This window comes from Aulonocara stuartgranti (assembly GCF_965226115.1).
Source record: "Aulonocara stuartgranti genome assembly, chromosome: 14".
Classification (NCBI taxonomy): Eukaryota; Metazoa; Chordata; class Actinopteri; order Cichliformes; family Cichlidae; genus Aulonocara; species Aulonocara stuartgranti.
The window spans coordinates 36,751,958-36,873,853 of record NC_138950.1 but is presented as its reverse complement, the minus strand read 5'-3'; the positions used below and the strand labels follow the sequence as shown (position 1 = coordinate 36,873,853).

The 121,896-nt window shown below is 38.5% G+C and overlaps 3 protein-coding genes and 1 long non-coding RNA gene across 14 annotated transcripts; 2 read left to right on the top strand and 2 right to left on the bottom strand.

The window, feature by feature from the left end:
• Nucleotides 1-7,195: 7,195 nt before the first annotated feature.
• Nucleotides 7,196-65,207, bottom strand: LOC309687269 (kinase suppressor of Ras 1-like). Of its 3 annotated transcripts, none has more exons than XM_082502121.1 (21): nucleotides 65,095-65,207; nucleotides 64,232-64,464; nucleotides 51,167-51,307; nucleotides 24,601-24,748; nucleotides 22,971-23,367; nucleotides 22,591-22,754; nucleotides 22,405-22,471; nucleotides 19,371-19,454; nucleotides 19,210-19,271; nucleotides 17,827-17,939; nucleotides 17,496-17,670; nucleotides 16,661-16,715; nucleotides 14,562-14,607; nucleotides 13,193-13,444; nucleotides 12,900-13,096; nucleotides 12,603-12,699; nucleotides 12,132-12,265; nucleotides 11,909-12,040; nucleotides 11,371-11,506; nucleotides 9,840-9,970; nucleotides 7,196-9,204 (listed from the first exon to the last, which is right to left on the bottom strand). In XM_082502121.1, exons 2-21 carry the CDS (start codon nucleotides 64,424-64,426, stop codon nucleotides 9,123-9,125), a joined length of 2,808 nt encoding a protein of 935 aa, XP_082358247.1. In that variant the 5' UTR covers nucleotides 64,427-64,464; nucleotides 65,095-65,207; the 3' UTR covers nucleotides 7,196-9,122. The 3 variants fall into 3 exon arrangements, with proteins under 3 accessions (XP_082358247.1, XP_082358248.1, XP_082358249.1); XM_082502122.1 differs by having other exon boundaries at nucleotides 7,196-9,707; nucleotides 65,095-65,206; XM_082502123.1 differs by lacking the exons at nucleotides 51,167-51,307; nucleotides 64,232-64,464; nucleotides 65,095-65,207 and adding an exon at nucleotides 41,116-41,370.
• A 7,090-nt stretch (nucleotides 65,208-72,297) lies between these two features.
• On the top strand, nucleotides 72,298-80,439 carry LOC309687290. Of its 8 annotated transcripts, none has more exons than XR_014270692.1 (8): nucleotides 72,298-74,220; nucleotides 74,518-74,598; nucleotides 77,975-78,156; nucleotides 78,328-78,477; nucleotides 79,010-79,166; nucleotides 79,418-79,513; nucleotides 79,619-79,740; nucleotides 79,900-80,439. It is a non-coding gene; the product is annotated as an uncharacterized lncRNA (long non-coding RNA). The 8 variants fall into 8 exon arrangements; XR_014270693.1 differs by having other exon boundaries at nucleotides 72,298-74,224; XR_014270694.1 differs by having other exon boundaries at nucleotides 72,298-74,598; nucleotides 79,015-79,166.
• Nucleotides 80,440-103,032: 22,593 nt separating this feature from the next.
• Nucleotides 103,033-104,897, top strand: LOC309687095 (uncharacterized protein; the record flags this gene model as incomplete). Of its 2 annotated transcripts, none has more annotated exons than XM_082501817.1 (5): nucleotides 103,033-103,101; nucleotides 103,297-103,487; nucleotides 103,621-103,714; nucleotides 103,896-104,089; nucleotides 104,710-104,897. In XM_082501817.1, the coding sequence occupies exons 1-5, from the start codon at nucleotides 103,079-103,081 to the stop codon at nucleotides 104,895-104,897; spliced, it is 690 nt and encodes a 229-aa protein (XP_082357943.1). In that variant the 5' UTR covers nucleotides 103,033-103,078. The 2 variants fall into 2 exon arrangements, with proteins under 2 accessions (XP_082357943.1, XP_082357944.1); XM_082501818.1 differs by having other exon boundaries at nucleotides 103,896-104,079; nucleotides 104,710-104,853.
• Nucleotides 104,898-104,974: 77 nt separating this feature from the next.
• LOC309687094 (uncharacterized protein) lies at nucleotides 104,975-107,571 on the bottom strand. Its single transcript, XM_082501816.1, has 6 exons — nucleotides 107,095-107,571; nucleotides 106,706-106,834; nucleotides 106,306-106,499; nucleotides 105,662-105,809; nucleotides 105,362-105,566; nucleotides 104,975-105,281 (listed from the first exon to the last, which is right to left on the bottom strand). The coding sequence occupies exons 1-6, from the start codon at nucleotides 107,302-107,304 to the stop codon at nucleotides 104,977-104,979; spliced, it is 1,191 nt and encodes a 396-aa protein (XP_082357942.1). The 5' UTR covers nucleotides 107,305-107,571; the 3' UTR covers nucleotides 104,975-104,976.
• Between the last annotated feature and the right edge of the window lie 14,325 nt (nucleotides 107,572-121,896).

The following is a 121,896-nucleotide window of genomic DNA, read 5'->3' as shown; positions in this document are numbered from 1 at the left end:
CAAGGTAATATATGCGCCGAATGCACAGGATGACGAGTTTTACACAATATTATTTAGTCAATTAGTGGACATGGACTGTGCTAATATAATATTAGTGGGTGACTTTAACTGTGTTTTATGCCCAAAAATGGATAAACTTCCCCCACAATTTACTTTGACAAAAAATTCCAAAGCCCTTTGGCAAATTGTAAATGAGCTTGACCTTGTGGACGTCTGGCGACACTATAATCCACTATGTAAAGAGTACACTTTCCACTCTAACCCTCACTTGTCAGCATCTTGTATAGATTATATTTTTATGTCCAAGTGTATCAGTCAGTTAGTTCAGCAGGTAAATATTGGTCATATAGGCCTCTCTGACCACACTCCTGTGGTCCTAACCATTCAACCCATGAGACATATTGAGCGCTCCATGTCTTGGAAGATGAGCACACTGTCCATTTTAGATGAGAAATTTATACATTTCATAACAATTATGTATTTTGTTTTGGACTCTTGGTGCTCCTTGTGTTTTGTTTGGTTTCGTTCCCTCCGTCCTGGTCCCCCGCCTCCCGCCCTGGGTGGGTTGTTTTCGTTTTTTCTTGTTTTTTGGTTCTCGGGTTTGGGCTGTCAGGAGCCAGCCCTTGAGGGGGGGTGATGTTATTTCACAACTTATCTTATCAAATGGCTCATCAACTGAGGATCATCAAGCTATTAACAACTATTTTAGAGAGTTTTATGCTAAATTATATTCCTCAGATTCAGCACCATCTCAAAATAAGTTTGACGCTTTTTTCCCCAATCTGAATATTCCTATAATTGACTCTGACTCGAAAGAACAATTGGAACAAAGTCTGACACTGGAAGAAATTAAAAATGCAATAATGTCCCTTCAGAGTGGAAAAGCCCCTGGTCCGGACGGGTTGCCAACAGATTTTTATAAGAAATTTATGGACAAACTTGCCCCTCTTCTTCTCTTGGTTTACACAGAAGCAGTAGAGAATAACATTCTTCCGCCTACGTTTCGGCAGGCATCTATTACACTCTTATTAAAGAAGAATAAGGACCCCCGAGATTGCTCATCCTGTAGACCAATCAGCTTAACAAACTGTGATGGCAAAGTGTTCTCAAAAGCCATTGCACTCCGACTTGAGAAAATTCTTCCTCATATTATTTCAGGGGACCAGACTGGGTTTGTCCAGGGTAGACAATCCTATTTTAACCTGAGACGATTGTTTAAACTTTATTTTATAGGTTATTCAAAGGTCACCATCCCCCCAGACTGCTCCAAAACAGACCAAAATGGTCTACGTTTTTAGTCTTTCGTTTGTGCTGATTTGTGCAGGTAAAATTATCGTTTGTGCTGCTACGGTTTCTGACATATATTGATTTTAATTCTTACGGCCTACGCTATATAACAACAATCTCTGTGACAGTGAGTTTCAGCAGCTGTGGCGTTATGCACTTTTATAGAAGACTGTCCAGTTTTTTTTAGGCTTGCTGTGTATTTATGAATGTTTTGTGTGTTTCAGTACATTTTAATAAACCCATTTCGTCAGTGGAAAGGTTGATATTTCTGTTACCAGTGCAGAAACGTACACAAGGTAGGCTAAAGTTTTTATTTTTTTCTGCAGAAAACACTGAGTTACATGTGAAGTGATTTAGTTTGTCTGTATGATTTTGTTTTTAATTATCTATGTTCATTATCAGGGGTGGTTCTATATGGCGTTATTTTTGTGCCACTATTCTGAGCGCACATACAAAAAATTTGAGCGCACATAAAAAAGAATTTCAGGTGCAAGTGTTGCTTTTTTTTTTTAACACTTTATTTGTAGTTTTCCAATTATCATACATGGCATTCTTATTATTTTACAGATAACCTCAAAACAACAATCCCCACAGATCATAAAGACAGATAATACCAAGACAGGAAAAGGGAAACAAACAAACAAAAACACACACACTCACACACACACACACACAAAGGGCGGTGCACCTCTCAATTGTTTTTACAGGACTGTTCTAGGGCAAACAAAAACATTCAAGGTTCCAGTTCCAGACCACGTAGATTGTTGACGTATGTTAACAGAGGGTTCCATTTTGTGTGGAATTTGCTGATGGATCCATTTTTCCAGTTTGACATTTTGCATAACATCCCTTATCTAGTGGTGGTGTGATGGAGCAGTAGTAGACTTCCATTTAAATAAAATCAGGCGTTTCGCTAATAATGACAAAAAGGCAATGACCCTCTCTGTAAATGGGCAGAGGGAACAGAAGTCGCTATACCAGAGAAAAAACCAAAAAATTGCCACCAAGGGGAAGGCGAGATGTTATAGGCGTAGGCTTTAGAGATGACTTCAAAAAATGATGACCAGAAAGGAGCAATTTTCGGACAGGACCAAAACATATGAAGGGAAGTAGCTGGAGTCTGAGCATCTATCACACGATGGGTCTATGTTCGGAAATATTTTTGCTAGTTTAGCTTTTGAAAAATGAAACCTGTGCAACACTTTGAATTGTATCAGGGAGTGTCTTGGACATATAGAAGACGAATGGATCCTGGTAAGAGCCATATCCCATTCTTCGTCAGACAGCTGGGCACCCAAATCATTCTCCCACTGTTCTTGAATGTATGAAATAGACAGGTTACAACTATCCATAATATGTGAGTAAATAAATGATATTCTGCCTTTTTTCATCTCATTGACCCTTAGTATAGAATCCAAACAGGAAGGAGGGGGGAAAGTAGGAAAATTAGCAACCTTTTTACGTATAAAATCTCTGATTTGCAAGTATTGCAAAAAAATGGTTATTAGTCAGACCAAATATCCTAGATAGTTGTTCAAAGCTAGCAAACGTATCATTAATATACATATCCTCAATACTGTGAATGCCCCTGTCGTACCAAATTTTGAAGCCATTGTCCATTAAGAATGGTTGAAAAAGATGGTTACGTATTATTGGAGAGTGAATAGAAATACTCTGAATACCCAGATGTTTTTTAAACTGATTTACAATGCGTAGCGATTGAGTAACAATTATGTTATCTTTAACATTATTAACTAGAGGTGGTAGGGGTGCACAGAGTAAAGCTGGGAGTGAATGTGGCCTGCTTGTGACCCTTTCAATCTGTAGCCATGCAGGGATCTGATCATTCCAGTCCTTTAGCCATAAAGAGATGGTATTGAGATTCGCCGCCCAATAATATGTGTGCAGGTTTGGCAGTGAGAGCCGACCTATATTTTTTGGTCTTTCCATAAATTATTTTCTTATACGAGACATTTTATTATTCCATATAAATGAAGACACCATTCGATTAAATGAGTGGGGGGGGGGGGGGGGGGGGGGGGAGTAGAGTCCAATCTGTCTTCCTATACTTCTGCCAATCTGGTGATTCTGCTGGCTGGGAGCCGGGAGGGAAGAGAGTTCAGCAGTCTCACAGCCTGGTGGATGAAGCTGTTGGTGAGCCTGGTAGTGCGGGAGTGGAGACTTCTGTATCTCTTTCCAGAGGGCAGGAGGCTGAACAGACAGTGCGCGGGGTGGGTTGCATCGTTGACAATTGTGATGGCTTTGCGGGTGAGGCGAGTGGTGTAAACGTCTTGCAGGGAGGGGAGTGGTACACCAACTATCCTCTCAGCTGTTCTCACAATGCGTTGTAGAGCTTTCCTGTTATAGTCAGTGCAGCTACCACCCCACACAGTGATGCAGCTGGAGAGGATACTTTCAATAGTTCCTCTGTAGAATGTAGTCAGGATGGGTGGTGGAGCACTTGCCTGCTTGAGTTTGCGCAGGAAGTAGAGGCGCTGTTGTGCTTTCTTGGCCAGTGATGCTGTGTTGGTGGTCCAGGAGAGGTCCTCACTGATGTGCACCCCCAGGAATTTGGTGCTGCTCACCCTCTCCACCGCAGCGCCGTCGATGGTCAATGGGGGGTGACAGGTGTGGCCTCTCTAGAAGTTGACAATAATCTCCTTGGTCTTACTAACATTTAGCAGGAGGTTGTTGTCTCTGCACCACGTGGTCAGGAGCTCAACCTCTTTCCTGTAGTGGGTTTCATCGCCCTTGGTGATGAGCCCCACCAGCGTTGTGTCCTCCTCAAACTTCACAAGGTGGTTGGAGCTGTAGGTTGGTGTGCAGTCATGTGTCAACAGGGTGAAGAGCAGAGGACTGAGCACACAGCCTTGTGGAGCCCCCGTGCTCAGGGTGATGCTGTTTGAGACCTTGTTGCCCACTCGCACCGCTTGAGGCCTCTGGCTGAGGAAATCCAGCAGCCAGTTGCAGAGGGAGGTGCTGAGGCCCAGTCTGTCCAGTTTACAGATGAGTTGTTGTGGTATTATGGTGTTGAATGCTGAGCTAAAGTCTATGAACAGCATTCTCACATATGAGTCTTTCTTGTCCAGATGAGTTAGGGCTGGGTGGAGGGCAGAGCAGATTGCATCCTCTGTGGATCGTTTCGCTCTGTATGCGAACTGGTGTGGGTCCAGGGTGGGAGGTAGGGTGGATTTGAAGTGTGACATGACTAGTCGTTCAAAGCACTTCATAATAATGGGTGTCAGTGCCACGGGGCGGTAGTCATTGAAACAGGCTGGGGATGGTTTCTTTGGCACAGGTATGATGGTGGCAGTCTTGAAGCATGATGGAACAGTGGCTTGCCTCAGGGAGGTGTTAAAGATGTCTGTGAAGACATTCTTCAGCTCCTCTGCGCAGTCTTTCAGCACACTACCAGGGATGTTATCTGGACCCGCTGCTTTCCGGGCGTTGATGGTGATGAGTGTCCTCTTCACGCTGGCAGCAGACAGGCACAGAGGCTGGTCGTGTGGAGGTGGTGGTGTTTTCTGTGGGCGTGTGTTGTTCTGTGCTTCAAATCGTGCAAAGAAGCTGTTCAGGTTGTTGAGCAGAGTGGTGTCGCTCTCACAGCTACGCGCTACAGGCTTGTAGTCTGTAATAGCCTGGATGCCTTGCCATAGGCTTCTTGCGTCCTTGCTATCATTGAAGTGGGAGGTTATCTTGTGTGTGTAGTCCTGTTTCGCTTTCCTGATGCCACGGGACAGGTTGGCTCTCGCTGTTCTCAGGCCTATTTCATCCCCAGCTCTGAAGGCCTTGTCTCTGGCCTTCAGCAGCCTGTGGACATCTCCTGTTAGCCATGGCTTCTGGTTGGCTCGAGTTGTGATACCTTTCACTTGTGTTACATCATCAATGCATTTGGTGATGTATGAGCTCACCGTGTCTGTGTACTCCTCGATGTCTATGATGTTATTGTAGGTGGCTGCTTCCTTGAATATGTCCCAATCAGTTGACCCAAAGCAGTCTTGAAGAGCAGAGGTGGCCTCCTGTGGCCACACTCTTACCTCTTTCATAACAGGTTTGATGACCTTCACTCTCTGTCTGTATGCTGGCATTAGCATAACAGTGAGGTGATCAGAGGTGCCGATGTGGGGGAGGGGGATGGCTTTGTATGCACCATTTTCCTGTGTGTAGACCAAGTCCAATATGTTGTCTCCCCTTGTTGGAAAATGTACATGCTGATGAAACTTTGGGAGAACAGTTTTAAGATCAGCATGATTAAAGTCTCCTGCGAGGATGATGAAACCGTCTGGGTGTGCTGTTTGTTGCTCACTGATGGCCTGATACAGTTCGTTCAGCGCCGCATTTCTATCGCTGTTGTTGCTAGATGGAGGTATATAAGTAGCGACCAACAAGATCGAACTTACCTCCCTGGGCAAATAGAAAGGGCGACACTTCACGATCATGAACTCCGCCAGTGATGAGCAGTGTTTGCGTACTACAGTGGCATCACGACACCACTCGTCACGGATGTAAACACAGACCCCGCCACCTCGGGTCTTGCCTCCGTCTACGGGAGCCCTCTGTGAAGAACAAAGGGTTCTGATGAGGTACCGTTGGTATAGACTGAAGCAGTCCAATTAGTGTAAATGAGCTTGATACAATGAATAAAGTTAGGACCAAAACCAAACCTCCAAAGTGTGTGAAAACGATAATCCCACTCAATCCGATCGAACGCCTTTTTGGCGTTAAGTAAGTAAGTAAGTAAGTAAGTAAGTAAGTAAACTTTATTTATTAAGCGCTTTTCGCAGACAGGCAATCACAAAGCGCTGTACACAAATATTAAAATATTAAAATAAACAATAAAATCAATAGACATTATATACAATGTAAAAAATCAAATGTAAATAATGTAAAAAAAATAAAATAAAATATGTAGATCAACAAAAGGCTTGTTTGAACAGAAGAGTTTTTAACTGTTTTTTAAAAGAATCCACAGAGTCAAGCAAACGTAATTGTAGTGGTAAACTGTTCCACAGCCTTGGTGCAACAGACTGAAAGGCTCTGTCCCCTTTTGTCTTCAATCGTGTACGGGGAACAACTAAGAGACTCTGAGTCTGTGAGCGGAGATGACGAGCAGCAGTGTATTTTAAAAGAAGCTTGGATAAGTAATCTGGAGCCTGGCCATTTAGTGCTCTGTATGTTAAAACAAGAATTTTAAAGCGAATTCTAAACTCTATTGGGAGCCAATGTAAAGAATATAAGATGGGAGTGATGTGAACACTCTTGGTAGAGCGAGTTAGTAATCTGGCTGCTGCGTTAAGCGATATTACTGCTTCTGGGGATGGAGTATCAGCCTCAGTATAGATGATATTAATATCTCAAAAACCAAAGCAGCACAAATGATAATTGTACCTGCACAAATCTGCAAAAACGAAGCACTAACCGCTCTAATGCCTCTCTTAACGCCTATTTGCCTTTACTTTTCATGTTGGTGGGGCGTCAGCTTCACTCTGGCTAAAAAATCCCCTCTTGCCCCCTCCAGGCGGTCTTTATCCTTCAAGTTCAGGTCCTCTACCAGAGGCCTGGGAGCTTGAAGGTCCTGCGCAATATCTTTTTATTTTCCTAGGACTGCGCTCTTCTGGACAGAGATCTGCAATGCTGTTCCTGGGATCTGCTGGAGCCACTAGCTTGCGGGTCACTGCACTGAGTACTCCGATTACCACTGGGACCACCGTTACCTTCACCCTCCAGATCTTCTCTTCTCTGAACCCTTAGTACTTCTCCAGCTTCTCGTGCTCCTTCTTCCTGATGTTGCTACGGCCCTCTTCTTCTGCATCTCTACCACCACTATGTCCAGTTGGTAGTGTAGATTCATTTAAAATAAATGTATGGCTATTTTTACAAACACTGTTATAAAATAGTGAACACCAAGTCACTTATCAAAATATCAAGTTTAATGTCTTAAATTGTTCAGACAAAAAGCCTTGAAAGTATCAACAAAAAACAGAAAAATGGAAACAAGAAAAGGAAAACAATCCACCAACAACAGTCTCATACATAAATATAGTACCAACAAAAACATTTTAAAACTCAACCCTTGCACAAACATGTATAAAATACAACGTGCAGTAAAATACTGTATTTACATATATGCATTAGTTCAATTTTCTCATCATAAATTGGGCTTTGCCCTACTGGTGAAACCATTACATACAAACACTTTTGGTGAATGTACAGCCTGAGGAAAGAAAACCCACAAACACAACAGCCATGTCTTGCTCACTAATGCAAATTGCGCAAGGGTGCACTGCTTCTTGTCACAATCTTCCTTATTCTATAATGAAAACATTCTTTCTATTACTGTGCTTCCGCTTACTGTTGTCCTATAAGAAGTTAAAGTAGACCGATAACTTGTATCTCTTCTTATATCCCACTGTGGGTGGTATCACTCAGTGGTTTGCCCTCTGATAAATTAATGATGACTAATCAGGTGGCAGTGTGTGACAGCTGCATTCTGTCAAGTGTTGTTGGAGCACTGCAGTGTCTTTCTATCGTGGTTTCGATACCACAACATTCGTCATCTATTCATAACTACTTAGCTATTTCATAGCTTCAGGGAATCTTATAAAATTGCAACAGAAATAAAAAAAGCAAAGTTGTTATTTTGAGGGAATCGCTTTTCCAAGGGTCAGTTCAATCATCTTTATCTTTCATTGTGCCAAAGTGGAACATAAATAGTAACTCATATCTGTCTGTGATATTTATTACTTCGGTAGAGAGGTAAATGATTTCCATGGTGCCTTTTGCACTACAGTGAACTCAGTCTGGGCAAACACTTTCAGTTTTGGAGATATATTATGAATCAAAGAGGCAGAAATTCCACATTAGAACAGTGGCAGACTGAGAGACTGTTTGAGTCAGACTGTTAATGCTAAAATTATTTCTATATTCATATTCTTCAGTGTGTAGAAAATTTGTAAAAAACAAAACAACAACAACAACAAAAAACAAACAAACCAAAAAGCAATTTCTGCAAAGAGCTGTCGGTTTCTCTCCACTAGATGTCACTAGATTGCAGCCAACTGAATTTTGTTTTCTTCTCTTCCAATTCAAGTACCTAATGGTAGCTATGGTGGCTGCTGTAGGACAATAAACTCTGGAAAAAACTAAATCAACAACTCAAGATTAGAAGAAGATTAGAAGAAATCTGCACTGATGTATTTTATTGGACTAATTCTAAGTTTATGAGACTGCATCATAATTACATAATAATCAATGTATATTTATAAGCACAACACTTTTTCTATTAAGTAACTTAAAAAATTACTGTGTGTATATTGGGAACTGACCCTTTGAAAGTAAACTCTGGTGGAACCCTTGAAGTAAATTGTATTTTAAATTAACTAAGAGCTGAAACCAGCAGCTCTTAGTTAACTATGCAGATAACTCAAACAGCCATGAGACTATGCCTACACTCACATTTAAACATATATAAGAAGAATTACATTCACTGAAGGTTGGGAGTTAGAAATGTGGGGGGAAGTAGGCACACAGGTTAATCAAGGGAAAAGAGATAAAGATGAAAGCAAAGCATTTTTAAACCCAGGTATTATGATGTCACTGTTTTCAGTGGTGTCCGAAATTACTTCCTCATTTACTTATAATCTATAATCTTCACTCATTTCAATTACATTTTGAAAGGGGTTCCAAACTCGTGAGCAGAAGTGACATCCCTGACAGAACTTAAAAGGTTTCATCTGCTGGTTTTCATCTAGAATACAAATTTTGGCTGGTGCATGCATAATATCCGATCTTATAGGAAATCTGTCAGAGCTGCATCTTTCATATCATATTTTCAGTCAATTTAACAAGCTCTCACTGCCTGACTTAGTGATATGCTGATGGCAGTGATGTCTCAGGCATTCATGATTTTCCAGTGTCCTTAACCAAAATAGGAGTGGACCCAGGAGACAAACAGGAATGTTGGAAAACAAGTAAGCAAATAGAAAGAAAGGAAACAAGATCATAGATAAAGATGGAAATGCAGGACCCAAAGGAAGCCGTCAGGAGATGAGGCACAACAGGAACAGGCCAAGGTGAATCAGGCAACATCCAGAGAAGAGGAAGTTGAAGACAGAAGAAAAAGAGAAATGCAGTACATTACAGACTGTGATCAACACTATCACGTATCAGAAGAAAAAGTAAAGATAGTGCCTAATTTGCCAAAGTAGAAAAAATGCATTTACTTGATACATTATTCATTCGTTCCTCAAAACAAAACAGTAGTCACATTAAAAACAGTCTAAGTATGTACATATATATCATTTGATCATCAGCAGGCCAGCTTTACATTTTTCACATTTCTTTAAAAAACACTATTTACAGCATTTTTGTTGACTGATGGTGTAATGGTTCCTCTTAGCTTCATAAAATTTCAAATTTTTCTGAAATGAAAATGTAGATTTTGATGAGCAATGACTAAAATAAATAGGTAAACATTTTGAATGTTGATGTTATATAGTGTAGTGGGTTGGTTCACCCAGATTATGAATTTACTGTCACTCCATGACACTTACTCTGTTGTTTTCCAGTGTCCAGGGTGAGAAAGCCTGCGGTTGAGTTTAGGGAGTCTGTCCAGCATGCCTGCTAGCTGGGTGAAAGGTGGCCTGTCATCTGCCGTAAGGGACCAGCAGGCAGACAGGATCTCCTGTTGGGATGGTAGGTAACAGATAGAACATGGTGATTGGTTGGTAATCAAATTTTAATCAATATGAAAATAATAATAATATAATCAATATTAATACTTTTAATACTTTACACGTGTTGCTATCCAGAAGATGCCTTTTAAGAAAAGATTTTTCTTATTTCAAGACAATGCTAAACAAAATTTGTTGAGAACTGAAAACATTTGATGCATGGTGATGAAACTGAAATTTTACAAATTTATGCCTTTGCTTTCTTTCTTTTCTTTTCTTTACTTTTCTTTTTGATGTCCTCCGAAACCTGAGTTGCTGCTTCAGCTACCGCCTGAACCACATTTAGTTTGGCCTTTTGGTACCCATCAGCTTCCTCTGAAGTCCTACAGGCTAATCCAACCTGATAGGACTCCTTTTTCAGCTTGATGGCCACATCACCACCACGAAAGCCATCAACCACTTAGGAGCAACAGCTTGAAACAAGTCCTTAGCGGACGAATTTCGCCCTGAGTTCCAAAAGCCTATGGAAGCTGTAGGGCTGTCTTGGTTGACACGGGTGGTGCCTCTATACTGGCAGACTGGGGTGGCGGTTCCTATCTTTAGGATTGGGAACCAGAAGGTGTACTCCAGTTACAGTTACAGCAGTTACACTCCTCAGCCTCCCTGGAAAGGTCAATGCTATGGCACTGGAAAGAAGAGCTTGTCTGTTAGTTAAACCTAGGATACAGGAGGAACAGTGAAGATTTCATCCTGGTTGCAGAACACTGTACAAGCTCTTCAAACTCTTAAATATATTTGGAGGCAGGTGAGAGTTTGCCCAATGAGTCTACGTGTTTTTTGCAGACTTGGAGAAAGCTTTTTCCTGCATCCCTTGGAGTGCTCTCTGAGGGCCGTCTGGTCCGTAACTATGAGCCATTTGGTCTCTGTACAACTGTTGGTCTGCCTTACTGGCAATAAGCCAGAGTTGTTCCCCGTGGGTGTTGAACTCAGCTAGGCCTGAATTAGACCAGACCAGTGGTGAAAGTAACAGCTACATAGCCCATGTGTATCCTAGAACCGGATGTTGATGTAGTGGAGAAGTACAAGTAACATCAACAACAGTCTAAACTGGGAGACCAGCACAGAAGCTGTATAAATCACACTGAACAACTCTACAATACAACTGTGTGGCAAGGAAAGATGTGTTCGGTGTTTTATTTCTACCATTCGCTCTTACAACACTAGTAATGTCATTATGCTGTGCTGTGTTGATGTTGAAATGCAATACTTATGATTATTATGATGATTATTATTAATACTGCTGTTACATCAACAGCATTTCCCACATTAGGAACAAAGAAAATATATATTGTAAATTGTTGACAGTTACCAACAGGGTCAGTTTTTTCGTAGACATGATCTTCAGACTCACCGTGACCTCCTTGCCCAGATTGGACTCTAACAGCACATTCTTAATGCCTTCATTACGACCCACTAGCCAGATTATAGTTTCCACAGGCTGGTTGGTAATTGGCCAGTCTCGCATCTGCAGCTCATACCAGATTGTGCTGGAAATGACACAAGATCCTTTCATGTACTACATTATTTTACATTTTCTTACATCATGTGCTCAAATATGCAACATGGAGCATGAATAAAATAGAAACAAAGGTTTTAAAAAACTGTGTGCAGTTCTAGCTAAAAGTCGCACATCATGTCTGGATAGCTGAATTTATGGTTCTACAAAAACAACTTTACTATGTTAGCTGGCAACAGTAAAAATCCTGATTTAACTTCGAGAAAACCAAACAATTAAACAATTGTTATGTACCACAGAAAACACAAAAACAAGCTAATATAAAATTATAACAAAGTAAAGGTTAAGAACCTAAAAGGCAGAACTGCATAATATAAACTATAGCTTCAATATCACATTAATAGTTTCTAGTATAAATGGCACTAGTCAATACCCAAAAGCATAAATATCAGCAGCTTTGGAGAAAGGCAGCTGGTCCTCATCAACCTCTGGGCTCAATTTTCGAACAATTTCTGGAGCCAGGTAGCAGATCCAGCCCTGTGGTATCCGCAGCACATTCTTTCTTCTAAACACAGAAACACAGAGAAGAATAATTAGGAGAAAAAACACGGCTCACCATAAATTTATTGCCTAGATGCAGTTTCTTTCACTCTTACCTGCCTTCTTGTACCACACCAGACATTCCAAACAGGCCAAAGTCTGTAATCACCACCTTGTTTGTGTCATAGAACACATTCTTGGACTTCAGATCCTTGTGAACGATGCCTTTAGCATGAAGATAACCCATTCCCTGCAACAAACAAAGATTTTCTGAACAAAAGATATTCCTACATTCACAAAAAGAAAATGAAGACGACCCAACAGTAGATATTTTTAGTTTATATGTTTAAAGCCTCGTTGTGTAGATTTTTATTTTACGTGTGACACTAAACTTTTTCAAATCGTGGCACTGGGGATGAGGGGAAGCACCAAAACATGCTGAAGTGCAGCATATTTCAATCTTGACATTGTATCCAAAACAGTACATTTTCCTACTTGTTATATAATGTACATAGTGTATGTTTGGCATTTCTTGGCTACAATTCCATCTTATTTATCAACCAATAGAATATGCAGGTATTACTTACCTTAACGATTTCCTGTGCAATCTGTCTGGTTTTATTTATGTCCAGCAGGTGACCTCTTTCTCTTACAACAGAATACAGAGTCAGACCCTTACAGAAACTGCAGAGGAAACACATGCAGTATGGTTACAAAATAAACATCACATCACAAAAAGTCAAAAAAGCAGCAAACAACTTTTTGTATAGAACTTTATATACAACAGTGCACATATGCACTTGTGGTTGGAACTGCACTTGAAATGGGGAGAAGCCAGCACGAGTGACAATGCAGTGTTTAGGTGAGCAGTCATGCGGCAGTACCTGGTGATAATAGCAAGATGAGGAGGAGCCATGCATGCACCCATGAACAGGATGACGTTCTCGTGCCTGGTCTGCCTGTAGTTCATAACCTCTTTTTTGAAGACTTTCAGATGATCCTGATTGTTGCCATCAATCTCTAGAAGGCGAATGGCCACCTCACCATGCCAGCGACCTTTATGCACCTTACCCCAGCGACCCTGGACATAAAGCCAAAATTTAAATTAATAATAATGTTTTTTCTTTTCATTTTTTGAACAGGATTTTATATTTCTACAATACAAATCTGCTTTCACCTTTCCAATAAGCTCTCCCAGCTGTAGTTGCTCATACGGGATGTCCCACTCCTGGAGGTAGACACTGGTCTGGCTGACCTTACGAGAGATGGGGACCCCAGAACGGCCAACAGCCTGACGGCGGCATATAGAAGAGGGTAGATCATCCAGACCATCTTCATCATACTCTTCCTTGGAATAACTCTTTTTTGTGTCAGTCTGGTCAGCTTCTTCTTTATCCATAGCTGTGTAATCTTCCTCTCCTTCCTCTTCCTGTAACACATGGCAGAAGAATGAAAGTGAACACTGATGTTAAACACTTTGATATCTATTACTGGAAATAGCAGCACTTGGTATACAAATGTGAAATAGGTATTGCAGTCTTGTAATTCTCCATTCAGACCAAAAGTGTTTTGGATAGTTATACAATTCTTGTGGTTGCTGGAAGAAATATTTGATGGAATAAATAACATCCATCAGTATGAAGAGTATGAAAAGATTGCTCCACTGGGATGCTGCTGCCTTTTAGCCTGGAAAGTTCATCGTCATTAGGAGGAAATGTTTACCAATATCTTCAAAGATAATGGCAGGCAGGAAATGAGCTTAAGTTAAATAAAGAAATATAATAAACCCAACTAAACATCCCAGCAAATCCATTACAGGCTAGACCTCAATCCAATAGAGATACTGTGAAATAACCTCATATAGACAGTCACACTGGGTGTTGAATGAATCAGCTGGATCTGAAGCAGTTCTGCGAGGAATAAAAACGTCCCGAACACTGGGTAGGTCTGATGTTAATATAGCCAACACATCATTTAATGTTTCCACCAAAAAAGTACTGCCTAATGGGAATGTTCAATACAGGACCTCTGGTTATGGCTGTAGGATCATTAATGAGAAGACACGAGGATGGGTCTCTAACAAAGTACTAAATACAAGGTCTGAATATTTGGAATAGGATAATAGAAATGGAACAGTTTTTAATACATTAACAAAGCAGCCAAAAACTTGCTTTTGCTGAAGTATTGTGTGTAGATTTGTGAGACAAGAATGAATTGAATCGTTTGAACAAAAGGCTGAAAAATAACAAAATTTGGAACATTTGAAAGAAGCTGAAAAGTTACCAAATGGATGCAAGTGCCAGAAAAAAAGGAACATGCTTTAGCACAGTGCATTGGCAAGTACTGTAAACCAAAGGAAAATGACATGAGTAAAATATACATGTAATGGAGACAAACCAGCAAATCACATCCTTTTCCCTTCATCTTTTTAATTTAATATACTGCAATCCAATCCAATCAGATTTTATTTATAAAGCACTTTAAAATACCCAACACAGGACCAAAGTGCTGTACAGAAAATAAGTTATGTGGCTTCTATTACTCACCAATCCCTGTTCTGTGGCTGTTATTTGTGTCTCAGTAATCACCATCCTGAAACCAAAGAAATTAACAAGAATTCACCAAAATTTGTAACTAATTAATTTATCTTTAGAATAACTACATTTGGAAACTTGCTGAGAGCTACTGGCTGCCAAAACAGCTCCTCTTTCTCCTCTTTCCATGTCCCGGCATTGTGCTGGGCAGCAAAACTATTTTGTTCCAAACCCTGCTGGAGCCTTATTTTATAGAGTTTGCATGTGAGGCTTTTATCAAGGTGCTCCAATCCAAAAACACCGGCCCGCATAAAGAACTATATTGTCAGTGGCTGGGTCTCTGACCCAGCATTTTGAGTGTTTTTTGGTAAATTTGTATTTTCTTAGAATAATATGTGTAGTTCTGGTGTTGCATTATTAGTTAGGTTTTAGTTGAGCCTATTCTAGTTTAGGTCCATCTATGTCCTCTTCTGTAAGTCTGTTCTGGTTTCCTTTATGTAGTCTGCCATGTATTTCGTGTCAGCATATTTCATGTTGTCTAGTTGGTGCTGTCGTTTCTACGTCTGTGTTTCCTGTTGTATTTTGAAGGTCTGGCGTTTCCTCGTTCAATGTGCTTAGTTTTACACTTCCCCTCTGGTGTCACTATGTTCATTTGTGTCATGTGATTCCACTTCCCCTGATCACCCCTTTAGTCTGCGTGTTCCATTCTCTTTGTCAGAACGTCTGTGTTTCCACGTCTAGTCATAATCATAGAACTCATAGTAATCTTAGTTGTCACCGTTATCATGTTTGATCAGAATTTTCAGTTAGTTTTCCCAGAATGGGTTCCAGTTTAGTTGTCGTTCTTGTTTTGGGCTCTTTTCATGTCTACCAGTCTGAATAAAACAGCTCGCTTTTTGTTCAAGGCTCTGCTCCGTCTCCCCCTATGTCCGCACCTCATTTTCACACTCTCGCAGTCAGCTCCTGCTGACCGTGACATATATGAACAAATGGCTTACAGTGTAAGTGCCCTAAAGCTAGAAAAATGTGATGTAAGATTCGACTTTATTCTCCTGCAAGGAGGCAGACCCAGGAATGGAGTTTCCTAAAACCACAAATAAAGGTGGTCAGTATTTTGATAGGATGTAATATCAGCAGAAACTCAGATGCCATTTGTTTCCAACTCATGTTATCTTATGAGTTTTACAAATTCAAGAAAATTTTGTAAATAAACTATTTTTTAGGTTTTAGTTTATGTTTTACAAAAACATTAACAATAATAATTTTGAATATCACCATAAATACTATTTATGTACAGTGTGTGCTCTCTACATAGCAATACTGGATTTTTTTAAAAAAGAGTTTAAAAGAAAAACCGCAGTGATATACAGGTCAATCTAACAATACTTTTTAAAAAAATCTTAAAATTTGCATTGCTCTGGTGGATAAAGAGAGTGACTCACTGTGTCAATATAAAAAGAGGAGGAAGGCTGTAAAACCTTGCAAAAGAGTCCAATGCAAGTCAATGTCATTGAAGCTCACCTCTCTTTAATGACAGATGGTGAGTTGTCGAAGATATCCTCAAATTTTCTGCCAGTTAGTGCTGCCATTTTTGCTGTTGTTAGGTGCTGCTAACTTGTGTTAGTGAAACTTTCTTTTTAGTGGAACAAACACTTCAATCAGCTGCTGTTCACACAGCTCATAGTAAACTGGAAAGGGGAGGGTCGCATGTCTAATCTCGTGACAATAAGCAATTGTGACAATATTGGGGATAAATAAGTATGTTTATGTACACGTAAGCTTTCATGTGTTAGAGACTTCGATTGAGGTAAGGAGGAAGAGGATGAGGGGGAAATAAGGAAGGAGAGAGAGCAGCGGTGGAGGAGGAGAAAGAAAGAGAAAGGAGAAATATCAAACTATACCTACAAATGTTAAATGCTAACATACAGTTTGAAAGAGCCATTTGTGAACTTTAAAGTAATTTAGAAAGTGTACTATGTAAGTGGACTGTTTGGTAAAGCACTGCTACTGTTTGAATTCCTACCAAATCTGACTTGAACTCATGATAGTAAGTATATGAATGAAATAAAAGTGCATCATTGGATCGCTACATGAATGTTGTATTCTCTTACCCAGACTCATTGTGACTGCCAGAATGCTGAACGCTGCATGTGGAGGCAGGAACATCTGTTGGAAAACTCAGCTTGAGAGCATTGCACTACTACAAAACTACTTATCATCATTCCAAATTGATGCTTGGATACTTGCAGTACATGACATGAGGACAAAGGATGTTAAATCCAACATAGTTTGAAGCTGTCAAACTATCACGTTTGAGCATTTAAAAATGTTTTTAACCAGTTTGACAATAAAACACTTTACAACAATTCTTTGAATGGTTCAAAGACAGATCACGATGCTCACATGCTCAATCATTCACTTGACACTTTTAAACATGAAAAACTGGTTTTGCCATGCAGCCCAGTTTTAAAATAAAAGTTGGTTATTCTCAAAAATCTACATAAAAACAGAGTACACTGATTTTCATATCATTTTAAACTTATTTGGAATAACTCACCAAATATTTTTTTAATCATATATTTTTTTAATCAATGTTTTTTTTAAACACAAAAGGTGCAGTTTAAGGTATACCTCGAATTCTCCAGCGTTTTTTTTTTACAACTGAAGAAGCCTCTTTGATGAGAATTGAAACATCTTCATAAATTAAAGATGTCCAGCTGTCATCTTTTTTTCAAGCTCTTAAGACTCACAGGGCTGTAAACATTCCCCTAGTCCCACATCTCAACAAAGTCTTCCTGACAACAAATGAGGCCTTATTTTCCACAAAAACACACTTTTCACTTTTGTTAGAGATGTAATTTCTACAACTTTAATGTTTAATTGAATTTATAGTTAAATATATCGTTTCTAAGAGTGAAACAATGCTGTCTTTATTATGTTGCATACCTGGGAAGTTGAAGCGGTTGTCCCAGGAGCTCTGTGGTGATGGGTTAGGTGGGGGGGTGGCACTTACGCTTGAAGGGTTACTCTGCTGGAAATGTGCTGGAGAGGAAGGTGTGGAAGAGGTGGCTGATGACGGGTTACTGCTGGATTCCAGCTGGTTAATACTGGGGACAGGGTCCTCCAAACACACAAGGAGTCCATTATTTCAATTATTTCACATTATTTATTTCTTGCACACTGATCTCAACAATCTTCTCCATTTCAGTATTGAAGAATAGAAAGAGCTAGAGCAGACCTGAATGAGATATAACACATATTAGAAAACTGCACTTACCCTTTTGGTTAGTGCCTTTGGTAAGGTGCCAAACTGCACTGAGACTTCGGCTGTGTGATCAATCCGATTGTTGATGTCTGATGGTACCGATTCTGCCCTACGCATCCTTGGCACTACCGGTCAGATAAAAATACAAGCTTTGAGCTTAAAATATTTTCAAAACTTTACAATTCCTAAAATAAAATAAACAGGCCCTAACATGTTAGATTCTTGCTGATACTATCCTGCCCATTATAATACCCTTCCTAATATGCTACTAGTGTAACTGTCAAAGCTAAAGGGAGTCCATTACAAAATTAATAGCATTGTTGCCAGTAATCGCTAGACTTGAATCACCTGGATGATTTGTCTACAGACATTACTAAGTACTGTCATGTGCCCTCATCTTCCCTTCCTTCCCCAGGCTGGGTTTGCATCTCCTCTCGAGGTCCATGTTGTAGTGTAGAGCGGCACCAGTTGTGACCTGGCAAACCCTTTGTTACTGATTTCTAAGAACTACAACTGACCACAAAGAAAAATATAATTTCCATAACAATTTTCCTAAAACTACAAGTTGTAGGATATTTTCCCACTTATAGAACTGAAAAAAAACCCTGTATACCCACTTTTATCTAACATATTTTCCCTTACCAAAACCCCCACATTTCAATAGAGTTATAAAACAAATCAGTGGTAATCCCAGTATGTTTACGAATTCACTAGATAACAGACTAACACTTTTTTTTTTTTTACTCTCCTTTACTCATAGAATTGAGCAAATGATCAAGGACTGCTGGCTTGTAGGTAGCTAAATTTAAGTGGACTGGCTTTTTTTTAGCACTATTCTACTCTATCCAAGTACTTAAAGCATTTATACAGCATGCCTCATTCACCCATTCATACATGTACTTTTTTTCTACGCAAGTGCTTTCTATCTAACTTTCACACACATTTACACTCGGCTGACTGTATCAGAGAGCAACTTGGGATTAGTATCTTGCCCAGTGATATTTGGCATGTAGACTGGAGTATACAGGGACAGAACCACCAACCTTCTGATTAAGGATGACCTGCTCTACCTCCTGAGCTACAGCCCCACCCATTTCTGAGCTCTGGATAACAGTTTCATCACAGTCAGGACTTTTCATACTGATATATGTGCGGCTGTGAGTAAGCACATAACTATTTGCCAGCACTGCTATGCATGTGTTGCACATGCATGAAATGGACCAGGTAGTAAGTGAACATAGGTGAGGATGACCAACCGGTCACTGGTCAGGGCCACGAATGCTGGAAATTGGCCCGTTCCAATCTCTAACCAGTCTAACCAGATTTCTAATGTAGTCTTTAACACCACTAGACCAGTAAAGTCACACATCAGTAAATTATTTTAATGTTGCTTACATGTAGCAAATGATATCCGACATGAAGGTGCATCTTTGGTACACTTGTTATGGCACTTTAACCTGTGAGGAGAAGAATACTCTAAATAGTACACTAAAGAAGTCATGACAAGTTGTACTGCAGTCTGACAGAGTGCACCAACTTATCTTTACAGTTCTTACTTGCAGTGTTTACACTTGACACCAAACATCATGCTCTTAGAACAAACTTGACATGTTTGGGAGAGCCAGGACTTAGTCGAAAACCTGCAAAAGAGAAGGAGAACAAATATGACAAATATATTGAGAAATATGTTTAAGAATTTAGTCAGGTGATAATAGATGACTAAAACCCTAGCCTTAAATTTTGTGACTGTATATCTAAATGTAGAATTTTAACTTAATAATAATTTCATTTAGAATGACTGACAGTGTAAAGTCATATAGTAACTTCTGCATGCTGTGAATACAAAGGAATTCAGGAAAGAACAAAAAACATCTTGTTCATCAAGCTGTTCTTAGAGCTTTTTTTTTCTTAAGCTAAAAAACTTAAATTTCTCCTGATGAAGCCAAAGGCCTGATCACAGGTTCAAATATCATTTCAGTCTGCTAATAAGAATAACATTTCATATGTAAAAAGGAGTATAGTATTACATGTAGTACAGAGGATAGTATATCCAGTATAGTACAGTATGAAATAAACATACTATATGTTTACATAAAATTTCACTCAAATTGGACTCAAAGGCTATTTCATGGGCATTCATGGGCTATTCCTTCATTCCTTCAGATAAAATCAAGATCAACCTCGACCAGACTGACAGCAAGAAAAAAAGTATGGAGAAGGTGTGAAAGGGCTCATGAACCAAAGCATACCACATCATCTGTAACACGGCAGAGGCCGTGTGATGGCATGTGCGTGCATGGCTGCCAGTGGCACTTGGAAACCCGTGTTTATTGATGATGTGACACAGGACAGAAGCAGCCGAATGAATTCTGAGGTGCTCAGAGACATACTGTCTGTTCAAATCCAGCTAGATGGACAATGACCCAAAACATATAGCCAAAGCAAGCCAGGGGTTTATTAAAGGAAAGGAGATGAATATTCTTGAATGGCCACCTGATCTTAACCCAATTGAGCATGATTTCACTTGCTGAAGACAGAAAGGCAACAGCAACTGAAAGCTGCTGCAGTAAAGGCCTGGCAGAGCATTAAAAAGGAGGAAATACAGCATCTGGCGATGTACGTGATTGCCAGCAAAGGGTTTTCAACCAAGTATTAGCCATTGTAAGTAATTTATTCAATTACTTTTAAACCCCTGAAATTAAGGGATTGTTTTAAAAAATGTTCTAGTTCCTCACATTGTTATGCAATCTTTTTGTTTAACCCACTGAATTAAATCTGAAAGCCTGCACTTCAACTGCATTTGAGTTGTTTCATTTAAAATCCACGGTGGCGATGTACAGAACTAAAACTAGAGAATGGGTTTCCTGAAATAATGCAGAGTGAATACTGACAGCTGAAAGGTTTGAGTTAGATTTTTATAATTGCTCAATCTTGTACAGCAGTGTGTACACTGAATATGCTGACTCATTCACATGAAAGCCAAACTGCAGAACTGTTGAAAGCTGAAGTTCACACAGAAGAAGTTTCAAAGTAGCCAAACGTCTTTACAATGTACACTAGAAAAAGCTAATGACAAAAGAAAATTTAGAATCATCAAATAAATCGGAATGAATATTGAAAGCTGATATTCTTTAAATCACGTGAAGAGTTGTCTTATGTGTTTTAAACATCTAAACCCAAGAATCTTAAAATCTTGAAAGAAAAAGCAGAATATCTGCATGTCTACTCTAATCTGCTGTGTGTGCAGATCAATGACTTCTTCTCAAACAGGAAGTCAGTAAAATAAAGTCGAATGGACGGCAGCATCTTGTCAGAGGACAGTGTGACAAACACTTTAATCGAGGGTTCGTCAGCATCTTCTTAGCAGAGGTGGTGACATGCCACATTCTGCTTTTGTTGCTTCCTTTCAAACAGGAAGTCAGTGACCCACCTGAAAGTGGAGCTAAAGTTCACAAAAAGTAGCCTGTCATAAGATCCTGCAGAGTCCAGATTCTCTTTCACAAAAGGGCTTATTCAAATCTTTGGAAAGTCATCAACTGACACTAACCTGCTGAGTGTGTGTGTGTGTGTGTGTGTGTGTGTGTGTGTGTGTGTGTGTGTGTGTGTGTGTGTGTGTGTGTGTGTGTGTCTCTGCAGGTAAAATAGTTGTTAATCTTAAACTGTTTTGTGAGTTTTATTTTCAGACCAGGTCCATGTTAGCAGGGAGATACAGACAGACATTATATTAGGTTAGATGAGTTGAAATGTGGGAGAATCCACTACAGACAGGCAAATGGTTTCAGCTCTAAAATCCAGCCAGAAAAGATGATTCAAAAAGTCATCTACTGACCCCAACTTCCCAGATTTGAACCACCTATCTGCTGAAGACAAATCCACCAATAAAAAATAAGCCTGGAGTTAACTGGCCAATCAGAACGCTTTATCCAGTTACTACTGCCATACTGTTACTCTGTGGCAAATTCCTGTCAGATTTCTCTCGGTGCACTGGTTGAAAAACTGCTTCTAAATCCAAAACCGTAATGCCTAAAAAAATAATAATAATTTTTTAAAACTAAAAATACAGAAGATGGAATGATAATAATCATAATAAAGATTAGGCTAACAACAATACTGTGAATGGTTATCTACATTCACACTTGCACAAAGATTATGCAGATGATATCACTGATATCAAGATGATATCAATTTATTGATAAATGAATGTCAAAAGTTTTATGTTTTTAGTTCACTTTAGCTTCAGTTTCCAGATTTTATGTTTTGAAAATGTGTAATTTTAGTTTAGTTTACATTTTTGTGTTAGCCGTTTGTTTTTATATTCTAAGTGGTATCTCAAAAAAAGCCTAATATGTTTTAAGAACTACTGTACAGACAGACCACTTCATGTCATGTAAACATCCCAGACTCGACATGCACCAATTCCTCCTGATAGCTGTTGTGTTAACATTTCCTGTTTATTTTATTTGGCTTAAGTTAGATGCTCAAAATATTGTTTCAGTTAGTTTTCGAAACGCAATATGTAAAATGCATCACCTGCAGTGGCCATAACATAACATGTGATAACTAGAAGTTTTTTTCAAACTGGTTACTGACCTGTGGGTTACAGCCAGGCCAATGTCTCTTCTTATTGTATGGGGGGAACTTCTCTGCATGGCTAGATCTGTGAAGAATATTAGAAACCAGCATATCAAAAGAAGAGATTCTGTCAAATTGATACAGAGAAGGGCCAAAAGTCTATGTGAACAGAAATCCACTCCGGTAGCTTTTATAGAAACTCACTGTCCAGTAAGATGGGGGCGACGGGCATCATGTATGGAGCTGAGGCTGGGACAGGGCCAGGTGTTTGGGCAGACAGCAGAGGTGATCTTAGACCTGAATCTTCAGAACTGATCCCAGAGCCGTTGATCTGAATAGCAGCCAACACTTTCTTCTTCTTACAGGCCCTGCAAAGACACCGACAAATTTGTAAATTCTACGGTGAAACCTCCTTACACTATAAATGTGATTCATGAATTACACTATAAGGATAGACAAAATGATTTTTTAAATTAGTTTTCACAATTGTGGAGATAAGAAATTGATTCAGGAAAGTACATAGAAATCTTCCTGTCAAAGTAGAGCTGAAAATGTATGACTGCAGAATTCCTTCTAAAACCTACTTGCGTGTCCCAGGATCCTCGTTGCGGTTGGTCGGCTGTGAGTCATGACTCTTGTTTTTCGTCAGTGCAATATTGGGAAGCAGTTGCAACAGTTTGCGAGAGGGTGGTGGTGGTGTGTGGGAGGACTTGAACGTGTGGGTCTTTGAGACCTGTGTTAGCGAAGGGGTGCTTGATTCCAAAGAGAACGGATCACTCATGTTCTCAGCTGGTACAGTTGGTCCCTGGTCATCTGAACAGGGTACCACTGATATAGAGATGGAGCGGCCATGATTGCTGTTGGGTTTTAATGAGGTAAAAGGGCTACCAGAGCTTAAAGAGGGTCTAATAGGAGAAAAGGGACTGCTGTCCTGTTGTGACTCAGAACTGCAGGAGCCTGAGTTATGCCTCAGATCACCTCCTAGAATTAAAGACAGTTTGGATCATTACTTGTGAAATACAATCAGTCTGATCAAACTTTTAACACCTCTGTAGGAGCTGAAAATTATACTGTATTATTTAGTGCCAATCCTCATTTCTTTATAACAATTTTTTCTGTATTTTTTTAAAGTGGTCATCAGCAATAGTCCTTTCAGATTTCTGTCTAAAGTTTTTCTTTTGACAGTGGCTGTTTCTTCACTCATTGTCAGTTCACTCCCTGTACCTGACCATTTTCCAAGAAGCATTTGTTTTGTTTGTTCAGCAACCTGAGACTGGCCTGTGAATTACTGAATGGATAAAACAGTTTTTTGTCCAAACATAACAGGCAACCTAGCAAAAAACTTTTTTAAAATTTGAATCTTTTTAATTTTAATGTAATATAATGTAATCTTTCATTCACACATCTTTAGCATGTCACAAAAACACATAATTTGTTCCATTTTCTTTGAGCTTAATCTATGAAAAAATCCAGTTACAAAAAATTTGACACATATAAAATAGTATTTTTGCACCAGCAAGTCCCTAAGAGTCTTATATACTGTACTTCCATGTATGCACACATTTCAATAAATTGTTTCCCAATTTCCTTGCAAAAATATGAAGATTAGAGGAGAGACTCCTTACTTTTGAACAGTGCTGCATTTTAGTAATAAAACAATTTGTAGAACACAAATGACAAAAAGAAATCCAAACAAAACTAGAGACAATGGGTACATTCAAATACTTAATTTTGCTAAAGAAGGCTCTAAGCAGAGTGAAGTGATCCTGAAGTCTCTATGCAGCAACCATAACATAAGCTGTTCAAAGTCTCCAAATGCTTAGGAAAAGAACTTCAATGCTTCATTACCTCCTTAAAAGAGGACACGTCAGCTGTCCTTTATGTGACGGCATCCTTCACAATATTACCCCACAATTCATAGCTGCGCACAATCTAACCATTCATGAAAAAAGTCAACATATGCTAGATTACATCTACCAGGCCACTGACAAAATTCATGGAAATATATTAATTTTCTTCAGTGGAATTTAATAAGTGGGGTTGTTTTTTCAGCATCTAAAACAATGTAGTAGCCACCTCAGATGATTAAAGTATGAATTGTAGCACTGCTATTAAAAAATTCTTGTATATACCCCTCCCGAAATATCCTCTGATGAATTATTCTACAAATGACTCATGAAAAACAAAACATAGAAGGGGAGGTTCTTTGGTCACCTGTTTCATTAACACTCTTTAGACAGGAGAGAGCAGTAGTGAGGCGAGAGCGATCCTCTGAGTTGGAGCTTAGGCGTCTCATCATGTCCTGCAGCTCAGAGCTGGACATCTGCAGCAAGCTGTCCACCGAGAGCTTCCCTGCTGCAGCCTGCATGACACAAGGATGACATATATCACCGACAGCTTAAGTTATCTACTGTTCACTCGCTTTTATTTATATGCCAGATTTTACCCAAAGTGTATTCCCGTTGACTTAAAATCCAAGTATACCAAAATATAAGCAATACTGCAACCAGAAAAAATGTGTAAACTAGAAAACGAGAGAAACAAAGAAAAAATGATAACCAAAAAACAAGAAAACCAAAAGCAGCTAAACAAGAAATATATATTTTTAAAATTCAATTAACTTGTATTTTGAGGACTTAGAGACATTCATCCCTCTGATCATCCTGTGGGCAGCGGTTCAGGAGTACCAGGTGACTAACGTGTTATTATGGGCCATTTAGTCACTGCAGTAAGTCGGACTCATTCCAGTGAGACCTGGACTCTGTCAAAACTGCCCTTTCTAAATGCTAAATGCTATCCATAACTTTTATGAAAAGAATTTGTGGGCCAAGGTCTATGAGAAAGCCCAGTAGCCTAGGGTTTCTGATTTGGTAGCCTCAGGATCATGTTCCTGGTCTTCACAGATGTTGTTGGCCTCACCAATGAGTGACCCCCAGCTTGCACTAGGGTGGTTTGCAGCTGAAGTGGCTGGGATGAGAATCTACACCTCCAAATCTAAGGTGTAGATTCTCAGCAAGGAAATGGTGGAATGCTCTCTCTGGGCCAGAGATGAATTGTTGGCCTGAGGGAAGGAGTTCGAGTATCTCAGGGTCTAGTTCACAAGTGAGGGGAGAGTGGCGCAGAAGACTGACAGACAGACTGGCACAGCATCTGCAGTACTGCAGATGTTGCACTGGCCTGCTGTGGTAAAGAGGGAGCTGAGCATGAAAGCAAAGCTGTCAACTAACTGGGTGATCCATGTTCCTACAATCACAATGAACAATGAATAAATGAATGTGCTTCTCCCAAAGCGTGGCTACATCGGCTGAGGGGCTTGATCATTCAGGAGGGGCTTAGCGTACGCATGGAAATTGAGAACCAGTTCTTGTAGAGAACCAGTTCTTGTAGAGAACCAGTTCTTGTAGAGAACCAGTTCCCAGTAGTTCAATTCCTTGGAATTGTTAGTCTGCTTGCCTATCGATTCTGCTTATTGGTTTCACTTGTACGTATGCTACAATCAGCTAATTTCAGTTTGTATGCGGAAAGAGGCCAATAGTGGTGCAATCTAAAGTGTGGATATGAACATTACTTTTATTTTTATTGCAAAAAAGGACACGAGAACAATGATAAACTGCAAACTGCAACCAAGACAGGAACAATGCCATTTTGCTGCTAACACAACTTCAGCTCTTTGCAAGCATCTGTCTGCATGACTGCAAACATTTTCTTCCTCACCACAGTGATTCTACTTTAGAGTCACTGTGGCGATCACAGTACCTTCAGCTACTGCTCATTTCTGGCCTTTTCTGTATTCAGTTTTATATTTAATGATGAAAAAGCATGTTCCATTTAGTTGAGATCAGGCAACTGACTTGGTATTTGAACAATAATTCACTTCTAAGGAAGAAAGCAACTGGAGGCTTCTAAGAGGCTTCTTCAGTTCCGAAATGAAGAAGCCTCTTGGATGACAGGTGAAATATAAAGAACTTCATTCAGCTTCTTTCCAAGCATCTTAGACTACTACAGTCCCGATCAAAAGTTTATCACTGCTATCACTGCTGAATAATTAAGAATAAAGATCCAACCATGCAAAATATGATTTTTTTTTCTTCCTATTTTTCAAGTGGTCTTAAACTTTTGACCAGACTGTATAACCTGATGACTTACACAGATAAAGACCTCATTTCATTACGTTGTTAAACTCTTAGGTTAGCTTTGCGGTATGCTTTCAGCCATTATCCTTTTACACTAAACAGTGCTATCTGTCCACTTTTGCAGAATTTGGCTAAATCTGGATGGATAGACAGACGGACGACAGATGCAGCCTGAACTAAACTGAAAAAGCTAATTGGATGACATGTGAAGAGGCTTCTTCAGTTCTGACGTCAAGCATCTGGCTAAATCTGGGCGGACAAACGGAAAAACCAAAAAATTTATTTTTGAGCGCAGGAATTTATAATTATATACAACAGTGATAAAAAAAAAAAAAGATTTCTTCTGGATCACTCCACAGTTCCCTGTACTCCAACTCCTGTCAGCCTTAAGACACCCAACCGCTGCAGCGCCATCAGAGAACTTCTGCAGATGGCATGTTTCACTGTTGTACTGGAAATCTGAGGAGTACAAGGTAAACCAGGAATGGAGTCCCCTATTGTGCCACAGTATTACTGACCACCACATCAGACAGCGTGCCCCCCACCCCTTCTCATTCGGCAGAATGAAGCGAGGGTATTATAAATCAAAAAACATGACTCTCACAATGCCACCAGTACCATCTAGGTGACAGTGAGCACACTGCAACAGGTAGGTAACAGCATCATCCACTGGAAAGAAAACTGAACAGGTTCACCTGCAAGCTAAGACGGGCAAGAACCAGTCTCTTTAGCACCTTCATGACATGACATCAAGGCAACTGGTTTGAAGTTATCAAGATCAGAAGGACTGGCTTAATTTAATACTGGTACTAAACATGATGTCTTTCATAGCACTGGTACTTTTTCGTGCAACAGACTCAGGTTGAAGAGATCCTGCGGGATGTCAGACAGATGGAACGGACGATTTACATTTTCTTTACCTCACTTTCACTCTCGCTCCAGCCCAGCACCCGTGACGTCTCTAAACACACAGAGCCACTCTCCTCAGCGTGACCCCCCCCCACCATGAAAAACGTAAGAAAGACTGTGAGACCATAGAAAAAAGGGTGGGGCAAGAGCATGTGACATTATACAAGTGACTGTCGGTGATCACATTGCGACAAGCATGCAAACAAAGAACTATTAGTTTGTAATGGATCCGAGTCTAGTCGTGTCAATCCTTGGCGAGTCAACTGGACAAGGGGTTTTTGATTGCTGAGGAAGTGTTGAGATTGGTGCTGTGTGAGGACGGGCAAGAGGGACTCCAGTACTGAACTTGTTGAAAAACAGATTCAGCTCATTGGCTCTAACCAGGCTACTCCCCTGCTGTTGTATGTCTTTGATTGAGTCTAGTGATAAGATGCATCAATCTCCACACCGCTTTGATGTTATTCAGCTGGAGTTTGGTCTCCAGCTTCTCTCGGTATATATCTTTAAACCTGATCAGTCCCACCATGGTATGTCCTTCTGAACTTGCAGCGGCTTTTTATCCATCCTGCATGTTTGCATACAGAAGGTCCAGAGTTTTATTGTCTCTGCCAACAGGTAGAGTGCAGTCCAGACTGATACGGGTAAAATCACCACTAATGGTGATGAAAGCCTCTGGATGTTTGCACCGTAGGTCAGCGACAGTCACTTGTATAATGTCACATGCTGCTGCCCCTGCTGATGTAGTCAAAGACAGTTACAGTGGTAAAGAATATGGGCAAATACTCTCAGTTAAAAGTTCAATGTCTAGCGAGCAGAGACATTCCTTCACAGTAACATGTCCTGGATCTTTCATCAACTAACCCTGCAATCCCTCCACCTTTCTTCTTACTATTCAGCTTGGCGTCTCTGTCGCGTGAAAAGTGAAAAAGCACTATGGTCCAGGTGCAGCCATGTCTCTATGAAGCATAATATACTGCACTCCCAATACTCCCTTTGATGTCTTAACAGCCTACCATCTTATTAGCCAGAGACCTCACTTTTCCCATAGTGACCGATGGAACGGACGATTTATATTTTCTTCACCTCACTTTCAGCCTCTCTCCAGCCCGGCACCTGCGACGTCTCCTCTGATGTTCTTGCGGTATGACCAAGCTGGCTTTAGTCAACAGCGGTGTTTTGGAGATCACTAAAATGTGTATGTAAACACACAGAGCCACTCCGCTCAGCGTGACCCCCCCCCCCCATGAAAAATGTAAGAAAGACTGCGAGACCATAAAAACAAGGAAGAAAAGACTAAGGTCCATGGTTTATAAAAACTGAAAACTTGGAGGAAAAAAAGACTAGATTAGATACAACTATAAATAAAATATATAGAAAAACTAAACTAAACTGAAAAAACTATGGGAGGCACTGCAACAGATTGCCACTCTCACAGTGAATGAAAAAATGAGGCCATTTATCGGACTGAACCTCTGAAAATAGGGCTATATATAAAAAAATGTCTGTAATTTTATAACAGTTCATGCAAAATTTTAGTAAAATCCCTCAAACTAAGCCTGCAGTTTAATCATATTGATTGTTTTCAATTTACAGTCTACTGTGGTGAAGTACGAAGGCAAAAATTATGTCTTTGTCCCACACATTACAAAGGGCACTGTAGCTACAATATTATCAGACATTCCCCGGAATACAGAGTGAAAAACAAATTTAGGGAGAGGCAGAGGCATTTCCTTTGAGATAACAATGAGCCTGCACATTAGAGGATGAAATTAAGATATGAGGAGGCAATGTGATATCACAGGGATGTTCATTACAGTCAAACAGAATGGTTTTTTTTAAATCACACATATCACAAAGGCCACCAAAAGTAAACTTCAAAATGAAAAGTGGTAGGAAGGGATCTTTCAGCCAGTTGTGATGTAGTCTACTTTGTTCTCATCATGGTCCAAAAGGAGACAAAACTTATTTCACATCTAGAAATCTAGAAATAGTTGACCTTCTAGAGCAGGGGTGTCAAACGTGTGGTGTGAAGATATATATATTTATGTGAAACGGTGAATTCAGCCTTTCACCACCACTTACATTTTTTTATTGCAGACTGAAATTTGAGGCAATATTTGCACATTACCATCCATCAAAATTAATCAAAAGTTGTCCTGTAAAATCCCATATTTGAGCAAACTCTAATAAAAACCTTCACATTTCAAAAGACAACTATTAATGCATAGTTATAGGTCACAAAAATCCAGAAGAAAACACGTAGAACATATTTTAATATAAAATCCTTAGTCACAAAAATTAAGAAAATTATATCATATTGTCATTCTACTTTCATGTTGAATTTAACAAATATAACAAGCTATATATTTTTTGTTTTACTGATAAAACAAAATATCAGTAAATAACTGTTCTGGATTTACCAGATGGTGCTCTCGTTTTAACTAGGAAAATATTAAATATGTACATATTTTTCATTTTAGAGAGGTGTTGTCCTGGGGGAGTGAGGTACAGTTTTAAGCATACTATGGGGGATTAAAAATTCAAGCAGCAACGTAAAAAAACCCATACATAATAATTAATATAGCAAAATAATTAAACAATTAAAAGTGATGAAAAAGGGATAATTTTACATCAGTACACTTGCCAAGCAAAGCTGCTGTGTCTACGTGACACATTTGGAGTCTCATACAAGATGCTAACCCTTAACGCTTAATCCTAACACCTAACCCAACCCTAATGCCTAAAACCACGACCGCAATCAGTAAGCTGACTGTCTAAATGAATGCAAGAAAAATTGCAATAATTTTATATATATATATATATATATATGTGTATGTATGTATGTATGTATGTATGTGTGTGTGTGTGTGTGTGTGTGTGTGTGTGTGTGTGTGTGTGTGTGTGTGTGTGAGAATAACAATTTTCTTGCATTCATTTAGACAGTCAGCTTACTGATTGCTGGCTGTATATAACTGTATATGTATATTAAAAAAAATTCCTGAAAGTGTTGCACAATTTGCACATTGTTTTGCAGACTACTGAATCTCTGCTCATCTCCACTTCTGAGAAACTGTGATTCTCTTTTTATAAACCACCTGTTTCTTTTAGTAATACTTACTTTTCCACTCTTTTGTTGCTCCTAGCTTTGAATAAAATACATACACACTTGTGCACACTGTATGGTTTAAACACAATAACTCTAACAATCTTTGTGAAGCACAAATAGACACATACAGTGGGGCAAAAAAGTATTTAGTCAGCCACCGATTGTGCAAGTTCCCCCACTTAAAATGATGACAGAGGTCAGTAATTTGCACCAGAGGTACACTTCAACTGTGAGAGACAGAATGTGAAAAAAAAATCCATGAATTCACATGGTAGGATTTGTAAAGAATTTATTCGTAAATTAGGGTGGAAAATAAGTATTTGGTCACCTCAAACAAGGAAAATCTCTGGCTCTCACAGACCTGTAACGTCTTCTGTAAGAAGCTTTTCTGTCCCCCACTCGTTACCTGTATGAATGGCACCTGTTTGAACTCATCATCTGTATAAAAGACACCTGTCCACAGCCTCAAACAGTCAGACTCTAAACTCCGCCATGGCCAAGACCAAAGAGCTCTCGAAGGACACCAGGAAAAGTATTGTAGACCTGCACCAGACTGGGAAGAGTGAATCTACAATAGGCAAACAGCTTGGTGTGAACAAATCAACTGTGGGAGCAATCATCAGAAAATAAAAGACATACAAGACCACTGATAATCTCCCTCGATCTGGGGCTCCACGCAAGATCTCATCCCGTGGGGTCAAAATGATCATGAGAACGGTGAGCAAAGATCCCAGAACCACACGGGGGGACCTGGTGAATGACCTGCAGAGAGCTGGGACCAAAGTAACAAAGGTCACCATCAGTAACACACTACAACGGCAGGGAATCAAATCCCGCATTGCCAGACGTGTTCCGCTGCTGAAGCCAGTGCATGTCCAGGCCCGTCTGAAGTTTGCCAGAGAGCACATGGATGATACAGCAGAGGATTGGGAGAATGTCATGTGGTCAGATGAAACCAAAGTAGAACTTTTTGGTATAAACTCAACTCGTCGTGTTTGGAGGAAGAAGAATACTGAGTTGCATCCCAAGAACACCATACCTACTGTGAAGCATGGGGGTGGAAACATCATGCTATGGGGCTGTTTTTCTGCCAAGGGGACAAGACGACTGATCCGTGTTAAGGACAGAATGAATGGGGCCATGTATCGTGAGATTTTGAGCCAAAACCTCCTTCCATCAGTGAGAACTTTGAAGATGAAACGAGGCTGGGTCTTCCAACATGACAATGATCCAAAACACACCGCCCGGGCAACAAAGGAGTGGCTCAGTAAGAAGCATTTGAAAGTCCTGGAGTGGCCTAGCCAGTCTCCAGACCTCAACCCCATAGAAAATTTGTGGCGGGAGTTGAAAGTCCGTGTTGCTCGGCGACAGCCCCAAAACATCACTGCTCTCGAGAAGATCTGCATGGAGGAATGGGCCAAAATACCAGCTACTGTGTGTGCAAACCTGGTAAAGACCTATAGTAAACGTTTGACCTCTGTTATTGCCAACAAAGGTTATGTTACAAAGTATTGAGTTGTATTTTTGTTATTGACCAAATACTTATTTTCCACCCTGATTTACAAATAAATTCTTTACAAATCCTACCATGTGAATTCATGGATTTTTTTTTCACATTCTGTCTCTCACAGTTGAAGTGTACCTCTGGTGCAAATTACTGACCTCTGTCATCATTTTAAGTGGGGGAACTTGCACAATCGGTGGCTGACTAAATACTTTTTTGCCCCACTGTACACACAATATCTATGTGTACGGCAACTAATTCAGTTGCACAGGTTGAGTCAGGTTTCCAAATTCATGGCATGTGTCTGAAACAGGCATATCCGAAAACGTTAGAGCACTTATGCAAATATGTGATGTCTTGATGAATCGAGCAGGTATTAGAAGTTTACACAGCACCATTCTCGCATGAAAATATCTTAAAAGTTTATTTTGTGACCCAGACAGAGTAATGTTTCAAACTCCGCCACTCTGTGTTCCTCCGCCACTGCCTCGTTTGAGTTTTGGACGAAATGGATTCTGGGATATTGCATTTCTTCATTTCGAGCTAATTGGAGACCAGAACAGCCAATCAGATTTTTTTGCATCCAAGTCTGTGATTGGCTGGTTTTGTGGCACAACTATAACAGTGCAGAGAAAGAGTTGAGCGTGCACGGGCAGAAATGTTGAGAGCGCGAGCAACACATTGTGAGCGAGCGCAAATACAAAAACTGAGCGAGAGGGGCTGCTATTGTGTGTGTGTGTGTGTGTGGATAATAGCAAACACTGAAATACATTTTTTGCACGCAGCAATGAATTTTGTTCACTCAAATTCAGCTTTTCTTTGCTCAAAATAAATTTCTCCTTAAAATGCAACACTTACACCTGCAAACTTTCTTTTACGTGCACTCAGAATAGTGGCACAAAAATAACGCCATAGCAGCACAAGAGTCCACATCTGGGTACTCTACAAGATTATTCCAAACAGCTGGAATACCTGGGGAGTAGATACACTGGAGAGGAGGAGAGGTGTGACGCCATGTTCCAGATAACTTGGATATTGAAACTTAGGAGTGATGTCACTCCTGAGTTAGCGTGTTCCCGAAAAAGCACGGAAAAACAGGTTGGTTCTTAGGAAGGTAGAGTCATTCAAATATCACTAACAATATAGTATAATGCTTTTTTGTTTCATTTAACTCTGGGTTGGCTGGGGTTGTTCTGACATTCTGAGTAGAAAAATTGAGTCGAAAACTTGGAAATTCCAACTTTCAACTTATTCAGGAACACACCGTGAGTCCATAGCAAGTATGGAAGAAAGAAGCACCCAACTTAAAATATAACCATTAATCATTCTGTTTCTTTTTAAATCCACATTGCAGGGTCAGCAGTCTAAACACCTGGACAGCTCTTACAGCTCTTTTGATTCAATTCAATTCAATTCAATTCTACTTCATTTATATAGCACCAAATCACAACAACCGTCGCCTCAATGCGCTTGGAGGCACACTAAGCCAGCCAAGAGATATAATCTCTCCAGCTCATCTTGAGTCTACTCCCAAGCCTCCTTCCAGTTGGACAAAATGACTCACTGCCAGAAATCATTCTGGCCAGATGCCCAAACCACCTCAACTGTCTGCGTTTAGTGTGGAGAAGTGCTCTATTCTGACTCCCTCCTGAATGACCAAGCTTCAGCCAGTTTCTAAACAAGAGTCTAAACATAGATTGATGCTGTCAATTGACTGGTCAATTTCACAAAATATAAAATGCACCACACAGGTCCATCACTGGTGATGTTACAGCATTCTGTTTGTCAATCTTAAACTCCACTCTCCCCTTACTCATGAAAACTCCTCCACTTAAGGTAGCACCCCTTCACAAACCAGAATGTGCACTCCACCCTTTTGCAGCTGGGAACTATGGCCTTAGACTTGGTGGTGCTTATTCTCATCCAAGCTGCTTCACATGATTGCAAACAAGTCCAGTTTGACTTGGAGTTCATTGGCTTGATGAAGCAGACAGTCTTAGGACAAGATACTAAGACTACCAAACCTCACACTTTCTAAAAACGGGGCTGTACCTAGATATTCTATTATGAAGAGAATTGGTGAAAGGGCAACCCCAGTCCAACACCCAACAGGAATGTCTGACTTAGCCCATACTTCCAATCTGAACTCTGACAAAACTTTTTAAAGCTCAGTATTCAATGTTATCACCAAAACTTAGGTTCAGAATAGATGTGTCATTTAGAAAGGATGAAGCGCCATACTCACATCTGTTGTTTATGTAAAGCATGTTGCTTAAGCCATTGTACTGCATTTCTGCAATATTACCATCTTTTCCAAACCTTAACCAGAACTCCCAGAGGCTAATCAGAAAACATTTAAACAATGATGCTGCTGCTAAAAACGAACAGAGTTTTACTTTGATGTTTTGGTGTAAAAAACCTGATGTTAGTGCAGTTAGTTGGTGCAGTATTACACTGTTCCAGAGCCTTGGCACCACAGACTGAGAGGCTCTAACATCCCTAGACTTCAGCCTTGTACAGGGGGAACTAATAGATATTAAGCTTGTCAGCGAAGACAGCGAGCAGTAGTCTATTTCACAAGAAGTTGGAATAAATAATCCTGATGTGATGATGTCATTTTGCATCACGAGCCACTTACAGTCCAATTTGATCTTAAGAGGCCTGGACCAGTGAATTTCCCTTCACTGAGATTGATTTTACATGTGATTCAAAGTCCAGAGAGAAATCAAATGTTACACCAGATTATGAACACTGGTCTTCACAAATAAGCAAAAGGAAGCAATCATTTCTAATTCTTGAATACATATCACGAGGAGTTATAATAATAGCGTCAGTCTTGTTAGAGTTTCAAACAAGGCAAACATTCAGCTACTCTGGTCTATCCAGCTGGTGAGACTTCAAAGATTGAATGATGCTGACTAAAGGAAGGGTGTAAAAGGAAAATTACAAAGGACCCAGAATTGAACCTTGTGGAACCCCTTTGGTTAGAGAAGCAGTGCAAGCTGAACTTGGAGAACTTGCTCGCCCTAACAGAGAATATCCTTCCAAATAAGTAGTAGGAAAACCAGTCTAGTCATGATATAGAGATACTAGCCAAAACCTTGAGGCTGTTTGTGGTCAACAAGATGCATGTCCCATCACCAGCAAAGACTTTATTGTATAAAACTGTTGCAAGTTCCTCTTTTAATAAACAACACATTACACCTCCCTGAAATTATCCCAACACAGCCACTGGCCTTCAAAGTATTACTGTAATGGTCAAAATAAGTATGCAGTGAAAGAACAACCTATATATTAAACGTTATTTGTGTTCTACACGTCTCATCCAAAAATATGGAAAAAGTTAAAAAGACTGGCGAGACAAGACAACATTTCACACTTCGCAAAACTGATGCATACCGATACCTGGGTACTGCCTGGGCATGCCTAAGCTGACTATGTTTAGGTGATGAAACCCACCCTCCAAAACAGAAAAAAGAAAAAAAAAAGAAAGAGGTAGAAACACTAACAGAGAGACACTGCAGTTAAAACTTTTCCTTTAACCTTTGATATCCAAATGACACTAATTACTGCTTACTGCCTTTTCGGACATACTTAGTCACACAGAAGTACATTTCTGAAGAAAAGCCAGAACACCAAGACTGAATGACAGAGTCGGTACTGACAGGCATGTGGGTATTCATAGTATGTCAAAGGCAAACACAAATCTGTATTGATACCCACCACTGCCAATAACGACACACACACACACACACACACAACTGTCCAGAGTACACACGCACATTAAAACTGAGAACACGCAATGTGACTATCTGAAACAGCAACAATAAGGAAATGAAGGAAACACTTTTCCTAAGATCTGTATCACAATACATACGCTGAAAACCAGCAGACAGAAACAGCAGAGCTTTGATTAAGTACATTACCATGAGGTTGACAGTATCTTTTAAACATTTGAGCCCCTGCTCTCATAATCCAGGCACTGTACCAGAATAATCCGTAAGCGCAACAGGCTGCTGGGAAACACACAGAGAGCCAACAAATCTTCCCACAGCTGTTATCACACTCCCTCTTTTTCTCCTCCCTCCTTCTAGCACTACCCTCCCCCTCTTTCTTTCTCACTCTCGCTCAACAAGGTTTTTCACACGTCTCCTGACTTGCAAACACAGTACATAAATGATCATTCACTCCCCATGCATACGGTTTCATTTTCATTTTTACTTTTATGCGCTACCCTTAGATTAACATTTGTAATACTGTAATAACTGACAGCAAGTGCTTTATCATTATTATCATTCTTATAGTTATTTTTGTTATATTATTTAATCTACACTGAAATGCACGCTAGACTTACATTCAAAGCAGAGCCCTGATTTTAAGAACCTTTTTTCTGGTAACACTCCATTCAAATGGTTATCTATTTGATAAGCTTTAAAGCATTTGTTATAGTTACATTTCCGAAAGCTACTCTTTTTGAGTGTATGTGTCTAATCAGTGCTAAACCCCACCCTGCCTCAGAAGAAATCCTCCAAATGAATAAGATGTGCATTAGCGCTGTATGGTAATGCTAACTCTGGCTAACTAACTCCTGCTAAATGCAGTTACATGCAAAACACCTGCACTGAAAATGTTACTTAAACTTAATTTACACACATTTGAAGGAAGGTAATAGGAGTTACGAGTGTGCCACATCATATCATCAGCTATAATACAATTTTTATGGTATAAAAATGTGATATCATGATATAGGCTGGCATAGAAACGCCATGCATTTACATTCCCTGCTCTGTGCAACAATGAGACAAGCTTGGACATGTATAAGAGAGTTGCAAGTGTGACGCTGATTACTACTTCAACAACCTCCTACAAAGTACAGTACTTTGCAAGACAACTGCTCCCGCTGAAGGTGGAAACAACAAACTTGTTTTGCCAGTAGAAGATAAAATATTATCGCATACATATGGGCTAGATAGGAGAAGATGCTTGCAGCTGCTATTGTAACCCAAGCATGAACAAATGGCTCCACCATTGGCCCACTCACTGACTGCACTCGATATAACAGGAAGAACAAATAGTGGTTACATGATGGAAATACAGGACTTTAAGCAGCTAGTCAAAAAGTTTGACACAAGACACACTACGAAAGTTAGAAAACATTTTTCAGTTTTATTGTGTGACAATATTACGTCACATAGTATTAGTTATTGATTTATTCTGTGTCACTGGATATAATGGTGTCTCACTATTATTGCACTATAATGCTGCTGGGACCTTGTTTCTATATATTCATACTCCAAATTAGGAAAAGTGTTATCAATGGCAATCACTGGAAAAGAAAGGTGGAATATGCCCTTCAATTACTTATAAATGCTGTTGCTTTCAAGCAGTAAGCATCAATATAATTCAGCATTTATTTTTCTATATATATATATTCACAAATATATAATATTATCGCAAATGTTCTTGAAATATTCTGATATACATTTAAGTTACATTGCCAACACCTGATGACAAGCAAATCCTGTTTGTCATTAGTGTGGGCGATAAGTCAACATACAATACAATACAATACAATACAAATGGAAAACAAGTAATATATAATTACTATAGATAATCCAGATAATCCATACATATAATGGACACCTGGGTGAAAATCAAATCTCAGGATGTACCACATTTCACGGATCACATTAACTTGGTGGACCGAGACATCAAATTCACCAGGGAGGATATGAAAAACGGCAGGTTAGCCTTCTTAGACTGTGAGAGTTCCATTAGTAATGGGGACATCTAAAACCTCATGTGTACCAGAAACTTACACATCAGTATTTAAGGTTTGACTCTCATCATCCACTGGAGCATAAACTGGGTGTCATCAGGACGCTACAACACAGAGTGAACACCATCCCCACAGACACAGCGGCCAGGGAAGCAGAAGAACATCACATCAAGAAGGGCAAAGGGAAAGACCATCTCTGAATCGAGGAGGGGGCCTAAGGGTACGACTTTCGCCATCGTACAATGCTGTGATTGCAGCCATTCCCCAACTTTCTGTGAATGGTACTCATGGCCATTGATCAGTGGGCTTTGATCAGTGGTTGTTGATCAACGGTCATGAGAAACGGCATAATTATGACACTTTTATTGTGTCAGCAGACTATTTGGGGTCATTGTCATGCCAGAAAAATGAGGCCTTTGCCAATCCAACACTTTCCAGATGGTATGGTATGGTGGATCAAAATCTGACAGAAGTTTACTGTTTTCATAATTCCATCAATTACGAATACAGTTTCAAACCATGACAGTTTTTACTTATGGCTGTAGACACTCCTCTCTATACACATTGATAATAACTTGATTCATCACTTCATAAGACCTGTTTTCTTGTACGCTCAAGTAATTTGAAGTGATAATAATTTACTTTTGCTTTGATGTAGAAGGTTCCTGAAAACAGATAAAATCTTTAATTTAATTTACAAGAATAAAAAGTACAATAATTAAATATAAATTAGAGCACAACAGGTAGTTAAATGCTTACAGCACTGAAAGCCTTTCCAGTTATTCAATTAATAAAACAGATCTGTTTTAGTTTAAAGTGAGAATGTAAGTACACCATAAAATAAAAAAATGCTATGTGCTGAATTATTAAAGCTGAGGTTCACTTCCATAGTTCATCAGGTAAAGGAGCCTTATTTTTTCCAATTACTGAATACAACAGAAAAGCTTTAAGTTGTCAGCTTACTAAGTTCTGCCTCCTCATGCATTTTACTAAATTGGCATAGTCCTGTAAGTGTTGTAGGAACATGCCTGATTCCAGCTATACCCCTTGGGGCAGTGCTTATCTCTTACACAGTAATAAATGACAGGAATGCACATGCAAAATGCAAACCCAGAGACAAACACGCACAAATATGGGTGGGTGTGTTATAAATCTTTTCATTAACAGTTTGTTCACATATAGATCAAAGAGCACGCTGCAAATGACAAGTCTATTGTCCTTGGACCTCTCCCTTTCTAAAAGGTAATAAAAAATATAGAAATAAATAAAATAATATAATATAATAATTAAAAACCTGTAGCAGCTGGATAGCGTAGTGGTTAGACTACACTCCTTTGGAGCAGAGGATCAGAGGACAGCTGGATACTGGAATGCCTAGAATTTTACAAGATCAACAGGACCATAAGAGCCTTCATCAGGAACTCAATGGGGATGTGGCGTACAACACTAGAGGCCAACTCCAAGCCCATAGCACAAGTCACAAGTCAAGTGCGGGATCTGCATAGGCCTGAACCCCCTCAGTGAGATCATTAACAAGACTGGCTACGGATACCGACTACGGAACGGAGCAGTTGTCAGCCACCTCCTGTACATGGATGACATCAAGCTGTATGCCAAGAGTGAACGAGACATCGATTCACTGATCCACACTACCAGGATATACAGGATATATTCGGGCTGGAGAAGTGTAGTCGGATGGTAACAAAGAGCGGGAAGGTAGTCAGAACTGAGGGGATCGAGCTACCAGAAGGCAACATTGCAGACATAGAAGACAGTTACAAGTACCTGGGGATCCCGCAGGCGAATGGGAACCATGAAGAGGTAGCTAGGAAAGCTGCAACCACCAAGTACCTGCAGAGGTTCAGGCAAGTCCTGAGGAGTCAGCTGAACGGTAAGAACAAGATCCGGGCTATCAACACCTACGCCCTGCCCGTGATCAGGTAAAATAAGTACCCGATCACCATATATATATATATGCACAGAAAACAAATGGCAGGAGCAAAACAGCACCAACTGGTAGAGCAGTCGCCCAAGACTACAAGACCAGACTGACCAACCTGTGCACTGCCTGGATCGACTAGAAGAAAGCCCACATATGGATCCTGGAATGCCTAGAACTATGCAAGATCAACAGGACCATAAGAGCCGTCATCAGGAACCCAATGGGGATGTGGCGAACAACACTAGAGCCAAACTTCAAGCCAAGTGGCAGAAGTCACTGTCAAGGCAGGATCTACCAAGGAGATGCTCTCTCCCCACTGCTCTTCTGAATAGGCCTGAAGCCCCTCAGTGAGATTATCAACAAGACTGGCTACAGATGCCGACTACGGAATGAAGCAGTCGTCAACCAACTCTTCCACAAGAATGTCATCAAACTGTCTGCCAGGAGTGAACGAGACATCAATTCACCAGTGATAGATGGCCATGGTGATAGATGTAGATATACTGAGTGATACCAACACAGGGCATACATGTAGCCAAGTGGCTGGCATAATATACAAGAACATCTGTGACCAGTATGGCCTGTAAGTACCAAGGAATCCTTAGCCTCCTGTGAAGACATTTCATTTCTGGAAGAAATGGAAGAAAACGTATGTATGTATATATACATATGGGATGGGCAACTCTCCCCCTTATTTAGAAATGTGTAAGAAAATATGGATTAATTTTTTATCCATTTATTTCTCACCTTCACTATCTCTACTCCATGCAAGTTCACTTTTCCACCCTCCTTCTCATTCACACACATATATTCTGTCTTGCTTCTATCAACTTTCATTCATTTTTGCTCAGTCTTTCCATTTCTACATTCATCAGTTCCTCAAAGTATTACTGCTATCTTTTCGATAGAGGTACTCCCACTCTTTCATTTGTAGCACATTTCCATTTTCATTTCCTTAATAGCTCAATCTTTCTGCCTAGCCAATTGATACAAGTCCCCTTCTCATTCCTTAGTATCCAGTCTCACATTCACTACAAGCCTTTCTCTTCGCCATCTCTCTTTGCTGTATGCCTGGCAATCCAGCACTCCTGTCTACTTTCTTTAACTCCCTGACTATTCTTTGCTAACCCCTTCGTTTGAATACTTTCCTTCACTTCCTTATTCCGCAACTTCCACAAAAAGTCTCCTTCTCCTTTTTCTCTGTGTGGAGGATGCACCAAATACCAAAAATCAAATCACCTTTTCCAGTGAAACAATATGGTACTCTCTCTGAGCTTTTAATCTGAAAGATCTTAATCCAAAAGTATGCATTAAAGAAATGTTAAACCGCCTGTATACGCTGGCGTCTTGTCCTACCTCAGTGTGCTACATATGATTCCAGTTTGCTATGCAGCGCCTTCCATGCGGGCTGACTGTCAGCCTGATCGCCTCCTGCTATTAGCTCCTTAGCGCTTCCTTGTCCACCTGTCACTTCCTCCTCAAGCCAATGTCAGGGGGAAAAAACAAAACTGAGTCACCCTGAGGTTTGAACACTACCTTCACTGTTTGTGTGCACTTTTGTTTACAAAGTGCTTTCAACATGTGTATATCCTTGAATCACTGTGTGTGTGTTGGTATGTGGCTGTGGCTGTGGCTGGTTTGGGTGTGTATAAATAGCTCACTGGGGAGGGACAGAGGCTTACAAAGCAGCTGACTCAACACATTCTAGTTTGAGTGTGTGCTCATCACACAGAGCAGTATGGCTGGTGCTCTTGAAAACACTGCAAAACTCTGTCCAGCCAATGTACTACATACTTACTAACTATAAAACCTTACCATTCTGTTTAGACACCTGGAACAGTACATTAGAAAAATAAAACATATTCAGTATAATGACGTCAAGCTAAACTGTGAATGACAGTTATACATCTGACTAAACTAAAATAGCAAAAAAATGTGAAATGTTAGGAAATACTTTTGTGTTTGTAGCATATCCAATAGCAAAGAAAAACCCACACATATCTCTGACATAGAATAACATCATGTTAGGAAATCTTGCTACCTTTAGGAGTCACCGCAATGTATCATTAGCCTCCATCTCACCCTATCCCAAGCATCTTTCTCTGTCACATCAACCCTTTGCATAGCCTCCTTCACTAAATCCATGAACCTTCTCTGTGGTCTTCCTATTTTCCTCTTGGTTGGTAGCTCCATATTCAACATCGTTGAGGGCATGAGTTGTTTTTTTATAGCATGTTTAATGACATATCAGAATCTCAGAGATTGACAGAATATACAAAGGGAGATGCAGCAAGATGACAGTTTGTTGAAAGACCTTTGGACAAAACTCTGCGAGTTCTTTGCTTCCATTTTGACTTTTTCTCATCCTATACCAGTGCTGATCTGGAGGTTTTTTATGAGTGGTGACACTTATTGTTCAATGGAAATACTCTGTGCACCCTAAGCGAAGGTGCATGCAGAGCAGTGACGATGTCATTGTTGGCGTATGAAGAGATCAGTGCACTGGGGCCCTTACACCTATCTCCATCTCAGTTACACATATGTGTTGCCAGAAAACCACATCATCTGTAAAACACTGACATTCATTTCACTTATTGAAGACTAAACTTTGGACAGAAAGGCCCACAAAGAAACAGCAACTGAAGCCGCTGCAGTAAAAGCCTGGCAGCACATTAAAAACAGGAAACCCAACATCTGGTGATGTCCATGAAATCAAGACTTCAGGCGCCATTGCCAGCAAAGGGTTTTCAAACAAGTATTAGAAATGAACATTTTGTTTTCAGTTATTTAATTTGTCCAATTACTTTAGAGCCCCTGAAAGAAAGGGATTGTGTTAAAAATGCTTTAGTTCCTCACATTTTTATGCAAGCTTTTTGTTAAACCCACTGGATTAAAGCTGAAAGTCTGCACTTCAACTGCATCTGAGTTGTTTCATTTAAAATTGACAGTGGTGATGTACAGAACCAAAATTAGAAAAAAAAAGTTGTCTCTGTACAAATATTTATGGACCTGACTGTGTCTTTGGACTATGAGAGGAAGTACATAGAAGGGTAGAAATAAGTGCTTGTATGAATTGATGTAAATGAATGGGGCATGTTGTACAGAGCACTTTGCTATATATGAATATGTCCATTTACCACCTATGGTATCAATTTCAAAATCCTACGTTGCCTTGAACTAAGCCTGGAATGGCGCAGCTACATCTGCAGCCTGTCCACAGCATGGACACAAGCATTTCACTACATGTTGTACTGTGTATGTGACAAATAAAATTAGAATTTGATCTTTTAGTTAACCCTAGAACAAGATCATGGACAGAAATGAGCTTTCTCTGAAGGGTGAATGGGCTTTTCCTTAGCAATAAGGTGAGGAGTTCAGCCATTTGGGAGGCACTCAGAGTAGAGTCACTACTCCATATTCAAAGGAACCAGTTGAGGTGGTCACCTCCAAAGTAAGGTGTACCAGCCAGGGTACATCCTACCGGGAGACGTGCAGGCTACACTCTGGACACGCTTGAGAGATTACATGCTTCGGCTGCTGACTTGTGACTCAATTTCAGATAAGCAGAAAAATATACAGTGGGGCAAAAAAGTATTTAGTCAGCCACCGATTGTGCAAGTTCCCCCACTTAAAATGATGACAGAGGTCAGTAATTTGCACCAGAGGTACACTTCAACTGTGAGAGACAGAATGTGAAAAAAAATCCATGAATTCACATGGTAGGATTTGTAAAGAATTTATCCGTAAATCAAGGTGGCAAATAAGTATTTGGTCACCTCAAACATGGAAAATCTCCGGCTCTCACAGACCTGTAACGTCTTCTGTAAGAAGCTTTTCTGTCCCCCACTCATTACCTGCTCAAAGAGCTCTCGAAGGACACCAGAAACAGGATTGTAGACCTGCACCAGACTGGGAAGAGTGAATCTACAATAGGCAAGCAGCTTGGTGTGAAAAAATCAACTGTGGGAGCAATCATCAGAAAATGGAAGACATACAAGACCACTGATAATCTCCCACGATCTGGGGCTCCACGCAAGATCTCATCCCGTGGGGTCAAAATGATCATGAGAACGGTGAGCAAAGATCCCAGAACCACACGGGGGGACCTGGTGAATGACCTGCAGAGAGCTGGGACCAAAGTAACAAAGGTCACCATCGGTAACACACTAAAACGGCAGGGAATCAAATCCCGCAGTGCCAGACGTGTTCTGCTGCTGAAGCCAGTGCATGTCCAGGCCCGTCTGAAGTTTGCCAGAGAGCACATGGATGATACAGCAGAGGATTGGGAGAATGTCATGTGGTCAGATGAAACCAAAGTAGAACTTTTTGGTATAAACTCAACTCGTCGTGTCTGGAGGACGAAGAATACCGAGTTGCATCCCAAGAACACCATACCTACTGTGAAGCATGGGGGTGGAAACATCATGTTATGGGGCTGTTTTTCTGCCAAGGGGACAGGACGACTGATCCGTGTTAAGGACAGAATGAATGGGGCCATGTATCGTGAGATTTTGAGCCAAAACCTCCTTCCATCAGTGAGAACTTTGAAGATGAAACGCAGCTGGGTCTTCCAACATGACAATGATCCAAAACACACCGCCAGGGCAACAAAGGAGTGGCTCCGTAAGAAGCATTTGAAAGTCCTGGAGTGGCCTAGCCAGTCTCCAGACCTCAACCCCATAGAAAATCTGTGGCGGGAGTTGAAAGTCCGTGTTGCTCGGCGACAGCCCCAAAACATCACTGCTCTCGAGAAGATCTGCATGGAGGAATGGGCCAAAATACCAGCTACTGTGTGTGCAAACCTGGTAAAGACCTATAGTAAACGTTTGACCTCTGTTATTGCCAACAAAGGTTATGTTACAAAGTATTGAGTTGTATTTTTGTTATTGACCAAATACTTATTTGCCACCCTGATTTACGAATAAATTCTTTACAAATCCTACCATGTGAATTCATGGATTTTTTTTTTCACATTCTGTCTCTCACAGTTGACGTGTACCTCTGGTGCAAATTACTGACCTCTGTCATCATTTTGGGGGGGGAACTTGCACAATCGGTGGCTGACTAAATACTTTTTTGCCCCACTGTATATAGCTGGATAATGTATTGTTATTTTAGATTTTAACTTTTATTAACGTGGCTGTCATGAATTTTCGAATAACATACACAACGTGCATGATTTCTAATGCACTGTACAATGCGCCACACTTTTTAGTCAGAATATATTAGTTATTAGTTATTGAAGTAACATGCTTTCATATCATAATTAACATCGGTTTAAGTGGCAAGTTTTTTGTTGTCTGTTTGGAGTATAACCTGTTGCGTTCATAATGCACGACCCGAGGTGCCCCACATAACCGGCATGATTCATTATTGAAGAAAATGCCTTTTTTTGGTTTTTGACATTATCTATGAAATAGTTTAAATTTAACTTAATATCTGACTGTTTCTTAGTTTGAGACTACTCAGCTTAATTTTTTTTCTCTAGTTTAGTCGACTTGGAAATTAGTCACCAGCCATTCCTAGTTTAAATCGACCTCTGCTTCGTTTTTCCCCTTGACGCACTCGGGTGTGGACCAAAACAACCACACCGAGACCCTTTGTAGGAGGTGGCCTAAGCTGTTCATTTATGGAATGAATGTGATCAGAACTGATCCAAACCAACTATCAGATACCCAAATTTGAGATAAAAAAAACATCCTGTTGCCACTTATGCTTTATATTCAATGTTTTTAGAGCACTCTGTAACTATATAATTAATTGCCCATCCTATTTAGAGCATCTTTTCAGTGGAATAAGTTGCCTTATGCAATTAGAGAATTGGCTTCTATTCATAATTTTAAAAATCACCTAAAAGCCTATTTAGGCAGTTTTTAATTTATTTGTAAAAATTGTAGAGGGTAATGTCACTTGTAATGGAAATTGTGTATTTTGTTTGAGTGTTTTTTTTAATAATTTTTAATATTTACATGTTTACATTTTCAGAATTGTAAAACCTTATTGTGGATGTAAGAGCCAAATTATGTGGACATTTTTGCATCCAACTCATTGTGTAACATTTTATTTGGTGGTATTTGATGGTTTGGGCCCCAGGAAGACTAGCAACCACTGTTGTGGAAGCTAATGGGGTTCCTTATAAATAAACAAATAAACAAATGTGGCAAGGTACTATAAATGCGCAAAGGTCATATGCAATGTTCCCTCTAAGCTGCGCACATGCGCAATTGCGTACTGCTGGCACAGTCTCTGCGCACAGAAAATCTGCATTGCGCACAAAATAAAAATCTAACCTGAATTGCAATTAAAATTATTACTGTTTTGCAGTGTTAGTCAGTACGTGACTGGCGGCTCCCATATGGGATTAGAACGATGCCACCTTATCCCATAGTCCAGCCAATGATGTGATTCACATTCGTATATACGCAGCTAATCAATGTGGTTGACAGGCTATGACAGCGTCCTTATGTGCGACACCGGTGTTTTAGCTAGCAAAGCGGCGTGGCTGATGTGGAGTGAAGCCACGTTAATGACAACGTGTACAACCATTGGAGATGTGAGCAGGACAGACGGAACAATTGACGGAAAAAGTGTGGACTTTATACCAGTTTTTAAATTGTGTTGATAGGTCACGTAAAACCAGAGTTATGATAAAAATATTTGCAATGTTTGGTTTTTTCCTGAATACTATCGTTGTTTATATTTACTGCGGGAAGAAACCGTAAAAACAGCGTTTTATAAGGAAAACGCTTGAAAGCAAAAACAAAACCAAAAAAACTCCACCCTTTCCTATTGGTGGAAAAATGTACCATGTCGACCAATCAAAAAATGATATGGCAACATGGCATTTAGATGTTTAGGAAGGGGGGAAGTTTTGGAGTGACGGCGGTGGTTTGAGATTTGCAACGTTTAGCGCAAATCTTGTGTAGTTAGTGTGTAGTGTAGTCCAAGGGTGTAGATTTGGTTTTGGCATTGGTGGGGACGGATGATTCAACCACCAAACCCTGCCCTGTTTCTTTTTGTTTTTCCCTTTTTGACTTTGCTTCTTGATAAAAAAAAAAAAAAGGAGAAATATACTTGCCAACATATGCTATTCTATATGCTTTTAAACCATTTAAAATTACAATTCATCTTTTTATATGTGAATTATATAATGTTAAATTACAAAATACATGCAGTCACACATGTGCACCACCAAGTCATCATTAGGGATGGGTACCGGTATCCGGTGCCATGATGGCACCGGTTTTGACATAAACGGTAGTAACCAGACCGAAAAGCAGCGCACATTTCGGTGCTTTATTTCGGTGCTTTTTTTTCCTGAGATGTCATACACTTTAGATTCTAGCCAATCATTTTACCTTTGCAAGCGTAGTAGGCGGGCCCAGGTACGTACGTTCTTTTAGAGCAGAGCTACAGATTAAAAATGCCCAAGGCGAAGCGGTCAAAAGTCTGGCTGTACTTCACAGCAAAAGATGCAAACTCAGCAGCCTGCAATAAGTGCTTTAAGGTGATACTGTGATACTGTCAAAGGAGGTAACACCTCAAATCCGATGAAACACCTGGCGACGCATAGCGGGGTTTTTTAAAAGCCGAGAAATGCACCGTATTTGATAGCTTGCTGCGAGACCTCACACAGAGCACATCTACTGCGGGTGTGGTGCCTGTTATCGGTCCCGGAGTTAGCAACATCCCCCAAAAACCCGAAGAGGAGAGTCCTGGCCCCTAGCCCTGCCAGTGTAGCAGAAATGATGACGGATGATGATGGCAGCAGCAGCCGTTCTTCTCTGCGTGAGTAGCTTAATGTTGTTCGTGTGTAATTTACGTTGAGTAGGCTAACCACGTTATTACATTAATGCACGTATGGTGAACTAGCAAACACCGTCGTAGTTACATGCGGATGTCTTCTTGTTTGATGGCAGATACTCCCTTCACCCTGGCAAAAAAAACTTAAATGACCAAAGAAAAAGTGGTAAACAGCTAAACATGAGAGGTTTTTGGACAAAGTTTGTGTTCTTCATTCTTTAAGCACCGGTACCGTTTCAAAAGTACCAGTTTGGTACTGGTATCGGATAAAACCTAAACGATACCCATCCCTAGTCATCATCCAATTTCACCTGTGATCTTGTATCACCATTCCTCTCTGAGCTTTGTGTTGGTTCTTCTGTCACCTGACAAATAGGACATACATGACAATAAGAATAAAATGTGTAGCTGCTTCAGTATTTCTGTCAATTTGTGCAGATCTTGACTCATCAGTAATGTTTGTAGGGTGAGTGCATTTTTAACTACCTCATGATATTTTGTCTCAAAAATTAACCCTATGAATATATCAGTACCATTAGGATGAAATCATTGTGTGACCAAAATTTTAACGTTAGACGTATAATTTCAACAGCCTCTGTAAACTAATATCCTGGCTTACTCGATGCTGCCGTTTTCTCTGACAGTTTCAATCAAAATTAGAAATGCTACTCTGAGACTGAGATAACTAATACTGCTGCCTGTTGTGCAGTTAGTTTCCAAAATACATTATTCATGGTTACATACAATTTTAGACTGATGTGGGCCAAAGCCTAGCATAGCCTGTAACGTTATTGTGACGGACACATTTTATGAGTGAACTTGACTTTAAGCGACTTACAGGTTTCTTTGAAAAATACTTTCTTATATCCAGGTTCTTCCTTTTTGCTGTCATCCTCCTCTCCTCCTTGCAGGTCCTTGCAGCGCAGGCTTGCTGCTGCTAAAACTAAACAGAGCTCCCTGAAAGGCACAGCCAATCACATTGGCCATATTAGTCACACGAGGTAGGACTCCAGTAGAGAATGTAATTTAACTCTTTCTGCACCGCTGGGTGAATGAGACGTTGACAGATCTTTTTTTTTCCTTTCTATCGGTTTTGCTTTTCTTTACTCAAAGAGACCAAATTATTGGTGGGGACAATTCAATAATAGCTGAATATTGGTGGGGACATGTCCCTTCCGTCCATGCCAAATCTACACCCTTGGTGTAGTCAATAGTTTTGTTGTGTGTGTCAGAACAATGAGGCGACTGCTGAATGTTACAGCAGTTACAGGAGTGATACATCTCCTGTTGTCAGGCCTGCAGGTATCAGGCTGTTGTTCTCCTTTATCTCATAGTGGACAGAAATTATTTTTTGGAGTGGCACAAATAATTTGTGTGGCATCAAATTTGATGCAGAACAGCTGATTGTTCTGTAAATAGTTTGAAATGTTTATTTAAAAAAACGTCTTGGCTGCATTTTTAGATAAACAGCTGCAAAAAACTTTTTTGCAAAACTCAGTTACTTTTTTGAAGAAGTAACTATATAATTAATTGCCCAACATTGGTCATTATATACTGTACTTTGCAGACAGAGAGTTACAGGACTCTCTCCCAGACCACAGACTCATACTCATAATACAAGTCAGAGCTTTATAAAAAAAAAAAAGAAAGAAAGAAAGTTTTGTTTTCAAAATTGGAGTTCAAGTTATTTTTACTTCCAATAGTGTTAACATACTACACAGGTCATGAACAAGATTTTTTAAATTTTCATTGTAAGTGGGCTAAAGCACTTAATTAAAAGTAGTATAACATAAATGTAAATGCTGTAATTTGATTATTTTAATAAACCATGTAACTTGGATGGATTCGATGCTGGTGTGACCACAGTGCACACGTCTGCTGTCGCTCACAGTGGTCCAAGGGACCGCTCAGGGAGTTTGTGTGTTTGCTCAGACACATGAAAAATTAGAGGGAACATTGGTCATATGGCCTAGCAGCTAGCTGTGAAATGAACATAAATTCTCTATGTTTTTCAATAGTGTTATTGGGTAATACCCCAATAACACATCAATCCTTTGTGGCGGAGGGGTAAAAATATCAGTAGGCAGAACAAGATTCTGGAGTTTCCAGATGGTACTCTAATTAGTCTACAGCTGAGAAAAAGATTTTGTGAAATGTATGGATATTTTTCATTTGTGACACCCACGTTGTAGGTATGGAAGTAGGGGTGGGTGATATATCAAATATACTCAATGTATCACAACCTTTTTGACATACGCTGGTTAAAATGGTTTTATTGTAACCATCCACTATAAATTTCAATGACACTATTAAGCTGTCTGCAGGTAATTCACTATCAGTTTTTTTTCCCACATGCTGTGAATGCATCATTAATCCTCTCCCAACTGGAAATATTTCTACCTGGCATGCATGTTTATATACTACCAGATAGGGAAAAATATGTAGACAGCGGGAGTTTCAGGGAATGAGACTCGCTGTAATTTGGATTTCACAAAGAGGACGACAAACAAAATGTGGTCATTTGCAAAACATGCTGTAATACTACTGCCACTAAAGGTATAGGTACCACAAATTTATCCCAACAGCTGAAAAGTCATCCACTGTAAAATGAAGAATGTTTTAAAGTCCGCATATCAACCTCTCCCCACACACCAAAGAAAACATTAAATAATTCTAGTAATAGTTCTTTTGTTTCTGTAATTTGAGACATACTGTGACAGTACTGTCATTGTGAAAAACCTCTGTGTGCAACTGATGGTTAAAAAATGGTTAAAATGAAACATTTCAATTCATTCAGATTTTTCGTATTCAAAGTAGGAAAAAAATATTGAATTTTTGATTGAGTATACCAATCCATTTTAAGCACTATATGATTGAAAATAAATAATTATTTTAACATATCATAATATGTATCGTGTATCATGATATAGCCAAAAAATATTGTGATATTAGATTTTCCTCATATAGCCCAGCCCTATATGGAAGTTTAAAATAAAACAGCATATAAAAATATTTTATATATTTTATTTTCCATTACTGTGAAATACAGCTAGTATACCATTCAGAAATTGTCTTTGGATATCTATTGCAATGCATTTTTTTTTATTAGTGTTTAAATATGGAACTTTAGATTACGGCTTTTTTAACATATATTTTACTTAGTCAATACACAAGCATTTAGTGTATCTGTCCCAAATTCCAGATCCAGGTTCAATTTTGAAAAATTTCAAACTTATGTCTTTCAGTTTTGTTGAGTTCAACAGATGAAAAAAAAGCCTGAAAGTAGATGAAAGGCCCATTGTTCAAAGTATTTCATATAGGAAGCTAAAATTTCACAGCAATCGTTATATATGTCCAAATTTTAAACCATAAAATTTACAGGCAAATCAGTGACGGGACCAAGAAAATGTAATGATTTGAGATGGATTGACCCTAGAAATGTAATGCAAGGTGAAAAAGAACTGGCCTTGAATTGTGTATAATAAGATGTGCACTAGTAGATAAATAATGTGTAATAATAATGTGTGTTTTTCCATATACAAGACAAATTGTGTTCCACAAATATAGTCAGGTCAAAAAAATAAATAAAAGTACACATACAGACCTGTATGAACTGTGGCGTGAGGTCAGCTGTGAGGAGCCAGTCCTCCAGTCTTGGGTACTGAGCGAGAGCTTCAGGTCTTTCTCCTTCTGGTATCCTCTGCCTCAGCTGTAGCTGTGTCCACATGTACTTGGTCAGCTTCACCTATAGTGGAAGGCAACAAATACAATGTTTCACTCACTAAGGCACATAAAGAAGAAGATAAAGTCTGATAAGTATTATGCTCCAGTGACATAAGCAGTATAATGGAACAACTTTAACCTCCTAGGACCTGGTGTCCACATATGTGGACATCACATTTTGGGTTGTCTAGACCAAAATACTAAATTTTGCTCTACACTTATCCTGCCACTGTTCTATCGAAATTTAAAACGAATGTCCTCATATGTGGATCTCATTTTTCTCAGAAAAAAAAATCAGGTAAAAAAATAAAACTCAGGTAATCCTTGTTTTTACATTCATCAGGTCCCAATCAGCCCAAATAGCAAAGAGAAATTAAAATGCATGCCATGAAAGAGTTCGGGTCTAAGGAGGTTAATGTACAGTCGTGTCAGTGTCCAAATATATATGACCTAAGTGTTGTTGTTTTTTTTTTCTCAGCTTTCATTTAATTGTATCCACATTTAAATTGGATGAAGGGTTTTTAGGAGTTTCAGCTCCTTAACATGTGTCACCCTCTTTTTAAAGGCACCAAATGTAATTGGATAGTTGACTCAAAGGCAATTTCATGGGCACGTGTGGGCAATTCCTTCATTATGTCATTATCAGTTAAGCAGATAAAAGGCCTGGAGTTGATTTGAGGTGTTGTGTATGCACTTGGAAGATTTTGCTGTGAACAGACAACATGCATTTAAAGGAGCTCTCCATGCAGGTGAAACGAGTCACCCTTAAGCTGCAAAAACAGAAAACACATCTGAGAAATTGTTACACTATTAGAAATGGCAAAATCTACAGTTTAGTACATCCTGAGAAAGAATAAGAAGAAAGAAAGTGTTAGGTTTTGTATTGTTGATTGTCATTTATGCTTAGAAATATTTAACCATATATGCTTAGAGGTGTATAATCAATTGTGTAGTGATAGGATGTGTGATCTTTAGCAGGCTGCAAAGGCTTGGTGTGCATTCCAGGAATGCACACCTACATCCTGGGAGCATGGGAAGAGGTCGTACCTTGTTTTATTGTTTTGCGGTAGGATTAACGTAGCTATGTCAGTTTTAGTCTAAGTGCTTTTTTACATATAGATGAACTGTTGGATTTTCCAGACCAGCAGGTTAAGGGAAGTCGTTTATGGGGCCACACTCTGACCCCACACACACACACACACACACACACACACACACACACACACACACACACACACACACACACACACACGCACAGGCAAGGTACTCTTTGTTTGTATGTAGACGTCATATGTTAATGAACCTATATATATTCATGTAACCTCAATAAAAGAGCAGTGTTACGGGGGAGCGGACGAGAGCAACTGGGGTCAAGCGAAGGAATGGCGTTTGTCCGGTTCTCTCCCGTGCACGAGAAACATGAAGAACTTTGCCTACTTCGTGTCTTGCTTGCTGTGTAATTATATTGTCTTCAACGTTCCAGCGAATAGGTTCAAGCTACAAACCTATCATTAATAAAGAAAGAAAGAAAGAAAGAAAGAAAGAAAGGAAGAAAGGAAAGAAGAAAGCACTGGTAAACTCAGCAACACAAAAAGACAATACCAGTGGATGATCACAGAATCATTTATGGTAATGAGAAACCCCTTCACATCAGCCAGCCAAGTGAACAACACTCTCCAGGGGGTAGGCTTATCAATATCCAAAAAGGAAAGACTGCATAAAAGTAAATACAAAGGGTTCACCTCAAGAATAGAAAGGTTAGACTGACTTTGCTTACAAAACAAACAAACAAACAAAAAAAGCAACATCTAAAAAAGCCAGCACAGATCTGGAAAAACATTCTTTGGGCAGATTAAACCAAAATCAACCTCAACCAGAATGATGGCAAGAAAAAAGCATGTTGAAGGTGTGGAACAGCTCATGATCCAAAGCATACCACATCATCTGTAAAACACAGATGGCTTGAGCTTGGTGCTGGCTTGAGCGTAGCACTTGGTGCTCCTCCCAGCCCCCATAAATAAACTTGTGTTTATTGATGATGTAACACAGGACAGAAACATCCAAATGAATTCAGGTTGGTGTTCAGACACATACTGTCTGCTCAAATCCAGCTAAATGCAGACAAATTAATTGGGCGGCCTTTCATAATACAGATGGACAATGACCCAGAACATACAGCCAAAGCAAACCAGGATTTTATTAAAGCAAAGAAGTGGAATATTCCTTCCTTACAAAGAAATATGGATTTTTCATATTCCTTTGTAACTACACCTAATAGCTTGGGTACTCATTTTAATGAAATTAAAATAAGCAGTAGCTAAAGGGCAGGTAGGACATATTTTAAATTTAGACCTGTGTATCATATCAACCATAAATGTCAAGTAACGCACATATGTAAAGCAGTAGTAAGAAATGACACAGACCAGCCTGAGGAAATCCCCCTGACTAGTGGTCCACACCAGACATCTGCTCTTTAACGGTCATATCAACTGTTAAACCGAGTGTGAAGTAACTGATGTCTCTGACATCACTGGCACACAGCTGATGATGCCCACCAGTACTGTTCCATTGGAAGAGACACCTCTTTGGACGCTTACCCTAACCCTTAAATGTTGCTTGTAGTGAAGCAACAGACACAAAATATAGTAGCAATCAGTGAAGCGAGCAAAAAGCTAGTTTTATTATACTAAGCAAGAAAAACGCAGAGTGACAAATAGTAGAAATACAAAATGCAAGAAAAACAGGGAAAAAGTACTGTCTGCTTCAGGCCCAAATAAAAGGGAGAGTTTGATGCACCATTTGATGCACTGATCAAGTATTACTTACAGGAGAAGCAGGTGATTATGTGACAGAAGGTCTACAAAAAACACGCAGAGGTGGTACAAATGCAAAAAATCCAAAACGTTTGAAGTCCAGTGCGATGTTTCTACAGTCTGTCATCTAACTTGTAGAAGATTTTAGAGCACTTTACGCCTACTGACATCAAAATGCTGACATTCTTTTCCAGCAGGACTTATAAGATCCCACCTTCGCGGTTCCAAAACTATTAGCAAACAGTGACCCCTTTATTACTGTGCTTAATTGACAAGAATCCCATGAAAAACACCCAATTCAGATTATAAACAAGCTAAAACCACTATAAGAGAAAATTGGGCTTAAATAGTACATTTCCAGTGGCACAAGCTGATTACCTGCATCCTGGAATATTAGGGGCCACATTAAAAAAAACATATATCGCTCATCTTAGAGATGAAGTCGAAATTCTGAGATTAACGTCTAAATTTTACTTGAGAAAAAAAAAGTCAAAATATTATTTCGCGAAAAAAGTCAAAATGTACTGCTGAAAAAATGTTGCAGAATCTGCATCTGAGCAGAAGAAGAAAAAAAAACAAAGAAGAATTGCAGGGGACACAGAACGATGAAGACAACGATGAATTAACTTTCTTATGAGACCTAGCCTTAATCTAAAAGTCTAATCATTTTACGTCAACAGATCTAATACACCTACATTGTTCTAGGATAAATCATCTATGTGGTTTTGTTCACACATCCATCTGTGCACTCTGACATCTGACAATAGTCATCTGAAAAGATGCACAAAAAAAGAGGGGGGTGTGCAAACGAATCTGTTCAGACAAGATAAAAGAAAAGGTACAAAAAGGTCAGAAGGAGGAGGAAAACTTCTAAGAGGAAACAGAGTGGAGAGAAAAATGACAAAAGAGAAAGCAAGAGACTGCAGTTGGGAAACCACATGGGGCTTTCCAAACTCTAATCAACACTTTACAGACTACCCTATTCAGCCACAGAGAAGAGCCTTGCTGTGGCTAAATTGTTCCACTATATTAACTGTGTTCAAAGTCCCCTCAAAATCTACCTTTGCAGAATTATTTTAACTGAAATTCCAGCAACAACTGTCAACTGTGATCTGTATATTGGCTTGAACAAACAATAACTTGACTTCAGATGAATAAAAACCTACCAACAATCTTATACATGTTGTATATCTACAATGTAAAGTGCCTTGAGGTAAACGTGTGAATTTATGCTACATAAATAAAATTGAATTGAAATTGAATTCAGTATTCGCCAAAGGAAAGGGAGAAAGAGAACGACCAAAGTGATGAACAGACAGCGTTACACCAACTGTAAACACCTTTGCCCTATAACATGCAAGGCCAGCCAGACGAGGAACACGTCCTTCTTCTCCTCCCACTGTCTTCCAAGTCAGTTGACTTTCTTGCCAAACAGGCCTTGCTCATAATGCGTGGGGAGAGCCACAGCTAAATTTAGCCTCCTGCTACACATACACACAAGAAGCACTTGGTGCTCCTCCCAGCCCCCAAGAGAGTGAGCAGTAACAGCCACTCTTCAGTTGCACCGCATATCCACATGCACACAAAATATACTGAAAAACTCAGACCAGCCCATCTGGTACCATCTTGATCTTGAGCTGGTCAGTTAAGTACCAAAGGGTTTTTTTAATCAGTTTAACTGCTTTGGTGTTAATGAAATCAACAGGTGCACTAGAGGGGCAACAATAATATAACCCAAACCAAAACAGGAATGGATTTACTTTTCTGACTGAAAGGGTCAGTGTCACTACTGCATGAGGCAACACCTGGACCCTACAGAATAGGTAGTCCAGCGGCTCCAGGATGGCACATCAATAGGTCCCAGAAGATTTGCTTTGTCTTCCAGCACAGTCTTAAGAACATGGAGGAGATTCGTGGTAGAAGGTCGTTAACCCATCAGCAGGACATCTGCTCTCTTTTATGCAAGGAGGAAGAAGAGAAGCACTGCCAAAGCCTTACAAACATCCATTCTATTCATTTTATATAGCGCCAAATCACAACAGGTGCCTCAAGACACTTTATATTGTAAGGTTAAAAACTTACAATAATTGAGAGAAAAAATTCCCATTTAACAAGAAGCAAACCTCTAGTAGAACCAGGCTCAGTGAGGGGCAGCCATCTGCCACAACTGGTTTGGGTGATGGGAGAGAGACAAGACAAGCGGTGTGTTAGCAAATAGACAGTAAGCAAGCAAGCAAACAAGAACCATTCATGGGAAGCCGCCAGCAGCTTACTGTGAGCTGGTTCCACAGACAACGGGTCTAAAAGATGAAGAACCTGCCTCCTAGGAACCACAAACAAGCCAGCAGTCTGAGACCAAAGCACTCTGTTAGGTGATGAGCCCTATGCACATTAAAAGATGACGGGACCTGGAGGAACGCACTGTGGAGTGGTAGAAGCAGCGCAGAGCTAGCAGGGCCAATGAGAGAACGTGACTGACTGGTGTAACGACTACTGTAAAGAACTCCCAACAAAGGCTGCCCTATGTGTTGTGCTCGTTCAATAGTAACCCATACATGTTATAGTGGTAGCCACCTGTCTAGCACAAGCCTTGCCGTCAGCGGAGGCATCAACTGGGATGGTGGCTGACCTCACCGCCATGCATGATACAGTGCACCAGTGCCAGCTGGAGAGACTATGATACCAGTCCAAGTGCCAGACAAAAACACTGGAAGGCCTGGTTGCTCGGGCTGGCTCCTCTCGGGCACCTATGCCGCTCCCTCCAGAAGTGACAGGGACACTCCACAGGATGTGGGAGGGAGATGATCCCGAACATTCTGCTAACATTCGCTACACCCACCGGGACATCGGTGACCAGTACTAGATATCTGTTTCGTGTGTCTTTCATCACATGCATAACATCCCAGATTACATAGCGAGACCACCAGGCTCTCCGTGGATTGATGTTGGATCTAGAAGGCAGCACAGATGGAGGTGGAAGAGGAAGCAAACAGGCGTCGTGCTATGGCTAAGGAAGGAATTACACAAGCCACCGCTTCTGAGCCTATATCTCTCCAATGCCAGATCCCTTGTGCATAAAATGGATGACCTGGAATTGCAAAAAGCAGGAAATTGCTAAATTCATGACTGCTGTGCCTTAATCGTCACGGAAACCTGGTTTCACCCGGGAATACCCAAAAGCTTGTGCAACAATGGGGCAATTATAAACAGACACTGCTCCTCGAACCTCAAGTACATGTCCGTAAGATGCTGGCATTTTTTTTCTTTTTTTACCAAGAGAACTAACAGTAGTGATTATCACAGCTGTGTACATTCTACGTGATGCCAGTGTAAACATCCAACCTGCTGAATACCATTAAGGAACACCAGCGTCCCACCCTGGGGTGATTTTAATAAGGTCGACATGAAGACTGTATTCCCAAAATTCTATCAGCATGTCAAAAGTCCCACCAGGGGAGAGGACACTCTAGATCCTGTCTAGCTCTCCCTCCTGTTCTCACCAACCTACACCCCTTCAGATGCAGTCCAGGCCTACCACAAAGACTATTACAACCTGTCCTGGCCTGCTTCACAAAGACAGACTAGAACATATTTGAACACTAGGACCTAGAAACATTCACAAAATCAGTACTGGACTATATCAAGCTCTGTATCGGAAATGTGACTGTGGACAAAAACATTTGGGTTTTCCCAAACCAAAAACCATGGATGACCAGCCATGTCCGCACACTACTCAAAGCCAGTACGCTGTCTTCAGGTCGGGCGACAGAGCTTTGTACAGGGCTGCTCAAGGTGATCTGAAAAGAGGAATTAAAAAAGCCAAGACAGACCATAAAAGAAGCATAGAGTCCCACCTGTCCAGCAACAACACATGGGAGGTGTGGCAGGGCATAAACCACAGAGGCTGTGCTGTGAAAACAGAAAACCTGAGTAGCTGGCAGAAGATTAATTGCTTCTTAGACAGCTTTGAAACACCACAACACCAGCCCTCATCTGCTTCAGCCATGCTACCATCCTCACCCGGTTCCTGCACCACTCCACTCACTGTAAAGGAGCAGTGTCCTCAGGACGTACAAACTGGACTCCAACCTGCTGCTGACCTTCTACCGCTCGCCCATTGAGAGCCTGCTGACATACTGCATCACAGTAGCACAGCTGCACTAAAGAAGATAGAGTGAAGCTTCAGAAGCTCACCGGCTGCCCTCTCCCCTCCCTGATAGACATTTATTCCTCCCGCTGCCTCAGCAGAGCAACAAAAATCATCAAGGACAGCTCCCACCCTGGTTTTGACCTGTTCAACCTGCTTCCCTTAGGAAAGCGCTGTAGGTGCATCAGCCCAAAGACTGACAGACTTAAGAACAGTTTCTTCCCAAAAGCCACAACCACTGAACTCACACACGCACTGACAACACGGTTTCACCCCCCAATCCCAATGACCCCTATATACAGACTACACAACTACCATCACCACTTAAGTTGCATGCAATAGCCCACACTGTAAATATATAACACTATTTTTCCCCAGTTATTTGTATATTTGTACATTTAATATTTTTGATCAATATTTTTGTTCATATGTATATAGTGCTGCAGAACTGTGCACCTCTGCACCCCCACTTTCTTTCCCACCTGTCTGCACTGAGTAGGAGGATGCTCTGTAATCTTATTGTACATGTGTATAGTGACAATAAAGACATTCTATTCTATTCTATTCTATTCTTCTACTCACACCCAGTTGTTGATTACAGGATATCTGCTTTGCACGTTTGAGAATTATACCAGGGAGTCAAGTACTTCTGATTTGAGACTTTTTTCCCGAGGTGCCACATTGTCCATGGTTGTATGCAGTAAAGAGGTAACACTTTTAACAAGATAATCGACTTTTGTGGGAGTAGAGTTTAGGTAGCTGATCTGCACTGCTTTGAGACATGGTACTGAAGTAGGTAATGGTGGAGGAATTATATTCTTAAATTTAGTTACAGACACTTTCAGAAAGATATCTGCTATAATGAAATGTATTCCCAACTGCTGTATAATACATTATTGTAAAAGTAAATGTTATTAAGAAATGATTAGACAAAAGAAGGTTTTCAGGGAAAAGGAAAAACAAAATGACACTGAATAGGCCACTGGTGCAAATGTCTTTGAACAAACAAGCAGAAACAGACTTCATGAGGATGGCCTGAGGGCCTGATGTCCTCCAGTTGGCCAAGTGCTCACTGCCTGGCACTATGGAGCGAGGCTGGCATTTGCCATAGAATAGCAAAATGGTTAGGTCCACCCTGTGCTTTTCACAGATGAGAACTGGTTCATTTTGAGCATCCGACACTTTCAGGTTGCATCTAAGAATGTCCAGGAGCTTCCCCAGGACATAGACTGTCATCTCATTAAGAGCATGCTCCGACGTTGTCTGGCATGCATGCAAGTACACAAGTATATGGGGGCAATAAACTAATGAGTACCATCTTGAGTTGCTGTAGTGATATTTCGACAAAAGACTAGTGTGTGTGTGTGTGTGTGTGTGTGTGTGTGTGTGTGTGTGTGTGTGTGTGTGTGTGTGTGTGTTATACCATGTGCTGTAGAATTTTTCATACAACCCAAACACTGTAAGAGGATATGAGAGATGGACATAACACAAAATAACAATGCTCAGTGGCTAGTGCAGCTAAGAGCAGGCCATAGCAACCTCCCTGAACAGGGTCCAGTAACCGGGACGGAGACGGCAAGCTGGTGTTCAAACCGTGGGACCAGCGGAACGACCGGAACAAGTTTGTGGACAGCGACGCAGATGCAGACAGCCAAAAAACAGGTCTCAAATATGAAAAATTGGAAAGCACGATGCCCAGATATTATTCACAGCTACTGGCTAAAGAAGTTAACTGCACTCCATGGATGAGATGCAACCAGAGTGGGCAGACAGTCCTGATCCCTAAGGATCCTCAGAAGGCACTGGTCTCATCCAACTATCAGCCAATAATGTACCTCACCACAACACACCCACATAGCAAAATTGGTATGGCCCAGATCTGGCCCACACAATGTGCTTACACATGGCCCACATACCGCAAAGAATGACGGCCCTTTGGTGGCCCAGATCTGGTTTGCCAGATGTGGCCTACACATGGGCCAGCACAAGGCCAGTTGCAGACACACTGGTGGTCCTGTGCTGGCCCAGAACAGTTTCAGCTCTGGCCCCAGATGTCAGCCTAATGTGTACCTTAATAAAGCCATGTAATAACAACATGCACAAAACTAACATGACAAAACTCTATTCAGACAGGGAATGGACTGATTCTTACAGAGTGCTTTTCTAGTCTCCCGGATTACTCAAAGTGCTCTATACTACATGCCACATTAACACAATCTCTCTAAACTGAGTGCCTCCTAACTACATTCATACACATTCACACTCTTGACATGCAGACTGGCAAAGCCAGGGATTAAACCACTAACCTTCCAATCAGTAGGTGACCTGCTCTACCTCCTGAGCTACAGTCACCCACTGGCAATGATGAGTAAACCCTCACTAGGTTTTGGATAAAGTGTACACTCACAAACCAGTCAAACCTGCATTTAAAATATTGGCTACCATAGCTGTATAGTATTGCAACATGGCATTTGGGTGTTCTAACTAAAATAGGAAAATAGGAACTAGGTCTGGGCCATATCATACCGTTCACGGTAATACCGGTATAATGTTGAACAACGATAAGAAAATGAAATATGGCGATAGAATATGGGTAAAACTGGTTTGGCTTCCGTCCGTCAGATACACAACAAAGCACTATTTTTGGTAGAGCATGCTAGTGGGCCGTCGTTATTACCATGTTTTTTGGAAAATACAGCACACTTAAAATCAATCCTTTGATTTTTCTTAAAATCGACAGTGCCCCTTATAATCCCGTGTGCCTTATGTATGAATTCTGGTTGTGTTTACTGACCTCGAAACGATTTTATGTGGTACGTGGCGCTCGAAAATCTGTCAAATGTTTCAGTACGACTTTGCTAAGCTACGAAGCCGCACCGCTTGATGGATTGTCTAACGTAGGCAGGAGCCTCGCGGAGTGATACGTACTGTGCTTCAACATAATATTACAGTACTGTGTGTGTATAACCTCTTTTTAAGTTTTGTGGATATTATACATGGTTATGCTGAGGATACGTCGGCCAATTTCCACCGGAAATGCCTTTTTGGTTAAACTGTCAGCAAGGAATTTGCATTTGCACTGTTACATTTTTATATAACTTTAATGCACATAAAAAACAGCTGCTTGTTTAAGTGAAAATACATTGATGGGGTTTTTTGGGGTTTTTTGCACTAATAAAGTTGCGGAGTTGTAAAGTATTTTGTCTAGTGTCAATTATAGCGTCAGTTATATCGTTATCGCATATTTTCAAATGTATATTGTGATAAATATTTTTGGTCTTATCGCCCTGCTCTAATAGGAACATAAATAATACCATCATTGCCAGACCTGGCCCACATCTGGTTGACATACACCCTGCCATGACACCAGTCAGTCAAAAGTACCAGCTTGATGCCGAATCCAGGGAAGACCTGTTTTCTATGGGCCTGGACCACATAAATAAAATCACAATCGAGCTATATATGGCATGCCATCACATAGACAGTGCCATGTATGCCAAGCCTGGCTCATATCTGGATGACATACGTCTTATCATGCCAGAAGTCAGCCAGCAGTGCCAGCTTGATACCAGATCCAGGCCAGACCTGCTTGCTATGTGGGCAGAAGCTCCTGTCAGGCATCATACTAGCTAAGATGAACAGACATAAGGCAGGGCTCAGAAGGGAACTGGCAGAAACACCTAGAGGGGCAAAACATCAGCTACTGGTAAAGTAGCTGAGCATTCACTGTAAGACCAGACTAACCAACCTATGCATCACCTGGATTGACTACAAGAAAGCCTATGACTCCATGCTCCCTACATGGATCCTGGAATATCAGAACTGTACATGATCAAAGGACCATAAGGAATTCAAGGAGGAGCAAGAAGAGGAACATCATGAAAGGACAGGCCACTGCACGGTATGTACCACTAGCAAATAGAAGAAGTGACTGAGATCGAGTTGCAGGAAAACACTGGACTGTCACACAGCGACACCACTCATGGCAGCACAGGAACAAGCGCTAAGCAGAAAAGCCATAGAGGCTGGGTTCTACCGCACCAGGCAAGACCCCAGGTGCAGGCTGTGGAAAGATGCCCCTGAGACAATCCAGCACATAACAGCAGGTTTCAAGATGCTAGCAGGTAGCACATATATGGAACGTCATAACCAAGTGGCTAGCACAGTATATAGGAATATCTGTGCGCCTAGTATGACATTGAAGTCCCAAGGTCAAAATGGGACACGCCTCCAGGGTGGTTGAGAATGACTGGAGCTAAGATCCTGTGGAACTTTCAGATACAGACAGACAAACTGGTGATGGCAAACAACAGACACAGTAAAGGTGGACAAGCAGAGTAACGAAGCGTAATGATACATGTAGCTTTACCAAGTGATAGCAACATCAGGAAGAAGGAACATGAGAAGCCTGAGAAATACCAACAATGTGGAAAGTTAAGCAACAGTGGTCCCTGGCATCCGAGATCTCTGTCCAGAAGAGTGCAGTCCTACGAACAGCAAAGATACTACTACAACACACAGCTTGAGAGTCCTATGTGTGTAAATATACACATATACAATAATCCATTTTATATATGGGAACCTTAAAGACTATGAGGGACATTGTTATGCTTTGTTTAACCTCTGATAAGATTTTAAGAGTCACTGATGGTCTGTCTATTCTAACTTTCTGCACCGTACCAAGTATGAGCAACTAGTGCATTTATTGTGTATCTGGCATATTAGCAGCTCATGCAGCCATATACTTAGGTGGTAAATGGACTGGTTCTTAAGTAGTGCTTTTCTACTATATCTGAGCACTGAAAGCACTTAATCATACATTCACACACATTCGTACTCCAATGGATGCGTCGCAGAGAAACTCTGGTTTCATATCTTGCCCAACGATATTTGGCCTGCAGACTGGAGCAGCCAGGGATCAAACCACTAACCTTTGGATGAGTAGATGACCTGCTCTACCTCCTGAGCTACAGCCAAAATTCAACATACAATTTTATATGTGATTTGATGTACATAAATAATAATACAAACCTAAGTGCTAATTGCTGTCAAAATATTCACTTTACATCTTCAAGGATTTTGAGATCATTTTCAGTAACCAAAGGCAGCTCACAGTCACGTGAGCTATTAAAATGTTAATATTAAAGTGATTCCCTACTATTGAGTGCTAAAGTGCTAACTCAAAATTATTCTTTCTATAATATTATAAACTTTACTTTTTAAAAAAAAATTACTATGTAAAAGGCCCAGTGATGAATTATGTCATTATTTGGTGCTATGTAATGACATTTTATTTTTCCTTAGCTTAACAGAACTGAGCTGTGTTGAGCAAACTGGAAAGTTGGTGGCAAATGCAGGAATGGCTTTGCAGAAAATAAACAATAAGCTGCATATTGAGATATTGCATTTATTATCTGGGACACATAATAACTTTTTGTACCTTGGGAGGAAGTGGAGGAGTGTAGGAAAAGTACATGTTACAAATGCTAACCTCCTGAAGAGTCCTAGAAAGCCACAGTAGTGAAGACAGTGAGAGAAAATGACTGACAGGAGCACCCTGGACCCGAAGAAGCTACATTCAGTTCATCCTCATAATTTTTTGTTTGTTTTGAATCTGTGCTTTACCGTCTGTGGCATATGTCTTCGAAGGTTTTAAGAAATCTGCACTTGAAGCTAAAGTTAACTCCTGTGTGACTGCCCAACTTTAAATTCGAGAGCCCCACCCCATCCACCTCTCCCTTTCATAGTTATTATAGTCATATTAAAATATAATATGAGAGGGTAATTTAAAAAAAGAAAATAAAAATAAATAAAAACTTGCTGCAAAGTGAACAACCTTTTCTATGTCACGGAATCTAGGAGATAACATGGCGTAGCATGTCTTTAAATCGCGAATGCAATACAATCATTCTCTTGCTTTCAAAGAAGCAAAAGACTGGATAAACAGCTGGTAGAAACCTGGGTCACCTCTGGATCTTAAACGTACCTCTAAAGTACGGATCTCCCGCCGGGTGAAGTCGTTGGATGCGGCGCATCTTGTCCTAAGAGACAGGAGGCTGCTAATCGAGATGTCCACCAGATTCTGGATGAGTCGGCACTGGTGCAGAGCTTCCTGAGCTCCTGTTGGTTTCGACGTGCTGCTGAGGGCCGACCTGTCTCCTCTGTCCACTGCTCCGTCCATTCCACCACATTGGCGCGACTTGTGTCATAAACAGCGACCTGAAGACGTTTCGCACACTGCCGTCAGCGCTTCCTCCAAACACTGCATGCTTTGACAAGTTTCCGTGTTTGTACTTCAGCTGCTACTAGTGTTCAGTGTCTTTCACCAAGATATGTAAGAATAAAACAAATGCAGCAGCAAAACCTTCTCGTTTAACTTGTGTCTGTGTACTAGGAATAATTAATATAAAGTAGCCGAAGCTGCAATATGTGTATGTTTTGAGTGTATGTATGAGTTGGTTCTTCAACAGGTTATGTTTCCCAAATAACATGAAAACTTTCCCTGTTTTATTGTTGATTTGAACAAAAACACACCTAAAAACCAGCTTGTCTCTGTAACCAGCTTGTTCTTAAGGATAAAATTAAAACGAAAAAAAGTGGAGCAAACCGGAAACTGAGACCCTTCGCATTCAAAGTAAAAGTTTCAAACTTTTAACGTATTGCAACCTGACACATGAAAAAATAAGAGGAGCTACCCCCACCCCAAAAAAAGTACAACTAGCTTAAATATTAAATATCGTTCAAATGTTTTCGTCACTTTTGAAAAGCATGAATGACAGCGACCATCGGAGTGTTGTCAATGTTGTGATTTGGGTGGAATGGCCATAGACTGCAAATTAAAGTACCCACCATAAGCTCACACAAGCGATGTGTCGTGTCGGTCAGGAACAAAACAGCTCTAGAGCCGGCACTTTGAAGTGAACGATAGAATCCGGTTCCTGCCCAGGAATCGGATACGCTTTTTTCCCCTCCCCGCCCCCTGATTTTTACCCCGTTCAAGTCGTACGTGATTGGTCAACTACGTGACGTCGAGTGTCCGCTGCAAACAGGTATTGGTCCACTGAGCAGGAAGGGGGCAGGGGTTACAGACCCAGCACATGCACGCACACAGAAGCATAAGGGAGGTGCGAGTTTAAGAGAGTGAGGGTGAGAGAGAAAGAGAACAGCCACTGCACAGACAACAAGCTGGGAAGGTGAGAAAATGACAACAGGAAACGCAGTAAAAATTATTCTTCTCAAAGAGAATTTTTTCCAGACAGGGATATATTAAATATTTTAATCTCTTTTGTTGCGTGATTCTCTAAGTTGTTTCACTGTGAATAGTTACGTTTATAAATATATATGAGGTAGAGCTATGTTTTGTATGTTTTTTTTGTAGCACTCTGTTCCATGTTGAGTATAATAAGCCATATAAATATTAAACATTTGCTATTATATATGTTTTGTATATTACTAATTCAAATAAATTTATTACACATAAGTTTGTTTTTGGTAATGCATTTATTTAAGAATTCTCCTTTCTAAAACACTAGATGGCTATATTTACAAAACAGACTAAATTTTCTATTCAGTGTGAGTTCACAATTGTGCTCATTTATGTGTGCATGGAAATATTCTTACACAAAATTACAATCCGATTCATGAAACAGCCACATAAGTTTGTTTTTTTTTGTTTTTTTTTGTTTTTACCACAAAAGAACAAAATAGGTCTTTCTTATATTAGTAAGGCTGAAATATTCTGAACCAAAAGGCTTGTGCAATCTGGCTACATTGTGCATATTATCTGCATACTGACAAGCCATTTCTCTGTATTATAAAATACATTTATCTTCAGGTGAATCTGAGAAAGAAGTGAATATCTTTTTATTGTCACTATACTCATGTACAATGAGATTAAAAGCAACTCCTAATAGGGCTGGGCCATATCATACCGTTCACGGTAATACCGGTATAATGTCGGGCAACGATAAGAGAATGAAATATTGTGATAAAATATGGGTAAAACGCACATGCGCAGTGTCTTTCTTTTCATACGCACATGGCAGAATGGTGGCGACGGAGAATGAGGAGGGTGAAAGCGGATCGTTGAATGAAACGGATGAACCAGAATTGGTTTGTAAAAATGCTGCAACTTCAGTGGTGTGGAACTGGTTTTGCTTCCGTCCGTCAGATACACAACAAAGCACTATTTTTGGTAGAGCATGCTAGCGGGCCGTCGTTATTACCGTGTTTTTTGGAAAATACGGCGCACTTAAAATCAATCCTTTGATTTTCCTTAAAATCGACAGTGCCCCTTATAATCCCGTGTGCCTTATGTATGAATTCTGGTAGTGTTTACTGACCTCGAAATGATTTTATGTGGTACGCGGCGCTCGAAAATCTGCACCGCACCGCTTGATGGATTGTCGGAGCATTATGGCTATCGTAGGCAGGAGCCTCGCGGAGTGATACGTACTGTGCTTCAACATAATGTTACCTTATTGTGTGTGTATAACCTCTTTTTAAGTTCTGTGGATATTATACATGGTTATGCTGAGGATATGTCGGCCAATTTCCACTGGAAATGCTTTTTGGTTAAACTGTCAGCAAGGAATTTGCATTTGCACTGCAAATTTTTATATAACTTTAATGCACATAAAAAACAGCTGCTTGTTTAAGTGGAAATACGTTGATGTTTGGTTTTTTTGCACTAATAAAGTTGTGGAGTTGTAAAGTATTTTGTCTAGTGTCAATTAGATCGTCAGTTATATCGTTATTGCAAATTTTCAAATGTATGTCGTGATAAATATTTTTGGTCATATTGCCCTGCTCTAACTCCTAACTCCTGCAGAGGGGAAGGAGTTGTGCACAGTTCTGCGGTGCTGTATACATTTTCAAGAATAAATAAGGATTTTATATACGGTGTGGGTTATAGCATGTATTTAATATTGCATAGTAATGATGATCAAATGCAGTGGGTAGCAGATATTTGGACAGAGAGAGTAATGGTATTGCACAGTACACATATTATACAGTACTTTCACAAGCATTCAACAGATTAAATATTGCATAGTCTGTCTATAGAGGGAAGTCCTTTGGTTGGCGGGTTAGACCAGCGGTCCCCAACCTTTTTTGCTCTACGGACCGGTTTATGTCCGACAATATTTTCACGGACCAGTCTTTAAGGTGTTGCAGATAAATACAATAAAATAAAACCAGTACCGGTACCAAAAAACAGAAGATTTATTCATAACACATGGGAAAAGACCCAGGGAAATCGAGTTAACGATAAAAACGATTAAAAAAATAACGCTGAAAAACGATAAAAACCATAAATTTCACACCCGAGCCTCAACTCTCGCGGCCCGGTACCAAATGACTCGTCAGCACCCAGGAGTTGAGGACCACTGGGTTAGACTGTGTAGTCAGTGCATGTATGAGCTCAGGGTGGTTATGGCTTTGGAAAAAGCTGTTCCTGAGTTTGTTAGGTTTTGTACTGATGCACTTGTAGCACGTCCTCGAGGACAGCAGGTTGAACAGGTCAAAACCAGGGTGGGAGCTGTTCTTGATGATGTTTGTTGCTCTGCTGAGACAGCAGGGCGGGGGGTGGGGTATAAATGTCCACCAGTGAGGGGAGAGGGCAGCTGAAGCCTCTCCCTGTCTGCCATGATGCACCTGCCGTACCATACAGTATGTCAGCAGGTTCTTGATGGATGAGCAGTAGAAGGTCAGTAGCAGGTTGTGCTTCCTGAGGACCCTCGTGAAGTTCTTGACCAATGCTGTGGTGCTGTTTGTCCATCTCAGCAGAGATGAGGACGCAGAGAAACGGAAGATGTGGACCCTTTCCGCACACTCGCCATTGATGTACAAGGCGGCTAAGTGGGTGCTGTGTAGGGACGGGTACCGGTATCTGACATAAACGGTAGTAACCAGACCGAAAAGCAGCGCACATTTCGGTGCTTTATTTCGGTGCTTTTTTTTCCTGAGATGTCATACACTTTAGATTCTAGCCAATCATTTTACGTTTCCGAGGACAGTAGGTGGGCCCAGGTACGTACGTTCTTGTAGAGCAGAGCTACAGATTAAAAATACCCAAGGCGAAGCGGTCAAAAGTCTGGCTGTACTTCACAGCAAAAGATGCAAACTCAGCAGCCTGCAACAAGTGCTTTAAGCTGATACTGTGATACTGTCAAAGGAGGTAACACCTCGAATCCGATGAAACACCTGGCGACGCATAGCATTTTTTTTAAAAGCCAAGAAATGTGCCGTATTTGATAGCTTGCTGCGAGACCTCACACAGAGCACATCTACTTCGGGTGTGGTGCCTGTTATCTGACCCGGAGTTAGCAACATCCCCCAAAAACCGGAGGAGTAGAATCCTGGCCCCTAGCCCTGCCAGTGTAGCAGAAATGATGACGGATGATGACGGCAGCAGCAGCCGTTCTTCTCTGCGTGAGTATCTTAACCCTCCTGCCATCCTTTAAAAAACTCACACCCATCACCCTAGGGACCATTCTCAGCCACGCCATAAAAAGACCATATATCCATATTTTATTCCACTTTAAATTAGCCAACCTTGTAAAACTACTTCTCCCTGAAATATTCATGTAAAGTTTTAATTATATTTTCGTTGTTTTAACCCTTCAAATCCCAGTGTTATTACATGAGCGCCCTGTGTTATAAGCCCCAAAAACCAAAAAACGAAACTAAATATTTCCACAAAAAACCAGTTGAAGTAATATGTGATTGTCATTATAAGTAGGCCTTTAGATGGACCAAAGATTGGCACCAACATACATTTTGACCTGCCATTATTTTTTTTGCATTTTTTTTGCAATTTAAAAATTAAAACTTCAAGGCCCTGAGTCTTCATTGACATCCAAGAAAAGAAGAAAAAATAAAATCATATGATGATAATTTGGGGTTGAAAAATAGCGTTTATAATGGAAGTCAATGGGCAGAAAATGGTCCCCAGGGTGATGGGTGTGGGGATTTCTGCTGCTCAGCCATTTTAGGCTGATTTAAGGAATTCACACTGGAATATTAACATTGACAGGTAAAAACTATCCTGTGGCAAGTTTGGTTATATTCCACTGAACACAGTGGAAATGGCAGCCATTTAACACATAGCAGTGGCACAAAAAGGTCCCAAGAAGGCAGGAAGGTTAATGTTGTTCGTGTGTAATTTACGTTGAGTAGGCTAACCACGTTACTACATTAATGCATGTAAGGTGAACTAGCAAACATCATCATAGCTACATGCGGCTGTCTTCTTGTTTGATGGCAGATACTCCCTTCACCCTGGCCATAAAGGCTAAAATGACCAAAGAAAAAGTGGAAAACAGTTAAACATGAGAAGTTTTTGGACAAAGGTTGTGTTTTTTCCATTGTTTAAGCACTGCTTCCAACCAAGAGTGATACCATATATGCCCCATAGCTGCAGAAAAGGCTAACATTGTTATCTTTTTACAAAAAAAACAGCCGAACATGAGAGGTTTTTGGACCAATTTTGTGTTCTCCATTCTTTAAGCACCGGTTTGAGCACCGTTTAAGCACCGGCACCGTGCCGGTGCTTAAACGGTAGTATCGGTAGTACCGGTTTGGCACCGGTATCGGATAAAACCTAAACGATACCCATCCCTAGTGCTGTGCCTCCTGAATATACAAGGATCTCCTTGATTTTCTTGGTGTTCAGTGCCAGGTGGCTTTCGGAACACCAGGCTGCCACCTGCAGGACTTTCTCTTCGTAGGCTGCCTCGTCTCTCTTTGAGATGAGTCCAGTAACTGTAGTGAGAAAAATATTACTGCCAGCTTTGCCCGTGCACGTAACTCCCACACCTGTCTCCACCTAGTGTGTGTGTTTACTTAGGTTTCAATATTTTATCTCTTTTATCAAGTGTCTATTTCGGTTTTTAGTGTGCTTTTTTGAAACAGGAATTATTTTTATTGACGGAGGATCCAATTATTAAATGTTGCTGTATCCTACTACAGAGAAGCCTTAATAAAGGAAGACCTACTTGTTTTTTTAGACAATGATCTAAAAAGTAAATTTTGTTCGTTAGAAGCAGCCTTGTTGGATTTGTTTTTTAACTTGGTAAACGGAGAATAAAGCCTTTTCATGTCTAATTGTGGAGTGGAGGACCTATTTGGTTTTTGCATGTTAGAAGTTGCTTTGTTGGATTTGTTTTACCTTGGGAAAACATAATGTGACTCTTTGACTGTGACTGTTTAAACAGCATGTCTTTTTCTCAAGTAAAATGTCCTTTTTATGGTTGTTTACTTCACCTGTTCTGGTTGTGAGCTTTGCATGAAATACTGAGGATCATGCGGGAAAATATACAAGAAGATAAAAAAAGAAAAAACAGAATACATATGTGCAGCGTGTGTAAACTCTGTGCAGAGCACATGCTACCCAGTGACATGGCTCATGAGTGTTTTATTCAGCCTACTGAAATGAAAAAACCTCGTTAAATTACATAATATATAATTTTGAGACCAGGTATCCCTGCTTTAAGCATGAGGCCAGTTTTGTCACGGCTAGCAGAGTGAGCCATGTGGAGGAATGAACCAGGATCCAAATGCAGGCTATCATGAACCAAGCTGCCAGGAACACACAGGCACAAATGTAATCTTCCAAAAAAATGGGTTTTATTATACCCCAAAAAGGACAAGGTGATTACAAAAATTCAAAATGACAAAAGTAAACTTTTTTTTAAATCAATCAATCAATCTTTATTTATAAAGCACTTTTTATATAGAATGTAGCACACAGTGCTTTACATGGTTAAAAGCAGCCCGCCCCACCCCACCCCATCCCGCCCTCCAATTCACTCCCAATACTCTCATTAACATAAGCGGTCATGGATACATACACCCCTACATCCTGGGCCATCTGACCTCAGGAATTCGCATGATAAGGTGGGGCCACGTTTCACAATGAACACACCCGAAACTCTGGCTGATTGGGACCCACACCCAGTTTCACACCTTGGCTCAGGCGATTAGAGGATCATCAGGGGGTCCTTTTGTCCCTCTGTGGGGGGAAACTCCCACTAGGTTTATATCTGGGACTCTCCACCATTTGACCTTAGAACTGAAGAAGCTTCTCGGATGAGAGGTGAAACGTCTTCAAGTAACTTAAAGAAGTCCAGATGCTTTTCTTTGCAAGCTCCTTTGACTATGATGATCTAATTTAATAATATAAATAGAATAACAGGATTACATAGAATAAATAAACATTAAGTACAAGCTAAATTAAAAAGGTGGGTCTTGAGCCTGTTCTTAAAAACATGTAAGTAAGTAAAGTAAGTAAGTAAAATTTTATTTATATAGCACATTTCTAGATAAAAGATCACAAAGTGCTTTACAAGGTATAGGAACAGATTAAAAAGACAAAGTACAGTCAAAAGTTAACAAAATGCAATTTTAAAAAGATGTGTTTTTAGCTGTTTTTTAAAAGTAATCAGTGAATCAGCAGATCTTAAGTTCTGAGGAAGAGAATTCCATAGTCTGGGGGCCACAGTAGCAAAAGCTCAATCACCCCTAGTTTTCAGTCTCGTATACTGAATAACAAGTAGGCCCTGACCACAAGACCTCAGAGACCTACTAGGGGCATAGGGCTGTAAAAGTTCAATGATGTATGATGGTGCTTGTTCTTGAAGAGCCTTAAATGTCAGAACCAGAATCTTAAAGTGGACTCTGAATTCGACAGGGAGCCAGTGTAACTGTATAAGCAACGGTGTTATATGTGAGTATTTCGATGTTTTCGTCAGAAGCCTTGCTGCAGCATTTTGGACAATCTGCAGACGCTCCAGGGAACTTTTGTTTAAATATGTGAACAGTGAATTGCAATAGTCCAGTCGTGATGAAATAAAAGCATGAATAACAATCTCCAGTTCAGTATGAGCTATTATGGGGCTCAATTTAGAAATATTTCTTAAATGATAGAAGCAAGACCGAACCAGAGATTTGACGTGAATATCCAATGTAAGAGCAGGATCGAAGGTTATCCCTAGGTTCCTGATAGATGGTTTCACAAACGTTGAAAGGGGACCAAGAGCATTCATTATGCTGGGTACATGTCTGTCTGGAGCACATAAAAGGACTTCAGTTTTATTTTCATTTAGTTGGAGGAAGTTTTCAGCCATCCAGCCTTTAATGGTTTCCAAACACACATTTAAAATCCGCAGCTTAGAAGCATCTTCAGGTTTAAAAGATATATATAGTTGGATGTCGTCTGCGTAGCAGTGGTAACAAATATCCTCAAAAGGGCTCAAAATATGCTGGAGAGGAAGTAAATAAATTAAAAACAATAATGGCCCCAGCACAGAGCCTTGTGGCACACCAAAGGACAGGGACGTAGAAGATGACCTGTACTTAGAAACTGCCACAGAAGAGTATCATTCACAGAGATACGAGGAGAACCACTCTAAGGCAGACCCAGATACACCGACCCAGTATTTCAGCCTATCAAGCAAAATATAATGGTCAACGGTGTCAAAGGCCAACGTGAGATCCAACATTAAGAGAACAGAACACTTACCTGCATCGTTTTGCATCAGAATGTCATTGGAAACTCTAAGAAGGGCTGTTTCAGTAGAATGAGCTTTGACTGAAATTTGTCAAAGATATTATATTTGTCTAAAACTGCTGTAAGCTGCTTCGCCACAATCTTCTCTAAAATCTTAGCAATTAACGGTATTTTTGAGATCGGTCTGTAGTTGCTAGTGAGAGATGGGTCCAGCATAGGCTTTTTTAACAGGGGGTATATAACAGCAGTTTTAAAATAGGCAGGGACTTTGCCAGATCTCAAAGAGGTGTTAATTATAGTGAGCATACAGGGACCAATAGAGTAAAAGAAATTTTTGAATAACGATGCGGGTAAAATGTCGAGTGAACAAGAGGATACTTTTGTTGCACTAACTATTTTTCCCAGCTCGGATAGTGAAACAGGTAAAAATCTTTCTAAAACAACAGGCCGAACTGGCGTGGGAACTGACAGTGCAGATGCTGATGGGGACAATTTTTTCCTTATATTGCTAATTTTTTCTAAAAAGAAAGCAAGAAATGTTTCACAGTCTTCAGCAGAAGAAATAATGGCAGCAGGTGGAGCAGGAGTAATGATATCAGTAATAGTATCAAATAAGACCTTAGGATTACCTCTGCTCTTTGCAACCAACTGAGAAAATGTACGTTCTCTGCGGCATTGAGCTCCTCCGGCAGGCTGTTCCACAGACGAGGACCATACCACTGAAAAGCTGCCTCTCCGTGAGTATGTGTCCTGACTTTAGGAACGATCAAAACGCCAGTACCAGAGGACCTCAGGGTCCATGAGGGTTCATATGATAGAAGCAGATCTGAGAGATAAGAAGGCCCAAGACCATTAAGACATTTAAAAACCAATAAAAGAACTTTAAAATCGATCCTGAAACACACGGGGAGCCAGTGCAGCGATTCTAAAACCGGTGTAATGTGGGCCCGCCCTCTGGTCTTCGTCAGCACACGAGTTGCAGAGTTTTATAAAAGTTGTAAAGGAGAAATATTCTTTTTGGGAAGACCAGAGAGCAGGGCATTACAGTAATCAATGCGACTGGTAATAAAAGCATGCATCAACATCTCCATGTTGGCCCGAGAGAGAATAGGGCGGACTCTGGCTATATTTTTTAGATGATAAAATCCAGTTTTGGTTACATGTTTAGTATGTGGGATAAAACCAAGCTCAGAGTCGAAAATAACACCCAGGTTTTTCACTTGTAGCGAAGGACATAGTGAAAATGCCTGTAATTTAGACAAGAGTATCTCTCTCTGAGCAACAGGTTCTCACTCCCAACTCGTCAAATGTGTGACGCATGGTCAGGCTCCCTCTGCTTCACTTATCGACGCGCAGGGTACCCCCCTCGCGTCGAGAATTGACGTGCAGGGTCCTCTCATTGAATACTATAGAGCTCCCTTAACGTTGCTTATTGACGACAAGAGATTGCCGCGGAAGAGCCTGTTGTCCGTATATTTATATATTTCCGAAATCACATCGTAGTGACGTATACTGAACACAATAAATTATATAATGTAAACAACTACCTGAAAAACAGGTAGAACGATGCTTTTGTATCGTTTATTGCATTTATGGAGGGAATGATGTATGTTGGGTAATGGACCAGCTAGCGACTGGGTGACTTTATTCACCCCCTTCGGCTGTTATCAGTCCATACAATGGGCGTTATTAGCACAAATCAGTCCCATAGATATGGACCATCTCCTGCTAGATTGTTCAGAAGGTTGTTATCATCCATCCAGATGGAGGATCACTAACAGGAGCGTGGGAAGACTCCAGAATCCACTCTGGCTGGAATCCGGTGGATAAAGCAGTGTGTACAGGTAAGACCATTTAAACGGACAGCATTTATAGAATGACTATTAAAAGTCAGCGAGTGTCAGTAATGTTAATGTGGTTATGTTAGTAATACACCGAGTGCTAATATAACAGCTTTAAGATGCATTTGTAGATATTATTACGTGTTTTACCGAATTAATGGTGCTAGCTTAAAGTTACGGTGTAAACGTTTGCTTATATTGGAGTAAAGCTGTTACTGTTTAAACGATGTTAGCACAGAAATATTAGCTTCTGTCATGACTGATGAAGTTACTAGTTAATAAAGTTTTCAGTAAAGTGTCTAATCGCAGCCACAGACTGACAGCAAATATCTCGATTAGCTTCAGTGCATCTATAATAAATATGTGCAAGTTTCAGTGCTTCCTTTAAACTGTATGATACTTACAGGGAGTGCAGAATTATTAGGCAAATGAGTATTTTGTCCAGATCATCCTCTTCATGCATGATGTCTTACTCCAAGCTGTATAGGCTCGAAAGCCTACTACCAATTAAGCATATTAGGTGATGTGCATCTCTGTAATGAGAAGGGGTGTGGTCTAATGACATCAACACCCTATATCAGGTGTGCATAATTATTAGGCAACGTCCTTTCCTTCGGCAAAATGGGTCAAAAGAAGGACTTGACAGGCTCAGAAAAGTCAAAAATAGTGAGATATCTTGCAGAGGGATGCAGCAGTCTCAACATTGCAAAGCTTCTGAAGCGTGATCATCGAACAATCAAGCGTTTCATTCAAAATAGTCAACAGGGTCGCAAGAAGCGTGTGGAAAAACCAAGGCGCAAAATAACTGCCCATGAACTGGGAAAAGTCAAGCGTGCAGCTGCCAAGATGCCACTTGCCACCAGTTTGGCCATATTTCAGAGCTGCAACATCACTGGAGTGCCCAAAAGCACAAGGTGTGCAATACTCAGAGACATGGCCAAGGTAAGAAAGGCTGAAAGACGACCACCACTGAACAAGACACACAAGCTGAAACGTCAAGACTGGGCCAAGAAATATCTCAAGACTGGTTTTTCTAAGGTTTTATGGACTGATGAAATGAGAGTGAGTCTTGATGGGCCAGATGGATGGGCGCGTGGCTGGATTGGTAAAGGGCAGAGAGCTCCAGTCCGACTCAGACGCCAGCAAGGTGGAGGTGGAGTACTGGTTTGGGCTGGTATCATCAAAGATGAGCTTGTGGGGCCTTTTCGGGTTGAGGATGGAGTCAAGCTCAACTCCCAGTCCTACTGCCAGTTTCTGGAAGACACCTTCTTCAAGCAGTGGTACAGGAAGAAGTCTGCATCCTTCAAGAAAAACATGATTTTCATGCAGGACAATGCTCCATCACACGCGTCCAAGTACTCCACAGCGTGGCTGGCAAGAAAGGGTATAAAAGAAGAAAAACCTTTCTGATCTGATCTGAACCCCATTGAGAACCTGTGGTCCATCATCAAATGTGAGATTTACAAGGAGGGAAAACAGCACACCTCTCTGAACAGTGTCTGGGAGGCTGTGGTTGCTGCTGCACGCAATGTTGATGGTGAACAGATCAAAACACTGACAGAATCCATGGATGGCAGGCTTTTGAGTGTCCTTGCAAAGAAAGGTGGCTATATTGGTCACTGATTTGTTTTTGTTTTGTTTTTGAATGTCAGAAATGTATATTTGTGAATGTGGAGATGTTATATTGGTTTCACTGGTAAAAATAAATAATTGAAATGGGTATATATTTGTTTTTTGTTAAGTTGCCTAATAATTATGCACAGTAATAGTCACCTGCACACACAGATATCCCCCTAAAATAGCTAAAACTAAAAACAAACTAAAAACTACTTCCAACAACATTCAGCTTTGATATTAATGAGTTTTTTGGATTCATTGAGAACATGGTTGTTGTTCAATAATAAAATGATTCCTCAAAAATACAACTTGCCTAATAATTCTGCACTCCTGTCTGTATAATGACCCAGGGTCAGTGTAAAATACAATCCTAGCTGTGTGAACAAAGCCTGGCTCCTTTAATCCTGCATGAAAAACCTCAGGATGCAGGCTATTATTACTCTTTCCTGCTGGCACACCTGTCACACTTGAGAGTCAGCTAGACACTTACAGTGACGTGGACATCATGCAGAGACTGCCAGACACTGTAATACTGCAAATGATCTGTGACTCATGTTAACACTAAACTTTAAACGGTATCTCTGTGTCTCTGTGTGCTGAACATTTAGGATTGAGTCAGGCTGCATCAGCTGAAGCTGTTATTTGTATATATCAGTATTTTTTTAATTCAGGTGTGGGGAAAATACATAAGACTGCAGTGAAGCGATGTACCAGAGTAATCCCTGGCCAAAGGTATCGTACTTAAATCAGACTACTGATCCAGCCACATCAGCCTTTTGTGAGGTCTGTTTAAAGTAGACTAAAAGTGAGCTGCAGGTTCCTGAGAGGTGGACTGTGAGCACAGAAACACATGTTCATACATACAGCTGCAGCAAACTTACATTAATTTTAAATAGATTTGTTACTCTGATGTCTGTCTCTGTGTTAGTCCTCTGACAGACTGGTGACCTGTCCAGGTGTGTTCTACCTATGACTACTGGGACAGGCTCTAGCCTCTGTAAAATAAATTTTCTGTTATTCTCATTTAAAGTATTTAAGTGCTTATGCATATGCTTAGTTGTGACACTGTTACTGTTCAGTGAAAGTTTCTAAAACTAGATGAACTTACTTCAGCATCAGCAGTTTGAGAAAACAACTCCCTTTACAGGTGCTGATAACGCCAAGGGCACAAAACAGCATAACCATTGATCCGTCTAAGTGTGGTAGAATCAGTTTGTAACTTCCTCCCTCTTCCTTGGAATGCATAAAGGAGTAGGAGTACAACTTCTATGGCAGAGCTGACATGACTGAACTGTGATGTTTGATGTGTGTTGGCGCAGTAATAAATAGCTTGATCACAGCTCTTTCTGTGTTGCAGACTTTATTTAAAAAATTCCACGACACCTCCCACCCTCCCACTGTGAACATGAATTGAATATTCAGAAGACATTTGTTTAAATAGCTCTAGAAATCTGAGCTGTTGGTGTGTCCTTGGATTGTGTGGTAATAATATTAGAGCTAGCAATCTTTCTTACTGAATCTCTACTATGAGTCATGTTACCTGAGATTAATTCTATGTTTACCTGTCAGCCTGGACGAATGTGCTGTGTGAAGGAAATTAAATTAAATCAGATCTGAACTGTTTACATTTGAGGAACCTGTTCATATTTAATTGAAATATGAACGAGTGCTTTGTTTTGTTTTTGATTGCTGATTCCAAGATAGTCTTTGTGGAAATCCTCTTTGGCTTTTTGTTATTTTAATTCTCTTTTCTGTTTTCCAGAACAGTTCTCCACAGTCGCTGTCCACATGGGTCAGTGGGACCAAGAAGCACTCTGCTAATGTGTGGACTCTGACCAGCAACATCCAGCAAGACCCAGACAGCATTTTCTATCTCCCAGCTGGAGGTTTTTGTTTGTCTGTGACTGGAGAGTCAGATTTTTGTTGAGCTTCACACTTGCAGAGGTAAGTCAGTTTGCAGAGATCCCTCCCACCCTGGCTTTTATGTGCTAGATTTCTTATCTGAAACAGTAATATTTCAGTGACTGCTGCTTATACCACAGGTTAATACACTCTACTGATCCCTGATAGGAGAATCATCAATTTTGGGCTTTGTTGTCCTCGGTCTTTTTGCAGGATCAGAAAACAAAACCAGGAGGCACGTAAATGTTTCTTCTCCATGATGTTTCTTCAAATGTTTCTTCTGGATGATGAGAAGACTGTGACACGGGATGCCACCTTTGGTCTTGTGATGAAGCAAAGCTCAGGAAGAAGTGTGATTAAATGGTACCCACATGTTGAGAAGGATGTACAGGGGCACCTGCAGCCAAATCCAAGCTTCGGGTTAATTGTAGTTGCAGAACACTATAGGACTGAGACATCTGAGGCATCAAATGTTTGATTAAACGGATGAAAAAGAGAAGTTTCTTCCCTATAATTATCACTTTTTAAAATCTGTAGCAACTTCAAGTCTGTCAGCATGCTGAGCATGCTCAGAATGTGACAATATATTTTTGTTCAATATTTAATTTCTTTCAGTTGCAATTGTTAAATGAAAAAAAAAATATTCTTATAATTTAGCAAACTAATTTATCAAAAATATATATACATATATCTGTATTAGTTTTAATAAATTAATTTGACACCTGTATTGAAAATACCATATTGTATTCATACAGAATCAGTTTGGTATCATTGTTTGTCTGATTGCTGAAACTAAGAGCTGCTTTGATCTGTTAAGATCTAAAGTATCCAAAGTTGAGCTCTAATGTTTCTTCACCCCTGTGTGTGTGATATGTGATTTCCTACATGCTGGCAGAGCAGCAGTTTGTGCTCACAGATGGTGACGGTGTGGAGAGACGGTGGTGTTTCCTCAGAAGAACCAGCAGAGTCACAAAGGACACCAGTCCATCTCACCACCTTGACTTGCTGACTGATGCTCATCTGCACTGCACAGAGGAAATCAACTGACTGAGGTTTGTCCAGTGACGTGTTATGAAATGTATATTTGTTTTATGCTTACAGATATGTTTTTCTTGACAGAGGCTCTGCAGAGGTTTGACAAAGCAGAGAAAATATGTGCTTTACATTTTACTGTGATTTATTGAGATATTTGTTGCCTGATGTTCAGCAGGAATGGAGAAATAGAATCAAAGGAGATGTTTTTGATGTTTTTGTAATGATGTAAGTAAATCTTCAATATTATTTATTTGCTTGGTTATATTAGGAGTGTTTCCTGGAGTCATCATCCAGGTAAAGTGACGTGGATCAGTGGATACACTTGTCTCCCCTTTAAAGGAGACGATCCAAGTCATCCTTAAATGTTAGTGCTTTCAAATACACAAACATTTTTAAAGGACAGAAATGAACATCCAACTTTGACTGTAATACAAAATAAATCTTTGCATGTGTGTTTTCAAACTCTCAGATGGGCAGTATATCAGTCTTGGACTGTCTAACCTGCCGGAGCAGCACTGAATGACCACCACACATGAGCATGTTCCTGCAACATTCAGCATCTGATCCTTCATCTGTGTGCTGCTGCTTTTGGTAAGTAGAGTTACCCAACTACAGTAACTCTAAACACATGCCATCCATTTCTAACGGCCTGGTTACTTCCTGTCAGTTACTTTAGAAACCATGTGGTCACCTGACCTAACACTGTTTCTTCTTCTTCCCCTTAATGTTGAAGTGTCAAATGTCAAACAGCTGGAGAGGAAACTACACCAGTGTACTGGGATGTTTCAGCAACACGTGCCAGATGCTGTTCCTTCATGGTGACATCACCAGAGACAGCCCCGCCCGCCTCAGGACCTCGCCATTGATCATGATGATTATAATGATGACAGCAAGTGGAACTAAGACTGTAAAAATCCATGACCAGAATGTTTAGATGCTTTCTAATTATTAATGAATACTGAGTTTTTGTCTCTCCCTTTTTTTTTTTTACCTCATTTGTTACTAACAAAGTTCACCAAACTCACACAGTTTACATTCTGTATGTTTCCATCAAGGTTTATTTTCTTAGAAATCATAGTTTTTCTCCTTTTGTCTTTTGTAATTGATGATAATTCAGTGAATATACTGCGCTGCTTCCTTTTATTGCGTCACACATTGCTTTAAGTTTTTCAGAGTCCAGTTATTTTTTACTGCTGTTTGAATTCTCTGTATGTTTGACCCTGTAGACTGTTTGATGGACTGCTTGTCTTCCTGTTTGTAACTGCCGCCTGTTTTTGACTAAAGATTTGGATTTCTGACTTTAACACAGCCTCTGCGTGTCCTCCCTTTGTGTCCTCTTCCTCTGTGAATGTGTTGCATGTGTCACAGATTCGTTTTATTAACAGCTTTCCCACAGTGAGTTGCATCAGCATTCATTCACAGCACATTTCAGAAGGATTCAGATTAATAGAGTGATCTTATAGTCAGAATTATCCTGACAGAGTGCCACTGTAAATTATCTTTCATCAAGTAAATTTTAAAGTTCAGTATTTCAAAGCAGGAGTTATGAAGAATCATACTGGCATTAGGACTAATAATATGTACTTACAAAGTCAAAGTTTTTTAATTATGCTACAATATTGGAAGACAATCAACTTTTAGTGTTTTCCGCATATTAATTATTCTGAAATAGAGATGGTGACCCTAACTGTACAGAAGCACACTAAACAACTGACAATCTAACAGACATCATTGGCCCGAGCCGTCATGCACAGTGAGTCTGATCCTTTGCTGTGAGAGTCTGACAAGCATATTTCTGGTCAGTTTGGAAGAAATAATATCACAGTGTTGATCTTTCTTTCAATATTCCTTTTACAACATAAACTGTGATCAAAGCTACTTATGTTCACAGCATGTAATAATACTGACAGTCCAGGGCATTGTGGTCTGTTGAGCTAGGGTTAGGGTTAGGGTTAGCAATTCAGACATACAGTGGGGCAAAAAAGTATTTAGTCAGCCACCGATTGTGCAAGTTCCCCCACCTAAAATGATGACAGAGGTCAGTAATTTGCACCAGAGGTACACTTCAACTGTGAGAGACAGAATGTGAAAAAAAAATCCATGAATCCACATGGTAGGATTTGTAAAGAATTTATTCGTAAATCAGGGTGGAAAATAAGTATTTGGTCAATAACAAAAATACAACTCAATACTTTGTAACATAACCTTTGTTGGCAATAACAGAGGTCAAACGTTTACTATAGGTCTTTACCAGGTTTGCACACACAGTAGCTGGTATTTTGGCCCATTCCTCCATGCAGATCTTCTCGAGAGCAGTGATGTTTTGGGGCTGTCGCCGAGCAACACGGACTTTCAACTCCCGCCACAGATTTTCTATGGGGTTGAGGTCTGGAGACTGGCTAGGCCACTCCAGGACTTTCAAATGCTTCTTACGGAGCCACTCCTTTGTTGCCCGGGCGGTGTGTTTTGGATCATTGTCATGTTGGAAGACCCAGCCTCGTTTCATCTTCAAAGTTCTCACTGATGGAAGGAGGTTTTGGCTCAAAATCTCACGATACATGGCCCCATTCATTCTGTCCTTAACACGGATCAGTCGTCCTGTCCCCTTGGCAGAAAAACAGCCCCATAGCATGATGTTTCCACCCCCATGCTTCACAGTAGGTATGGTGTTCTTGGGATGCAACTCAGTATTCTTCTTCCTCCAAACACGACGAGTTGAGTTTATACCAAAAAGTTCTACTTTGGTTTCATCTGACCACATGACATTCTCCCAATCCTCTGCTGTATCATCCATGTGCTCTCTGGCAAACTTCAGACGGGCCTGGACATGCACTGGCTTCAGCAGCGGAACACGTCTGGCACTGCGGGATTTGATTCCCTGCCGTTGTAGTGTGTTACTGATGGTGACCTTTGTTACTTTGGTCCCAGCTCTCTGCAGGTCATTCACCAGGTCCCCCCGTGTGGTTCTGGGATCTTTGCTCAGCGTTCTCATGATCATTTTGACCCCACGGGATGAGATCTTGCGTGGAGCCCCAGATCGAGGGAGATTATCAGTGGTCTTGTATGTCTTCCATTTCCTGATGATTGCTCCCGCAGTTGATTATTTCACACCAAGCTGCTTGCCTATTGTAGATTCACTCTTCCCAGTCTGGTGCAGGTCTACAATACTTTTCCTGGTGTCCTTCGAAAGCTCTTTGGTCTTGGCCATGGCGAAGTTTGGAGTCTGACTGTTTGAGGCTGTGGACAGGTGTCTTTTATACAGATGATGAGTTCAAACAGGTGCCATTCATACAGGTAACGAGTGGGGGACAGAAAAGCTTCTTACAGAAGACGTTACAGGTCTGTGAGAGCCAGAGATTTTCCTTGTTTGAGGTGACCAAATACTTATTTTCCACCCTGATTTACGAATAAATTCTTTACAAATCCTACCATGTGGTTTCATGGATTTTTTTTCCACATTCTGTCTCTCACAGTTGAAGTGTACCTCTGGTGCAAATTACTGACCTCTGTCATCATTTTAAGTGGGGGAACTTGCACAATCGGTGGCTGACTAAATACTTTTTTGCCCCACTGTATGTAATACATCTCTGACATGGGCCACTGTTCGCAGTGTTGGGAAATCCATACCAGGCTGGAACGAGTCAAGGTAGGTGAGCATCCACGAGAAGACACAGCAGATGCATCCTACTAATACTGACAGGACCAGGAGACTCCAGAAACCGAGAATCTTCTCTTCAGTGCCATCCTCTCCTGTCACCCTCTCTGCCCGCAGCTCTTAGAGTATGGGGTAGCTAAGGGCGCAGAGAAACCCTTATTACTAATTTGTATTATAATTCAATTTTCATGAAATATTCATATTCAGTATCGGTCCTTTTATATTATAACCACATATCCACCCAGGCTCATGGTGGGGCAGGGCTCTGTCCTGGGATGCTTGAGTACAAGGTAATGTACACCTGGCCAGGTATCCAGTCTGTCAGAATTGTTTTCAATATTTGGTTCAAAAACATGAGTGACAACAAAAATCCAACTAGGATTCTTGCATATGATGAATGAAGTCTGTCTTTGACTGTATTGTCCAGCTGATCCATCAAACCCCCAGTAGGTGATCCTTATTCATGACATAACACGGCAACAATGTAAAATACTAAACAGCAACAGTCTAAATGTAAAGTGCATTCTAAACTCCTCTTCAATAAATTATATGCAAAGAGTCATTCAGGACTGTAAAACGTGAACTACAGAACCCAGAGTCTTCATCATTAAATCTTTGGTTTCTTCATTTTTCTATCCTATATCAAATACTTTAAAGGTTAGGTTAGGTAAAGTTGCATTCTCATGGTGAGGCAAAGTGCTTTATGTGTGTGTGTGCGTGTCATGAACGGCTATAAAAGGCCTATAATTAAAGAACAAAGCGGGGTTTGAGTTCGAGTTACGGCAGACTGTCACTACTTGTAAATGGAACGCAGCCTTCCTACGGCGGATAGCTAATAACAGGAATCGGACGCGGTCCACCCAAGTCCACAGCAACCACCATAGCAACCGCCTAGCATGACCTTAAAAACATATTCTGTCTTCATAACTATCAAAAACGTGAAATGATTTGCGAGGGGGGGAAAGTGTTACAGCTGCAGAGAGCTATGGCAGTATCTTTGGAAGCTGTTTACATAGCTAATAATATACGATGTAACTATGGAGACAGTCAGTCACGTGAGCTAGCGGTGCATGTTCCATCCATCCATCTTCATCCGTTTTATCCAAGGCCGGGTCGCGGGGGCAGCAGCCTAAGCAGAGAGGCCCAGACCTCCCTCTCCCCAGCCACCTCCTCCAGCTTATCCGGGGGAACACCAAGGCGTTCCCAGGCCAGCCAGCGTGTCCTGGGTCTGCCTCGGGACCTCTTCCCAGTGGGACATGCCCGGAACACCTCACCCAGGAGACATCTTTGTCAGATGCCCGAACCACCTCAGCTGGCTCCTTTCGATGTGGAGCAGCAGCGGCTCTACTCTGAGCCCCTCCCGGATGGCCAAACTTCTCACCCTATCTCTAAGGGAGAGGCCAGCCACCCTTCGGAGGAACCTCATTTCTGCCGCTTGTATCCGCGATCTCATTCTTTCGGTCACTACCCACAGCTCGTGGCCATAGGTGAGGGTAGGGACGTAGATCGACCGGTAAATTAAGAGCTTTGCTTTTACACTCAGCTCCCTCTTCACCACGACGGACCGGTGCAGCGTCTGCATTACTGCAGCTGCAGCCCCAATCTGTCTGTCGATCTCCGGCTCCCTTCTCCCATCACTCGCGAACAAGACCCCGAGATACTTGAACTCCTCCACTTGGGGCAGGAACTCATCCCTGACCCGGAGTGGGCACTCCACCCTTTTCCGGCTGAGAACCATGGCCTCAGATTTGGAGGTGCTGAGCCTCATTCCCGCTGCTTCACACTCGGCTGCGAACCGTTCCAGTGTGAGCTGGAGACCCGATGAAGCAAACAGAACCACATCATCCGCAAAAATCAGAGATGAGATTCTGAGGCCACCAAAGTGAAAGCCCACTCCGCCACTTGGCTGCGCCTAGAAATCCTGTCCATAAAAATTATGAACAGAACCGGTGACAAAGGGCAGCCCTGGCAGAGCCCATCACCCACTGGGAACAAGCCCGACTTATTGCCGGCAATGCGAACCAAGCTCTTGCAACGGACAACCGTTGCAAGAGATTCTGGCAAACTGTCAGGCGTCTCAGGAAGGGAAAGCGGTGCTCTACCTGCACTGTGTATAGTGCTGGCGGAGCGCTGCTGACATCGACTGAGAAAATGGTCAGGTGGTGGAAGGAATACTTCGAGGACATGTCTTCCGAGGAGGAGCAAGAGTCTGGGGATGAGGGGAATGACCCGCCAATTTCCAGGGGCAAGGTCACTGAGGCAGTTAAACAACTCCTTGGTGGCATATCCCCTGGTGTTGATGAGGTCCGCCCCGAGTTCCTGAAGGCTCTGGACATTGTAGAGCTGTCCTGGTTGACACGCCTCTACAATGTTGCGTGGAGATCAGGGGCAGTACCCCTGGACTGGCAGACTGGGGTGGTGGTCCCCATCTTTAAGAAGGGAGACCGGAGGGTGTGTTCCAACTACAGGGGGATCACACTCCTCAGCCTCCCTGGGAAAGTCTATGCCAGGGTGCTGGAAAGGAGAGTTCGTCCGCTAGTCGAACCTCGGATACAGGAGGAACAATGTGGTTTTCGTCCTGGTCGCGGAACACTGGACCAGCTCTTTATCCTCTCAAGGATACTTGAGGGTGCATGGGAGTTTGCCCAACCAGTGTACATGTGTTTTGTGGACTTGGAGAAGGCATTCGACCGTGTTCGAAAGTCTTTTTCCAAGGCCTCTCCGAACTCCTCCCACACCCGAGTTTTTGCTTCAGCCACTGCCCGAGCCGCATTCTGCTTGGCCTGTCGATACCTGTCGGCTGCCTCCGGAGTCCCACAGGCTAACCAAGCCCGATAGGACTCCTTCTTCAGCCTAGTGGCTCCCTTCACCTCTGGTGTCCACCATTTGGTTCGGAGATTACCACCACGGCAGGCACCAACCACCTTGCGGCCGCAGCTCAATGCAGCAGCTTCGGCAATGGAGACGCTGAACATGGTCCATTCAGACTCAATGTCCCCAGTCTCCCTCGGAATGCTGTTGAAGCTCTGCCGGAGGTGTGCGTTGAAGATCTCGCGGACTGGGGCCTCTGCTAGACGTTCCCAGCACACCCTCACTACGCGTTTAGGTGCACCGGGTCTGTCCAGTGTCCTCCCCCGCCATGTCTCCACTCTAATTCTGTTGTTTTCATTCAAATTCCATTCTTGTCATTCGAATTCTGTTGTTTTCTTTCAAATTCTGTTGTTTTTTTTCTAATTCAGTTCTTTTCATTCTAATTCAGTTCTTTACATTCTAATTCTGTTGTTTTCATTCTAATTCTGTTGTTATTCGTTCAAAATCCGTTGTTTTCCTTCTAATCCAGTTCTTTTCATTCAAATTCCGTTCTTGTCATTCTAATTCTGTTGTTTTCATTCAAATTATGTTGTTTTCATTCTATTTCTGTCATTTTCATTCAAATTCGGTTCTTGTCATTCTAATTCTGTTGTTTTCTTTCAAATTCTGTTGTTTTCATTCTAATTCTGTTGTTTTCATTCAAATTTTGTTGTTTTCTTTCTAATACTGTTTTTTCATTCAAATTTTGTTCTTTTCATTCTTATTCTGTTCTTTTCCTTCTAATTCAGTTCTTTTCATTCTAATTCAGTTATTTTCATTCTAATTCTTTTGTTTTCATTCTGATTCTATTGTTTTCATTTAAATTCCTGTGTTTTCATTCAAAGTCCGTTCTTCTCATTCTAATTCTGTCTGTATTTGTTCGAAATCCGTTGTTTTCCTTATAATCCAGTTCTTTTCATTTAAATTTTGTTCTTTTCATTCAAATTCCATTCTTGTCATTCTAATTCGTTTGGTTTTTGTTCGAAATCCGTTGTTTTCCTTATAATTCAGTTCTTTTCATTTAAATTTTGTTGTTTTCATTCAAATTTTGTTGTTTTCTTTCAATTCCGGTGTTTTCATTCAAATTCCATTCTTGTCATTCTAATTCAGCTGTTTTCATTCTGATTCTGTTGTTTTCATTCTAATTATTGTTTTTTTCATTCAAATTCTGTTGTTTTCATTCTAATTATTGTTTTTTCATTCAAATTCCGTTTATGTCATTCTAATTCTGTTGTTTTCATTCAAAATCCGTTGTTTTCCTTCTAATCCAGTTCTTTTCATTCAAAGTCCATTCTTGTCATTCTAATTCTGTTGTTGTCATTCTATTTCTGTTGTTTTCATTCAAATTCTGTTCTTGTCATTCTAATTCTGTTGTTTTCTTTCAAATTCTGTTGTTTTCCTTCTAATTCTGTTGTTTTCATTCAAATTTTGTTGTTTTCTTTCAACTTCCGGTGTTTTCATTCAAATTCCATTCTTGTCATTCTAATTCTGTTTTTTCATTCAAATGTTGTTGTTTTCATTCAAATTCTGTTGTTTTCATTCAAATTTTGTTGTTTTCTTTCAATTCCGGTGTTTTCATTCAAATTCCATTCTTGTCATTCTAATTCAGTTGTTTTCATTCTAATTCTGTTATTTTCATTCAAATTATTGTTTTTTCATTCAAATTCCGTTTATGTCATTCTAATTCTGTTGTTTTCTTTCAAAATCCGTTGTTTTCCTTCTAATCCAGTTCTTTTCATTCAAATTCCGTTCTTGTCTTTCTAATTCTGTTGTTTTGTTTCAAATTCTGTTGTTTTCCTTCTAATTCTGTTGTTTTCATTCAAATTTTGTTGTTTTCCTTCTAATCCAGTTCTTTTCATTCAAATTCCGTTCTTGTCTTTCTAATTGTGTTGTTTTGTTTCAAATTCTGTTGTTTTCCTTCTAATTCTGTTGTTTTCATTCAAATTTTGTTGTTTTCCTTCTAATCCGGTTCTTTTCATTCAAATTCCGTTGTTCTCTTTCAACTTCCGTTGTTTTCATTCAAATTTTGTTGTTTACTTTCAACTTCCGGTGTTTTCATTCAAATTCCATTCTTGTCATTCTAATTCTGTTTTTCTCATTCAAGTTCTTTTCTCTTTTTTCTAATACTGTATTTTCATTCAAATTTTGTTCTTTTCGTTCTAAATCAGTTCTTTTCATTCTAATTCTGTTCTTGTCATTCTAATTTTGTTGTTTTCGTCCGAAATCCGTTGTTTACCTTCTAATCCTGTTGTTTTCATTCAAATTCCTGTGTTTTCATTCAAATTCCGTTCTTGTCATTCTAATTCTGTTTTTTTCTTTCAAATTCTTTTCTTTTCCTTCTAATTCTGTTGTTTTCATTCTAATTCTGTTGTTTTCATTCAAATTCCTGTGTTTTCATTCAAATTCCGTTCTTGTCATTCTAATTCAGTTGTTTTCGTTCAAAGGCCGTGGTTTTCCTTATAATCCAGTTCTTTTCATTCAAATTCCGTTCTTGTCATTCTAATTCAGTTGTTTTCGTTCAAAGGCCGTGGTTTTCCTTATAATCCAGTTCTTTTCATTCAAATTCCGTTCTTGTCATTCTAATTCTGTTGTTTTCATTCAAATTGTGTTGTTTTCTTTCAACTTCCTGTGTTTTCATTCAACTTCCATTCTTGTCGTTCTAATTCTGTTTTTTCATTCAAATGTTGATCTTTTCATTCTAATTGTTACGTGCCAAGGGGTGTGGCTTTGCTTTTGTACTCTGTTTTGTGTTCTATTCATCTTTCAGGCGTCAGGCCTCCTCTGATTGGCCAGTTCGAAGTTGATTGGCAGGTGTCTATTGGCTGGACTGGGCTCAGTTGGCCAATCACACTCCAAGGAACACTACAAATGAGCCGCTCCCTGGCCAGCTGGTGGCTGCTGGCTTCTGCTTTGACAAACATTTGCGAACAAGCATCTTTATGTTGTGTGTGGTGGGAGGCTGGACAGGTAAGCCGGGGTACCCTATACACTGGTTGTAGATTTTACTCTGTTAGTCACACTAGGTTATGCGGTTGATGCCACCCTTGTATGTTTTCACTGACTTTTATCGAGTAGCTAGGTAGGCCTTTTGTTTTGCATTTTTCTTTCAGTTAGGCTAGGCCCTGGAAGCTACTGACCTCTTTTTGTTTTATTACTTTCTTTGATTTGGATCAACCGCCCAGTCCTCCTCCCCCACCTCTTTACTGTTGTTAAATTTGACTATCCAGGCAAGCACCCAATAAATCCTGCCTGATACTTAACTGTTCTGTGGTCTTCCTCCTTCATTGATTGTGGTTGTCCAGTGTTGCTGTCTCCTTCCTACCTTTGCCTCCGCCATGGTGGGGGGGACGTAACACTAATTCTGTTCTTTTCATTCAAATTCCATTCTTGTCATTCTAATTCTGTTTTTTTTTTCTTTCAAATTCTGTTGTTTTCATTCTACTTCTGTTGTTTTCATTCAAATTTATTTCTTTTCATTTTTATTCTGTTATTTTCCTTCTAATTCAGTTCTTTTCATTCTAATTCTATTGTTTTCATTCAAATTCCTGTGTTTTCATTCAAATTCCGTTCTTGTCGTTCTAATTCGTTTGGTTTTTGTTCGAAATCCATTATTTTCTTTATAATCCAGTTCTTTTCATTTAAATGTTTTTGTTTTCATTCAAATTTTGTTGTTTTAATTCTAATTCTGTTGTTTTCATTCAACTTCCGGTGTTTTCATTCAACTTCCATTCTTGTCATTCTAATTCTGTTGTTTTCTTTCAAATTCTGTTGTTTTCTTTCAACTTCTGGGCCCTATTTCAGGAAGCCGGTTTTGAAAACTCAGAGAGAAAAACGATACTCAGGGTTTAGTAACCCCGAACTGTCCAACTCGGAATATTCGGTTTCAGAAAGGCTGATAACAATTAGTTCAGTCAACGCGTAGTTGCTTTAACCCCAAGTTAAGTGCGCGCACGAGGATACATAAAGCCCTGATTAGTGGAGCACAGAATAAGCGAGTCACCATGGAGACGGAGGGAAAGAAGGCGCGGTCAATGTATTTTACAGCGCTTGAGGCCGAAATTCTGATGGCAGCATATGCCGATAACATGCAAATTTTGCGGAAAAAAAGTAACACAGCCTCAGCTGCAAAAGAAAGGGAGCATGCATGGCAAAACATAGCCGACAGAGTCAATGCGTGAGTGTTAATTTAAACATTGATCGAGGGATTTCCACCCATTTAACACGTTATTTTATTTTATTTTATTTTTCATTTTATACATTTGATTTCGTGATGTGAGCGCAGGTGCAACCCAACAGGCCCCAAACGTTCCTGGCAGCAAGTAAAAATGAAATATAAAAATATAGTCCAAACAGGTGAGGTGTAATTGTATTATGAGCCATAGTGCTTGGTCTGTTTGTCCCATGTAAATCAATTGCAGTTAGAGGCTACATTAATTTCCCCTCTGTAAGCACTTATTGAAATTATCTGAGCACATTACAAGTACATATTTGCTTACTCTGTATGCTCAAATGTGGCCCGTTATAGCCAACAGAAAAAAGCGGAGGCCCGAAAAACAGGTGGGGGTCCTCCACCACCACCACTCACAGAGGCTGAGCAGTTGGCCCTCAGCCAAAACAGTGGGCGCCCTGTGGCCGAAGGCATCTCTGCGGGGACATCCTCTGAGTCAATAACCCCGCAAGACACAAGTGCCGACATAAGGGGTAAATTCTAAATAATACATGATGTGCATACATCCGTTCTTCACAGTCACCTTTGCAGTGCCACTCATTCATTTGATAAACTCTTTACCATAATGGATTATTTTGTAGTGAAGTAATTTTCCGACTGATTTTGCCTTCCCTCAGTCTTGGTTGTCTTTGAGAGCATAATGACAATGAAGTGTAAGGTGATTGGTATCATTGTTAATTGCCATTTGGTCCCTTGTAAGTTATAAGTGACCTGTATAAACCTCATATTCTATCAGTTGATGGTGATGGTGTACTGCATCTGGTGCAGCCTCCTGTTGAGCCAGACCAACATGCAGTTGTGAGTAATACTCCACAGATTATATGAGTTTACAGTAGAACAGCAATGTTGTTAATTTCTTTACTGCAGGAAAATAATGAAGAAACATTGACAGCTGTTATAGAGGAGGAAGCAACAGAGGCACTTTATGAGGTTTACATCTTTTAATACTTTGTGTACAGGAAATACAGGCGACCAATAAAGCCAGTTGAACAAAAAATCTGTTTATTCTTCTTTCAACATGTTGAGGTGATGGGTCAAAAGAAATGATTGTGACATATGGTGTCTCTGACTGCGCTTCCATCTTGTATGTCTGTGGGAGGGTCAGGATGTTCATGGTTTGGATCACTGCTGATGTTTGGTTCAGAAGGACAGTGTTCTCCTCTAATTGTGGCAATGTTGTGAAGAATCACACATGCCACAATAATGTCACATGCCCTTTCTGGGGTGACCCTGAGTCTTTGCAGGCACTGGAACCGGGCCTTAAGCATTCCGATAGTCATTTCAATTCTGGCTCTTGTCCTGTAAGTAGCCAGATTATATCGCTGCTGTGGGCCCGGTTCAGGGTCAGGGTAAGGGGTAAGCAAATAGGGTAAACATGGATACCCCCTATCACCAAGCAAGTAGCCAGTGAACTCTCCTAAGACAGAAGGATACACTTCAGTTCAAATGTCCCTGAAGCAATTGGTCTTTATATATTTTAAAGTATTCTCAACTCACCATGTCCAAATTTTGTGCTCAGTGTACATTCACGGAATATTTGTGAGTCATGGACAGAGCCTGGCCACTTGGCTTCCACATTTGTGATAATGTTGGCAGCATCACATATGATCTTCACAGTGCAGAGAACACAAATTAGCATCCATTACTATAATGAAATGATTTGTTAGTTTGAAATGCTACAGGGAACTATGTACCTGCACATTAATGCTGTGGAAAGACTTCCTGTTCACATAGTCTCCTTCATTTACTGAAGGAGCAATGATTGGAATGTGAGTGCCATCTATACAGCCAATCACGCCTGGGAACCGTGAGAATAAATGTACAATTTAAGTAGTAGTCCAAGTATCACCACATCATACATTAAGTTTTGTTCATCCTGCTACCTGCAATTTTGTGGCATCCCTCTTTGATGAATCTTGTGGGTCTATGACCGGGGAACACCACAAACGAGTACAGGAGACGTTTCAGTGCAACTGTAACATTCCTGACTGCCCGACAGACGGTAGCCTTGGAAACGTGCTCAGCGTCACCAATATTATACAGAAAGCTCCCGTTTGCAAGAAACCGAAGTGCAATACAAATAATATGTAATGAACTGAGAGCATGTCCGCGATGTGTCACATGCGTAATATATGGCCTGAGGATGTTATCCAAATAACTTAGAGATTGTGCTGAGAAACAGTAACGTTCGCACAGAAAATCATCAGGAAATGATAAAATGTCCAAACGCGCTCTGATCACTCTCTCCCGGCGGAGAGCTCTGCGGAGAATTTGGGCTTCACGATCTACTGGCTCTTCAAGGAAGTGGCACGCCATGTCTGACACTTCCTACTGTCAGGTTTCCGACAAAGAGGCGGGGACAGTCAGGGTTAGTTGTAGTAAACCTGCTAGGGGGCAGGTTAGCTTCACAGCGTGTGTCGTCATAGTGACTCACTCAGGCTTCAGCTGAACTCGCTTTGTGAAACCGAAAACCCAGAGTTTTCGTTAACTCAGGGTATACTTACTCAGTTTTTCCACTAAACCGGCTTCCTGAAATAGGGCCCTGGTGTTTTCATTCAAATTCCATTCTTGTCACTCTAATTCTGTTTTTTCATTCAAATTCTTTTGTTTTCATTCTAATTCCGTTCTTGTCATTCTAATTCTGTTGTCTTCATTCAACTTCCGGTGTTTTCATTCAACTTCCATTCTTGTCAACTTCTGGGCCCTATTTCAGGAAGCCGGTTTAGAAAACTCAGAGTGAAAAACGATACTCAGGGTTGAGTAACCCCGAACTGTCCAACTCGGAATATTCGGTTTCAGAAAGGCTGATAACAATTAGTTCAATCAACGCAGAGTTGCTTTAACCCCAAGTTAAGCGCGCGCACAAGGATACATAAAGCCCTGATAAGCGGAGCACAGAGTAAGCGAGTCACCATGGAGACGGAGGGAAAGAAGGCGCGGTCAATGTATTTTACAGCGCTTGAGGCCAAAATTCTAATGGCAGCATATGCCGATAACATGCAAATTTTGCAGAAAAAAAGGTAACACAGCCTCAGCTGCAAAAGAAAGGGAGCATGCATGGCAAAACAAAGCCGACAGAGTCAATGCGTGAGTGTTAATATAAACATTGATCTAGGGATTTCCACCCATTTAACACGTTATTTTATCATATGTTATTTTATTTGTTATTTTATACATTTTATGTTGTGATGTGATGTGAGCGCAGGTGCAACCCAACAGGCCCCAAACGTTCCTGGCAGCAAGTAAAAATGAAATATAAAAATATAGTCCAAACAGGTAAGGTGTAATTGTATTATGAGCCATAGTGCTTGGTCTGTTTGTCCCATGTAAATCGATTGCAGTTAGAGGCTACATTAATTGTCTTTCTGTAAGCACTTATTGAAATTATCTGAGCACATTACAAGTACATATTTGCTTACTCTGTATGCTCAAATGTGACCCGTTATAGCCAACAGAAAAAAAGCGGAGGCCTGAAAAACAGGTGGGGGTCCTCCACCACCACCACTCACAGAGGCTGAGCAGTTGGCCCTCAGCCAAAACAGTGGGCGCCCTGTGGCTGAAGGCATCTCTGTGGGGACATCCTCTGAGTCAATAACCCCGCAAGACACAAGTGCCTACATAGGGGGTAAATTCTAAATAATACATGATGTGCATACATCCTTTCTTCACAGTCACCTCTGCAGTGCTGCTCATTCATTTGATAAACTCTTTACCATAATGAATTTGTTTGTAGTGAAGTTATTTTCCTACTGATTTTGCCTTCCCTCAGTCTTGGTTGTCTTTGAGAGCATAATGACAATAAAGTGTAAGCTGAGTGCTATATGTTTGTTAATTGCCATTTGGTCCCTTGTAAGTTATAAGTGACCTGTATAAACCTCATATTCTATCAGTTGATGGTGGTGGTGTACTGCATCTGGTGCAGCCTCCTGTTGAGCCAGACCAACATGCAGTTGTGAGTAATACTCCACAGATTATATGAGGTTACAGTAGAACAGCAATGTTGTTTATTTCTTTACTGCAGGAAAATAATGAAGAAACATTGACAGCTGTTACAGAGGAGGAAGCAACAGAGACACTTTATGAGGTTTACATCTTTTAATACTTTGTGTACAGGAAATACAGGCGACCAATAAAGCCAGTTGAACAGAAAATCTGTTTATTCGTCTTTCAACATGTTGAGGTGATGGGTCAAAAGAAATGATTGTGACATATGGTGTCTCTGACTGCGCTTCCATCTTGTATGTCCGTGGGAGGGTCAGGATGTTCATGGTTTGGATCACTGCTGATGTTTGGTTCAGAAGGACAGTGTTCTCCTCTAATTGTGGCAATGTTGTGAAGAATCACACATGCCACAATAATGTCACATGCCCTTTCTGGGGTGACCCTGAGTCTTTGCAGGCACTGGAACTGGGCCTTAAGCATTCCGATAGTCATTTCAATTCTGGCTCTTGTCCTGCAATTAGCCAGATTATATCGCTGCTGTGGGCCCGGTTCAGGGTCAGGGTAAGGGGTAAGCAAATAGGGTAAACATGGATACCCCCTATCACCAAGCAAGTAGCCAGTGAACTCTCCTAAGACAGAAGGATACACTTCAGTTCAAATGTCCCTGTAGCAATTGGTCTTTATATATTTTAAAGTATTTTCAACTCACCATGTCCAAATTTTGTGCTCAGTGTACATTCACGGAATATTTGTGAGTCATGAACAGAGCCTGGCCACTTGGCTTCCACATTTGTGATAATGTTGGCAGCATCACATATGATCTTCACAGTGCAGAGAACACAAATTAGCATCCATTACTATAATGAAATAATTTGTTAGTTTGAAATGCTACAGGGAACTATGTACCTGTACATTAATGCTGTGGAAAGACTTCCTGTTCACATAGTCTCCTTCATTTACTGAAGGAGCAATGATTGGAATGTGAGTGCCATCTGTACAGCCAATCACGCCTGGGAACCGTGAAAATAAATGTAAAATTTATGTAGTAGTCCAAGCATCACCACATCATACATTAAGTTTTGTTCATCCTGATACCTGCAATTTTGTGGAATCCCTCTTCGATAAATCTTGTGGGTCTATGACCGGGGAACACCACAAACGAGTGCAGGAGACGTTTCAGTGCAACTGTAACATTCCTGACTGCCCGACAGACGGTAGCCTTGGAAACGTGCTCAGCGTCACCAATATTGTACAGAAAGCTCCCGTTTGCAAAGAAACGGAGTGCGGTACAAAGAATATGTAATGGACTGAGCGCATGTCCGCGATGTGTCACATGCGCAATATATGGCCTGAGGATGTTATCCAAATAACTTATTGATTGTGCTGAGAAACGGTAACGTTCGCACATGAAATCATCAGGTAATGATAAAATGTCCATACGCGCTCTGATCACTCTCTCCCGGCGGAGAGCTCTGCGGAGAATTTGGGCTTCAAGATCTACTGGCTCTTCAAGGAAGGGACACGCCATGTCCGACACTTCCTACTGTCAGGTTTCCGACAAAGAGGCGGGGACAGTCAGGGTTAGTTGTAGTAAACCTGCTAGGGGGCAGGTTAGCTTCACGGAGTGTGTCGTCATAGTGACTCACTCAGGCTTCAGCTGAACTCGCTTTGTGAAACCGAAAACCCAGAGTTTTCGTTAACTCAGGGTATACTTAGTCAGACTTTGCACTAAACCGGCTTCCTGAAATAGGGCCCCGGTGTTTTCATTCAAATTTTATTCTTGTCATTCTAATTCTGTTGTTCTCATTCAAATTCTGTTTTCTTCATTCTAATACTGTTTTTTCATTCAAATTCTGTTCTTTTCATTCTTATTCTGTTCTTTTCCTTCTAATTCAGTTCTTTTCATTCTGATTCTTTTGTTTTCATTCTGATTCTATTGTTTTCATTCAAATTCCTGTGTTTTCATTCAAATTCCATTCTTGTTATTCTAATTTTGTTGGTTTTTCTTCGAAATCCGTTGTTTTCCTTCTAATCCAGTTCTTTTAATTTAAATTTTGTTGTTTTCATTCAAATGTTGTTTTTACTTCAAATTTAGTTCTTGTCATTCTAATTCTGTTGTTTTCTTTCAAATTCTGTTGTTTTCCTTCTAATCCTTTTTTTCCATTCCAATTCTGTTGTTTTCATTCAAATTTCTGTGTTTTCATTCATATTATGTTGTTTTTTTTTCTATTTCTGTTGTTTTCATTCAAATTCCATTCTTGTCATTCGAATTCTGTTGTTTTCTTTCAAATTCTGTTGTTTTCATTCTAATTCTGTTGTTTTCATTCAAATTTTGTTGTTTTCTTTCTAATTCAGTTCTTTTCATTCTAATTCTACTGTTTTCCTTCTAATTCAGTTCTCTTCATTCAAATTCCGTTCTTGTCATTCTAATTGTGTTGTTTTCATTCAAATTGTGTTGTTTTCTTTCATCTTCCTGTGTTTTCATTCAACTTCCATTCTTGTCGTTCTAATTCTGTTTTTTCATTCAAATGTTGATCTTTTCATTCTAATTCTGTTCTTGTCATTCTAATTCTGTTGTTTTCATTCAAATTATGTTGTTTTCATTCTAATTCTGTTGTTTTCATTCAAATTATGTTGTTTTCCTTCAAATTTTGTTGTTTTCTTTCAACTTCCGGTGTTTTCATTCAACTTCCATTCTTGTCGTTCTAATTCTGTTTTTTCATTCAAATGTTGATCTTTTCATTCTAATTCTGTTCTTGTCATTCTAATTCTGTTTTTTTCTTTCAAATTCTGTTGTTTTCATTCTAATTCTGTTGTTTTCATTCAAATTATGTTGTTTTCTTTCAACTTCCGGTGTTTTCATTCAAATTCCATTCTTGTCATTCTAATTCTGTTTTTTCATTCAAATTCTTTTGTTTTCATTCTAATTCCGTTCTTGTCATTCTAATTCTGTTGTCTTCATTCAAATTCTGTTGTTTTCATTCTAATTCTGTTGTTTTCATTCAAATTCTTTTGTTTTCCTTCAAATTTTGTTGTTTTCTTTCAACTTCCGGTGTTTTCATTCAACTTCCATTCTTCCCAGATAGCAAGGAGACATTGAACAGATGTTGATTTTCCATCTGAACCATCAGAATCGTCAGGATTGAAATGTCAACGCAAAACCAATGTTGAAACTAGAGATGGACCGATCCGATATTACGTATCGGTATCGGTCCGATACTGACCTAAATTACTGGATCGGATATCGGAGAAAAATAAAAAATGTAATCCGATCCATTAAATATCACGAAAGCACCTCACAAAACTTGCAACACGCCGTAACTCACCTCAGAACGTTAGCACGTCGGAGCAGTATGCATCACGTGATGGCTGTGGCATGCAGGACCTGTCGGTGGTCTGGATAGCATTTGGAGCTTCGCTAGCAACCCGGCATTTCATCTCCGACAAAGTTATCCCGAGAGAAGTAAAGCAAGTGTGTAAGTCCATCTCTGAATGTTTGTAAAGCATTCCTGCGTTAAGCTTAACAAACGACTGCCTCTTCTTGCTGCTACTTCAATCATGAAACTGCTTAACGATCAGCTGATTGGCTTTTCTGTCGCGAGTCTGTGTCTCTAGTTTGCTTTTGGCCCACTTTGCACCAGAAAGAGGAAACCAGCGGCTGAACAACAGCAGCACGTTTAAGCTTGATAAGCTGTTGTTAGAATTTATTTAATATTACTTTCTACTCGAGGATCTTTTTCTACGTAGCTGACGGCTGGTAACTGTGCAGGGGCGGATCTAGCAAAGTTTAGCCAGGGGGGCCGATAGGGCATTAACAGGGAAAAGGGAGCACAAAGACATACTTTTCTTTCTTATTCTCATTTAAAATGTCTAGCTTTTAATAAATAATTATCTGACACCCAAAGTTTTAATTTGATGTAAAATGAATAGAAGTCAATTACTGTATATAGTAACTATTAAGTCTAATATATATACCCTAGTAAGCTATAGTATTTTTTCCTTTGGGAAGGTACCATCTGTGCAGTCTGCAATTCTGTTGAAGAAAGATGTTGAATCTATTTAATATTTCTTGAAAAACAATTGATTTCTGTGCATTTTTTTTTCCACACTGCATCAAATTAAGGTTGATTACGTCGACTAAGCATCATGAGGTGGAGCATGAGGGGTGGTTCCCTATTTTTTATTTATTTATTTTTGTTGTTGCTGGGAGTTGGAACCCTATTAGTTAGGTTGCTTAATATTTATGCTAAGTACTCTTTAAAATACCAGAATAGGGAGGATGGTGTAGGTTTAAGTTTATTAGATTGATCAGTATTGCTGAACTATGAAATATTTTTTTTTGCATACAGGTATAACAGAATAGCTTTAGTGTTGTTGTTGTTTTAAACTTGAGTATGAACTTATACAAAATGCAGCAAGATATTTTAAAAAAACTGTTTTGTTGATTAAAAAACACTATATCGGATTCATATCGGTATCGGCAGATATCCAAATTTATGATATCGGTATCGGTATCGGACATAAAAAAGTGGTATTGTGCCATCTCTAGTTGAAACAACATTGAAATACTGATGAAACCTGACACTGACATTGAAATAACATTGATTCACTGTTGTTCTGTCATCGTTGATTTTTGATCTATTTATAGTTGACAAGGTGACAACAATCACGTTGAAAAACCATCGATTTATGGTTGAGCGGGAAATTAAAGCTGCAACCACTTGGACTATTCCGCAGCACCCCTATCACATTGGTACATCCCTCCAGGTAACCATTGTCTTGTACAGTAGAGCGGGACATTAGATTTACTCTCAGCGGAATTGACCGGAGAAGGCATCAGTTCATGCACTGCACTGGCCTGCACCACAATTAGTATAAGGTAAGAATGAATGACTTTTGTTCTATTCGTTATTTCCACGGTTGCATTTGAATAACAGTAAAAAAAACAAAAAAAAAACCTTGTTAATGTAAAGTTTCGGATAAAATGTAGGAGCCCGAAATTGTGTCTACTTTCATCTTACAACCCGGCAACAAATAAATTGCACTGCAAACAAAGTCTATCAACAAAGAAAACATTTTCGTTTCATACTTTTCCGTTATATTCCCTTACAAAGCTAGCTTTAACGCTTCGAGGGTTCCTTTGTTCTTGCCGTCACCTCGGCGCTTGACCCAGACTTTCGCTCTGTAGTTGCTTTTTAGCATAGTACTACAAAAAATTGTAAATCTGTGATATATGATTGATAAACGTAAAGGTAACTGTATAAATGTGTTCAATGACTTTGTTACTTTTAATGATTGGTGAGCACCCGCTTCGATTCCCACTCAATTCAAACTTTACGTTGCACGCTCACCTAACTTGCGTTTGCACCTTTTGTCCACACGTAAACTGCGTTTAGCATTTACGTGTGGACGAGGAAGACGGAGAAAACGTAGCGTCAAAGGTGTGCGCCTATTTTGACGCCACACTGTGCGCCAAGTTTTTGTCTCGGTGTCATGAATTCCTACAATGGCAGACTTAGACAAAATACTGTTAATTTTATTATCTTCAGTGTTTAAATGCTTGCATATACGGGTTTGCTTGTAATTGTTGCCTATATACATTTTAAGCTATTATTTATTATTTAGTTCAATCAGTAGATCAAGTTTTGTAGTGACTATGAAATATATTGTAATTATCTGTTTCCTGTTTATCCTAGACAGGGCAAAAAAGGACTCCAAATTAAAAAAAAAAGATAAAAATGAAAGACTGGTGCATTGTGCAGTTTAGCACTGGTGGTACAGAAATAGTCCCTAGATCATGGATAAATGGGGAGAAATTGTCATGGCCTCCATATCCTCCGTGAGACACATTCAGGATCCACGACGCAGTAAAGAGGAGAGTTCATCCTGGTGCAACATGGCTCACCTATGCACCAGTCTGACTTCTAATAAGCCATGGTGGGTATCATCTGGATTGGTGTTGTATAAATGTAACAATAACAAGTTTTTCGTGTCCTAATTTATGTCTGGCCATACATTGTGTTTGTACTTCCAGACACATTTCACGAAGCAGAACGCAGTCTTCAGAAATATCTAAGTGAACACTGTGATATGTCTGACCTTCAGTCCGAAGCTGAAGCTCAGACCAGTCATAAAAGAAAGCACAAGTAAAACTTTTTTTATTTCACAAACATATCTTTGATTGCTAAGAATTTATGATCTTGTCTTTTATACATATCTGTGGTGCTTGCATACTGCAATATCACCACATAATATAGTCCAAAAAGTGGAAGCTTGTAAACTTTTTATAAATGCAAAGCCGTGTACACTTGTGCACTTCAAAAATTCCTTGTATACTGTACCTTCTTGCACATCTCCGTTTCCTGTGTGTGTTGTTATAAATCAAACTGTAACTTTAGGAAAAAATATTCCAAAAGCACATTTGTAATTACTTATGACCGTTTTCAACTTTTTTTCTTTAGACCAAATCCCCTGTACACATATAGTGACTCAGAGGATGAGCAGCCCACAAAAAAATGGTTTCCCCAGGCCCCTCGAGTGAAAATACCAGGTAATAAAATACTGTCTAGTGTCTTTGTACATATCTGTGTGTGACACAAGGAAACGTTTGACAAGTTGTCTGTATTCTTAAATACTTTAAAAAAAATTATCTTTTTCTGTCAGACCTGACGAGAGCTGTTAACGAACTCTGTGAGGAGGTCAGAGCCATCCGCAATACTGGCTGCAATGAATCGGTAGATGCTGGGGTACTGCCTCTGGATTTGCCCTTGCACAACATTGAGGAGCTAAACAATGCAGAGCCAGCTCTTCAATCACAAGAGGCGAATAAGGCAATGGTAAGTATATAAAGGTTATGTACACTTTGTAACTATAAAGTGTAATAGCTGTCAGATGTGATTTAAATACATAACAACGGCCTGTTGATTAAACACACAAGCACTTGCATACACATTTAAGACATGAGACACGCTAATTCCATCTCTTAAAATGTGTCTATAGGTGAGACGTTTTGCCTTGATTGGAGCCTGACGCAGCAGTTAGGGGCAAACTCTATGTCCGAGTTTGTCTTTGCACAAGCAGTGCAGAAATGGCTCCGATACGCCCCAGATCGTTTGGGTGGTGCAGGACGCACATCATGCAAAAAATTACAAACTTCTGTGAATCATATAAACGTAAATAGGAAACTGTCTTTTAATAAAGTATTTAGCAAACGAAACATGCCTATTGACCTTTTTTTATTTTTATTTTTTTCTCTGTTACATCACATGCAATGCTTTCTTATTTTAGGATATTAATATTGACATGATACATTGTGAGACATTTGGTGTGTTTTTTTATAAAGGGTGTCCAATTTAAGGAATAAGTACAATTATGTGTTTAGGTGGTTGAAGTATTGATGGAAACATGCAGTAGTTTAGTATTGGTTAAAATACCTATAAAGAAAGGTAGATTTCCAGTCATGATTTAACTGTTGTTTTAATAAAAAGCAACTGTGCGAAAGAGGTGGAAAATCAACACCATAGCTCAACAGTGTTTCAATATCAGAATCTGACATTGTTTCAATGTCAGCAGTATTAGAAAATATAACGTTGAATCAACGTCAGGTTTCAACATTGATTCAACATCAAAACCTGACGTTGTTTCAACGTTAAAAAAGGGTGCAAGAGTGACGTTAGGTCAACGTCACACTTCAACGTTGATTCAATGACACAGCCTGATATTGACTCAACATTTTTTCAATGTTTCCTTGCTATCTGGGTTGTCATTCGAATTCTGTTTTTTTCATTCAAATTCTGTTGTTTTCCTTCTAATTCTGTTGTTTTCATTCTAATTCTGTTGTTTTCATTCTAATTCCGTTCTTGTCATTCTAATTCTGTTGTTTTCATTCATATTATGTTGTTTTCATTCTAATTCTGTTGTTTTCATTCAAATTCTTTTGTTTTTATTCAAATTCCTGTGTTTTCATTCAAATTCCATTCTTGTCATTCTAATTCTGTTGTTTTCATTCAAATTATGTTGTTTTCATTCTAATTCTATTGTTTTCATTCAAATTCCATTCTTGTCATTCTAATTTTGTTGTTTTCGTTCGAAATGTGTTGTTTACATTCTAATCCTGTTGTTTTCATTCAAATTCCTGTGTTTTCATTCAAATTCCGTTCTTGTCATTCTAATTCAGTTGTTTTCGTTCAAATTATGTTGTTTTCATTCGAATTCAGTTGTTTTCGTTCAAAGTCCGGTGTTTTCCTTCTAATCCAGTTCTTTTCATTCAAATTCCATTCTTGTCGGTCCGTGTACTTTTCGGTATTTGAAGTTTTGTTTCAGAAACCAAAACGAAAAAACGATATTTAAAAGAATTTTCATTTTTTTAATTTTTGATAAAGAATAAAATGGGCGAAAATAACTTGTTTTTTCATTCGGTGGTAACAAATAGCCGTCATACACTTAAAATTAGACGTGCTTTTTTGGATTTCTTCGTGATTCAAATAATGAAAGTATACTAGCGCAAAAACAAAAAAATAGACGCATTTTCAATGTCTGAAACGGGAAGTACTTCTTCTGCGCGTTTTTTTATGGCGCGCGCACACCGTCCCCCACACAAGAGATCGACGGCCTTAAAGTTACACTGGAATAAACAGAGGATGGACCATTACGTTGTTTTTAGGAAAACTAAGAGAGTGACACTCCGGGACGAAGACATGACTGCAGAAAAACTGGGTCGCATCTTTCAGGTAGATATGTAAACTTCGCAAACTTTGCTTTCAGCAGTTTTTTTATGAACGTTATTGTTCTTCCTTACTGCGGAACGGCTAACGTTAACATTTGGTGATTTCATGTAGGCCTACTTTTACTAATACTATGTCTAGCCGTCTTCATTGTGCTAATATGTGAATTGTGCACATGTGCTAATGTGTAAATAGTTATTCATTGACTTTTACCGGCTACTAGCTAATAAGTAAGCCTTTAGAGCCTATTAACCGTGTGCACAGGAGTAACACGTTAGCAGAGCAACGTGATTTACGGAAACTTTTCTTAAACAGGTATCCGCGCATACTCTGTACATCACGGATGATTCAAACGTGGCTATGTTCCCCGGTGCGGTCTCTGGTGTTTTCAGCGCATTAGACCTTACACCCAGAGGTCACTATGAAGTCCACGGAGAAGACATGGAGTCAATTCCAACAGCAGGTTCCAGCGGGCAGCGTGTGGCAGCGTCTGCACCTTCACGTTCACAGCAGGCTACTTCAAGTTCCCCTATGTCCTCCAAAACATTTCAGAGGTAGGATGAGTCTGTGTTCTTGAATATTAAATTACAGAACAGGCAAAATAAAAAGAAACATAAGGTGCATGGATAGTTGAATTGTTAAGAATAGCAAAGCTGTTTTAGTACAATTTGCCTATAGCAATCACTGAATGGATTTGTGGCCTGCTGTCTTTTACAAGATATGTAAAATTATTATGTTTTGTTTTACAGATCAGTGTACTTTGCAGATGTAGTTGGTGGGAGGTTGATTCCCAATAGAATGGTGGTTGTACGATTCCTGGAGTCTGAGGCTACGCTTCAAGGGATAGTAGGAAAAGTGCAAGATGCCATTGGTAATTACAACCCAATAATTTTGACAGATGCACAGGGCAATGCAATTCTGGAGTCGGAGGGCACAACAGGTGAGCCATAATATTACAGCTAAAGCCCATATCTTATGGAGAGACATGTCTTACCAGACTCTTTGTAATATTTATTGGGTAATATGGTATTGGCTTCTAAACAGGTTTCTTTGGTTTTGTTTTTCATCTGTAGGGTCACAGTACTGGAGACAAAATGCACGAAAAATTCTTGCTGTGCCTGAACAAGACTTTAATTGCCTCCAGGGAACAAAGAGGAAGAAACTGAGGTATGTGAATAAATATGTATATACTATAGGATGAACATCAATATAGAAGAATTAATTTGATTTAAATCCTATAATAGCAGTAAGACATCACTACATAAATCATCATCTATCAGTAAGTGATGTGATGTTTCTTTAAGCCAGTAAGTAGCTTTGACATCTGATTATCCATTTTTATTTGTAGCAGCCGTAAAGATGATGACAGTGCCAGTTTGGGAGAAGTGAGTGACAAAATAGAAGAGTTGGTGTTGGCATCTCAAAGTCTGCCAGCTGTCACAGCAGCAATCAAAGAGCTCACTGATCTTGCAGTTGCCCAGAAAGTCACAACCCCCAAGCTGCAGACACTCAAGGAGGGATTTAGCTGCGTGGTTTGTATGAGTATGTTCAAATGTTGCTTAGTAAATACATTACATCTACACTAACATTTTAATTACAATTAAAACAATGTCAAACCACATTCAATCATTACTTTGGACAAACATTTTTTTACCAAACATAGGCTCTTTATTCAGCAGTGTCCATTTAAATACTTAGGCACAGACAATCAAGATGCAGGTCTACTGTAACATAACATTCAAAAGTTTACATGCACATTTAATTTGGGTTCTCCTTGCAATCTTGACTATGAAAGTATAGCTTTTCAAATTGATTACAATGTCAGTATGGGTGACGGTACACTGTTCACAGTAATGTAAAACTAAAAAGTTCACATTTAAAATGGGACTGTAGTTGCATATATTGAATCAAGTACCTGTAACTTTTTCATTTTTCTTGCTTGCTAATTGAGAAAATGTACTGATTTTGCCCCTCATCAATTATAGACAAAAATATAGACAGGGACTTTCTCAGAACAGCGTGAACAAGAGGAATTACAGAATAACCAAAAATATTCTGCATGCTGTCTGTAAATTTATGTCAAGACTGACTTTGAACCTATAGTTTGAACTAAATTCAACATAAATGGATAACAGTCTCACTTATCTGATTTACTTTTGCAGACATCATTGAGGATCCAGTGTTCTCACTGTGCTGCAGAAGCATTATTGGCTGCAAGACATGTGTGGAACAGTGGCAAGAGACATCACAGCACTGTGCAAAATGCAGGGAGAGTAACAACGGAGTTCTACAAATTACTGGTCTAACAGCTGCATTTTCTGTATTGAAATCTTTTTTTGCAGAGGAGTAATGTAGTGTGTACACACAAATGTTTACAGTCAGTTGATTTTTTTTTTTGTCTGTTCTGTACAGTTTACAGATGCAGTGGTTCATACATTTCTCTGAGTTATGTTTATGAGACAGAGCAGAGCTTCTTTGTATGGCATAAAGTCACCATTTACGGCTCTAAAAAACAAATGTGAAATATCAGGATATTTTTCTGCAAAATGACTCTCTGTTCTAAGTTTGTCCTGTTCGGTTGTGAAGGGATCAACTCCAAAAGTCGAATATTCTTTGAGTGCAGATCCCAAGTGCTGCCTGTAAAGGTCTGCTGCTTCAAGTGCATTTGGCAAGAGCTCTGGAGAAATTCTTCTTTTACACCCATGTTCTGCAAAGTGATTTGGTATGCCTTTTCCTGTAAAAAATAGAGGAGGTGTTTAAATGTTCATTATCAGGGTTGTAAGCAATCTGACTTTTTTTTTTTTTTTTTTTTACCTGGGATTCTATGAGCATTCCATGATTCTACCACACTTGCAAGACCAATGTTACACAGCTGACAGGTTAGATTGGACACACAGTATCGCACAAGGTTATCCTCCATATCTATCTCCTCCTGGTCCATCAGCTGGAGTAGGGCAGTTTTTAGTGGGTAGTTGACACGGTTGTTGATTTCAGGCCAAATCCTTTCAACTGTGTGGTTCTAAAAGAGTTAAAAGAAACATGTCTTAAATGTACGTAGTAGTACACGTAATAGTATAAGAATTTCAGCTGATGTTAATGGTACTTAAATCTTACTCTTGTGGATGAGGTCTGTAAATAAGGCAGTCTCTCCTGATTGAAGCGATGATGTGACAGCATCTCTTGCATGAACAGTGTTAAATAAAATTCCTTTCCATGGTCTACTCGCACCTGGTCCCACATACCATAGGTGATCACTGCAGGTCTTGTACAGGAAAAATAAAGAACATTTATTAACTATTTTGCTTTAAGACCAGCAAAGGTGTTATTATTTTGAATGTATTCATTCATGTTTTTTTTGGGTAATATTTTAGTTGTAGTAGGACAACATATATTTCTTAAGTTTCTTTGCAATGTCACTGTCATGCTCAGACTTTAGATGTATGTCAGAACAATTGAAAGATATGTGGAAATCCAAGAACCTTGTTCCATTCATAAATGAACACTGATTAATTGCAATAAAGTAGTTAAATGATTCATGTGCAATTCCATTTTATTTATTTTTACATTAATAGAAAATGTTGATCAAAATGTTTGGTAAGTTCTTAATATATTATATTCAGGAACATAACCAGACCCATCTGTTGCATGTCTAATTTAAATTCAAAAATTGTAAATATGGGTGCAGCTCATGTCCAATATGACTAACATGTCCATCAAAACACTTAAGATGAAATAAATGGTTTGAGAGGTTGTATTACCTGAAAACATATTCATAGATGCTCAAGTTGTTTTTGATTGGCATTGTGGAATGACTCACAATCTTTTTACTGAATCCATCTACAGCTAAAACATGGGTGACTCCAAACATTACAAGTTTCTCGTTTTGGTCCAGGTGAACCTTGTGCCCCATGCATTCAGCATGGTACGGTGTGGGATTAAGATTCCGAGCTCCCTTACAAAAAAATCACAAAAATAAATGACAGCTGACTGGATAAAGGCAGATTTGATCATACGTTTGAAGAAGAGTCAAGTAACTGTTAAAGCAGGGCGTACATCTGTTAAACAGAATTAGGCCCTACCATTACATGATGTATATCACAAATATGACAAAGAACATTGGAATACAGTTCTAGTGGAAGATTAAATAACATAGGCTACCTGGCGTCTTGCTTCATGATAAGGTTGATGCACCTCTCTTAAAATTGACCCAATTCGTCCCTCTGCAGCATGTACCCCTTTTGTGGACAGATAGCCCTTCATCATTTTGCGGCCATATGTTGGGCCCACCTGTTTAAAATAAAAGATCATGCTACTACTAGAACAACAAATGTAAAGTAGCTTATTCTGAAAGCAAATGTGTAAAGCTAAAGTATTGTGCTAATTAACTGTACAAATACCAGTGAGAGACATCTTTAAAATAACTAACATTACCCACCACCCGCAAGACGCTAAAACGCGCGGGCGCGCACACAGTCTAGACTAACCCCCTTACAACCCAGTTAAGACAACCATACACAGTCATAAGGTGAAGGAAGAAAGTACCTTACCTCATTTATAGCTTGTGTCACCTCAAGCTCCAACCGTGTGTCCGAGAGTCGACAGCTAGTGATTTGCTCAGCACAAAACTTTCTAACATTTCTCGCAGAAAATCCTCTCACTTCCCCGTGTTCATATGACAGACGCTCTGATATAATTTCCGATGACAGGCCTTGTTTTGCCATCTCCATGATCACGTCTGAGTATTTTTCCAACGTCATGATGTCCACACTACAGTGTTTGCCATAAGTTTGCGCATCACTTGTACAGGTTGTTGACCTACTAAAACTTCCGGTTCAGACAAAATAAATAAAGGGCCCTTTCTCGTTCTTTTTTCTTGGGTTTTTCGTTTCTGATGTGCGAAAGGACAAAATGAAAAAAACAATTGTTTTACGTTTTTCATTTTAGCTTTTTAAGTTGAGAATTAAATAAGTGTCTCATTTTCTTTTTTAAATTATACTTTCTGAAACGAAACTTCAAATACCGAAAAGTACACGGACCCTTGTCATTCTAATTCTGTTGTTTTCTTTCAACTTCCGGTGTTTTCATTCAACTTCCATTCTTGTCATTCTAATTCTTTTTTTTTTCTTTCAAATTCTGTTGTTTTCATTCTAATTCTGTTGTTTTCATTCATATTATGTTGTTTTCATTCTAATTCTGTTGTTTTCATTCAACTTCCATTCTTGTCATTCTAATTCTGTTTTTTTCTTTCAAATTTTGTTGTTTTCCTTCTAATTCTGTTGTTTTCATTCTAATTTTGTTGTTTTCATTCAAATTTCTGTTTTCATTCATATTATGTTGTTTTCATTCTATTTCTGTTGTTTTCATTCAAATTCCATTCTTGTCATTTGAATTCTGTTGTTTTCCTTCTAATTCTTTTGTTTTCGTTCAAATTTTGTTGTTTTCATTCTAATTCTGTTGTTTTCATTCAAATTATGTTGTTTTCTTTCAAATTCCGGTGTTTTCTTTCAACTTCCATTCTTGTCATTCTAATTCTGTTTTTTTCTTTCGAATTCTGTTGTTTTCCTTCTAATTCTGTTGTTTTCATTCTAATTCTGTTGTTTTCATTCAAATTCCTGTTGTTTTCATTCAAATTCCATTCTTGTCATTCTAATTCTGTTTTTTTCTTTCAAATTTTGTTGTTTTCCTTCTAATTCTGTTGTTTTCATTCTAATTTTGTTGTTTTCATTCAAATTTCTGTGTTTTCATTCATATTATGTTGTTTTCATTCTATTTCTGTTGTTTTCATTCAAATTCCATTCTTGTCATTTGAATTCTGTTGTTTTCATTCTAATTCTATTGTTTTCCTTCAAATTTTGTTGTTTTCTTTCAACTTCCTTTGTTTTCATTCAAATTCCATTCTTGTCATTCTAATTCTGTTGTTTTCTTTCAAATTCTGTTGTTTTCCTTCTAATTCTTTTGTTTTCGTTCAAATTTTGTTGTTTTCTTTCTAATTCAGTTCTTTTCATTCTAATCCTGTTGTTTTCATTCAAATTATGTTGTTTTCATTCTAATTCAGTTGTTTTCGTTCAAAGTCCGTGGTTTTCCTTCTAATCCAGTTCTTTTCATTCAAATTCCGTTCTTGTCATTCTAATTCTGTTGTTTTCTTTCAACTTCCGGTGTTTTCATTCAACTTCCATTCTTGTCATTCTAATTCTTTTTTTTTTTTTTCAAATTTTGTTGTTTTCCTTCTAATTCTGTTGCTTTCATTCAAACTATGTTGTTTTCTTTCAACTTCCGGTGTTTTCATTCTAATTCCATTCTTGTCATTCTAATTCTGTTTTTTCATTCAAATTCTTTTGTTTTCATTCTAATTCCGTTCTTGTCATTCAAATTCTGTTGTCTTCATTCAAATTATGTTGTTTTCATTCTAATTCTGTTGTTTTCATTCAAATTCTTTTGTTTTCCTTCAAATTTTGTTGTTTTCTTTCAACTTCCAGTGTTTTCATTCAACTTCCATTCTTGTCATTCTAATTCTGTTTTTTTCTTTCAAATTCTGTTGTTTTCCTTCTAATTCTGTTGTTTTCATTCTAATTCTGTTGTTTTCATTCAAATTCCTGTGTTTTCATTCAAATTCCGTTCTTGTCATTCTAATTCAGTTGTTTTCATTCAAATGATGTTGTTTTCATTCTAATTCTGTTGTTTTCATTCAAATTATGTTGTTTTCATACTAATTCTATTGTTTTCATTCAAATTCCATTCTTGTCATTCTAATTTTGTTGTTTTCGTTCGAAATGCGTTGTTTACATTCTAATCCTGTTGTTTTCATTCTAATTCTGTTGTTTTCATTCAAATTATGTTGTTTTCTTTCAACTTCCGGTGTTTTCATTCAAATTCCGTTCTTGTTATTCTAATTCATTTGTTTTCATTCAAATTATGTTGTTTTCATTCTAATTCAGTTGTTTTCGTTCAAAGTCTGTGGTTTTCCTTCTAATCCATTTCTTTTCATTCAAATTCCGTTCTTGTCATTCTAATTCTGTTTTTTTCTTTCAACTTCCGGTGTTTTCATTCAACTTCCATTCTTGTCATTCTAATTCTTTTTTTTCTTTCAAATTCTGTTGTTTTCATTCTAATTCTGTTGTTTTCATTCAAATTATGTTGTTTTCTTTCAACTTCCGGTGTTTTCATTCAAATTCCATTCTTGTCATTCTAATTCTGTTTTTTCATTCAAATTCTGTTGTTTTCATTCTAATTCTGTTGTTTTCATTCAAATTCTTTTGTTTTCCTTCAAATTTTGTTGTTTTCTTTCAACTTCCGGTGTTTTCATTCAACTTCCATTCTTGTCATTCTAATTCTGTTTTTTTCTTCCAAATTCTGTTGTTTTCCTTCTAATTCTGTTGTTTTCATTCTAATTCTGTTGTTTTCATTCAAATTCCTGTGTTTTCATTCAAATTCCGTTCTTGTCATTCTAATTCAGTTGTTTTCATTCAAATGATGTTGTTTTCATTCTAATTCTGTTGTTTTCATTCAAATTATGTTGTTTTCATTCTAATTCTATTGTTTTCATTCAAATTTTGTTGTTTTCTTTCAACTTCCGGTGTTTTCATTCAACTTCCATTCTTGTCATTCTAATTCTGTTGTTTTCTTTCAAATTCTGTTGTTTTCCTTCTAATTCTTTTGTTTTCGTTCAAATTTTGTTGTTTTCTTTCTAATTCAGTTCTTTTCATTCTAATCCTGTTGTTTTCATTCAAATTATGTTGTTTTCATTCTAATTCAGTTGTTTTCGTTCAAAGTCCGTGGTTTTCCTTCTAATCCAGTTCTTTTCATTCAAATTCCGTTCTTGTCATTCTAATTCTGTTGTTTTCTTTCAACTTCCGGTGTTTTCATTCAACTTCCATTCTTGTCATTCTAATTGTTTTTTTTTCTTTCAAATTTTGTTGTTTTCCTTCTAATTTTGTTGCTTTCATTCAAATTATGTTGTTTTCTTTCAACTTCCGGTGTTTTCATTCAACTTCCATTCTTGTCATTCTAATTCTGTTTTTTTCTTTCAAATTCTGTTGTTTTCCTTCTAATTCTGTTGTTTTCATTCTAATTCTGTTGTTTTCATTCAAATTCCTGTGTTTTCATTCAAATTCCGTTCTTGTCATTCTAATTCAGTTGTTTTCATTCAAATGATGTTGTTTTCATTCTAATTCTATTGTTTTCATTCAAATTCCATTCTTGTCATTCTAATTTTGTTGTTTTCGTTCGAAATGCGTTGTTTACATTCTAATCCTGTTGTTTTCATTCTAATTCTGTTGTTTTCATTCAAATTATGTTGTTTTCTTTCAACTTCCGGTGTTTTCATTCAAATTCCGTTCTTGTCATTCTAATTCATTTGTTTTCATTCAAATTATGTTGTTTTCATTCTAATTCAGTTGTTTTCGTTCAAAGTCTGTGGTTTTCCTTCTAATCCATTTCTTTTCATTCAAATTCCGTTCTTGTCATTCTAATTCTGTTTTTTTCTTTCAACTTCCGGTGTTTTCATTCAACTTCCATTCTTGTCATTCTAATTCTTTTTTTTCATTCAAATTCTTTTGTTTTCATTCTAATTCTGTTGTTTTCATTCAAATTCTTTTGTTTTCCTTCAAATTTTGTTGTTTTCTTTCAACTTCCGGTGTTTTCATTCAACTTCCATTCTTGTCATTCTAATTCTGTTTTTTTCTTTCAAATTCTGTTGTTTTCCTTCTAATTCTGTTGTTTTCATTCTAATTCTGTTGTTGTCATTCAAATTCCTGTGTTTTCATTCAAATTCCGTTCTTGTCATTCTAATTCAGTTGTTTTCATTCAAATGATGTTGTTTTCATTCTAATTCTGTTGTTTTCATTCAAATTATGTTGTTTTCATTCTAATTCTATTGTTTTCATTCAAATTCCATTCTTGTCATTCTAATTTTGTTGTTTTCGTTCGAAATGCGTTGTTTACATTCTAATCCTGTTGTTTTCTTTCAACTTCCGGTGTTTTCATTCAAATTCCGTTCTTGTCATTCTAATTCATTTGTTTTCATTCAAATTATGTTGTTTTCATTCTAATTCAGTTGTTTTCGTTCAAAGTCTGTGGTTTTCCTTCTAATCCATTTCTTTTCATTCAAATTCCGTTCTTGTCATTCTAATTCTGTTTTTTTCTTTCAACTTCCGGTGTTTTCATTCAACTTCCATTCTTGTCATTCTAATTCTGTTTTTTTCTTTCAAATTCTGTTGTTTTCATTCTAATTCTGTTGTTTTCATTCAAATTATGTTGTTTTCTTTCAACTTCCGGTGTTTTCATTCAAATTCCATTCTTGTCATTCTAATTCTGTTTTTTCATTCAAATTCTTTTGTTTTCATTCTAATTCTGTTGTTTTCATTCAAATTCTTTTGTTTTCCTTCAAATTTTGTTGTTTTCTTTCAACTTCCGGTGTTTTCATTCAACTTCCATTCTTGTCATTCTAATTATGTTGTTTTCTTTCAAATTCTGTTGTTTTCCTTCTAATTCTGTTGTTTTCATTCTAATTCTGTTGTTTTCATTCAAATTTTGTTGTTTTCTTTCAACTTCCTTTGTTTTCATTCAAATTCCATTCTTGTCATTCTAATTCTGTTGTTTTCTTTCAAATTCTGTTGTTTTCCTTCTAATTCTTTTGTTTTCGTTCAAATTTTGTTGTTTTCTTTCTAATTCAGTTCTTTTCATTCTAATCCTGTTGTTTTCATTCTAATTCTATTGTTTTCATTCAAATTTTGTTGTTTTCTTTCAACTTCCTTTGTTTTCATTCAAATTTCATTCTTGTCATTCTAATTCTGTTGTTTTCTTTCAAATTCTGTTGTTTTCCTTCTAATTCTTTTGTTTTCGTTCAAATTTTGTTGTTTTCATTCTAATTCTGTTGTTTTCATTCAAATTATGTTGTTTTCTTTCAAATTCCGGTGTTTTCATTCAACTTCCATTCTTGTCATTCTAATTCTGTTTTTTTCTTTCAAATTCTGTTGTTTTCCTTCTAATTCTGTTGTTTTCATTCTAATTTTGTTGTTTTCATTCAAATTTCTGTGTTTTCATTCATATTATGTTGTTTTCATTCTATTTCCGTTGTTTTCATTCAAATTCCATTCTTGTCATTTGAATTGTGTTGTTTTCATTCTAATTCTATTGTTTTCCTTCAAATTTTGTTGTTTTCTTTCAACTTCCTTTGTTTTCATTCAAATTCCATTCTTGTCATTTGAATTGTGTTGTTTTCATTCTAATTCTATTGTTTTCCTTCAAATTTTGTTGTTTTCTTTCAACTTCCGGTGTTTTCATTCAAATTCCATTCTTGTCATTCTAATTCTGTTTTTTCATTCAAATTCTTTTGTTTTCATTCTAATTCCGTTCTTGTCATTCTAATTCTGTTGTCTTCATTCAAATTATGTTGTTTTCATTCTAATTCTTTTGTTTTCCTTCAAATTTTGTTAGTTTTCTTTCAACTTCCGGTGTTTTCATTCAACTTCCATTCTTGTCATTCTAATTCTGTTTTTTTCTTTCAAATTCCTGTGTTTTCATTCAAATTCCGTTCTTCTCATTCTAATTCAGTTGTTTTCATTTAAATGATGTTGTTTTCAGTCTAATTCTGTTGTTTTCATTCAAATTATGTTGTTTTCATTCTAATTCTATTGTGTTCATTCAAATTTTGTTGTTTTCTTTCAACTTCCTTTGTTTTCATTCAAATTCCATTCTTGTCATTCTAATTCTGTTGTTTTCTTTCAAATTCTGTTGTTTTCCTTCTAATTCTTTTGTTTTCGTTCAAATTTTGTTTTCTTTCTAATTCAGTTCTTTTCATTCTAATCCTGTTGTTTTCATTCAAATTCTTTTGTTTTCTTTCAAATTTTGTTGTTTTCCGTCTAATTCTTTTGTTTTCATTCTAATTTTTTTGTTTTCATTCAAATTTCTGTGTTTTCATTCATATTTTGTTGTTTTCATTCTATTTCTGTTGTTTTCATTCAAATTCCATTCTTGTCATTTGAATTCTGTTGTTTTCTTTCAAATTTTGTTGTTTTCATTCAAATTCTTTTGTTTTCCTTCAAATTTTGTTGTTTTCTTTTAACTTACGGTGTTTTCATTCAACTTCCATTCTTGTCATTCTAATTCTGTTGTTTTCATTCAAATTATGTTGTTTTCTTTCAAATTCCATTCTTGTCATTCTAATTCAGTTGTTTTCATTCAAATGATGTTGTTTTCATTCTAATTCTATTGTTTTCATTCAAATTCCATTCTTGTCATTCTAATTTTGTTGTTTTCGTTCGAAATGCGTTGTTTACATTCTAATCCTGTTGTTTTCCTTCTAATTCTGTTGCTTTCATTCAAATTATGTTGTTTTCTTTCAACTTCCGGTGTTTTCATTCAAATTCCATTCTTGTCATTCTAATTCTGTTTTTTCATTCAAATTCTTTTGTTTTCATTCTAATTCCGTTCTTGTCATTCTAATTCTGTTGTCTTCATTCAAATTATGTTTTTTCATTCTAATTCTGTTGTCTTCATTCAAATTATGTTGTTTTCATTCTAATTCTGTTGTTTTCATTCAAATTCTTTTGTTTTCCTTCAAATTTTGTTGTTTTCATTCAACGTCCATTCTTGTCATTCTAATTCTGTTTTTTTCTTTCAAATTCTGTTGTTTTCCTTCTAATTCTGTTGTTTTCATTCTAATTCTGTTGTTTTCATTCAAATTCCTGTGTTTTCATTCAAATTCCGTTCTTGTCATTCTAATTCAGTTGTTTTCATTCAAATGATGTTGTTTTCATTCTAATTCTGTTGTTTTCATTCAAATTATGTTGTTTTCATTCTAATTCTATTGTTTTCATTCAAATTTTGTTGTTTTCTTTCAACTTCCTTTGTTTTCATTCAAATTCCATTCTTGTCATTCTAATTCTGTTTTTTTCTTTCAAATTATGTTGTTTTCATTCTAATTCAGTTGTTTTCGTTCAAAGTCCGTGGTTTTCCTTCTAATCCAGTTCTTTTCATTCAAATTCCGTTCTTGTCATTCTAATTCTGTTGTTTTCTTTCAACTTCCGGTGTTTTCATTCAACTTCCATTCTTGTCATTCTAATTCTTTTTTTTTCTTTCAAATTTTGTTGTTTTCCTTCTAATTTTGTTGCTTTCATTCAAATTATGTTGTTTTCTTTCAACTTCCGGTGTTTTCATTCAAATTCCATTCTTGTCATTCTAATTCTGTTTTTTCATTCAAATTCTTTTGTTTTCATTCTAATTCCGTTCTTGTCATTCTAATTCTGTTGTCTTCATTCAAATTATGTTGTTTTCATTCTAATTCTGTTGTTTTCATTCAAATTCTTTTGTTTTCCTTCAAATTTTGTTGTTTTCTTTCAACTTCCGGTGTTTTCATTCAACTTCCATTCTTGTCATTCTAATTCTGTTTTTTTCTTTCAAATTCTGTTGTTTTCCTTCTAATTCTGTTGTTTTCATTCTAATTCTGTTGTTTTCATTCAAATTCCTGTGTTTTCATTCAAATTCCGTTCTTGTCATTCTAATTCAGTTGTTTTCATTCAAATGATGTTGTTTTCATTCTAATTCTGTTGTTTTCATTCAAATTATGTTGTTTTCATTCTAATTCTATTGTTTTCATTCAAATTCCATTCTTGTCATTCTAATTTTGTTGTTTTCGTTCGAAATGCGTTGTTTACATTCTAATCCTGTTGTTTTCATTCTAATTCTGTTGTTTTCATTCAAATTATGTTGTTTTCTTTCAACTTCCGGTGTTTTCATTCAAATTCCGTTCTTGTCATTCTAATTCATGTGTTTTCATTCAAATTATGTTGTTTTCATTCTAATTCATGTGTTTTCATTCAAATTCTGTTGTTTTCATTCTAATTCTATTGTTTTCCTTCAAATTTTGTTGTTTTCTTTCAACTTCCTTTGTTTTCATTCAAATTCCATTCTTGTCATTCTAATTCTGTTGCTTTCTTTCAAATTCTGTTGTTTTCCTTCTAATTCTTTTGTTTTCGTTCAAATTTTGTAGTTTTCTTTCTAATTCAGTTCTTTTCATTCTAATCCTGTTGTTTTCATTCAAATTCTTTTGTTTTCCTTCAAATTTTGTTGTTTTCTTTTAACTTACGGTGTTTTCATTCAACTTCCATTCTTGTCATTCTAATTCTGTTGTTTTCATTCAAATTATGTTGTTTTCTTTCAAATTCCATTCTTGTCATTTGAATTCTGTTGTTTTCTTTCAAATTCTGTTGTTTTCATTCAAATTCTTTTGTTTTCCTTCAAATTTTGTTGTTTTCTTTTAACTTACGGTGTTTTCATTCAACTTCCATTCTTGTCATTCTAATTCTGTTGTTTTCATTCAAATTATGTTGTTTTCTTTCAAATTCCGGTGTTTTCATTCAACGTCCATTCTTGTCATTCTAATTCTGTTTTTTTCTTTCAAATTCTGTTGTTTTCCTTCTAATTCTGTTGTTTTCATTCTAATTCTGTTGTTTTCATTCAAATTCCTTTTGTTTTCATTCAAATTCCCTTCTTGTCATTCTAATTCTGTTTTTTCATTCAAATTCTTTTGTTTTCATTCTAATTCCGTTCTTGTCATTCTAATTCTGTTGTCTTCATTCAAATTATGTTGTTTTCATTCTAATTCTGTTGTTTTCATTCAAATTCTTTTGTTTTCCTTCAAATTTTGTTGTTTTCATTCAACGTCCATTCTTGTCATTCTAATTCTGTTTTTTTCTTTCAAATTCTGTTGTTTTCCTTCTAATTCTGTTGTTTTCATTCTAATTCTGTTGTTTTCATTCAAATTCCTGTGTTTTCATTCAAATTCCGTTCTTGTCATTCTAATTCAGTTGTTTTTAATCAAATGATGTTTTCATTCTAATTCTGTTGTTTTCATTCAAATTATGTTGTTTTCATTCTAATTCTATTGTTTTCATTCAAATTCCATTCTTGTCATTCTAATTTTGTTGTTTTCGTTCGAAATGCGTTGTTTACATTCTAATCCTGTTGTTTTCATTCTAATTCTGTTGTTTTCATTCATATTATGTTGTATTCATTCTAATTATGTTGTTTTCTTTCAACTTCCGGTTTTTTCATTCAACTTCCATTCTTGTCATTCTAATTCTTTTTTTTCTTTCAAATTCTGTTGTTTTCATTCTAATTCTGTTGTTTTCATTCAAATTATGTTGTTTTCTTTCAACTTCCGGTGTTTTCATTCAAATTCCATTCTTGTCATTCTAATTCTGTTTTTTCATTCAAATTCTTTTGTTTTCATTCTAATTCTGTTGTTTTCATTCAAATTCTTTTGTTTTCCTTCAAATTTTGTTGTTTTCTTTCAACTTCCGGTGTTTTCATTCAACTTCCATTCTTGTCATTCTAAATCTGTTTTTTTCTTTCAAATTCTGTTGTTTTCCTTCTAATTCTGTTGTTTTCATTCTAATTCTGTTGTTTTCATTCAAATTCCTGTGTTTTCATTCAAATTCCGTTCTTGTCATTCTAATTCAGTTGTTTTCATTCAAATGATGTTGTTTTCATTCTAATTCTGTTGTTTTCATTCAAATTATGTTGTTTTCATTCTAATTCTATTGTTTTCATTCAAATTTTGTTGTTTTCTTTCAACTTCCTTTGTTTTCATTCAAATTCCATTCTTGTCATTCTAATTCTGTTTTTTTCTTTCAAATTATGTTGTTTTCATTCTAATTCAGTTGTTTTCGTTCAAAGTCCGTGGTTTTCCTTCTAATCCAGTTCTTTTCATTCAAATTCCGTTCTTGTCATTCTAATTCTGTTGTTTTCTTTCAACTTCCGGTGTTTTCATTCAACTTCCATTCTTGTCATTCTAATTCTTTTTTTTTCTTTCAAATTTTGTTGTTTTCCTTCTAATTTTGTTGCTTTCATTCAAATTATGTTGTTTTCTTTCAACTTCCGGTGTTTTCATTCAAATTCCATTCTTGTCATTCTAATTCTGTTTTTTCATTCAAATTCTTTTGTTTTCATTCTAATTCCGTTCTTGTCATTCTAATTCTGTTGTCTTCATTCAAATTATGTTGTTTTCATTCTAATTCTGTTGTTTTCATTCAAATTCTTTTGTTTTCCTTCAAATTTTGTTGTTTTCTTTCAACTTCCGGTGTTTTCATTCAACTTCCATTCTTGTCATTCTAATTCTGTTTTTTTCTTTCAAATTCTGTTGTTTTCCTTCTAATTCTGTTGTTTTCATTCTAATTCTGTTGTTTTCATTCAAATTCCTGTGTTTTCATTCAAATTCCGTTCTTGTCATTCTAATTCAGTTGTTTTCATTCAAATGATGTTGTTTTCATTCTAATTCTGTTGTTTTCATTCAAATTATGTTGTTTTCATTCTAATTCTATTGTTTTCATTCAAATTTTGTTGTTTTCTTTCAACTTCCTTTGTTTTCATTCAAATTCCATTCTTGTCATTCTAATTCTGTTTTTTTCTTTCAAATTATGTTGTTTTCATTCTAATTCAGTTGTTTTCGTTCAAAGTCCGTGGTTTTCCTTCTAATCCAGTTCTTTTCATTCAAATTCCGTTCTTGTCATTCTAATTCTGTTGTTTTCTTTCAACTTCCGGTGTTTTCATTCAACTTCCATTCTTGTCATTCTAATTCTTTTTTTTTCTTTCAAATTTTGTTGTTTTCCTTCTAATTTTGTTGCTTTCATTCAAATTATGTTGTTTTCTTTCAACTTCCGGTGTTTTCATTCAAATTCCATTCTTGTCATTCTAATTCTGTTTTTTCATTCAAATTCTTTTGTTTTCATTCTAATTCCGTTCTTGTCATTCTAATTCTGTTGTCTTCATTCAAATTATGTTGTTTTCATTCTAATTCTGTTGTTTTCATTCAAATTCTTTTGTTTTCCTTCAAATTTTGTTGTTTTCTTTCAACTTCCGGTGTTTTCATTCAACTTCCATTCTTGTCATTCTAATTCTGTTTTTTTCTTTCAAATTCTGTTGTTTTCCTTCTAATTCTGTTGTTTTCATTCTAATTCTGTTGTTTTCATTCAAATTCCTGTGTTTTCATTCAAATTCCGTTCTTGTCATTCTAATTCAGTTGTTTTCATTCAAATGATGTTTTCATTCTAATTCTGTTGTTTTCATTCAAATTATGTTGTTTTCATTCTAATTCTATTGTTTTCATTCAAATTCCATTCTTGTCATTCTAATTTTGTTGTTTTCGTTCGAAATGCGTTGTTTACATTCTAATCCTGTTGTTTTCATTCTAATTCTGTTGTTTTCATTCAAATTATGTTGTTTTCTTTCAACTTCCGGTGTTTTCATTCAAATTCCGTTCTTGTCATTCTAATTCATGTGTTTTCATTCAAATTATGTTGTTTTCATTCTAATTCATGTGTTTTCATTCAAATTCTGTTGTTTTCATTCTAATTCTATTGTTTTCCTTCAAATTTTGTTGTTTTCTTTCAACTTCCTTTGTTTTCATTCAAATTCCATTCTTGTCATTCTAATTCTGTTGCTTTCTTTCAAATTCTGTTGTTTTCCTTCTAATTCTTTTGTTTTCGTTCAAATTTTGTTGTTTTCTTTCTAATTCAGTTCTTTTCATTCTAATCCTGTTGTTTTCATTCAAATTCTTTTGTTTTCCTTCAAATTTTGTTGTTTTCTTTTAACTTACGGTGTTTTCATTCAACTTCCATTCTTGTCATTCTAATTCTGTTGTTTTCATTCAAATTATGTTGTTTTCTTTCAAATTCCATTCTTGTCATTTGAATTCTGTTGTTTTCTTTCAAATTCTGTTGTTTTCATTCAAATTCTTTTGTTTTCCTTCAAATTTTGTTGTTTTCTTTTAACTTACGGTGTTTTCATTCAACTTCCATTCTTGTCATTCTAATTCTGTTGTTTTCATTCAAATTATGTTGTTTTCTTTCAAATTCCGGTGTTTTCATTCAACGTCCATTCTTGTCATTCTAATTCTGTTTTTTTCTTTCAAATTCTGTTGTTTTCCTTCTAATTCTGTTGTTTTCATTCTAATTCTGTTGTTTTCATTCAAATTCCTTTTGTTTTCATTCAAATTCCCTTCTTGTCATTCTAATTCTGTTTTTTCATTCAAATTCTTTTGTTTTCATTCTAATTCCGTTCTTGTCATTCTAATTCTGTTGTCTTCATTCAAATTATGTTGTTTTCATTCTAATTCTGTTGTCTTCATTCAAATTATGTTGTTTTCATTCTAATTCTGTTGTTTTCATTCAAATTCTTTTGTTTTCCTTCAAATTTTGTTGTTTTCATTCAACGTCCATTCTTGTCATTCTAATTCTGTTTTTTTCTTTCAAATTCTGTTGTTTTCCTTCTAATTCTGTTGTTTTCATTCTAATTCTGTTGTTTTCATTCAAATTCCTGTGTTTTCATTCAAATTCCGTTCTTGTCATTCTAATTCAGTTGTTTTTAATCAAATGATGTTGTTTTCATTCTAATTCTGTTGTTTTCATTCAAATTATGTTGTTTTCATTCTAATTCTATTGTTTTCATTCAAATTCCATTCTTGTCATTCTAATTTTGTTGTTTTCGTTCGAAATGCGTTGTTTACATTCTAATCCTGTTGTTTTCATTCTAATTCTGTTGTTTTCATTCATATTATGTTGTATTCATTCTAATTATGTTGTTTTCTTTCAACTTCCGGTGTTTTCATTCAACTTCCATTCTTGTCATTCTAATTCTTTTTTTTCTTTCAAATTCTGTTGTTTTCATTCTAATTCTGTTGTTTTCATTCAAATTATGTTGTTTTCTTTCAACTTCCGGTGTTTTCATTCAAATTCCATTCTTGTCATTCTAATTCTGTTTTTTCATTCAAATTCTTTTGTTTTCATTCTAATTCTGTTGTTTTCATTCAAATTCTTTTGTTTTCCTTCAAATTTTGTTGTTTTCTTTCAACTTCCGGTGTTTTCATTCAACTTCCATTCTTGTCATTCTAATTCTGTTTTTTTCTTTCAAATTCTGTTGTTTTCCTTCTAATTCTGTTGTTTTCATTCTAATTCTGTTGTTTTCATTCAAATTCCTGTGTTTTCATTCAAATTCCGTTCTTGTCATTCTAATTCAGTTGTTTTCATTCAAATGATGTTGTTTTCATTCTAATTCTGTTGTTTTCATTCAAATTATGTTGTTTTCATTCTAATTCTATTGTTTTCATTCAAATTTTGTTGTTTTCTTTCAACTTCCGGTGTTTTCATTCAACTTCCATTCTTGTCATTCTAATTCTGTTGTTTTCTTTCAAATTCTGTTGTTTTCCTTCTAATTCTTTTGTTTTCGTTCAAATTTTGTTGTTTTCTTTCTAATTCAGTTCTTTTCATTCTAATCCTGTTGTTTTCATTCAAATTATGTTGTTTTCATTCTAATTCAGTTGTTTTCGTTCAAAGTCCGTGGTTTTCCTTCTAATCCAGTTCTTTTCATTCAAATTCCGTTCTTGTCATTCTAATTCTGTTGTTTTCTTTCAACTTCCGGTGTTTTCATTCAACTTCCATTCTTGTCATTCTAATTGTTTTTTTTTCTTTCAAATTTTGTTGTTTTCCTTCTAATTTTGTTGCTTTCATTCAAATTATGTTGTTTTCTTTCAACTTCCGGTGTTTTCATTCAACTTCCATTCTTGTCATTCTAATTCTGTTTTTTTCTTTCAAATTCTGTTGTTTTCCTTCTAATTCTGTTGTTTTCATTCTAATTCTGTTGTTTTCATTCAAATTCCTGTGTTTTCATTCAAATTCCGTTCTTGTCATTCTAATTCAGTTGTTTTCATTCAAATGATGTTGTTTTCATTCTAATTCTATTGTTTTCATTCAAATTCCATTCTTGTCATTCTAATTTTGTTGTTTTCGTTCGAAATGCGTTGTTTACATTCTAATCCTGTTGTTTTCATTCTAATTCTGTTGTTTTCATTCAAATTATGTTGTTTTCTTTCAACTTCCGGTGTTTTCATTCAAATTCCGTTCTTGTCATTCTAATTCATTTGTTTTCATTCAAATTATGTTGTTTTCATTCTAATTCAGTTGTTTTCGTTCAAAGTCTGTGGTTTTCCTTCTAATCCATTTCTTTTCATTCAAATTCCGTTCTTGTCATTCTAATTCTGTTTTTTTCTTTCAACTTCCGGTGTTTTCATTCAACTTCCATTCTTGTCATTCTAATTCTTTTTTTTCATTCAAATTCTTTTGTTTTCATTCTAATTCTGTTGTTTTCATTCAAATTATGTTGTTTTCTTTCAACTTCCGGTGTTTTCATTCAAATTCCGTTCTTGTCATTCTAATTCATTTGTTTTCATTCAAATTATGTTGTTTTCATTCTAATTCAGTTGTTTTCGTTCAAAGTCTGTGGTTTTCCTTCTAATCCATTTCTTTTCATTCAAATTCCGTTCTTGTCATTCTAATTCTGTTTTTTTCTTTCAACTT

Coding starts and splice junctions, on each gene's coding strand:
- LOC309687269 (XM_082502121.1), bottom strand. CDS start 64,426: ATGGACGGAGCAGTGGACAGAGGAGACAGGTCGGCCCTCAGCAGCACG. Junction 51,308..64,231: donor GGGAGATCCGTACTTTAGAG/GTACGTTTAAGA, acceptor CTTCCACTATAG/GTGAAGCTGACCAAGTACAT. Junction 12,700..12,899: donor CATCTTGCTATTATCACCAG/GTACTGCCGCAT, acceptor TTTCCTCTGCAG/TTTCTGTAAGGGTCTGACTC.
- LOC309687094 (XM_082501816.1), bottom strand. CDS start 107,304: ATGACGTTGGAAAAATACTCAGACGTGATCATGGAGATGGCAAAACAA. Junction 106,835..107,094: donor TGACACAAGCTATAAATGAG/GTAAGGTACTTT, acceptor TATTTTAAACAG/GTGGGCCCAACATATGGCCG. Junction 105,282..105,361: donor GAATGCTCATAGAATCCCAG/GTAAAAAAAAAA, acceptor TATTTTTTACAG/GAAAAGGCATACCAAATCAC.